Source organism: Lynx canadensis, chromosome D4 (genome assembly GCF_007474595.2).
Source record: "Lynx canadensis isolate LIC74 chromosome D4, mLynCan4.pri.v2, whole genome shotgun sequence".
In the NCBI taxonomy this organism is placed as follows: domain Eukaryota; kingdom Metazoa; phylum Chordata; class Mammalia; order Carnivora; family Felidae; genus Lynx; species Lynx canadensis.
The window spans coordinates 25,229,806-25,373,984 of NC_044315.2; the positions used below are offsets into that span (position 1 = coordinate 25,229,806).

General features: G+C 41.1%; 1 protein-coding gene and 1 non-coding gene across 2 annotated transcripts; both read right to left on the bottom strand.

Annotated features, from left to right (window-relative positions):
* Window positions 1-13,440: 13,440 nt before the first annotated feature.
* Window positions 13,441-69,014, bottom strand: SLC28A3 (solute carrier family 28 member 3). Its single transcript, XM_030294267.2, has 18 exons — window positions 68,798-69,014; window positions 46,668-46,751; window positions 41,770-41,852; window positions 38,552-38,643; window positions 36,952-37,141; window positions 35,718-35,862; window positions 34,370-34,483; window positions 33,199-33,276; window positions 30,976-31,056; window positions 29,438-29,518; window positions 27,361-27,486; window positions 25,604-25,734; window positions 24,277-24,445; window positions 23,701-23,898; window positions 17,232-17,313; window positions 16,158-16,256; window positions 15,796-15,916; window positions 13,441-14,955 (listed from the first exon to the last, which is right to left on the bottom strand). Exons 1-18 carry the CDS (start codon window positions 68,873-68,875, stop codon window positions 14,829-14,831), a joined length of 2,079 nt encoding a protein of 692 aa, XP_030150127.1. The 5' UTR covers window positions 68,876-69,014; the 3' UTR covers window positions 13,441-14,828.
* On the bottom strand, window positions 44,755-44,859 carry LOC115500181. Its single transcript, XR_003964431.1, has one exon. It is a non-coding gene; the product is annotated as a U6 spliceosomal RNA (small nuclear RNA).
* Window positions 69,015-144,179: the final 75,165 nt, after the last annotated feature.

The following is a 144,179-nucleotide window of genomic DNA, read 5'->3' on the forward strand; positions in this document are numbered from 1 at the left end:
ATTTTCTATTTCTTCCTGTTTCAGTTTTGGTAGTGTATATGTTTCTAGGTATTTGTCCATTTCTTCCAGATTGCCCATTTTATTGGCATATAATTGCTTATAATGTTCTTTTATTGTTTTTGTTTCTGCTGTGTTGGTTGTGATCTCTCCTCTTTCATTCTTGATTTTATTTATTTGAGTCCTTTCCTTTTTCTTTTTGATCAAACTGGCTACTGGTTTATCAATTTTGTTAATTCTTTCAAAGAACCAGCTTCTGGTTTCATTGATTTGTTCTACTGTTTTTTTGGTTTTGATAGCATTAATTTCTGCTGTAATCTTTGTTATTTCCTGTCTTCTGCTCTTTTGGGTTTTATTTGCTGTTCTTTTTCCAGCTCCTTAAGGTGTAAGGTTAGGTTGTGTATCTGAGATCTTTCTTCCTTCTTTAGGAAGGCCTGGATTGCTATATACGTTCCTCTTATGACCACCTTTGCTGCGTCCCAGAGGTTTTGGGTTGTGGTGTTATCATTTTCATTGACTTCTATATACTTTTTAATTTCTTCTTTAACTGCTTGGTTAGTCCATTCATTCTTTAGTAGGATGTTCTTCAGTCTCCAAGTATTTGTTACCTTTCCAAATTTTTTCTTGTGGTTGATTTCAAGTTTCATAGCGTTGTGGTCTGAAAAGATGCATGTTATGATCTTGATCTTTTTGTACTTGCTGAGGGCTGATTTGTGTCCCAGTATGTGATCTATTCTGGAGAACGTTCCATGTGCACTGGAGAAGAATGCATATTCTGGTGCTTTAGGATGAAATGTTTTGAATATATCTGTTAAGTCCATCTGGTCCAGTGTGTCATTCAAAGCCACTGTTTCCTTGTTGATTTTTTGATTAGATGATCTGTCCATAAGTGGGGTGTTGAAGTCCCCTACTATTATGGTATTATTATCAATGAGTTTCTTTATGTATGTGATTCATTGATTTATATATTTGCATTCTTCCACATTTGGAGCATACATGTTTACAATTGTTAGGTCTTCTTGGTGGATAGACCCCTTAATTATGATATAATGCCCTTCTGCATCTCTTGATACAGTCTTTATTTTAAAGTCTAGATTGTCCGATATAAGTATGGCTACTCTGGCTTTCTTTTGTTGATCATTAGCATAATAGATGGTTCTCCATCTCCTTATTTTCAATCTGAAGGTGTCTTTAGGTCTAAAGTGGGTCTCTTGTAAACAGCAGATAGATGGATCTTGTTTTCTTATCCATTCTGTTACCCTATGTCTTTTGATTGGAGCATTTAGACCATTGACATTTAGAGTGAATACTGAAAGATATGAATGTATTGCCATTATGTTGCTTGTAGAGTTGGAGTTTCTGGTGGTGTTTCTGGTCCTTTCTAGTCTCTGTTGCTTTTGTTATGTATGTATGTATGTATGTATGTATGTATTTACTTTTTCATCTTTCTCTCCTCAGAGAGTCCCCCTAAACATTTCTTGCAGGGCTGGTTTAGTGGTCACAAACTCCTTTAATTTTTGTTTGTCTGGGAAACTTTTAATCTCTCCTTCTAGTTTGAATGACAATCTTGCTGGATAAAGAGTTCTTGGCTGCATATTTTTCTGATTCAGCACATTGAATATATCCTGCCACTCCTTTCTGGCCTGCCAAGTTTCTGTGGATAGATCTGCTGGAAACCTGATCTGTCTTCCCTTGTAAGTTAAGGACTTTTTTTTCCCTTGCTGCTTTCATGATTCTTTCCTTGCCTGAGTATTTTGTGAATTTGACTATGATATGCCTTGTTGATGGTCAGTTTTTGTTGAATCTACTGGGATTCCTCTGTGCGTCCTGGATTTTGATGTCTGTATCTTTCCCCAGGTTAGGAAAGTTTTCTGCTATGATTTGCTCACATCACCCTTCTACTCCTTTTTCTCACTCTTCCATTTCTGGGACCCCTATGATTCTGATGTTGTTCCTTTTTAATGAGTCACTGATTTCTCTGATTCTTAAATATGGCTCTTTTACCTTAGTCTCCCTCTTTTTTTCTGCTTCATTATTCTCCATAAGTTTGTCCTCTATATCTTGATTGTCTGTTCTGTCTCATCCATCCTTGCCGCTGTGGCATCCATTGGAGATTGCAGCTCAGTTATAGCATTTTTTATTTAATCCTGACTAGCTTTTACTTCTTTTATCTCCGCAGAAAGGGATTCTAATCTATTTTTGACTCCAGGTAGTATTCTTATTGTTGTGATTCTAAATTCTGGTCCAGACGTCTTGCTTGTATCTGTGTTGGTTAAGTCCCTGGCTGTTGTTTCTTCCTGCTATTTCTTTTGGGGTGAATTCCTTTATTTAGTCATTTTGAAGGGAGAAAAGGAATTAATGAGGTAAAACAATTAAAATTAAAAAAATTAAAATTAAAAAATTAAAAGCAACACACACATACAAATTAAATAAATGAGCCTAATCCTAGGTGTGTTTTGGTCTGGGTGTTGAAAGGGGCTTGATAGATTAGAGAAAAAAGGGGAAAGAAAGAAAAAAAAAGGAAATCATTTGAAAATTTGAAAAATGAGTACACTGAAGTAGAATAAAATGAAATGATGGAAGTAAAATAGAATTTGAAAAAATTTACACAAAGGTATAAAATATAGTAGAAAAAATTAAAGAAAAATATTTTTAATAAAAATTGAAAATAAAAATTTTTTTCTCTTTCTGTATTCAAGAAAAAGAAAAGAAATGAAAAAGAGAAAAAAGAAAAAAATAAAATTGAATAGGTGGACTGGTGAACAGACTGAAATATGATTGAAATTACTTCACTTTCCCCTAGAAGTTAAACTATGAATTGCTTTACAGTCCGTGAACTAAGCAGGTGAAGCGACTTGTGTTGCTGAAAAGCGAGGTTAGCCAATTGGGCAGGGCTTAGTGTAACATCTCCTTTCTCCACTAGATGGCACTGCTAGCCTACTGGGGCAGATTGTTGTGGTGCTTGTAGGTGCATATGCGCATGTGAGGGAGTGGTGAAAATGGTGTCACCCGGCTACCCAGTCTCCAGCATCAGAACTCAGCTCTCCCTGATCAGCAATCGTGCACCCGTCCTTTTTCCTTGGCTTCTGTACACTCCCCGCCTTTACACAATCTGTGACCAAGCCCCAGGCAGCACCTCCCTCCTGAGTTTTATCTCAAATGTGGCTGTTTTTCCCGACCCCTCACTTCTGGGGGACTGCAGCTTTGACCTGTTCTGCCCCTCTGTGGGAGGATCTCACTGAGCAATGGCCAGGTGCTGGCCACACCCAGGAACATTGCAGGACCATGCTGCTGCCGATGCCTAGTGATTGTGGCCGGGTGCCAGCCTGCCCCAGAAAAAGTTCGCGTGACTGTGTGGCAGAAGCATTTCAGGAATTATGGAAAATCACAACACACATCTGGCACCAGGCTTCACCCTTAAGGACCTTGTTCCAGCACCAGTGAATGTGGTTGTTCTCCCAGGTCCACTGGGGCCTTGCCCTTGGGGGATCCACACATCCTCTACCAGGTGTCCTTTCATCAGGGGAACTGCCTCTCCCTGTGTGGCCTGAAGAACCCTGGACTCCACTCTGCTCCTGGGGATTCACCCTTCCCACCAGAACACTGCCAGGTACTGAGCTGCAGCATTTCAGACTCTGCGCTCCCCCTGTTTATACAGTCTTAATGGAACTTAAACCCTCTCCTTTCTCTTTTCTCCCTTTTTAGTTCAGTCCCTGCGGCTGTTCCACTTTTCCACTTTCTCTCCAGCTACTTTGAGGGGGGGGGGGTGCCTTTCCCGTATTCTTCCCCTGCCCCGTCTCAGTCCTCTCTCCTCTTGCAAAAACAGCTCCCTGCCCTCTGTGGCTTGTCTCTCCCCCAGTTCACCTCTCCTCACTGAGTACCTGCTGAGTTCTGTGGTTCAGGTTGTGCAGATTGTTGTGTTAATCCTCAGGTCAGTTTTCTAGGTGTGCAGGATAGTTTAGTGTTGATCTGGTTGTATTTCATGGATGGGAGGCACACAAAAAACTTCCATGCTGTTCTGCCATCTTGGCTCCTCCCCCAGAATTTTAAATGTATGTGCAAGTTTCAGCAATTCCATTTCTAGAGATTTCTCCTATGAGTATGCTGTGTTAAGTGACACATGTAGATGCTATTTACTGCAGCTTTTTTTTTCTTGCAAAAGATGGGATACAACATAAATAGAAGACTACTGAATAAATTATAGTAAATCCATATGATATGTACAAAAGAATGAAATCTGTATGTAGTAATTTAGAAAGTGCCCTAGAATATATATTTTTAATTTTTAAAGGGTTTTTAAAGTGTATTTATTTATTTTGAGAGAGAGAGAGAGAGTGCTTGAATGGGGTAGGGGCAGAGAGAGACAGAGAGAGATTCCAAGCAGGCTCCAGTGTCAGCACAGAGCCTGACGTGAGGCTTGATCCCGTGAACTGTGAGATGGTGACCTGAGCTGAAATCAAGAACTGGATGTTCAACCGACTGAGCCACCCAGGTGTCCCCTTAGAATATATTATTAAGTAAGAAAGAGCTAGGTACAGAACAGTGTGCATAGTATGCTGTCATTTGTGAATCACGAGTACAGGGAGTTGACCCCTCTCCCAGCAATGGAGAATGCAGGAGGTGCTCTCCTGGGCACCTTGAGTAGATAGAACACACAATTCTGGTCCTGCTTTTGCTGGTGAAATTGCTGGTCCTCCCCTACCTGGGTGAACAGACCTAGATCCTCAGGGACTCATGCAGTGCTCACCCTTCTCCCTCACCATCAGCATGCCTGTGCCCACCTGTAGTGGTGAGAGCCATACTTTTTGATTCTTTGTAGATGAAGACTTCTTTCCTCCTGGACGCAGGCCTAAAGATTGTTGGGAGTTAGCGTTCACACTTACTTTTGTTTTATTCATACTCGATTAGTCTGTGTTGGCATTTATAGAAGCCCACTGAAGAAATAGAGAAATGACTTTCAGTTCCACATTTGGAACTGGAAAATTCATCTTTAATCAGATAAAGATAACCTGGTATGTCATACACCAAGGGTTTTTACAAAGTGGGTACCAGTGATCAGTGTATGAAATCCCGACAAGCCCAGGCTTGCTTTCATGTTTCAACTACCTTCTCGATTGCTAGCATAATCTGAGATTTTGATTACAGGTAGACTAGCTTTGTATGGAAAATATGTTGTCCAATCAAAGATTGATCATTTGGCCTTGCCTTGAGGCTTAGAAGAAGATGAGAAGCATTCTTTTTGGAGATAAGTCTCTATGTGTCTGTAGCATTTCTGTATGTCTTGAGAGGCAGTCACTGTGAATTTGTGCCAAGATTTGACTACAAGAATGTTCATTGTAAATGTGTTACTAATCATGAAACATGGGCAACATCCACTATGGCCAATCACGGGAGATAGATTAAATTATGGTACAGTCATATAATGGAATGCCTTGCAGCTATTTAAAAATGATGAGGTAGAAGAAAAGTTAACAACATTCAAAAGTGTTCATGATATATTAAGGGGAGAAAAGCTGTCCTCAAAATAAATCACAATAGTGATCTCATTTCAAAAGTATTACACACACACACACACACACACACACAGAATGTCTAAACACCACGGATTATTAGCATTTGTTATATTTTTGTGATATGGGTAAAGTTTTTATTTTTTCTTGAGATTATGAATATTTTTCTAAAACAAATATGATTGCTTTTGCAATAAAGCATCTAATAAAAGATGTTTTGAGAAGGAATAGATGCAAAAATGTCTGTGAATGCCTTTTCTGGTTCAGCTGCAGTGTCTGATGCAGGAACCCACCTCCAGAACCTGAATCTCTTTTTGTCCTTCCAGGCCCTTGTGGGTACTGGCCAGCTGCTGGGGAAACTCTCTGGATCTCTGCCCTGTTCCTTGCTATTGATGTCTGGAAAATGTCTGTGCCATCCACCTGAGCAGAGACACTTGTAAAAACTTCTAACCTGAATATATCCACCCACCCCCACCTCAAGCATATTCCTGGTATTCCTGTTAAGTGGGAGGAGAAAACATTTAAGAAATTTATTTCATTTTCAAGTCATCTAGATGGAAGCCCCCTGCCAATTTCAGGTGGAATTCGATTAAATTCTTTCTGAAATCTCCAGTAGCTTTTGAGAAAGAACTTTCTTGAGTGTCCAGCTGCAGCTTCCTGGGAGCACATGGTGCCTGTTTGAGAACCTTGGAGTCCGTTGCTATGGAAACAATAATCAAGTCAGATTGCCACAGGAGGACCTCTCCTGAGTCCCCAAGAACATATTGTTTCCTTCCATTTGGTTCTGTTTGGTCCAAGTAGACACAGAAACCTTCACTTTCTGGATAACCTGTTTCCATGGCCAGACATTGATGAATGGATGGTCAAAGAGAGCAAATAATTCTTAACTCTTTGTGGTGTCCTTCTCAGAAAGGTCAGATTGTATTTTGATGGGTGAATTCTAATGAGAAATAGAGTCTTTGTTTTTCACAAGTGCTTTAAGAGCTGGCCAACCTTTCCCATCAATGGGATTAAATTTATTATAGCTCCTAAGTAACAAATATGTCAGCTGATGGATGCTTCTGTAACTTGCAAGCTGCTGGAGCCAGAATCTGCTATGGTATGATCACAGTTCACCTTGCATGCTCATCAGGCTTTCCTACCGTACTTTCAAGATATGAGGTATTTTTACAGTTCATATATATACCCACATATATACATATACATATACATATACTTTTTTTATTTATTAAAAAATTTTTAAGTTTATTTTTGAGAGAACCAGGGAGAGATAGAGAGAGAGAGAGAGAGAGAGAGAGAGAGAGAGAGAGAGAGAGAGTGTGAGCACAGGCAGGGGAGGGGCAGATAGAGTGAGAGAGGGAGAATCCCAGGCTGGCTGTGGGCTGTCAGTGCAGAACCCCACATGGGGCTTGAACTCGCAAACCATAAGATCATGACTTGAGCTGAAATCAAGAGTCAGATGCTTAACCGAGTGAGCCCCTCATTTGTATTTTTAATTCATATTCCAGCACTATAGTTCTATGAGGTCAAATGCTAATGTAAATTTTACTTTTATTTGAGACTTAGAAAAGCCGAGTGAATTTTCTCAAAATGCAGTACGGTGAAAGTACCATTACGTAGTGTAGCCTCAAGCAAACCAACACTTTCTTCAGCCAAGAGGTCACTCTTGGTCCTCTAGCTTCCCTGTTATTCCCTTCCGAGGCTCCATCATCACTGATCTTCCAGTCTGTGACCTGAAGCCAACCATCTTGAAAATCCCCGTGAAGAACAACATATAAATAAAAAGACTCAGCAAGATTATGAGGGAGAGAAAGGGCGATAAGGAGCAAACCAACCCCCATGTGGCTAAACAATGCCTTCTTCACATTCCAATTTGTATTTCCTAAGCTTAAAGTCTTTTGAAACACCTAAGAATGTGTGGCAAATGGAAGCTTTTTTTTTTTCCAAAAATGTGTATTCTGCAAAAACTGAAAACAACCTAAATGTCCATCAGGAGCAGAATGGACAGATAAATAGTGGTACATTCATACGATGTAATGACAACAATAAAAGAGTGGCCCACTAGATAAAGCTAAAATACCTTATGCTGAAGCGAGAGACAAGCAGGCATTTGCTGTGTGATTCCATTTATATGAAGTTCCATCTGAGCTGTTTATCTGAACCAATCTTGGGAGGGGGAAAAGAAAATCCAGCTTTTCTGGGAGGGGCGGGTAGATTCCCAGGGAACTTTCTGAAATCATGGAAACATGCTCCATCTTGGGATGATGGAGCCACATCTTGGGATGTGGGATGATAGCCACACGGGTGCATCCGTTTGTCAAAACTCATCAAACTGTACACTTAGAATCTGTGCATTTACCATGTATATATTGTACTTCAATGACGAAAAGGAGTGTATTTTATAGGCTTTCTCAGGGAGGCATTCTTCTAAGTGCTTTACATGACTTAACTCATTTACTTCTCATAAAAAATATGGGGGAGGAGATAGGTTTATTTTGATTTTACAGATGGGGAAAGTGAGGCATAGAGAGGTCATCGGAATTTCTAAGGTAATGGAACTAGTGTCCGGGGCCAGGGTTTGAACCCTGGCAGTTCAGCTCCAGAGGTGGATTCTTAGCTGCTGAAACATACTCCCTCCCACCCCTGTCAGCAGCAGCAACTGGCTTGTTGTTTTCCATTTTCTATAAGAGCTTTTCCAAATCCAATAGCAGAACAGTTGCTCATTTAAGCACAAGGAATCTGGCTGTTTAAAATACACCTATTTACATTGGGGATTAGGATTTTTTTAAATTTGCTAAAAATTTTTTTTTTTTTTGAAGCGGGGATTAGGATGCTTTTAACGATTCCATTTAGCTTCAACATAGGAAACATTAGTAAATAGTAGACTGGCCTTGCAGGTTATCAGGAAGGCCAGGCTCCTGAACTTGGCTTGCTAATCATCGTACCATACAGTGTTACAAGACAAGCAAACAAGACGTGCCTGATGTTGCCAACAGATGGAATATGAAAGTGATTCAGGCATTGAGCTTGAAAGAAGACTCATCCAGTTTAGTTTGTTATAACTTACTGTAGTTTATCATAAAGAGAAAAATTAGCCATGACACCAAAGTGTTAACTGTGGCTAACTATGGAGACTACATAGAAGTTGGAAGAAAGTTTCCAATCTCTCAGTTATACACTTGCATACCATTTGCAATTTTTATCACGAGTATGAATTTTTGATGAGATTTTTAAAAGTTTTTAAAAGTGATCCAATTAACTGTTCCTGCTTATGTGAAAGTCAGCCATTTGGCTGACCTTTGTCATTGTTTATTCAACGCATGAGAAGATATTTATTGAATGTCTGCTAGATGCTAGGTGCTAGGTATTGGAGATACACATAGGAATTGATAGTCTAGTGGACAGACAGACATATGGGCAAACAATTATGGAATGAGGTGGATAGTCTGCAGTTGAAGGGACTTAGATCAGACCAAGGAATACTGCCCCCAACTCTCCTCTTAGCCATTATAATCTATGGGTTTGGTGACTCTAATGTGACTGGGGTAGGGGGTGGCTAGAGGAGATGAAAACATTTCTGAATGACCTAGGATTCTACAATCCTCTTATTTTATGGAAATTACTGGAAGCATGCCCAGCATATGGAAGATGTAGGGCTGATCCTGCATATTAACATAGCTTGCAAGTCATAGGTTTTTCCCTAATCTTGGTTTCTCATGGTAAAGTGGCTGGTTGTCCATTGCCAGAGGACTATATTAAGAGGTTGTCATTTAAATGCTTTTCTCTGTTCTGTGATTACAGGCTGTATCCCCACTATTAGAAACTTGTCCTCCCATTTTGCAAAAGGCATAATGTGTAAAAGGGGCTGGCTTGGTGCAGATTCATTGTTTACTTTCTAGAGTCCCTTGAAATGAAAATGCTAAGTAGTCCACTAATGACTGAGGTTGAAATTAATCACTCTACATCCAGAGGTCAATCACATTGCCTTGTAGTATAAAAGGAAACATAATTATCATAAGCTTATGCTGTCTTAAGGTCCAGAAAAAGAAGGGCTAAGTGTATACTTTCCTTCCTGCCTGAGCTTAAAACATTTTTCAAAATTAAGTAACAGGTTGTAAAAAAGTAGCTTTTCTCAGGACCATATGGTTCATTAGCACCATATGGTGCACCTGTTCCAGACATTTCTTAAGTCCTGTGCTCCTGCCTGTTTAAAATGTGAACGATTGCCTCCCCTTCCCGGCCTCCAGTACACTTAGGGTAGTTCCTGGCACACTGTGTCCGTCAATACCTCCTTTACAAGCAGGGCTGATTTGGGAATTGTTCTGTAATTGGAAGTCAGTCTCACTGGGCAAGTGTACACCTTAAGCCCTTCACAGTGGCCTACCAGCCTCATTAAACTACAGAAATATAAAGCAATGAGTTGGGAGCATTTGCAAAATGAATGCATGTTAGTAATCTGGGTAGTTACGGAGACCTTCTCACTCAGACTTCACTGCTTGGATATACTGATTTTACCAATGGAATATAAAAAAAAAATCAAAGAAAATTCTCCATACCCCATGGCTACAATTTATTCTTTGCTGGGACTGTAAGGCCTCCGCAGGCCCAGAGAATTTGTTTGGAACCATAGTTTCTGGATTGGTGAGAGAAATGCCATTTCTGGTTCCCTCTCCTTTTGCAAACCGATGGAAAATGAGAATAAGCAGCAGAAAAGCAAACTTTCATTTTCATTAAAAGTAGGAAATACTCATAGCTGGACCCACAATACTGTTTAAAAAAGGGCTTTCAGGGGCGCCTGGATGGCTCAGTTGGTTAAGCGTCCAGCTTTGGCTTAGGTCATGATCTCACCACTCATGAGTTCAAGCCCCACATAGGGCTTTGTGCTGACAGCTCAGGGCCTGGAGCCTGCTTTGGATTCTGTCTCCCTCTCTCTCTGCCCCTCCCCCACTTGCTCTCTCTCTCTCTCTCTCTCTCTCTCTCTCTCTCTGTGTGTCTCTTTCTCCTCAAATATAGATAAAAACATTTGAAAAAAAGGGCTTTCAGATTAGTGAAAGCTGTATTGGTGTCAAGATAGACACAGAGAGAAGTCTGGGGACTTCAAATTTCATGGGCAGACTAGACAGAGTGTAGAATTCTTCAAAATAGATGTCACAGCCTTGTCTTGAAAGAAGCTCGGGGTGCATAGATTCACAGCAACATGCTGTCAGCATTGAGTGACCTCAGACAACAATTGAATGAACATATAGGAAGCATACAAATGTCCCAACTTTGCCATCTTAGAGGACTATGGGTAGGTCAGTGTAGGACAAACCAGGAGGAACAAACAGCCCTCTAGCTTTTATGTTTGCCAAAGAAAAGTGGAGACATCACCATGTACCAAAAATTCCATGAAGTGGTTTCACTGGGAGGAGGGAAACTTTCAACCAGTCCCGAGCCATTCAACATGGACAGGGGATTGATAAGGTTTCTGGATGTAACAAGTCCAAAGTGGTCACCAACTTGTTCGTCTTGTCCGTACCCTTACTATTCTTTCTCATATGACGCAGGAATAATATGCCCTCCTCAGTTCAAGGATGGAAAGTATTAAAAAAGAAATCCGCATGAGATTTATGTGAACATGTAGCATTTGACAAGAAATATCACACCTACACACAGAGGTAGATGAATAAAACACATTGGAAAGATTATATCACAAAGCAGGTAAAAGTCAAGACAACATATTTCTCCAAGAAGCAATCTGGCAACATATACTAACACCAAATATATGTGGCACTTTAGTGGACCTATAAAACCATCTTATAGAATTGCACTGTCTAATATGGTAGCTACTAATAATTGAATTGTGGAACTATTTCATATGTGGAACTGAGGAACTAAAATTTTACTTTAACAACTGATACTCATTTCAGTTATTGGAAAGCTTTTGAGTGTGTTTGGAACAATTTGGGTGTATGTATTTCCTTTTCAACTGTAAATTTTATGGAATCCAAATACAGACTGAGTATTGCCAATGAAAATATAGTGTCTTAGTGTATGCTCTAGGTATAAAATATATACTAGATTTTAAAGGCTTAGTTCAATAAAAAGAATATAAAATAATTCATTAAAATGATAATATCATGGATATATTGGGTCAAATACATTATTAAAATTAATCTTACCAGTTTCTTTGTACATTTAAAAAAAATTTTTTTTTTCAACGTTTATTTATTTTTGGGACAGAGAGAGACAGAGCATGAACGGGGGAGGGGCAGAGAGAGAGGGAGACACAGAATCAGAAACAGGCTCCAGGCTCTGAGCCATCAGCCCAGAGCCTGACGCGGGGCTCGAACTCATGGACCGCGAGATCGTGACCTGGCTGAAGTCGGACGCTTAACCGACTGCGCCACCCAGGCGCCCCTCTTTGTACATTTTTAAAGTGGTCACTAGAAAATTTTATATCACATGTGACTTCCATTATACTTCTGTCAGATAGCACTGCTATAGAATAAAATCACTAATATGCAAAGTAAGTGGGCAGATACGATTCAAAGTAGTCCTCAAACAAAACCAAACACCCAAAGTGGATCCTTGTCCTGAACGGAGTGGTTAATGCAGATACATAATATGTCATGGAGTATTATGATGCCTTTGAAAAAAATTATTAAAGTTTTGCCAGTGGACTTGAATATTCACAAAGTATTATTATAGAAGAAAAGTAAACTCTAGAGAAATGTGAGTAGCTCCAGTATGGTAAAATCCTCAATGATAGATATGTTTATAAAATATGACCCGAACGTGAAAGGAAAGTACAGAAAGGTATATATCAGGTTATCTAACTAGGGCTACCCATGTGTGGTAGGCCAGAGACAGGGAAGAGGAGGGAAGGAGAAAGAAAAGATATTTAACTCTCTCTCTTTCTCACAGACACCACACACACACACACACACACACACACACACACACACACGTGGGAAGGGAAGGCTAGAGCTAGAACTATATATAATAACTTGGTAGGAATGTCCAAGGTATATTGCCAAGTGAAAAGAAGTTGAAGGTGATATGTAAGTAGACTCATTCTAGCTATGTAGAAGCAACAACTCCTCAACACTCTTATGTGTGTTTGAAGAAAGGTCTGTGTGTGTTTGTCCCTTTTTATTACAAATGGGTATTACATTCTGCACTTGAAAAAAGAAGACTTGAAAAAACAGGACAGTGAGGATTAAGTTTTCCTTGAAATAAAAGAGTGTGGAGAAGAGCCATCAACATCCAAAGAACGATAATGGCAACAGGCGGACTTTGCAAATTAGTTGGCCAGAGAGGCACGCTAGAAACAACAAATCTCTTTGAGAAGGAATAAGAAGAGAGTGTCAGGAATAAAACAACATAGGAAAATACAAAGAATTAAAATGAGGTAAAAAAGAGTTAGAAAAACAATAATCATAGTAGACCAGAGAGAACCAACATATGAATAACTGGCACCCTTGACGTACTACATCACGGGCTTTTATGAAGGGTGACACAAAAAACACAGAGAGCAGAGGGAAAAGTCATGCAAATATGTTTCCCTAAAATAAAGTCTAAATTTTGCAAGGGCACATGAGTTCCAAGAATAATTTGATACAAATGATCAATAGTTAGAAATATCCTAGTATATTATACTTGAGATAAAGAGTCTTTTCAGGGCACCTGGGTGGTTCAGTAGGTTAAGTGTCTGACTTTCTCTCAGGTCTTGGAGCCTGGAGCCTGCATCAGATTCTGTGTCTCCCTCTCTCTCTGTCCCCTGCCCCCCTCACACTCTCTCTCTTTCTCTGTCAAAAAATAAATAAACATTAAAAAAAATTTAAGAATCCTTTGGGTATTTAATTTCATCCTTTACCACCACCGCCACACACACACACACACACACACACACACACACACACGCCCCAAGGTATTTACATATATATTTCAAAAAGTTGTGCATGAACAAGAAAGAAAGCATAAATAAAATAAATTACTTCAGGTATTCCCAAACCTTTTCCCGCATTTTTTCTTACTTGTGAATCACCTTTTGGCTCAGTCATTGGTATTTGTGTTTCCTCACACAATGTGGTCTTTGAGCTATTAAGAGAATTGGCAATGAGCATTTCATTAAAGAGCACCCTGCCATTGACTCTGGATTCTTCTTCTGACACATCTCAAATCTCAGAACCCATTAAGGTTCTTCTTTGATACTCAGTAAGCAACTTTGATGCTGATTCTTTCCTGGTTAATGGAAGTATTGGTGGAAGGGTTTCAATAACCAGGAATTATTCCTCTTCTCAAATGGTCCTTAAGTGGCCTTTTGAATGAAAAGTAGTGCCATTTTCCTGTGTTGTCACTAGTAACATAACCAAATTTATGCATGAGTAGGCTTTCAGTTACACTCTATAACATGTTGACACATTGAAGGGAAACATGGAAATCATGCATCCACATAGTATATCATGTTGTTTCTTCAAAATACTCACTATCCCTCCTGAGGACAGGATAATTCATCCATAACCATTGACATTGTGCTTGTCATATGATTAACTTCAGGTAATGGAAGGTAGTAGAAGTGAAGGGTTCTCCCTAGCAGAAAATTTAAGGGCCACCTTTCCCCCCTGTCCCAGTATACCCCACATAGTGGCTGCTCCTTTAGCCTGGGTTCTGGAAGTGAAGACAACATGAAATACAGCCCAAATCGACCCTCCATAAGCATATGGTGTGAGGGGAAAAATAAACTTGTAAGTCACCACGGTTTTTGGCTTATTTGTTATTACACCATAGTTTGGGGGTAAGCTGACTGGTCTAACTAAGCACATGGGATTTAAAACCTGGTTTTAGAACGGTCTAAATGTAATCCTGGTGCACTCTTGATTTCTGTAGGACCTCCCCAGGGCAGGCAATGACTGGGTGATAAACGATTCTCCATGTGAGATTCAAGGTCCAGGTGAATGCAGTGACCTCCCCTGAGATGTTTGAGAAGTGAGCCACTCTGGGTGTGGCTGAGCCATAGTCCCGTTGTCATGAGCAACCATTTATATCTGTATTCTGGTCAAACTATCATAAAATTCTAGGGTCAGAAAACATCTCTGGGACTGGAGACACATCTTGAGATATCATAGTGGTTGTCAGTGGGGAAGGGTTTGGGGAAGGGAGGGCCAGAGAGGGGGATGATGCTGGAGATCTGCAGTGTTCATTCCTGTTTTTCTTCTTTCCAATGAAAGCCGATTCCATGATGGGAATTTCCATCTGTGAAGAACAGTTTTTCTTTTCCTCCCCAAAGTAGAAAATTCAGCAACTGTACCTAGAGTTTTGTTGGAGAAGTAGCTGAACTCAAAATGCATTAGGGATCCAACTGCAGTTCAGTGTTGGTGGAGTCAGCAATGTGCAGCAGCCCCTTAAAGAAGTCAAGGTGTGGTTTCCTCCTGGGATGATGTCACCAGGACCATTGACAATAGTGCTGGTGGAAAGTTGAATAAAACAGTTAGTTGAGTCTTTGAAGACAGAGACAGTAGATGAGCAGAAGATGACACATTAAAAGTAGCAAAGGGCAGGAAGCTGATTTCTTCCCTCACATTCAGGTTAGGGTGGATTAAGGTCAGAGGCACCAGAGAATTAGTTTTTGACTCTGAAATCCTGTTTGGCCTCAAGGATTCCCCCTCTGTCTTCCAGAATAAACAAAGAATCAATCCTCATAAAATACCTGCACCTTAAGAAGGGCACCTAGGGTAGGGATATTGATTTTGCAGATAGAAACTATAGAGGGTGAGAGTGGCCAGTAAGGGTCACTGGTGGTCCATCATGCACTGTAGCCCAACATCATCACTGTCACCATGTCGTCAGGACAGCCTGCACGGCTTGATCCCCTTGAAAGAGAGGCAGTACCAGCTAGCTAGTCAAGGGCATGGGCTCTGTGGGCAGAAAAACCTAAATTTTATATCCTGATTGTCCTTACATTCATTTTGCTTGGGAAAGTGGTAGAGCCTTCCCCAGCCCCAATTTTATCAAACACTAAAAAGAGCAATAGTTCCTAACTTATGCTGTGGTTTCAAGGTTTAAGTGAGAGAATTCATACAAAGTGCCTATCGCAAAGCTGGGGCATAAGAAATGCTTGCGCAGCACTAGCTAGTATTAGAGATCCTAGTCTTAGCTGAGAAATGTCAAAATGAAAGGTGGTTTAGAATTGCTGCACAAGCTCTCATTTTTAAACAGTTATAAAGTTATAAAAAGAAGTGGATTGCATCTTTAGGCCTAATATGTCTATTAATAATGGCAGAAGTTATAACCAAGAATACACTACCTGTTCAATAGACTTTGACAACAAGATACCACCTCAGTGGTGTTTGCAGGCGAACTGGAATTGAAGGCATTCTCCAAAATGAGATGGCAGTTGATGTCTACTGGGGTGCTGGAGAGCATCCCTGGAAGTGGAAAAGTGCCATTTATTTTATTAATTAATGTTACCGAGCCTTCCTTCTGCTCTTAGCTTCTCCACCATGCTCTGCACATTTCACTTGGCAATATGCTCGACAGCAGCTCTGCCTCTCAGCTTTCTGCGGTGGCATATGCTGCACATTTGGGTTGGAGGCATGCCCCCCCCCCACCAAAAGCTGCCATTCTGTGGATTTGGGGAGATAGGACACAGAGGATGGCAGGCGGTACCTGCAATGCAGGCTGTCATGAAGCAGGCGACGGTCCCAGCGATCAGAGCTCTCACTGCCCCTGAGGCGATATCATGCTTTCTGGAAGGAGCCATGGATGCTGGGGAACATGAAAATATGAGATTAATGTTGAGATCGTTAATTAGAATTCCAAATACCCAGCCTCTGAGAACTGTTCTGAGGCTAGGCATGTCAGGTCAGTGACTTTTCTTTTTTTCCAAATTAGCTGGGAAAATCAAGATTCAAGAGCTTAGTGATGAATTAGCTGCATGTCCAGAGAAGTTCTCTGGCATGGGAGGAAGGGAAGAAACTTGTTCATACAAGAAGGCCCAGAGGCTTCCATTTTCTTTTTATTTTTTTTTTAAGTTTACTTATTTATTTTTGAGACAGAGAGAGAGAGAGAGAGAGAGAGAGAGTGAGATAGAGAGGAAAGGGGATGCAGAGAGAGAAGGAGGGAGAGAATCCCAACCAGTCTCTGGGCTGTCAGTGCAGAGCCCTACGCAGGCCTCAAACTCACAAACCGTGAGATCATGACCTGAGCCGAAATCAAGAGTTGGACACTCAACTAACTGAGCCACCCAGGCACCCCAGACTCTTCCATTTTCTACAGAGGAAACAAGTCCTAAGTTTTATCCTAAATTTCACCATAGTATATGGAGGGCATGCAAGGCCAAACAAATTTCAAGGAAAGATCCAAAGATCTGCAACTCATCGTCACCATCTACTTCTGTGCAGACATCACTGCACATTCACAGCATTTTCCCACTTCCATTGGGCCTCAGAACCCTTCCTCACCTGGCCTATAGAAATCTACTGCAATTGGCATACAAAGTGGAACCTATCTCACCCCTGGGTGGAGAAGAACTTGTACATTTGGACAAACTCTTCCTGAGGTTGGCTTGGATATACATGGGAAAACTATATTGCAGAGCAGGGATAAAAAATGGACCCCAAAGGATTTATTCCTGTCCCAGGGACTTTTTTTCCCCTGACACAAATAATGTTACAGAGCAAGATGGATATTGAAAGTATGTTTATGTTACATACATTGTTGAAGTATATTCTTTTCACTTACTGAGTCCGCCGATCACTATTCCTAGGGAACCGAAATTAGCAAAGCCACAGAGAGCATAAGTGGCAATTGTCTCAGAACGAATCTGTAAATAAGCATAAACATATAGATGTATACATGGTGTGACCCAGCTTAGTAAATCTGATATCCTAACTAGGCTTCCTTTTCTGACTATGAAATCAATATTGGCGAGTAAATGTGCAGTGTGTGATGTCAAACACCTGTTGGTTTGTAGACTCTTTTTTTCCATTTCCCCTTGAATTTTGAGAGAGAGAAAGGGGCTGTGTGGATTCAGAGACTCTCTATAAAGGAGTTGGAATTGGTAGTCTTGGCCTCTACAAACGCTACTTTCTGCCCAATGATAACTTTTTTTTTTAAGTTTATTTAGTTTGAGAGAGAGCAAGAGAGCACAGAAGGGTCAGAGAGAGAGAGAGGATCTCAAGCAGGCCACGCACTATCAGCATGGAGCCCAATGCAGGGCTAGAACTGGTGAAATGTGAGATCATGACTTGAGCCGAAGTCAGAAGCTTAAGTGACTGAGCCATTGAGGTGTCCCTGATGAAAACTTCTAATGTTCAGTATGACCTGGCCACCTGCTATAATGTGCCAGGCACAGTGGTAGCTACTGAAGATATAAAGTTGGTCCCAGGGGCGCCTGGGTGGCTCAGTCGGTTAAGCGGCCGACTTCGGCTCAGGTCACGATCTCACACTCCGTGAGTTCGAGCCCTGCGTCGGGCTCTGTGCTGACCGCTCAGAGCCTGGAGCCTGTTTCAGATTCTGTGTCTCCCTCTCTCTCTGACCCTCCCCCGTTCATGCTCTGTCTCTCTCTGTCTCAAAAATAAATAAACGTTAAAAAAAAAATAAAGTTGGTCCCAGAAAATACTCACATTACATTTGTGAGACAAAGGACTTACTTAGAATGTATAAAGAGCTGTTATTATTTATTTATTTATTTATTTATTTATTTATTTATTTATTTATTTATTTTGAGAGAGAGAGAGAGAGAGGGAGTGAAAGAGAGAGAATTCCAAGCAGGCTCTGTCCTGTCAGCACAGAGTCCAATATGGGGCTTGAACTCATGAACCTTGAGATCGTGACCTGAGCCAAGATCAAGAGTCAGACATTCAACCAGCTGAGCCACCCTGGTACCCCAAGCTGTTATAATTTAATGAGAAGACAAGCACCCGATAAAAAACAGTTAAGGAGATTTCACAAAAGACATGTAAATGGTCAAAAAGCACGAGAAGATATTTGACATCATTAGTCACCAGGGAAATGCAAATCAAAACAATTAGATACCACTAAAATGGCTAAAAAATTGGATAATACCAAGTGTTGATGGGGATGTGGAACAATTGGAAATCTTGTACATTGTTGGTGGGAATGTAACAGGACACAGCCTGTTTATAAAATACAAACATACTCGGCAGTTTCTATCAAGTTAATAGGCATAGCCTGTATGACCCAGTAATAACACTCTTTGGAATTTTCCCAGGAGAAATAAAAACATATGTCCACAAGAAGATTGTACGTGAGTGTTTATAGCAGCTGTATTCATAGCAGCTTCAAGCTGGAAGCAACCCAAAAGTCCTTCAACAGGCAAGTGGATCAACAAATTATGGATATCCCTAAGACAGAATACTACTCTGTGGTAGGAAGGAAAATAATGGATGCGTGAAACAAGATGAAGCGAGTCCATTTGTATGAAATTTTACAAGCAAAAGTAATCGAGAGTGAAAGAAGGGTCAGGCTGTCTGGGAATCAGGAGGTGGGTGGGGGTATTTTTGACTGCAACTTGCCAGGAGAGAAAATTCCTAGCTGTGATAGCAATGTTCTATATGTTCATTGTGGTTGTGGTTACACAGATGATACATTGGTCAAAACTTGTATATACACCAAAAAAGGGCCCTTTTTGGTATGTGAATTATACTTCTGTGAAAAGGAATTATATTAATAAAATGGAAACTCACAGATATCTTAGGAGTTCCTTTCATGCTGGCTGTGGTAGCGTGCTTGCCTTTCTTTGGTCCCCAGCTCTAACCATCCCATAGGAATATTAGGTGCCCCTTTAGAAGTAGGAGAATGAATGAGTCCTTTCACAGGGCAGTAGGAAGATGGAAGGTAAGTTCATAGAAGCATGAACATAGCCCTCTGGCTCTATTCTGATAGCCAGGAGGTGCTGCTTAGGACAGATCATTCTTTCTCAGGTTGAGGGACTGACCACAGGACACTCAGAAGATTCAGTGGACTCTATGGTCCACCAGAAGGTCACCCAATCTGGCAAAGGCACCCACACAACTGAGGCAATTATTTTCTTTTCCAAAATCCTGAAAAATCTATGATTTGGTTTAAAGAACAGACCGGGAAAACACTACATTCAAAAGTAGTGGTGCCTTTTTATCCTCCACCCCCCACCTCCCCAACTAACTGGATTTTTTAAAGCTCACATTCAAGACTCAAGTGGTCATGGTAAATTTTTTGTTGATTATAAGGACCCTCTTCTCTTTCGTGGTTTCTGAGAATGCCTTTGTTGAAATTTTCAATCAGTGTGCATATTGCAGGCAGGAAAAAATATTTCAAGTATTTGAGCAGTCCGCTGTTTCCGGAAAAGCTCATTGTCATTCCCTGCTTTCTCTAGTGCTTTTCATTTAGTTCAATAAGCTTCAAAAACAGGCAGGCTTATTAAGAGACTGTGGGGAGGAAGATGGCACAAAGTGCTTGAGATTCCTCTTTCCTCTTTTTGGGGATCTGTGGGAAGGGGATACACAGATGTGGCCATGTAAGGTTTTAAAATAAGAGGAAAAGGAGGCTGAAACGATTCCACTTTGCCTTCCCCCATAAATGTGCAAGATTACGTGATGGGAAGAGCTGCACTGGGAAAATAATAATGCATCATGCAGTTCTTGCACATGAGCAGAGATACCATACGTGCAAGGACAGTCATTGCATTACTTCCAATGGCAGAAAATGGATAACAGTGTCCATCAACAAGGGACTGGTTAAATTAAATAATGGTGTGTTCATACCATAGACTACTATTTCACAGACACTGATGGGGAAAGGGATCTGAGACAGGTTATTATGTGCAAAGAGCAAGTTTAAGAACAATGAGCGTTATGGTTACAGGGAGAAGAGCTGAGTGGCAGAGATATAGGGGGGTGACTTCCTTTTCCTTTTCACCTTTTTGTGCCTTTTGAATTCTGTATGATGGTATGTATAAATTAAGTGTAAACAAATAAATATACAAAGTATTACTTAAACATGTTTTTAAAATTTACATCCAAGTTAGTTAGCATATAATGCAACAATGATTTCCTTAATGCTTCTTACCCATTTAGCCCATCCCCTCTCCTACAACCCCTCCAGCAACCCTCTGTTTGCTCTCTGTATTTAAGAGTCTCTTATGTTTTATCCCCCTCCCTGTTTTTATATTATTTTTGCTTTCCTTCCCTTGTGTTTGTCTGTTTTGTATCTTAAATTCATCATATGAGTGAAGTCATATGATATTTGTCTTTCTCTAATTTCGCTTAGCATAATACCCTCTAGTTCCATCCATGTAGTTACAAATGGCAAGATTTCATTGTTTTTGATTGCCGAGTAATACTCCATTGTATATATATATATACCACATCTTCTTTAGCCGTTCATTCATCTATGGATGGGCTCTTTCCATACTTTGGCTATTGTTGATAGTGCTGCTATAAACATTGGGGTGCATGTGTCCCTTTAAAACAGCATACCTGTATCCCTTGGATAAATACCTACTAGTGCAGTTGCTGGGTCGTAGGGTAGTTCTATTTTTACTTTTTTGAGAAACCTCCATACTGTTTTCCAGAGTGGCTGCACCAGTTTGCATTCCCACCAGCAGCGCAAAGTTGTTAATGTTAGTCATTCTGACAGGTGTGAGGGGGTAGCTCATTGTGGTTTTGATTTGTATTTCCCTGATGATGAGTAATGTTGAGCATTTTTTCATGTGTCGGTTGTCCATCTGGATGTCTTCTTTGGAGAAGTGTCTATTCATGTCTTTTGCCCATTTCTTCACTGGATTATTTATTTTTTGGGTGTTGAGTTTGATAAGTTCTTTATAGGTTTTGGATACTAACCCTTTATCTGATATGCCATTTGCAGATATCTTCTCCCATTCCATCGTTTGCCTTTTAGTTTTGCTGATTGTTTCCTTTGCTGTGCAGAAGGTTTTTATTTTGATGAGGTGCTAATAGTTCATTTTCGCTTTTGTTTCCCTTGCCTCTGGAGACGGGTTGAGTAAGAAGTTGCTGTGGGGCCAAGGTCAAAGAGGCTTTTGCCTGCTTTCTCCTCAAGGATTTTGATGGCTTCCTGTCTTACATTTAGGTCTTTCATCCATTTTGTGTTTATTTTTGTGCCTGGTATAAGAAAATGGTCCAGGTTCATTTTTCTGCATGTCGCTGTCCAGTTTTCCCAGCACCACTTGCTGAAGAGACTGTCTTTATTCCATTGGATATTCTTTCCTGCTTTGTCAAAGATTAGTTAGTCATATGTTTGTGGGTCCATTTCTGGGTTCTCTATTCTGTTCCACTGATCTGAGTGTCTGTTTTTATGCCACAAAGTATTACTTTTATTTTGGGAAAGAAAAGACAATGGGGTAAGGAAGAGCTCATTTTGCAGATGACATGCTACGTACATATTCTGACCTGGACAACACTGGGTTTTGCTTCAGGGACCCAGATCTTACGCTTCAGTCATGTGTTGCCTTTTCCAGGAGATGCTGTGACATCCCCACTGCTTGTTGGTTGGTAAACAAAAACTGCAGGGACTCATCCCCATTTTGTCGACCGGAAATAAGAAATGGGAAAAAACAAAATGCTTTTGCCATTATGACTCGACAGTAGCAGAAGCTACTGAATTCCTGTCTCCAGATCTCTCCTGTGGATCGGACTCTGGTGGGGGCTCACCCTCAACCCAAATCAGCTCTACTGTTGTGTCTCTGTTTTCTTAATATCTGTTCACAAGCCCGCTCAGTACTGCTGGGATTGTGAGCTTGCTCAGCTCATGAACAAAACTACTTTCTCCTGGCAACTGACAGTTGGGGATGGAAAGCAATTCACTTAATTTAGCCTATTGTTTACTTTTGGCGCGGAAGCACACTGGTTTGTGGCGGCATCCAAACAATGAAGACATTCTGCCAAGCTGCACTGCATGGCCAGTTGAAGAACAGACATTGAAAAACAGGAGACCTACAGAGCCACTGTATCCGATGTGTGGGTCAAACGACCTGGACCATAAAACACAGATCAGTACTCCCCTGGAGTAGGCAGTTCCATTTGTGTAGTATATGTGAGTAAATTTGCATGTTTGGTCCTTTGCTGGGAAGATGGTAGTGTTGTCCAGTGGCAGGCGATTTCAGAGCCTTGGGCAGCATGATTTTCCTCCTCTTTCCTTTTAAAGCTGAATACAGGCCTAGAACCTTAATTACAAGTGGCTTTTTAAAATTTTAATTTTATTTTCTAATGTTTACTTATCTTTGAGAGAGAGAGGCAGAGCGAGAGTGGGAGACACAGAATCCAAAACAGGCTCCAGGCTCTGAGCTGTCAGCACAGGGCGTGTATCAGGGCTCGAACCCACAAACCATGAAATCCTGACCTGAGCCAAAGTTGGACGCTCAACCGACTGAGCCAGCCAGGTGCCCCACAAGTGGCTTGTTTCAATGAGTAACGGCGGTGGTCAGAAATGTCCACCATTTCCCTAAGACTTTCCACGTGTGTGACAATTCTGTTCTTCAGGAAAGTAAACATTGGAGATGTGGCTATATAATATGACCTAAGTAATGGCTTCCCCTGAGTTCCCTTAGCCCTTCCAAGGCCAAGTGGACATGACCATCTCCTTACAGCCTATTGACCTGAAGTTCTGACACCATTACAGGATGTTTGTCTCCAAAGTTCAGACCACTTCCCAAGATTTTCTCTTCCCTCATCCACTTGTGTCTCACTACTTCTTTAAGATGTCCAGGGACTGTCTTGCATTTGGGCAGTTCCTCAGAGTTCATAGAATTTCAAAAGCTGGAAGGAAGAGACTTTCAAGATGATTAGACTATGAGCCCATGAGGGCAGATGCCTTAGTACTCCTTCCCTCAGTGCATAGCTGCATTGCAGATAGGAGGCATATGGCAAATATTTGTTGATTGATTGATTCCAGTCCCAGTTCATATGACTCTATGTTCGGATCCACAGCTCTCAAAAGTAAATGATCACAGTCGTAAGGATTAGCTGTGTTTCTCTACACACACACACACACACACACACACACACACATGGATTAGTTCAACGCCATTGAAAATTATGAGGTACTATGTTCACTATGAGCCCATGAGATCAGAGACTGTTTTGTCCTCTGTTGTATCCCCAAGTGCCTATCTTGATACACAGAAGCACTAGTACTGTTTGACGAGTGTATGTATGTGATGAAGAAGTATTGAGAAATCAAAGCAGTTACTTACTGACATATATTGCTGCACACCATTCACAAATTTGGGTCCAGCCTCTTTTCTTAAGTTGATCAATTTTGAGAGGTGTTCATAAGCCACAAATTCATTGAAAAATGTCTTATAGCCTATGAGCTTGGCAACCATAAAGCTGTCTTGCCAGTCCACTCCCATCATGAAGGAAAAGGGCATGAAGATGTAGGAGCATATTATCTATAAAACCCCAAAATAGATATTTTATTAGAATGGTGATTTGTTTCTGGTTATTCTGCCTCACGCTTGTGATAAGATCCCCCACCCCTGCCGCTGTGTCTCCTTTAAGCACAGAAATCCCTTCACATTGTCTGACCTATCTCTATCCATTAGGAGTCAAGGTCGGCATTGGTAACCTGGATTCCTGGCATGAGGTCAGGAGAGAATGGCTGTATGTTGGGGGAAGGAGGGTGATAGGGGGTGGCAGATACATGACAGGCATGTGCATTATGTAAGAGTATACTATAGGTTGTTAGGGAAGGCAATTCACAAACCTATTTTATTTTTAAACAAATATAGGCAGAAACAAAATGGAGAAGAGACATGATAGAATTATACCTCAAAACTCAGTTGTGGGTAGTCAAACATGTTTCCAAACCAGGACAGGGCTGCATTCAAAAAAGACAACAGGGCCAGGAAGGCAATCAAGTTCACAGCTATGTTTGCCACTAGGGAGATGGATGAGGATGCTCCCTGCGTTGCGGCTTCTAGGAGGTTCCTTGAATCACTTTATTAAAAAATAGCAATTCCAGAATTACCCAGGTGTTGTCAGCGGACGGACATCACAGGTGTAGAAATGGCACGATCAGAGCTCACTTGTTTGGACAAACTCTCAGGCTCATGCCTGGGTCAAAATACTCTTCTAAATTCCATGAAATCATGATGGCATTTATAATTGCTGAATGTAGGTGATGGGTATATGGGTGTCTAACTGTTATACTACTCTGTTAATGGGGGGAGGATTTATAGTTAAAAATCTGTGAAAAGATAAAAATATTGTAGATTTAAAAATTGTATGAAGGTAGCTACTAGAAAATATTTATAAAATATTAACAGTATAAGAACTAATAATTCGAGGAAGGCCTGAATATCCATGACCTCATGTAAGAAATGGAATATCACCATCACCTTTGAGTGCCTCTGCTTCCTTAATCTCATTCTCTTCCCTTTAATCTCAGAGGTACCTGGCTCCCTAGAAATTGCTCATCATTCCCCTTCTTTTTATTTTTCCTACATCATTTTATGCCTAAATAATATGCTGTGTATATTTACACATTTACTAACTTTATAAGTGGAATCACACATATTCACTATGTGTATTCTTTGACAACTTGCTTGTCACTCATGGTTCTGACTGTCCCTACATACAGACAAGGAATGAATCTCAGCAACATGTTCATTGGTGGATTCTGTCATTTAATTAAATTCTTTTGACTATCCTAAATCCCTTTGTCTTTTTCAGCCCCTTTTCTTTCTTTTGCACAGGGCAAAAGAGAATGAATTGAAGAGGGGTTAAAGATACTTATACCACACCTTAATTCTCCTTGTTATATAAGAAACTTCCAGAAATGGTTGTCCCATGTCTTTCCAATGGTCTTAAGTCTGGGCTCAATAAACATATATATTTAAAATGAAATATCTACATTGCACAGTTAAGGAAATGTATTGACATTCAAATATTTGGGAAGTTTTTCAAGAATTAAAAAGAGATTTTTGTGGAAGTCTAGTGAAGTCTAATAGTCACTGGGAAATTAAATTCACTTTAATACCATAATTCGCTGTGCTCTCCGATTAGCAACCTTTTGCTGTATTTTGAATTTGGACCCCCTTCCCCCCACCCCCAACTACCCAGCTTGTATTAAGTAGGTGAATGCATCCCACTTACCCACTTTCCATTTTCATGGCATTCTGGAGGGTTATTTTAGGTGTTTCTCTCTCAGGCCAAAAGAGTTTAGCCACAGCCAATGATGCAGGTGCGGACATGACTGAGGCAGTTAACAAGTGGGAGGCTGAAACCTGTGATTTCAGGAGAAAGGAGACCAACTGAGGTGTAGTCTTTCTGTTGTGTTCAGAATGAAAATGGCCCGAAAGGCTTACAAGAGAAGAGAAGGGCAGGAATTGAGCCTATGCCAGTAAAGGGTTTCTTTGGAGGCTTGGAAACACTCAGTGAGCAAAGTCGGCATGACCTTGGAGAGTCAGAGGGGGAAGGGAGGAATTTGTGTTAATTGACCACATCCTTTGGGGAGAAGCATAAAACCGAAATCCAATCATTTCAGAATAGAATTAATCCTGTGTTGTAAGAACTTCCAAAGAAGATTCCTCTACCTCTCTGTTGACCTTTTGAATGTTTAAATAGTCCCTAAAGCCCATATTTCACTACATCATCAGTGCAGATAGGGGAAATATCTGGGGATGCAGGCATGGATAGATCCCTCTCTGTCTTCCTTTTGCTTTCCTGAAATCCTTGGTGCCTTTATACCAGATTCATTTATCCAGAGTCCCTTTAATCTGTAAGTTATTTTGTTTTTGCATTCTCTTCCTCGTATTTTCAGAATTCTAGAATCCATACATCCCTCCCCGCTCCTATTCCATCCTGCACATTTTTGCTGGCAGCATTCCTACGGTTGTGGCAGAGTGGACCATCCAGGGATTCAGTAGAACTGCTATTCTAAGATCACTTTCACCCTTTTTCTCTTCCCTGTCCCTGTTGGTTGGCTCTCTGAGGCCTGGATGAAATGGAGGAAAAAAAGCCCATCTATCTTATAAGAAGTATAAGTCACCTGGGTCACAAAGCTGCATGTTCTTCCATTTCTCCACTTATAAGCCACATGGCTTATAAGCTCTGTGCTTGGGACACATGCATCAGTTGTGTTCTGCAGCCCTATGCCACAGACCACCAGCTCTCAAACTGGCTGTCAATAATATAATATATATTAATATAGTAATAATTATATTAATTAATTATTAATATATTAATTATATTAATATTAATTATATTAATTAATATATTAATATATATTAAGAGATTCTGGTTTAATTACTCTGTGGTATGGGCCTGGGCATCAGATGGTTCTAATGTGCAGAAAGGTTTGAGACCCACTGCACTAGCCACAGGTCAGAAAACTTTCTCTATGAAGGGCCAGAGAGTAAACATTTTTGGCTTTTTCGGGCCACAGCTACTCAACTCTGTAGCATGAAAGCTGCCAAAGAGAAGTGAAGAGAAGTAGCTGGCTTCCTGTCAAACTTTAGTTACCAAAAAAGGGAGCAATCGAGTTTGTCCCAGGGGCCATACCTTGCTGACCTCTGGTCTACACTGCCTTTACTAGAGACAGTAATAGGGTTTTTTGTTGTTGTTGTTTTTACATATTTGAATGTTCAGCCAAAATAAGCTCATAATATGATTTCATTCTGCCACATTCGGATATAATGCACGTTTAGGTGGCAGGGTTTTGAAAGTGAAGCCACAAAGCTCCTCAGGGTCTCTCCATTCAAATGCCAAAGGAACCACGACCAAATATTCAGCAAAAAGGACACTCTTTTGGCCTCCTTATCCAGCAGCAGTGGTAGAGAAAACACAGAAACAACAGCAGCAAAGAAAGAAGAGGTTGAATTTTCCATAAATTTATCTTCAAACATTCTTACCCCGAAAGAAATGTATGCACCTAACACACTTCCAGCAATGGTAGAGAACCCAGCGGTCATGATTGCATGGAGTTCAGACTTGGTGATGTGTGGTAAGTAGGGTCGGACCAGCAGTGGAGACTCCGTCTGGAACAAAGTGAGACCAGGTTAAACGTCCCCTTTTAAATCTTAGGAAGGTGTTCCAATCTACTCAAGATTCCATTTTCTAAAGCAGTATTTCTAAGAGTGAACCACAGACCAGCTCCATCAACATCACCTGGGAACTTGTCAGACATGCAAATTCTCAGACTCAATCGCTTCAGCAACGCTGAGAATGGGATGAGCAATTGTGTGTGAACAAGCCTTCCAGGTGGTTCTGAGGCATGCTCATTTGAGAACCCATACCATCGATGTCTGGGTCATTGAACTCTGTCAGTGTGCATATAGAGTTATGTGTGAGGTTTGCAAAGTTTGCAAGGCCAATTCATATACGGCCCCCACCAACCTAGGATTGGAGTCTGATGGCCAGGTACATTTTTCTAAGGTTGGAACACTATTGCCCAAGTAACTGTGCCCTGCTCTTCTGAACTGGTGATTTCCAAGTCACTGTGATCTCCCATCTTCCAGCTTCATTATGACAGACCATAAACCTCTTTGCTTAAACCACAGGGAAGTAGAGACACAAGTATAAAAAAAAATACGAGCAATAGCAAGGGCAGGTGCCCACAGGCGCTTTCCTAGTTGAAATTCAGAGGCCCCACTCTTCCCCATGGGTGGAAAGGAATTAGAGAGGGTGTAGTTGTAAAGGCTTGAATCCCATTAAGGAGGACAGACAGCCCACAATGTAGGGCTCTCCACAAATAATAGCTGTACTTTTAGCATATTAAGTATAACATTGAGCACCACAGAAGCATGTGTGCAATTTTACAATTTTCCCCTCATTATTTGTAATTGTTCCGTAAGATTGAATGTATTGAGCTTCACTTCATGGACTAAATAGAAACTCAGTACATGAGTCCTCTGACCCCGCAGGTAGGAGTAATCAAGTCAAGATGGTGTTCTAATTAGTCCTGAGAGATTTTATGACTATAATTATAATAATTTCAACTCCTAGGGAAGGAAGTCTGGGCCCTGCCCTAAAGACTGTACTCCAGGCTAGCACGCTGGGCTTACCAATAAGGCTCAGCCTGCCTGGAACAATTCTAAGCCTCAGACTTGGAGCCATGCGCTTCTCTGGGTGACTTGCTTTTTGCTTCAAATCCAATTTCCTTGGGTAGCTGTGCTGGCAAGCATTCATACTTTGGTTCCTGAGTGTGTCATTCCATTTTTCCCAAAGCCACACACCCTGAGCATTGAGGATGATTACCATATCTTACTTATTCTCCCCATAGGAATGCTGCTGTTTTGAAGGACACCCCCTAGCAGCATACTTCCTTGCTTAAATGGGCTTCAGGCAAAACACTTATCCATGTGATGGATCAGAAGGATGAGAATGCTTTTGCTCATCAGCATTTTTCTTCAGGCCCAGCCAAGACAGACTGTTGGCCAGTTCAGACAAGTTGAGAATAAACTCAAGTATTCATACAGCTGCACGGTTATTGGTGAAAAGTCTTTCTTGGTCTCTTTCATTACCACAAGCATTATACCACAGAATGTGAGGCTCCCTGTTACATGTTTGCAGCTTCAGAATAAGTGGTGAACTCCACAGGAGTGGTGTGACCTGTTAGCCTCTGAAGGGTGGATCAGAGACCTCAACAATTCAATTAATTCAGAAAAGATTGGTTGAGAACGGGAGGAGCCCAGTGCTTTGCTAATTCGATAAAATGATTTTCCATCTTTCTTCTCCATACACTTTCAAGAACCCAAATTTTACACTAGTGCACTGGGACACTTGGAAGGGATCATTCTCGTACACTCTTTTTTCTCGCTGGAATCTGGACATTGTCAATGCTGAGGGCTCCTTATTTTGACACCCTTCTGCTGACACATAAAAAAAAATAACACCAGTATATTTATAATATTATATTTCTTACTCTAATTTCTGGTAAGAGTATCCATTTCAACAGGTGTTTTGTTTTGTTTTGAGATTACAACTTACCTGTCCAACAAATATATTGCCAGCAGCAACTACAGATTCAATAGGAGATGATCCCATAGTAACTAGCATTACCCATCCAACCTGAAAAGAGATAAGGGACAAAGTCAGTGAAGAGTTGCTTGTATACACAAAACTTCAAAGTAGGGATGAAAATCTTTGGAGGAAAATGCCTTCAACAATTGTTGGCAGGCCAGTGATGGTGCTAAGTATGAGTATATCTTATCTAGAGTTTACAGAGTGGGCCCATCAAATCCTCCTATTTGAGTGGTAAGGCGGAGTCATTGTATTTGCCTTGAATTTATACATTCACTATAGAAACAAATCTGTACTGAAACACTGTATGAGAATAATAAATTCTAATAATTGCTTACATTCTTGACAGGCTTTACTGCATTCCAAGCACTGTTTTAAGCTCTTGATCCATGTAATGCATTTAATTATCATAATACCCCTTTGACGGAGGTCCTATAATTATGGCCATTTTATAGAAAAGGAATCTGAGGCATAGAACAGTTTAGTTGTTTTGTCTAAGATCACCCAGCTAATAAGTAGTGGGATGAGGTTTGGCCCTTTCTACTTAACTCTCAAATGAACATGGTTTATGGTCCTGCTTCTCTACTGACCCTTCCAACTAGAGACTGTGGTGCCCACCTCAGGATGGAAACTTCCTGTTGCATTCTCTCCTTCCTTTCTGCTTAGACATGAGCACAATAATGCTGCGTGTTCAGGTCAGCAATCAGAAAATCATGGGTCCTGGCACACTCTTGCTGACATTCTGGATTCTGCTGGTGTTCTGTTGCTTTCTCTCTCTCTCTCTCTCTCTCTCTCTCTCTCTCTCTCTCTCTCTTTCTCCCTTCTTACCTCCCTCTCTTTTATTTATTTACAAGGATCAAAGGAGGGCAATGGCTGTGCCCAAACTCTGTATGCACTGCCCCGTTTGTGTGTGTGCATTTGAACTAACTTGCAAATTTCCTCCTGTTGCAATTTAACACAAGTGTAGAACTGATGCTGGGGTGGCAGAAATGAGGTGAAATTTTCAGACCTTGTGTGTGTGTGTGTGTGTGTGTGTGTGTGTGCTTATAAAACTTCCTCAGAAACAAAAAGTAGCTTCTCTCTTCTTGCTTTGATCCTGTAGCCACTCCTAGACCAGGAGTCTCCACTTTTGCAACGTCCTGAGGATAAGCAGGGATTCTGTGTAAGGCTGGGTAGACAGCCAGGATGAAGGAAGGATGCTGTTCTCTCCACAGGTGTCAGCTCTGCTGGAGTCAATTATTTGGCTAAAGAAGTAATTACTGAGGTTTTATGAAGATAGCCGGTAATCACTGGCTGCAAGTCAAAGCCCCATTAGAAATCCCCAAGATAAAATTCCCCCTGTGGCTACATGTAAGATTTTTTGGTTTGGGTCTAATACCTTGGGGTGGAGGGGTGGTGGTGGTGGATCTTGGCACAAAGAGAAAGGCACTTTGGAAAATCCTGGATAAAAGGCATCTAAGACTTTGTCCCTGAAAGAAGAAGCCAGTCCCTTCAAGACCCAGTACCTTTCTAATGATCCACTGCATCAACCCGAGGTAGTAGAGCATGGACATGACCGTGCTGAAGAAAACCACGATTGGCAGGACCTGGGGGTGAGATGGGGGTTTGAGAGCAATCCAGGGTTGATGTTGCCTCAGTTGTGTTAGTTAAGTTTCAGATCAGGTCTCTTTTCTGCCTCCCTCTCCCCAACCCTGCCCCACCTGGAAACATCATAAAACTACTAGAAACTCCTCTTGAACTTTTGACTAAATGAACTAAATGACACTTGAATGAACTAAATGACACATTTAGTTCACTCCTCTTGAACTAAATGACACTTTTCTCAGGCAGCTTCCCCATCTACAATCTTTTATTTGAATTTGCTCTGGATCAGCTTGAGGATATTTTATAGGAAGCTTGTTTGTTTGTTTCTTGGCAATGATGAGCTGCTGTTACTTCAGTTTCTCAGAGAAGGAATGAAGTTCGATGAAGGGGTAGTTTGTAATAACTAGATCCACACACTGAGGGCCACTGGCAGATATTCTTGAAGTTCTGATGTTAAATAGCCTCATTAGCAGAGAATCCTGGTCGAAACAGAGTGTGAGCAGCCTCAGATCTTTATTTGTAGAAGTTGCACAGACCAGATACAGCATGGTGGGTGCTTACCCAAACTGCCTCCCGTAGGGTAAGCATTCATTCACTTAGCTCTGAAGAGAATAATTATTGTACTCATGGAGTCTTTGCACCGCTAAAAAATAAACTTTGGAAATTGTTTATTGCATGATATCACAAGCGTCTTTTTCTGAACCCTATTTCCCTGAAGCTCTTTGGGTGCCTTCAAGATAGCCTGTTTCTACAGTGAGCAGTTTCCACCCTGCAGAGAACACACAGAGCTGTGGGCTGGGTCCCCCCACACTCCTACCGCTCTGTAACCCTTCTCCTCTGTTCCCCAGCTAAATGGCCAGGGACATACTGCCACCAAAGGCACAGAATGACTGAGGACAATTTGTACAGGATCTGATCTAGAAAAATTTATTAATAATATATATCAAAAGACATTTTGTGCCATTATGCAGAGCTCAGTCACTTCTGTGCTTTTATTGGCTTTAATGGGCAAGCAGTGCCTTCCTGAAAGCTTCGGGGAATTCAAGGAGCTTATCTTTTGAATGTTCCCACAGGGATTCTGCTTTGGCTGGGAGGACAGAGGCCACCTCTCTGGGGGAGAGGGAGGTGGTGGGTGCATGGGTGGGTAGGTAAAGTCTAAAGACACTGGTGTAGTCTGGGCATCAAGGTATGCCTTCCTTGTGACTTTCTTTTTCCAATTCTGGGTTCAATTCATGATATGAGCATATTTCTGTCTCAGTTTGTAAACACTTGGCCTTTGGGAGATGGCTTTGTCATCTTAGCAACCAAAGTGTCAAATCAGCATTTAAAAAAAACAAAACTCAGCAATTAAAAAAAAGATTCAGCATAAAAGTTGGCCTAACTGAAGATGGGGTAGTTTGGAGGTAAACTTAGAGACCCTAAGTGAGAAAACAATTTAGATGTGTAGGAACAATAACACCACAACAAAGAATGCTGAAGGCAAAGCCAAATTTATCTTTCTGACTCATCAACAAGTATTTGTAGGGGCTTCGCTGGGGACAGTGAGCTTCCTGGGGCTTGTGGGAGCACTGGCAGGCCAGGTTGCCTTTCCCTTGGAGAATAATGTCCCTCCTTTGGTTGGGAGAAGGCCCAGCCTCCAGGCTTGCAGTACTGAAGGAAAGACACAAAAGGTTTAGCACGGAGATGGCTCTGGAAGAACAGAGGTTGATACGAGTGAGCAACTGTCTCTTTTTGGGAAACGGGGTTCCAGAGCACAAGGCTGTCTCTGATCCCTGGCCTGGAAGCTATCAGTGGCCATATGCCTGTTCATTGCCAGGTACCAAATGTTCTTTTCCCTGATGCTTCAGATGCTGTTACCCCATATGATTTCTCAAAAGTATCTCAGGCAATGCTATGAGCCCCCTCAAAAGTTTTTGTATATTTCTAGATGTTTCCCTCAGTGCTATAGTAACAAAGTAAAATGTTTACAATCCACTGACTTCAGATAAAATCAGATAAATCGAAAAAGGTGGTGATGTGCTATCCATGTAGGACATGCCCAGCAGGTATATATCTGGTTTCGGGTCAGATTCTATTGGAACATCTACAAAGATTGAGAAGCTACTGACAAGGAAGTAATACTTAGAAAAGGGGTTTAGCTTTACCTTAAATGCAAAGAAGTGGTCTGCATATGTCTCACCAAAGACAAATTCAGCCCCAGCATTAGTATACTCCAAGAAGGTCTGAGTTAAAGAAAGGAAAAGGGCACATGATCATTACAACCATGAAACTGGTGGTTACAGTCCACAGGACCTCCCAGGCTCTGCAGAAGGGGAGCCCAGCAAACTTGCTGGATAGAGGTGGAAAGTAAATTTTTACAACCTTTTTCCCCCTCCAGTGGATGGCATGGAAGTGTATTTTTTTTTAATGTTTAAAAAATAAAATAAAGTAAAAGGGGCGCCTGGATGGCTCAGTCGGTTAAGCATCCGACTTTGGCTCCGGTCATGATCTCGCGGTTCATGGGTTCGAGCCCCACATTGGGCTCTGTGCTGACAGCGCAGAGCCTACAGCCTGCTTTGGATTCTGTCTCCCTCTCTCTCTGCCCCTCCCCTGCTCACGGTCTGTCTCTTTCTGTCTCAAAAATAAATAAACATTAAAAAAATTAAAAAAAATAAAATGTTTATATATTTGTTTTTGAGAGAGAGAGAGAGAGAGAGAGAGAGAGAGAGAGAGAGAGAGAGTGAGCCAGCAGGGTGGGGGGCAGAGAGAGAGAGGGAGACAGAATCCCAAGCAGGCTCTGTGTTGTTGAGATAGAGCCTGACGCGGGGCTCAAACTCATGAACTGTGAGATCATGACCTGAGCCGAAACCTAGAGTCGGATGCTTACGTGACTGAGCCACCCAGGTGTCCTAGGAAGTGTATTTTTGAACTATACCTGAATACAGATTTCCTGTCACTTGTGACATTTAATCTGACTCCAGGATACTCAAAGGAACCAGGTGTGGCAATTTGTTCCAGCAAGTCATAGATGGGACATAGGTGGCACTAGCTATCACTCCATGCAAAGAAAGCTTGTTTCTCTATTTGTGGAACCATCTTAGAAGTGTGACACCCCTGGGCCAGGATGAAGGGGCAATCAGGATGGGGAGTGATGTAGTGGATGATTGGGCGAGGGACAACTGTAATATTAATAAACTAGACAGATTAACATATTCTACACAAAAATGTGGCTCAACTAATGCAGACAAATAAACCTATTTCTGACATGTCTTGAGGATTATATCCAAATGTTAAAAAAGAATTTACAAGCAAGGTGTTCATTTAAACCCAACTTACTTGAACTTGTTTACCCAACCAATCGAAAGCCATAAATCCAGGTTCAGTCCTTAGGATTAAGAGCCCAAGAAGAAACTGTAACCCAATTCCCCAAAAGACAGGCCTCCAGTAAACCTATGCAGAAAGATGAAGAGATAGGTGTCACTAGAAAATGAATGGCTAAGCTCAGCATAAACACCCAGAGGATTACTATTTCCTCGGAAGCTTCTCACACATGGCCTGTGATCCATCTTTGAGAGGCCAAAGCACTTGTGAGCAGAGAATCATGTCCCCAGATCTTGGCGCTGCATTCCATCATCCCAATCCTGAGTTCGAAGACTTCAGTCTCCGGAAGGTATGCAATTATCATTATATCACGACAAAATGACTTAGACACAAAGAGTAGTCTTAGAAGGACAATCAAAGGAGGAAGAAAGGATCTGGCCCTCTTAGTTGTGCTATAAATGTGAGAGACATATAATTATTTCCCCTGTCTGGAAAATGGAAAGGCAGAGCATGACTTCTCTGTGTGCCCAAGGTTTGTTCATCTGACAATTTGTAAGTGAATTAAGTGAAATTCCTCCCTGTTGAGGGGCTCTCATTTCACTGTAAAAGGAACCAATTAACTCTAATGCAGACCCAGGGAGTACAGCAGTAATGGACAATCATCTGCCTTCATTTTTGGTGCAGAGACGAGTGGGCTGCCGAGAACTGAAGAACTGGAGGCAGACCAATCAGCAGCGATGCTGACCCTAGCAGGGCAAGGACTTTGGATCTTATTACATGACCTTCTTCTTGGGCCAACCTTTCAGCCAGTAAAGTCTTCCGGAGTTTGCCATTCTGAGTCATGTGTGAAAGCCTGGATATCTCCAAATTCTTGCCCATTTAACGGGTTACAGGCTGTCAGAATGAGGATAGGGATTGAATTCAGTGGGAACAAATCTGGTCTGTTTAAGGACAGATTTTTGCAGTAAAATAACCTAAATTGCAAGTGGAAATATGATAAACTACAGAATCCAATGGTAGAATATTAGATTATTTACTGGTCCGGGGAGATCGGGATCAAAACAGATGAATTTTCTTAGCATGTTTGATGGAGGGAGGTGGAGGACACGAGTAGAAATTAGACTTGACAGGAGAGAACACCTCACTGGTGGTGTAACTGGAAAATTACTGAGAATTAAAAATGAGAGAGTACTAGTACTAAGCAAGTTCAGGAAGGAAGGTGCCCTAGCCACTTAAAAGAGCATAACAAGGTAAGACTAATATTGAGTAACAGTGAAATTCTCTCACACTCATTATTTTGAGCAATTTAGACATGAGGGAAAAAAAGAGGGAAAAAGCTGAAAAAGATTGATTTCATACTTACTTTGGTTGGGTGCTTGGAAAATATAAATACCAGGATAATGTACATTATGAGCCCACCAAAGGATACCAGCTGCTGTTGGCCCAGGTTGGCGGTGTCCAAGATGAGCCAGAATATAACACCCAGAATCAGTAAGCTCCAAATCACCCTAAGAAAATTGGAAAGGGGGCATCAGCATCGTTTGCTCTGCTAACTTGAAAATCTTAAAATCAGACTTAAACTAATAAACAAAAAATTTATTAAGAGTAACACCCTTGGCACCAGGAAGTTATGCTTCTAGACATGGCACAAACCCTCTTTGGTTGTGGCTATCAAGGCAGATAGCCAAAAATTAAGCACTGGATTAAGCACATTCCAAAACTCTTGGGCTCTTCATTCGTTCAAGATCATACAAAGGGGTCAGAGATGAGAAAGGGTGTTTAGAGAGGGAAGTCTAGTGGTTTCTTTGGGAGATCTTCTGTGAGTTCTCATGTCCATTTTGGGAGATGGGAGAGATGTAACCTTCTGCCCTTTAGGGGAGAACTTGAAATGTGCTCTCTGAAGTTGGAGGACTTCAGCTGAACCTCACAGAATAAGTTGGACTTTAGGAAGGGTTATGACTCCTTGGCGGATCTAGTGGGCATGACAAGTTTGACTCACAGCTTGGATGGCAGAGCCAGAAAGTGTGCTGTGTTGGGATTGAACAGTCCTACGTTGTTAGGTCAAGGATATGTGAACTTTCCAGGTACATCCCTTGAGAGCCATTCTGGGGAGAACCTGTCTTGTGTCTAATCCACTAGGGTCACCTGGAGGAAGAGGAGGTCCCATAGAAAAAGGCTGAAAGAAAAGTCCTGAGCGGTCACTCATCGGATATGGATAGGGGGTCTTATAGGAAAGAGTCAACTTTTATATTCACAGGCTCTTACTTTCAAAGAGGCCAGCTTCAGGACCAGATCAGAAAGCTACCTCCCCAAGTAAGGACTGTCCTTTCTTTTGGACAATATTTTATCATTTAGTGGCACTTGTAATTAAAGCAGTTTGCAGGGACATTTGAACATATCTTGAACGAGTCATTGCCCTATCTAGGCTTTGATTTCCTGTTTGTAAAATGAAGGTATTATAGCAGATTATTCCCCAGGTTATTTCTAGTTTCAATAGCCTATAAATGAGGGACCAATTTCAGAACACGTTTTTGGAAACAGTGTTGGAAAAGACTAACATTTCTCTCAAATGCAACAAGGGAACGGAGTGAGTTTACCACTTCATCCAGAACCAATGGCTGTTTAGGAGCCTTTTGCCAGGAGATAGGCACTCATTGATTCGATGCTCATATTTGGCCATAAAGTAATCCCAGACAACAAAGAAGATGACAGCCACGGTGATCACGAAAAGGGGAAGGGCTCTATGAAAGTTCAGCGCACAAGCTGCAATCACCATTGCCAGGTAACCTGTCGAGAAAGCAAGCACAGACAGGGGGCATCACCAACACCAGGTGCAGACCAGCCTCTAGCACTGATGGGGCTCAGCCAAGGGGAGGTTCAATCAAGAAACCATTGAATGCAGGATTGCTCTTGATAGGGCTATTGACTCATGTAATTATCTGTACTATATATTTTTAGGATTTTGTTTTTTTCACAGTAATTCCCTAACAGTCTCACCATGAATGCAGGAAGGACAGAGTGCTAGGTCTGTTTTCTCATAGAACCTCAAGTTCTTGAATCTTGATGCTTGATTGTTGGGCCTCTCAGTACTAACTCCTATTTTTGGGGATTCAGACTCAGCAGGGGAGTTTCTATCAGAGAAAGGCTAGGTGTTGAAGCAACCACTGGCAAAAAGGTATTGATTCTCCTGGTTTGCAGCTCAGATTTGGCCTATGCTTCAGTGGGAAAATAGGCCTTCCAACCATCTCTGAGTTCCAAAGAATCTCTAAAGAAAGGGGTGAGGGATAATTACCAAGGTGGCTGCTTTTCAAGAGGAGATTCTAGGATAAGAACAGGGTGTCCTAGAAAGGTCAGCCAACATGGTCTGCAGGTTAAATCGGGCCCACCACTTATCTTTGTAGGTTGCAAGTACAGTTGTATTTGTATACTTGTGTCTGAATCTACAAATAAAATTGCATGGAAACACCATCACGCCTGTCTGTTTACTTTTGTTTTAGAAGGACAGAGTTGTGTGGCTTTCACCGCATGGCCTGAAAAGCCTAAAATACTACCTGGCCCAGTGTAGAGGAAGCTTTAAACCCTGCTTTTCCTTGTTTCAGATATCTGAGCACCAATGAAGCCACTGACCTTGGAGGTGCAAGAGTCTTGGGTTAACATCTATGGACTTGGGTGCAATGGTTCACATTTTATAGACAGGGGTGTTATTCAAAATGGGCTGCAGAACTCTTTGCTTTGGAGGGAGTAAAAATAGGGGACCTGCTCATCTATGAAGATAGTGTGGTCTTGCTTTCAGGCAGGAGGGGTGACCTGCATGACCCTAGGCTCCTGCTCACATTGCATTTGCATGAAGTATTAATTGCTTATATTGTCCCCTGTGATTAGGTCCCCATCTTGTGTTTATCAGCATGTTTTCTAGTTACCTGGATTTGCATGAACTAGCCCTTAAATCCATATCACAACAACCAAGGCTGTAAGAGTAGGGAACCTATTTAGATGCTAGCTACATAAACCAAACAGGGAAACAATCTGCATAGGCAACCACAGTTGAGACCCACCACTCAGGAGCTTCTGGATTAACTTCTCTGGATTCACCAAGGTCCAGGGGAACAGAAAGATTTATTTTTTTTCTATAGAAAGCTACTATTTGGAATATTCTCAAACAAAGACACTGGCATCCACCCCCCTTTTGTTATTTACCTACTATTAAGATGCCCCAGAGGATGTACTGAAGGGTGGTTTTGTGTTTCTTATAAAAATCACAAACTGTATCATACTTCCTTTCCAGATACCTGTAACAACACAAGAGCAAAAAGGCAGGCAGAAGGTAACATCAAAAACATGAAATAAACTGACATACTAAGCTAGATGAGGCTTTGTAAATCAAGCAAGCAAATGAACAGATGGATGAAGTGGATGTCCTACAAAATAGAAATGGGATACTCATCTCCTTTTAGACTATAATCAGCCATAGCTTGGATCAATGTTTGCTGCGTGGATGTGCCAAGCCCTGAGGGCTTACAGAGATGCAGAAAACATGCTTCTGAAAACAGAGCAGGGGAGATGGATAACTAACCAAAAGCTGGAAATAAATGGTAGGAGAAGACTGTTTCTCACGGGACTATGTGGGCCTCTGATAGCTTTTAAGCCACGGATATGAAACGTTGATTTAAGGAATTTTCATCCCTTTTGGCCTCACAAAGTTTGAGTAAGTTGGTGGTTCCCTGTCCTGGCTCACCATGTTTTTTAGTGGGAGACTGACAGATTTCACTGGGTGCTTGAAATATAAAGAAGGATTTTGTGGATTTCAGAGCTATTAGCCAGCAAGTTGTAAGGTAGCTTTCTCAAAAGTTCTGGCATTGTTGGCACATCTTTGTTCCTGTACAGAGCTTTGTTAGGGGGTGGTGGGTAGTGAGTGAGCAATATGTGGATCTGGGCACTTGTGCTGGGGGGATGGTGGCCATCAGCAAGTGACTTTGGAGGGGCCCAGGCCCATACCCACAATGACCATGCTCTGCTTCTCCCAGGGTTTTCCTGGTTCCCTCCGTGCCTCCCCTGAGGTCTGGCTTCCATACATTTGCCCCTTTTCTCACTGCCCCTTCTAACAGAGACCTCTTCTCCCGATGGAGGAAGGAACTTATTCACACAATCATTGCCACTTCTAGGTCACTTCTAGTCCTATGTAGGAGATTCCTCATCTCTGGGATTCCAAAGGACTCACTTGCTAATGCCTCCACTTGTCCATTTTGCAGCAGCTGTGCGTCCATGTCCAAGTCTCGGCCCCTGTGCAAGTTTCAGGGCACAGCCCAAGCCCCTTGCTCCTACAACACCTTCTTGCATCTCCTTGAACAGAGTCATTCCTCTGTGCTTTACTCCTACTGTCTCCTTTGATTTCATTTTGTGATAAAGGCTTGACTGGCTAACTTCCTGGAGAGCAGATGTGAGCCCAATGGCACTAGGACCTTGGACATTAGTGTGCTTGATGGGCATTTGTTGCATTACTAGATAAATGAGTGTGTGTTGCTTATTTGGAATAGTATGCTACAGCTGTGGGTTAGGACCCATTAGTGGGTTGAGAAGGCACAGTGTGTGACACTCATCTTTATTTTATTTTATTTTATTTTTTATTTTTAAAAATTTTTTAAATTTTTTTTAATATTTATTTATTTTTGAGACAGAGAGAGACAGAGCATGAACAGGGGAGGGGCAGAGAGAGAGGGAGACACAGAATCTGAAACAGGCTCCAGGCTCTGAGCTGTCAGCACAGAGCCTGACACGGGGCTTGAACTCACGGACCGTGAGATCATGACCTGAGCCGAAGTCAGCCGCTTAACCAACTGAGCCACCCAAGTGCCCCTTATTTTATTTTTTAAATAGATGTACAGCTTTTATTATTTTTTAAAGTTTATTTATTTATTTTGAGAGAGAAAGGGAGGAGCAGGGGCAGAGAGGGGAGGGCGGAGGGGAGCGAGATAGAGAGAGAGAGAGAGAGAGAGAGAGAGAGAGAGAGAGAATACCAAGCAAGGATTCTCCACACTGACAGTGCAGAGCCCAACACAGGGCTTGAATCCATGAGTCATGAGATCATGACCTGAGCAGAGATCAAGAGTCAGACGCTTAACTGACTGAGCTACCCAGATGCCCTGACACCCATCTTTAATAAGAAAGAATAGGACTGATAAGAGCATATCACTCACAGTAATGATGTCTTATTTCATGAAAACTTTGGTGTTGTGTATGTGTGTGAATACATGTACTGAGAATTGGAAACACTGATCCAGAAGATATTGATGGAATCAAAGTTCAGTAAAGACTAAATTTTCATCGTCTAATTTAGGAAAGGTTGATGATGCATCATCTTCAGTTTCTGATAGTGTTTCAAAGTGGCAGCAGTGGAGGGCGACATTTCATTGGACACATTCGTATACTTTGGGTTGGATTGATCAGATTCTTTAATTGCAGGGAATATGTGTGGTCCATGACAGCTCACACTACATAAAATAAAGTAGCTAGAAATAGAGGCTTCGGCCATTTGGTTATCATGGCTAGGCAACTCCCAGCCTCTTGGTGATTGCTTCCATCCCATAACAGTAGTGAAACCTGACCACCCAAGAGAATTACTCAGCCCCTGGAGTCAGAGGTCCGTAAAGCATAATGAAAGATGGAACAAAGCTCAGGTTTCTGAGGTAGTAAATATTTTTGATGATGTAAATGTGACAAGAGCTTTTAATCTTAATTCTGACCAACTCCAGAGATATCTTCTGATGCATAAAAATAAAGTTCCTCAGAGACATAGAAATTTAAACAAAATTTAAATAGGAATTTAGAAACTTGATAAATACTTGAGTGTTATGACAGAGTACCAGACAATCTTGGGCTAGGAATCAGAAGCTGACATTAAGTTATCTTTGTTCCTTTCTAGCTAACCTTGAGTAAGTCACTTTTCTGAGCTTCATTTTCCTGGTCAAAAAAATAAAAATAATTTGCCTCTCTTACCTCATGGGCAGTAAGAACTTGGAATACCTTCAGGATACTACAGTCAGAGCAAGTTTGTTGGGACTTAATGTGGATTGGGTTTTGAGAAATCAATTGCTTATTGATTGACACTGAGAAGATGAATTAACTACTTTTGCATGGACTGGAGCAATTAGCTAGTAATTTATGCCTTTAATTAGAAGACTGTCCTGGATATTGGGTTCCCAGGACATTAGCAGTTTGAATTTACCATGGTGATTATCATAGAGATCCATTAATTTTTCTGGAAATGGTGTTGGGCGGGTAGTGGGGAAGGGAAATGGGTGGTAGTGGTGGTAATATCCAATAAATAATAATAAATGTTTAAAATTAGATGAAGATAAAACAAAGTGGCAAAACCAAAAAGGAGGTCAGTATGGTTATTTCTCCGTTTAAACCTGTACCCTTTTTGATGTGCCTCTGGATCATCCTCCACATCTTCTTTGTTTCTTAAAGAATCCTGCTCAATGGTGACCTGCTCTTCGTCCTGGAAATCAAACATTGCAGCAGAGATGGAATAATGAGAATTCTGGGCATAATGAACCCTGATCTCTTTTTGCTTAGAATTTTGGCAAAGGACTTTTTTTATGGACTGCATTTTATTTCATTTTTTTCATTTTTAAATATTTATTTATTTTAATATAATTTATTGTCAAATTGGCTAACATACAGTGTGTAAAGTGTGCTCTTGGTTTTGGGTAGATTCCCATGGTTCATCGCTTCCATGACAACACCTAGTGTTCAACCCAACAAGTGCCCTCCTCAATGCCCGTCACCCATTTTCCCCTATCCCCCAACCCCCCAGCCCTATCAACACTCAGTCTGTTCTCTGTATTTAAGAGTCTCTTATGGTTTGCCTCCCTCCCTCTCTGTTTGTAACTATTTTTTTCCTTTCCCTTCCCCCATGGTCTTCTGTTAAATTTCTCAAGATCCACATGAGTGAAAACATATATCTGTCTTTCTCTGACTTATTTCACTCAGCATAATATCTTCCAGTTCCATTCACGTTGCTGCAAATGGCATGATTTCATTCTTTTTCATTGGCAAAGGACTTTCTAAAGGTCTTTTAAAATTATTATGCAAGAAGATAGCTCCTATTATCTACTTGCGCATTTTTCCCTTTACACAAAACCTACAGGATCACACTTCTCTCTCCTTTTTCTTCCAAAGGAGCTGTTGGTATTTTCTTCTTTCCTTTAGGGAATAGGCTCATATCTATGCTTTTTGCTCCTTTCTCTACTGTAATCATTCAACCCCTGCTCTGTTCTCAGGCAAGTGCTAAATGAAGTTTATATCAGAGGCTGTATAAATCTCCTTTTAAACTCTGTCAACCCTGTTTCCCAAAGGACTGAGACCAAGGCTGGCTTTATTTTCCTGACAGCCCAAAGCTTGGCCTGCAGATGTGACCACTAGCCTAGTATCATCAAGAGCTGATTAACTTTCCCTTGGGAACTAGGGTCCTGTCAGTTGGGCTAAAGGGAAGTATTTCCCTTTGTTAGCTAACCCTTGCTCTAATTAATGAAGTATATACCTGGGCTATCTTTCTAGATACTGTTTGAACTCAAAAAATTTTTTTTTCAATGTTTATTTATTTTTGAGAAACAGAGAGAGAGAGACAGAGTGCGAGTGGGGAAGGGCAGAGAGAGAGAGAAAGAGAGGGAGACACAGAATCCAAAGCAGGCTCCAGGCTCCGAGTTGCCAGCACAGAGCCCGACATGGGGCTTGAACTCACGAGCTGCGAGATCATGACCAGAGCCAAAGTTGGACACTTAACCGACTGACCCACCCGGTGCCACCCCCGCCCCCCACTGTTTGAACTTTTAAATATCCATGACCCGTCCTGTTCTCAGGATAGCATAGAGGATTTCCTGCCTTCCACCACTTTGCAATAATATCTCAAATAGGTCCAGCTACCGTAAGCAATGGTGAGGGAAAGTGGCAAAGAAGTATGCAAATGCAGAGTGGTTTGAATGTGCTGTAAGACAGATAAAGTCATATCTCAGCTTTTATTTTCTGTCATAGCCCAGGTGGCCATTGATTGATCTGGACTGTAAGAGAATTCCTCGAAATAAGTCACAAGCATATCTCTGAGCTGAAAGGATTCTCAAAGATCATAGAGTCCTTTGCTGCCAAACTCCATTATACTTTACATTTAGACTAACTTCATTTTCTGGTGAAGGATAACAGAAGGAGAGACCAGTGGGGTCCAAGCTGCAGCTGCTGAGGATAGGGGTAGAGATAAGCCTTATTCATTTCATTCCCATCTAACACCTAGCTTAGCCAGTAGTTAAAGTTTGACAATTATTTGACTTAATTAATCATGATTATTATTTTCTTACAGTGAAATTGTCTCAAGTTACCTACTATCAATGGAGTGCCTGGGATTAACTATTCTCTTTTATTCCCACACCCATTCCCATCTTTATTTGCTTGTTTAATTAATGTTTACCTATCAGATTGGTAAAGATTTTTTCTTTTTCAAAAATCGTAATTCCAGTATAATTAACACACAGTGTTATATTAATTTCAGGTGTATAATATAGTGATTCAACAATTCCAGTGCTCATCATGATAAGTGTAGTCTTAATTCCCTTCACCTATTTCACCCATGCCTCACCCACCTCCCCTCTGGTAACTACCAGTTCTCTATAGTTAAGAGCATGTTTTTTGGCTTGTCTCTTTTTTTCTTTGTTCATTTCTTTTGCCTGCTAAATTTCACATATGAGTGAAATCATATGGTATTTGTCTTTCTCTGGCTGACTTATTTCAGTTGGCATTATACGCTCTAGATCCATCCATGTTGCTGCGAATGACAAGATTTCATTCTTTTTATGGCTGAGTAATATTCCATTATCTATCTATGTATCTGTGTATCTATCTATCTCACCTCTTCTTCAACCATTCTTCTATCAGTGGACATGTGGGCTGCTTCCATAGTTTGGCTTTGTAAATAATGCTGCAATAAACATAGAGGTGTATGTATCCCTTTGATTTAGCGTTTTCATATTCTTTGGGCAAATACCCAGTAGTGTAATTACTGGATCATATGGTAATTCTATTTTTAAGTGTTTGAGGAGGCTCCATACTGTTTTCCAGAGTGGCTGCACCAGTTTCCATTCCTACCAACAGTGCATGAGGGTTCCTTTTTCTCCACATCCTCGCCAACACTTGTTGTTTTTTGTGTTTTTAATTTTAGCCATTCTGACAGGTGTGAGGTGATATCTCATTGTGGTTTTATTTGCATTTCCCTGATGGTGAGTGATGTTGAGTGTCTTTTCATATGTTCATTGGCCATCTGTGTCTTCAGAGAAATGTCTGTTCATGTCTTCTGCCCATTTTTTAGTTGTTTTTTTTTTGTGTGTGGGATTTGTGTGTGTGTTTGTGTGTGTTAAAAATATGGGAGCTTCATGAATTTGCATGTCATCCTTGTGCAGGGGCCTGCCGGTCTTCTTCCTGTCATTCCAATTTTATATGTGTGCTGCCACAGTGAGCACCCATCCTCATCTTTAAAACAAACTGAAAACAACAACAAAATCTTCTTGACCCCATAGTCACAGGACATCTACCCTCCCTCCTTCTCTTCACAGCCAAACTGCTGGAGAGAGTTGCTTTTACTTTTAGTGACCCTCACATCCTACTCACTCAGTCCATTGTGATCAGGCTTCTATTGAGATGGCCTCTGCCAAGATCACCCAAGGACCATTGGTGCCCAATGTGGCGGATCCTCCTCAGTCTTTATGTTCTTGTGTATAACAGTAAATTATCTAATTTTTTTTGTTTTTGATTGTTTTGTGAAACAATAAAAAAAGACTTCATTTTTTTTTAAAGAGCAGTTTCAGGTTCACAGCAAAATTGAATGATAAGGAGAAATTCTCCATACACCTGTGCCCCCACTCATGCATAGCCTCCCCCATGATCACCGCCTCTTGTTGCAGTTGATGAACCTACAGTGACACATTATCACCCAAAGTGTATGGTTTACATTAGGGATCCCTCTTGGTGTTGTCCATCTTATGGGTTTGGACAAATGCTTAATGACATGTATCCACCATAATAGTATCACATAGAGTAGTTTCACTGCCCCCCAAATCCTCTGTGCTTTGCCCATGTATCCCACCCTCTCCTCTTGGTAAACACTGGTCTTTTTACTGTCTCCACAGTCTTCCCTTTTCCTTTGTCATATATTTGGGATCATACAGTATGTAGTCATTTCAGACTGCCTCTTTTAATGAGTAATACATATTTAATGTTCCTCCATGTCTTTTGATGGCTTGGGGGTTTATCATATCTTTTTAGTGCTGAAGAATATTCCATTGTCTGGATGAACCACAGTTCATTTATCTATTCACCTGCTGAAGAACATCTTGACTGCTTCCAAGTTTTGGCAATTATGAATAATGTTACTATAAACTTCTATGTGCAGGTTTTATATGGACAGAAGTATTGTTTTCTCTTGTTTTGTTGCATAAATAGGGAAATGGACACTTTTTTATAATATATTAAGTAAAATAGACAGTAAGAATATGGATAGCATGATCCCAATATAAGTGACATGTGCATGGCAGTGTATATTTGCACTAAAAGGCCACATTTTAAGATGTTAGGCACTGATTTTTTCCTGGAATTATACAGGTCACTTTTTCTGTCTTCCAAATTTTGCCGCAATAATTTCCCACATATTCTACTTTAAACAAGTTATTCTTTTTGTCATGAGAGTAACTCCCTCCAATAGATGGCTTGATATTAGGCACCCAGAATTACCCAAAAAAGGATGATCTATGTGAATAATCTGCTTGATTTTTAGCAACAGAAGCCTTTCTCCAAATGAGAGCCTACCCAGAATTCAATATATAAAAGAAATAAAAGTAGCCTTGCGACAGAGTGTCTCAGCCTGCTGTAAGCTTAGGCATCACTGAGGAACTCGAGAGGCTTGATGGATAGTGTTAGAACCACATCTTAGAACCTTCTTCATCTGCCTCACTTACTTTAAAATCGAGATGCTTTGGTTTAAGCCAGTGCTTTTTGCTTTGCGTTGGGAGTTTGGCATCTGTAATAGTGACGTGTCCGAGAAAGCCTATGTACTCTCGCCAGCAGAAAACTCTGGGGACAGGTGTACAAACACAAAATCTCTTTGTTTGAGCACGTGTGTTTTCTTCACGACTCTGCCTTACACATTCTAATTACCAGTTAATTCATTCCTCCGAGTGCCAGCTGAGCACATGCATTCTGTCCCCACAGCTGTCCGTCCCTGTTGCACAGCAGTTACTATGGTAATAGATTCACTCAACCATCGCCGCCCTACCTGCTGGGTGTTTTGCACAGCTCTACACCTTAGTGAGTTGTTGTTTCCTGATGTGTTCTGTTTTTCATCGAAGTCATCTTCATTCTAAGGAAAAAGTACAGATTGCAAAAATACAATTTCAGAATCAAGAAACTCAAATGTTCTTTTTATAAAATGGTACCAAAAGAATTTTGAGGGATGGGACAGCAAAGAGGAGGTGTTTAGATGAGTCAGCTGAAAAAAGAAAGGACCAGTGAATCTCAGGCTTATAAAGAAACAGATGATCTCTGTTCTGTTCTGATGGAAGGAATGATGTGGTCCAGCTTGAGGAAGAGAGAAAGGAGGACCAGGTGCCTCCATCTAAGTCATGTGACTTTATAATAAGCAGAGAAGAGGCTAGGGGGCATCACATACCACAGGTTTCCAACTTATAAAATAAAGAAAAATGTAGGCCAGGTAGTTTTCTTCTTAGATGTTAAATTTTTGAAATGCTAAAATGTGTTTTGTTTAGCTTAAAGCAATCTCTCCTAGTAATGAGAATCAGAAAATGCCTTCTTTTGTCAAGCTGTCTTGATTTTACATTTTGGATGGGAGTCAGCTGTTCTCTTGGAGGAGTGTCCTTACCCCTGAGCTGCAGTTTTGACATATGACTGATACCCCCTGGCTCATTGCTCTTTTACCTGTTTTGAGGGGGTCCAATCTTTCTCCCATCTCATCCCAACTTGCCTTCATAAGGTAATTCATTCCACGTAAGGCAACAAGGTAGAAAAACCATGTCAGGTAGGTCCCCACAGCTTTTCAGGAAATGTATCCTGCTTGGCCTGTAGGCTGTGACCTTGTCTTTGAAAGAAGAACAAGTGTATGACTTTGATATTAACTTTATATCTGTCTGGCCCCAAGGATCTATAAAAATTACAATTCCAGGGGCGCCTGGGTGGCGCAGTTGGTTAAGCGTCCGACTTCAGCCAGGTCACGATCTCGCCGTCCGTGGGTTCGAGCCCCGCGTCGGGCTCTGGGCTGATGGCTCAGAGCCTGGAGCCTGTTTCCGATTCTGTGTCTCCCTCTCTCTCTGCCCCTCCCCCGTTCATGCTCTGTCTCTCTCTGTCCCAAAAATAAATAAACGTTGAAAAAAAAAATTACAATTCCAACTCGTGTTGCATTTTCCACCTATTAAAATACAAGAGTGTATAAAATGTGGATAAAATCTAACTTGCAGCGTACATGTGATTTATGCATAAAAGCCTGGTTGCCACAGTGCCTTTTTGTGTCACAGCTGCATATCTTACTTTAGCACAGTGCCTCCCACACATCATTAGTTGCTGTTGCTAATGATTAGTTGTTGAATGAATGAACCACAGAAATTTTGATGTTGCATTAACTGGTATGGCATAATACATCTGAGTATTTGGTAAAAAATATAGTAGGGGGCTCTGGGTATGGTATGGAAAGATGACAAAGCTTGCTGATTGGGGTGGGCTGGTGGGCACTCAGGGACTCATTTTACTATTCTCACTTTCATGGATGCTGAAAATTTTAAAATAAAAATGAATACATAAATAAAGCTGAAAAGTTACAAGTACAGCAAAACCTTGGTTTGTGAGCATAATTCTTTCTGGAAACATGCTTGTAATCCAAAGCAGTTGTATATCAAAGCAAATTTCAAGAACCATTGGCTCAGTTGTGATCATGTGACGTTTGGCATCACATACTACTTTTATTGCAAGACATCACTCGTTTATCAAGGTAAAATTTATTAGAAATATTTGCTCATTTGTGGAACACCCACGAAAAAAGCTACTCACAATCCAAGGTTTTGCTATAAAACCCAGTGTAAGTTGGTGGAAATACAGGGCACAGGTAACAGAGGGTGTTGGTCCTTGGGGTCCCTAATGTGTGATGCTTTGCAGCCTCAGTTTACCCATCTATACCACAGTTTTGATTCAGTGTTCTTATGATCCCTTCCAGAATCGTGACATTTTCTGGGACCTTCTTGGTAATTCCTGCTAATTCTTGATTACTCCTGCCACCTGGTGGCGGGATCTGAAACTTGTGGAACTCAAGGATGAAATAGGAAGTGGTGTGTGTGTGTGTGTGTGTGTGTGTGTGTGTGTGTGTGTGTGTGTGTTGTGTTTGGGGGTGGGGCAGAGTAGATGTAAGTGTTGAGAAGGGCACCTGTGGACGTATTCTGTAACATGTAATGGATTGTTTTACCTCTGGTAGAGTGTGCGCCTTGGCTTTTTAACGTTTTCAGGAAGAACAATGTCTATCATTTGAGGATTTCCAACAGAAACGATGGGGGTGTTGTGGGTGTTGATTGGAGCTAGAAAAATAATCCTTAAGACATTGCTTTGCTTTGTCTTATTGCTTCTTGTCAAATTGGAGTCATAGGGCCTGAATGGGTGGTCGGTCCATAATTACTTCTTGGCCTGTTGTTTTTGACCATCTACTTAGCAATTCAGATTACTAGATACATTAGTATAGATTACTAGATATCTTAGTACACTGAACTACAATGAATATTGTGTTCTAAATGCAAGCTTGTCACTCCACTGAATGGGTGACAATATTGTGGTGTTGTGTATGAGTATTTGTAAGCAGCTTACAGCATGCCATGTAATTTCTCTTGTTAGTGTTAGTTGCTGGGTGTACTCCATTATGGCTTGAGATGCTCTGAATGGCAGATCCTTGAGCCTGGGGTTCCATCCTAAACTTTCCATGCTGTTTGAACAACTATAGGTCCACAGTGGGTGTTGCAGTGAATACAGATGGACAGAGGTTTAAAATTAATTAATTAATTATTTATTTATTTATTTATTTATTTATTCCTTTCAGTTTCTAAACCATTCAACCTCTAAAACATGAGAAATCACTGAAACCATTTCCTCCCCATCTACTTAAGGTATTTCCCTTCTATAGAATTATAGCTGAACATGTAGCCACCCAGAAAAATGGTGACATTTCCACTTATAATTAGATTCTGGCCAATGAACTACAAATAGATGTGGTGCCCTGAGTGGGGCAGCTCAGGAATATGCCTTAAGAGATGGCTGGCAGGTGCTCTTTGTCCCTTACATTTTTTCCTACATCATGCTGCCTTGTGTGTGGATGGCTCCAGCCAGGCCATGAACATGAACACAAGAGCCCCATCCTGGGGATGTTAGAACAGTGAGTGAGTTGTAGGGCTCTTGGGTTCCTAAAACCCAGAGTAGTGCTTCCACTCCAGCTCTATACTACCTACTTCCCGACCTTTATCTGCAGGATACAAGCTTCTCCCTTGTTACTTTTGGTTTTGCTTTTATTTGCACCTGGATTGATATAATACATAGTAGGTACACGACACAAGGTTAAACTCTTTGAAGTCCTGTGATCCAATGATCTCCATTTTTACAGATGAAGAAACTAAGGCAAACGTAAGTGCATTGCATGACTCAGGTTATATAACCAAGATAGCCAAGATGGGATCTGAACTCAGACCGTCCAACCCCAGACTATCATGCCTGTAGAGTTTAGACCTCAGGGCAGGACCCTTTGGTCTTGGGAATGTCTAAAGAGATAGTGGTAAACCCTAGAGGAGAAAGCAGGAAAAAACCTCTCTGACCTCAGCTGCAGCAATTTCTTACTTGACACATCCCCAAAGGCAAGGGAATTAAAAGCAAAAATGAACTACTGGGACCTCATGAAGATAAAAAGCTTCTGCACAGCAAAGGAAACAATCAACAAAACTAAAAGGCAACCGACGGAATGGGAAAAGATATTTGCAAATGACATATCGGACAAAGGGCTAGTGTCCAAAATCTATAAAGAACTCATCAAACTCCACACCCGAAAAACAAATAATCCAGTGAAGAAATGGGCAGAAAACATGAATAGACACTTCTGTAAAGAAGACATCCAGATGGCCAACAGGCACATGAAAAGATGCTCAATGTCACTCCTCATCAGGGAAATACAAATCGAAACCACACTCAGATATCACCTCACGCCAGTCAGAGTGAACAAATCAGGAAACTATAGATGCTGGCGAGAATGTGGAGAAATGGGAACCCTCTTGCACTGTTGGTGGGAATGCAAACTGGTGCAGCCACTCTGGAAAACAGTGTGGACGTTCCTCAAAAAATTAAAAATAGATCTCCCCTATGATGCAGCAATAGCACTGCTAGGAATTTACCCAAGGGATACAGGAGTGCTGATGCATAGGGGGACTTGTACCCCAATGTTTATAGCAGCACTCTCAACAATAGCCAAATTATGGAAAGAGCCTAAATGTCCATCAACTGATGAACGGATAAAGAAATTGTGGTTTATATACACAATGGAATACTACACGGCAATGAGAAAGAATGAAATATGGCCTTTTGTAGCAATGCGGATGGAACTGGAGAGTGTTATGCTAAGTGAAATAAGTCATACAGAGAAAGACAGATACCATATGTTTTCACTCTTATGTGGATCCTGAGAAAGTTAACAGAAGTCCATGGGGGAGGGGAAGTAAAAAAAAAGAGATTAGAGAGGGAGGGAGCCAAAGCATAAGAGACTCTTAAAAACAGAACAAACTGAGGGTTGATGGGGAGTGGGAGGTAGGGGAGGGTGGGTGATGGGTATTGAGGGGGGCACCTGTTGGGATGAGCACTGGGTGTTGTATGGAAACCAATTTGACAATAAATTTCATATTAAAAAAAAAAAGAGATAGTGGTGTACCTACAGATGAAAGTACCCTTCCACGAAGAAGGCCTGATTTGAACTCTAGATATCAAAAGACCAGTCAGAATGGCTAGAATGAAAAGATAAGAAATAACAAGTGTTGGTGAGGATGTGGAGAAAAAGGAATACTTGTGCACTGTTGGTGGAAATATAAGTTGGTGCAGCCACTATGAAAAATAGAAGTTCCTCAAAAAATTAAAAGCAGAACTATCTTAAGATCTAGCAATTCCACTTCTGGATATTTATCTGAAGAAAACAAAAACACTAACTCAAAAAGATATATGCACCCTTATGTTTATTGCAGCATTATTTACAATAGTCAAGACATGGAAGCAATCTAAGGTCCACCGATAGACAAATGGATAAGGAAGACGTCATCTATATCAATAGCCAACAGAATATTATGCAGCCATAAAAAGGATGAGATCATGCCATTTGGGACAACATGAATGGACCTACAGGGTAGTATGCTAAGTGAGATAAGCCAGACAGAGAAAGAGAAACACTGTATGATTTCACTTATATGTGGACTCTAAAAAACAAAACAAATGAATAAGTAAATAAACAAAAAGCAGAATCAAACCCATAAATACAGAGAACAAACTGATGGTTGCCAGAGGGGAGAGGAGTCGGGGGTTGGGCAAAATGGGTGAAGAGGAATGGGAGACGCAGGCTTCCAGTTATGGAATGAATAAGTCATGTGCATAAAAGGTATAGCATACAGTCAATGGTAGTATAATAGCATTGAATGGTGACAGATGGTAGTTACACTTGTGAGCATAGCATAATATAGAAACTTGTAGAATCACTATGTTGTATACCTGAAACTTATGTAACATTGTGTATCATTGTGTAACATTGTGTATACTCAAAAAAAAAAAAAAAAGAAAAGAAAAGAAAAGACCAGGTAGACTTGACAGAGGTGCTGAAAGATTCCTGAAATGCTCGTGGCCACTTTTAAACTATATTTAGGCTTTGGTGGTCATTTCCCAACCCAGGATAGTGGGCCTCTCACCCTATAGACTGGTTTTAAGTAGATGCTATTCTTTAAATACACAAGCGGGCACTTCTGCATTTGTGGACATGTCTGTCTCCGTGATTAGTCTGACACTTTCTCTTGCAACGATGTCTGCTTCGCTTACTTGGTCTCTCCCTCCCACTGTGGCCCTGATTGCACAATGTGGCTTCCATTTCTCAGTTTTTGTGGCGGGGGTTTCTCTGCTGCAGACTGAACATCACTCTGCCAGGGGAGACTTTCTTCAACCTTCTTTCCAGAAACTACTCTGGCCTGGTGTGCTCTGACAGTATGGTTGGTCTTGCTGAGGGGGGCACTGATGGGCTTGAGCCTGGGGCAAGAACAGACACCTTCACCCCTGGAGAGACTTTCATCCTGAGTTCTGGTGGGACATACATCATGTTGGTTAATGACAGATGGGAATGGCTCATCAGGCAAATATGATGTTGATAAGGACCCTAATGAGTCACTAGGAAGATATTTTTTTTAAGTTTATTTATTTATTTTGAGTCGGGGTGCAGAGAGAGAGAAAGAGAATCACAAGCACTTGTCAGCACAGAGCCCGACTCAGGGCTCTGTGAGATCATGATCTGAGCTGAAATCAAGAGTTGGATGCTTCACCTACTGAGCCACCCAGGCACCCCACTATGAAGAGCCTTAACTGGGTCTAGAGCTTGACACTTCACAGCAAGTTTTGTAAAGTGTTTGCTAAAATACCTTGGTTGGAAGGCTTTATACTATCAGAACAGATTTAGGTTGGTGATCAGATTTGCTTATTTTGTTATGTGTGTATGTGTGTGTGCCTATCTATCTATCTATCTATCTACCTATCATCTATCCATCCATCCTACCTATCTCCCCATCTCTGTACATCTTTAAAGCAATCTTCCTAAGAAACAGTCAATGTGATACTTTCTGAGGAGTGATGCCTTAAAATATTGCTATGGATGTCATTTGGAAAACTTGGAACTGTGTAAATATGTAAAAATCTATATTATACCCATTGGACTTTAAGCTGAGAAGCCGGATTCTCTGTCCCCTGTTCTCTGCTGAATACCATGTATATAACACAACGGCAGCACAGAAGTGCTTGGTGACTGTTTTTCAGTGGAAAGATATTCCTACAGGCTTATTATAGTGAAGCTATAATTGTGTCTCTACAACTAAGTAGAGACAAAATGGTATGGGACTGCTTTCTCTACTTCTCCAAGGTTACTGTATGTTCTAATATTCTATGCCTGAGATGCCTGAATGAAGGTACCAGAAATACACCTCCACTTTTTTTTTTTTTGAGTTTCAAGTGACTGATTTAACTTTTCTGTCTCCATTTCTATGAACATGGAATGGGACTAGCTGGAGCAAGTGTTTCAAATAGTAACTTAAAATTCCAAAGTGCAACATAAATAGATCATAGGAAGCGGCTCACCAAAAACCTGAAGACGACTGCTTTCAGGAATATTGACAAATTATCTATACTAATTGGTGCTGCATTGTGATAAAGGCTTGGGTTCCATCGCCATTTCTGGGTTCAACTCCAAGCTTAATGTCTTGAAGCCATATTCATCACCATATAGGAGTGTAACATTCATTACCTACCTAGTGCCATATATGGCAATTGACTTTTGTCAATTGACTTTTATATTAGTTTTACTGTTGAGTTTGCTACCTACTTGCTTCTCTGGGGCATTTATAGTCACTTTGCTCTCTATGGTTGAAATTCAGCATATAAAAGTCAACATCTGTTTCATGAATCTAATCTCTTCGCATTGTTTGGGAATATAGCTCCCCCTTTATTTATTTATGTTTTACTTAATGTCAAACATTTTAAGGCCATTTACTCTATAATGTTCCCTGTAAATTTCATGGGCTTTGCCTTGGAATGATGGCATTTTCCAAGGTGGTATTCCAGAAGCCTTTGATCTTATTGTATGGTATGTGACCCTTTTGGCTCAGGTAGCCTTGTGCCTCAAGTCTCTGGTTTACAGAATCCTTAATGTAGTTCATGGGCACTAGCTAGACCATTCCTTCCTGAGATGTTCCTGTTTTTCTCACCAGCCTGTGTGGGTTTATGGACTGAATCAAGGAGCAGCAGTATGGCGAGAGGGGAAATGCCTGCTCAGCCTGTAGTTCGTCATCACATTTCCCTGGCATAATTCTCTGTCACTTCTGAATGATCTGAAGGGAGCTTTGAATTGGGTGCAAGGAAGCAGGACCACAGAACATTGATAACATTCTCCCTTTGTGATCTTTGTGAGCCAGGAGCTAGTGAAACCCCTGAGTACAGGAAAGTAGGGAAAAGCAGGGCTCTGTACCCAAATGAGAAAAATTAGGGGAAGGTTTAGAATGATGAGATTTATAAAAATAAATTTAAGCCTGCAAGTACTCCTAGAAATGGCTTCCACGGTTTTCTTAGAGAAACGTCTAGGGGAGAAACTTCAGCCAAACAAAAGATTAATGAAAAATTATGGCAAAAGGAGTGACAGTATGTTGTGAATCTATTTAATGAATTAAAACCTTAATCCAGGCATTAAGATTCCAGAAGAAATTATATACATTTTAACCCCTCACAGTGTAGAAAAGATACTCAGAACACTTAGCTGAAGAAAGAAAATAAAAGAAAAGGTAGAAGATAGGGTGAACAGGCCAATCTTCTTATCTTTTAATTTCTGAGAGCTGAACGACATTATAAGCAGCAGTGTTTTGTAAAGGTAAATGCTAAAATATATATATTCCGCTAAAATCAAGTGGTAGAAGAGAAGGAAAAAAACCCCAGAAATTAGAAAAATATACTAATTTTGTGATTACTTATAATCTTAAGCTCATTATAAAAGGAACCATTAAGATAACAACAAAAAAATACATCTTCAGAAGAAAACGAACAAAAATAAAGAATATGCAAACCATATGTGAAAAGATTTTTACAAAGCACAACATAAAATATGATGAGAGGAGCTAAGAACAAATACACCCATCTGGCAGATCAATGGATTCGATGGAGTCAGAGGGGGTAATAAGGACGCGTAACCACACACAGACACCTTCTGATGTCTTTGAGTTTTATGATGGTGCGTAAGAGACATGCATTTACTACAGTACAAACTGTACGTTGAACTTTAAATTTTGACCTCCTCTGGGGCTAGCAATATGCAGTATGATCCTCACACGTGATGCTGGGCATTGCCTAGTCAGCCATGAGATCACTAGCGTCCACAATCAATTCTGTGCCCATTCAACCACTGTTTCTCACTTCACAGTATTCAATGCATTACAGGAGATATTCAACACTTTGTTATAAAATAGGCTTCGTATTAGATGATTTTGCCCAACTCTGGGCTAACATAAGGATTCTGACCACATTTAAGGTAGGCTAAGCTATGTTTGGTGGATGAGGTGTATTAAATGCATTCATGACATACAACATTTTCAATTTATGATAGATTTATTGGGACATAATCCCATCATAAACTGAGGAGATTCTGTCCTGGAAATGACTCAGGGACTCAGAAAGATAAAACGTGGAGTGGTCAGGATCGTAATTGACCAAGGCTGAATACAGGATTAAAAAAAGCAATTCAGGTGTTCCAAAAGAAACAATGGTCAGAGTACAATCTAATGCTCTGAGAAGCCTGGCTATCTGTGTACAAATGGTGTAGATTAATGTAAAGGGAACCGAGGAAGAAATATCTAGAAACACATTTCGAAAGAGGTTGATAGAACTCTTTCAGTCTATGACAGATCAAATGGGCAAAAGTAAGAATAAGGAAGACCAAGATGACAATAAATAATATGAATCTGATTAGCATCTATTGAATTATATAACTCCAATAGAAAATATATTGTGGCCAAGACTGCTAGGTGTCCCTGATATCTATTTTTCTCTATTTCCTTTAACTATAAGGCTCTGAATTTTAGCTGGGCCTGAGATTTCACAGAATAGAGGTACATTTCTGACCTCCCTGTGGCTCTGGTTGAATTCTGCCACTGTGATTGAAGCTACATGCAGCTTCTCAGAAGTGTCCCAAAGCAGGACAGTTGATGGAGCCTGTGGACTCCTTTAGTATGTTAATTAAATATAATATTAAAAAGGAAATACTTTAATGAAACCTAGTTATTAAAGTATTAAAATTAATTTGTGATAGTGTATATACATCTTTTTCAACACTTTAAAAAGCAAGAAAAAAAAAAAACCCAACAAGGTCCTGTGGCAAGTGTGAATGACTGCCTTAATTGCAATGCCATGGATGTAAATTATATTTGGAGATATTTGAAACAGATATCAATTCTTTTTTTCTACTTGTATATATTTACTCAATGTAGTGACAGTTCTTTTGCACCTTTCGCATTCATTTCAAACAAGTGGTTCTACCTCCTCTTGGTCTGTGTGATGGAGCATATTCTTCTCTGTCGGGACCACGGAGAAGGCATCCCCACTCATCTTCCACCTTGTGGATCTCTTAGTTATGAAGCAACCATAAGTACATCTGGGAGAATATGGACCTTTATTCTTACTTGCACTTGGATATCTTGGTTTTACTTCTGGGTCTGTCCCTATTATCGTCCAGAAAATCTACCAATGGGGGAAATCAAATAATACCCAGGAATAAAGGCTTGAAATAAGCTTTGCTTTGAAATAAACAGCAAATGAATGATGTTTAAGTATCCTGCTTAACCAGGGCTGATGTCATATGCTTTTCTAAAAGTAGTCGTTTTTCTATCAGAATTCATTAGAGTCTTGGGTTATGTTTAGAAGATGAAATGCAGATTAGCTTCCAATGTAATTCTGGTGTCAGACCAGGCACGTTCATGTAGGCCAGACACTAGCAGTTGCTGCATGAAATGTCCACTGGGTGGAGCCACTTAAGGTTGTAAGATACAGGTACCATGAAGGACAACGCTTGGCCCCACTTCTAATTCTGGCCATCTGTTAAAAGCATTAATATGCTAAAACATGGCCACAATTTTATATACTACAAATGTTTACTTCATATATTGTCTAGAATGGTTGTATGTAATAAATAAATTGAATCCTTATCAAAAAGCATTCTGCGATCACTGGCCAAGTTTAGGACAAGTTGAGCACTAAAAAGTGGAAAATATGAATAATGTCTGCAACTTACATGTGTCAAAAAATAAGATGGACTAATGGGGGGATAGAGGGTAGATGAAAAAATACATGAGAAAGCAAGTATGGTAAAATATTAATTATGGACTGTAGTTGGCAGATATATAGGTGTTCGCTATGAAATCACTTCAACTTTCCTATATGTTTAAAAATCTTCATTATATAATGTTGCAAGAAGCAAAAAATGTTGGTAATTGATTATAAAATATGTAATAAAAGAAAGGGAATGTTAATCCAGATAGAGAAATATGATCAAAGATAAGTCTATTCTTTTCAGAAGAATGTCAGGGAAGGAATATTGAAGAAATGAAAACTCCCATTTTGCAATTCCCTAGTACTAATTGATTCAGGAAAGGGTCATCCATGGATGTGAAAACCATTGGGTGAAATGTGTTGGGGACCTGGATATTCACATAGCCTTAAATGTCACCCCACCCCCCTACCCCCCACCAACAGATTACTTACTAATTAATAAAGAGGGAAACATGCCTTGGTAATGGAGTGCTGTGCTCATCACCATCCTAACCAGGTCATCACCACAACAGTGGAGTTAAATTTCTACAAATGCGTTATGTATATTTTTAATTTCTTTTTTTACATGCAGTATTTCCAGAGCTGAAGCTACCTAAAAGTCATATAAAGATAGAACTGTACATTCCAAGACACCACTGACCTCCTGCCTGGTTGGCTTTCACTCTTATTGTAGCTTTGATATTTGTGTTGATAATTTGTGTTTGGTAAATGTGTGATTTCAGCCTGGACAAGCTGTTCTTAGAGCAATAATATAACCATGCCTGGACTCCTTCCTTACTGGGCCAGGCACAGTGCTCTGCACTTCCTCACACACTGCCATACTTAGCCCTTGCTTCTCTGGTATTTGCGTCTCTATCAATTCATAGATAAGCATCCTTTCTCCTTCCACTAAAAACCAGTCTTCCATCTGCACTTGCTGGCTGCTATGGCCAATGTTTGTGTGCCCCTAAAATTCACCATGTTGAAATTCTAACCTCCAAAGATGATGGTATTAGGAGATGATGCCTGTCGGGGCTAGGAGATGGTGTTTAAGTCATGAGGGTGGAGCCTTCATGAATGGGAGTAGTGCCCTTAGAAATGAGGTCTCACAGAGATCCCTGACCCCTTCTACCATATGAGGACACTGTGAGAAGGCATTGGTTATGAACTGGGAAGAGGGGCCTCACTAGAATGAGCCCATGCTGGTAACTTGATCTTGGACTTCTAGCCTTCAGAACTGTGAGAAATAAATGTTTGTTGTTTATAAGCTTCCCAGCTTGTGGTATTTTGTTATAGCAGCCCAGATAAAGGCACTAGTTCCATTTTCTTGCCACATTTTGTCTCCCACTCATTCCAATATGTATTCCATTCCTACCACTCCATGGAAATCACCCTTGCCCAAGTCTTTGATGGCTTTCATGTGCTTAAATCCAGTTTTCATCATCCACAAGGGATTGTTTCCTCCTTAAAATACTCTTGTCCAACTTGTGATATCACACATTGCTAGTTTCCTCTTGTCACCCAGACTTCTTCTCTATTTCCTGTACCATATCAGCCTTTCAACTCAACCCTTAATGTTACATATAGTTCCTTGGGGCTCTGTCTTAGGCATTCTCAGTCACTCCTCTAACAAATATTTTTTGTGTACCTACTATGGACTAGGCAATGGTTCCTATGCTGGTTGCTGGTCTCTGTTCTCAGGGAATTTAGAAGATGCCAACCATAATAATAACACAATAATTATTTTCTTACAATCATGATAAAGACTTAAAAAGTTCAAGTCCTGCACCTTATAATGCTTTTACAGATTGATTAGAATGAACTTGGCTGTGTCTGAAATTCCAAAGATGCATGAGGGAAACAGAAACGCTCTTAACAGCAAAACATCTTCCTATAGTTGAGAAAAAAAATAAAGAAACAAAGATATAATCTCTTTGACTCTGTCAATTGAAACTAAAATTCTTCTTATTCTCATTTCCTTCTCTGATTTGTTTTTCATAGGTAAATCGCCAGTCTGCCTAAAGGGATCAAAGGTTATTATAGATTTTTTTTTTTAATGAAAATGCATTTCATGCCAAAGCCTAAATCACCTGCAGGATGAAGTCTTATTTGCTCGGGCCTGCCTTATTCTTGTGTTATTTTGGGACGTCATGGTCACTTCCTAAGTATTGGTCTCATCAGACCATTATCAGACTTACCAGACTGTTTCATGCCACAATAGTTAATAGTGAGGCATGAAAGAGGATACATGCACCATGGACATTTGAATTTGCTTACGTTTGGAAAAACATTGCTTCTTAGCGACTCCTAAAATCACTTTGGTCATCAAGCACCTTTTCCCAAAGAGCACTGACTAAATAAATATAAATTAATTATAAATACATGGATAGAGCCCATAAAATTTTTTTAAGAGATGCATTTGAGTAAGTAAGATATGGATCATAATGAACCAAAGTATTTGAAAAATAACTTTATAAAAGTCCTTTGGAAGAGACACAGATGCTGGGAGGGAGCCAAGGTCTCTCAGTCTGGCAGGGACCCAAGGGGCTTGACGTTTACATTTGACAGCCATTAAAACAATTCAGAGTTGCCTGTTGGTGTCTTCCATAGTTATCCATCAGTAGATCCCAGTATCTACTATACAAAGAGGCGGCCTTCATAGATGGGTTTCAAATTTTGGTTTGGCCTCTGCACCAAAATAGCATCCCCAACTAAATGGTTTGGTTAATGGTTGCTGATACTTGAGCATTTGCTAGGTGCTAGTGCTTTCCACTAATCTCCCCTTAGGCCTTTGATGCAGGGTGTTATGGACCTATTTTTGAATGGGGAAGTAGATACAGAAGTTAGGTAACTGCCTAATGGCAGTCTGGTTCTGAAGCCTCAACTCTTCACCCAAAGAATTTATGTTTTACTCTCCTCATAATGATTCACTATGTGACTTTTAACCTGTGCCCTGCTAACCCCCACCCCTTCCCAGTCTGACTTTTCTCAGACGCTCACCTCTCTCTTTCCTCTCCACTTCCTCCTTAAGAAGGGGCCCCTTGTTATCTTCAGCCAAGCTCAAAGTCACATGCAGTACAGTCAGTTCTTGGACCATGATAGACCACGTCTTCTTCCACATGTGCTTTCAAAATGCTTCCACTCTTACTTTCTTCCCTCTTCTCTGACCTCAAGACCTCATGTTCTACAGGGAAACAAGGAAGTAGCCATCTGGGTCAACAGGAAGCCTAATGTTTGCTGGCTCCTGGAAATGTCTCTGTTGGCTTTGTGTGTGTCTTTGTCTCTTTTTTCCCTTCCTTGCTGGATCCAGCATACCATGTAACAAGACCTTTGCTCCCACCTGCTCTATCTGCACGGGTCTGGCCCTTAATTAAGTAATTTACATTTCAAATCCTCCTACTGCACAAGTTAGGCCAGTGCCCTCTAATCAGCTTCCTCCTTGCAAAATGTTTTCTGAAGCAATGGATTCAGGTGTATGAGAAACTAGGACACAGTAATTTGAAAATAGAAAAATAAAAACTTTAAAAGCTAGAAATGTTGTAAGAAGTGATATAATCCAAAGGGAGGGACACTGAGAGGCAAGTAGGACCCACTGGGGGACAGCTGCACAACTTTATAGATTGTGCTGTTTGGAACTATGTTATGTTCCCACAGATGAGCAGGTGGAGGGAGTAAGGCAGCTGGAGAGTCCACAGGGAAGCAGGTATGCCTATCCTGGCTTCTGTTTAACTATGACTGACACTTTCTTATGGTGCAAAAAGCCTCACCTCACATTAATGGGCTATTTTCTGACCATGTTTCATGGAGGAGTTTATACCATTACTTTGCTTACAACCCCTTATCATCTGTCTGGCTAGTTTACTGTAGAATGTTCCCGAATCTGCAGAGAATAGAAATTCAGTTTTAAACCTAAACTTATCATTGGTTTCGGATTCTTGGGACCAAGATTTTGAAATCAGTGAAGAGTCTTGAGGTGAATCAGAACTGGCCTCTATTCCTGTCTGTCTCTACTACTTTTCTGTTTCCCCGTACATGTGTTGCATACCTTCTCATCTGGGGCCTTGACTTCTCCACATAGTGCCATATGGAAAAAAGTAATTTTTGATATGGTAGCTTGTGGAATTATTTGTGTCTTACTGGTTATTTTCCTTATGCCTAGCGCCCATTGAGTTGGTGCTCACTATATATTTGTTGAATGAATTAATGAATTAAAGCCTGGAAGTGTTCACTGGGAACATTTGGGAAATATTCCCCAACTCCCTGTCTAGATGAGACCACCATCTTGTGTCATGAGTAACACTTCTTATAAACTGTGTTGTGCTGATTTGCCATTGTGAACTAATTTTAACCAAATGGTAGCTATTTCCTGCTTTTTGCATAATGGCTGGCACACTGTCAATAAATTTTCGTTGAGTCAATAAATGTCATGCTTTATGTCAATGGGTTTTGGCTCTTGGAGGAAAAGCAAGCAAAGCCTTGAAATCACAGAACTAGGGGACTGAAAGGAACATTGAGAAGTCTTCAGTTACATTTCCCTGTTTCTCAACTGAACCATTCCTGGTAATCATCTACTTTGTTCCTGAACACCCACAGGAGGCTCTCTAACCGTGTGACTCATAGTGTTTTCCTAAGAAACTTGTCTTTATTTACTTCCAGAAGACATAAGGCATGCATGTCATCTTTTTCTTTTCTTTCTTTCTTTCTTTTTTAACTTTTTTTCCTTTCCAGGAAAAAGAAGGAACAATTGGGCACGCCAAGGCTGTAAGTGGCTTCTGGGTCAAATACCTTTGCTCACGTGTGGAGTAGAATTAGATGCCTCCAAATCTAGATCCTGGCTTTGAGTGAAAATCATATACTACATCTGCCTAAATCTACAATCTGAAGACACAGTTCTAAACTTCTGTAGCATGATAGAAACTTGGGGCTCCTGCTCACAATAATCTGTTCTCTATAAAAGTCCAAATACTCCCACTTCTGATATTTTTTTCAGTTTGACACATGACAGTTCAGCTCGCGTCCAGGGCCAGCTTCTCATCAACATCAACAATGTCTAGATGAGATGGGTCAGTTGGTGCCACCACCTTCATTTTAAGTTAAGACACCGTGAAAAATAATAAATTCAGGGACTGTGGAAGAAACCAAATCCCTAAATCTTTCCCCTCTAAGATGTCATGGAAGTGCCTTGAGTTCTTAGTCATCTAGGCTGTTAGAAATAAATCTAGGTATGACCTGATTTGAGGATAGAGGAGAGAATTTTTTTTTAACCTTCTTCACAAAGACAATTATTGTCATGTGTTTTCTGTGTTTTAACTCACCCGTGGAAGAAACACATCTAGATAGTTGTAGCCAAACTTGTCCTGAATTAGTGGAAACCCCTCATCCATCTGGTGTGATTCATGTTGACCTCCCTCAGGGGATTAGAGAGAAACAATGCTCTTCCTCCTTACTTTGCATAATCGCCACCAACCTTGAATTTCTCTATTCAAATTATTAGGCCAAACATTCTCCGACTTAAATGACCTCCCAAATTTTGACCTCCATTTAACAAACTCTTTAAACCCCACTGACTCATCAGGCATTTCCTGGAATAGGTCAGCTTTTCTCTGTGTGTGTGTGCAGAGTAGAGACGTATTTCCCATCTAGTCCTGTCTTGAACTTTCGTAAGTGGGTCCACACCCAGCTGGCTTAAGAGTGAGCATGGGTTCTGTGGCTCTGAGGGCCACATGTGGTACAATCGATACTCATAGGCAGAAGGAAACTTCATTTGGGATTCTAAGAAACATCATTTAGTAAAAGTATTCTTTCAAAAATTGCCTGAATTTTCACCCTTAGAAATTTTGAGCTTTATTTGGACTCTCTTGCTTTCCTCTTTTCCTCTTCTCTAGATCCTTCTCCTTCCTTTGACTTTGCAAAAATCTTTTGGTTGTCCTATTCTAAAAAGACTTACCCTAAATATGGACACTCGATAAATGTGGTATTTGTCAAGTGGGGAAAATATATATTTTTTTAAAGCAACACTGAAATAATTGGATACCCATGTAGAGAAAACAAACTTTTTTTTTGCTTTTAAAGATTTTATTTTTTTAAGTAATCTCTATACCCAGTGTGGGGCTTGAACTCATAACTCCAAGATCAAGAGTCACATGCACTACTGAGTGAGCCAGCTAGGCACCCCCAAAAACAAAAACTTGATGCCTGCCTCACACTATACATAAAAACTAACTTCAGGGAGAGTAGAGTCCTTAATGTAGAAGGAAAATAACAAGCTTGTGGAAAATATGGGAGGGTATCCTTACGATCTTGCAGAGTAGAAAAAGATGTCTTAAACAGGATATATAAAACAGACACACCTGATAAATGGACCGCAAATAATTAGCTTTTGTGCATCTAAATATTAAAGAGTGAAAGACAGTTTCAGTGGTTGAAGGCATTTGTAAACCATATAATTGGAAAAGGGCTTATATTCAGAACATTTAAAGAACTCTTTCAAATCAGTAGGAAAAAGACAGAATCCAGTAGAGAAAACGGGCAAAAGACATGAACAAGCATTTCACAAAGTTGGCATCTAGTGGCCAATAACATAGGAAAATTAAAATGAAATCTCAATGTTACACTACTCACTACACATCTACCAGAATCACTGAAATTAAGAAGCCAGATAACTATTGGTGAGGCTATGGAGTAATAGGCACTCACACTCTGTGGATGGAAATATAAATTAGCAAAACTACTTAAGAAACCAGTTTGGCATTATTACTGAAGTTGAAAATATATATGCATTCTCCATGACCTAGCAATTCCACTCCTAAATGTAACCCCAAATAAATTTGTTACATATGCGCCAGGAGACATGTCTAAGAGTATTCATAGTTGCATTTGTTTCTAGAAGCTCCTAAAAGCTCCAAGGATAATGGCACAAATGTCCACCAACAGGAAAACAGATAAATTGTGTAATGTTTATGGAAAACAGCGTATATCAGTGAAATTGGATGAACTCCACTTACATGCAACAGTATGGCTGAGTCTCAACAATACAAAACTGAGCAAAAGAAGTCAGGTACAAAATGATTTGTCTTGCCTAGTTCTATATAAATGTTTTAAAATAAGCAAAGAATTTTCCTGTAACTTTCTATTTGTATAAAGTTCAAAAATAGGCAAAAACAGTGCTTGGGGATTCGTAACTATACGTTAAGGTATAAAGCAAAGCAGGGTAGTAATTACCATAAGGTTGGGGTCATTGTCACCCCTGTGGGCAGGGGCAGTTGTGACAGACATGCAGGATTGGTGTGTCAGAGCTGAGGGATGGCAATGCCCTATTTCTTGATCTGGATGGCACTTTATAATAAGCTGTCTAGTTGGCTTTGTGTGTTTTTCTGCATGTTATATTTCACGATGAATTTTTAAAAAATAAAAAAGCCCCCTGCCTGCAGCCCAATCTTGCCTCTTCTGAGCCTCTCTTCCCTGCTCTTCTCTCCACCAGGAGAACTTCCTCTCTGACTTCATTTTCCCCAGTTTCCCAGCTCCCACTCATCACACAAACTGCCCCCCATCCCACCCCTGGTCACCAGTGACCTCCTGGTTGAAAAATCACATGAACTGTCTTTGCTGCTAACCTTGTAGTTCTCTTTTCCCTTGGCTTCCCCAGACCCTTCCCTCTCCTGGTGCTGCTCCCCTTTCCCTCCTTGTGGCCTCTCTGCTCCAACCTCTGACTGCTCTAACTTTCCAGCTCCTGAAGTACTGGGGCTTCCTGGGTTCCCTTCCTCCTGGTGTCATCCATGCCACTGGCTCATTGTTGTGTGATCAGCCCCAAATGCATGATGTTCCCTTCTAGACTCCAGGTGCCTTTATCCCTAGAGCTTCCTGCCTCCTCTCCATTTTCTTCTAGGGGTATGAAATCACCCTAATTTCAACCAACAACCTCAAAATGAACTCATGGTCTTCCTTGCTCCAGCCCTGTTTCTGTCTTTCTAGTCTACATAAAGAAAATCACTTCTAAGTTGAGATCTCAGGCTAGAAATGTTGACTCTCTTTAATCTGCCCCAGCACTGAGACATACTATTATTTATGTTCACACTGCATGCTAGGCACTTGCTATGGTCTGAACGTGTCCCCTTACCTACCCTCCCACCCCCTGCCAAATTCCTGTTTGGAAAATCTAATGCACAATGAGACAGTATTAGGTGGTGGGGCCTTTGAGGTGATTAGGTCATGAGGGCAGAGCCCTCATGAATGGGATCAGTGCCCTTATAAAAGAGACTCCAGAGATCTCCCTTGCACCTTCTGCCATGTGAGGACCCAGCAAGAAGATGGCTGTCCATGAGGAAGTGTGCCCTTGCCAGACACTGTTCTGCTGGTGTCACAATCTTGGATTTCCAGGCTCCAGAATAATGAGAAACAAATTTCTGTTTATAAGCCACTCAGTCTGTGGTATTTTGTCATAGCAGCCTGAACGAACAGTAGTTTTTTAAAACATATATTACATACTTTAAAAAAATGTATTAACTCACTTAATTCTCTCAACACCAGGATATGGTATTATTATCCTACTTTAGAGAGGAGAAAATGGAAATATTCATCGCCAGAGCAGCTCTTAACTCACCCTGACTCAATGCTAATTGCATGGCCAAGGGGGCCTCCTACGAGTATTGGTACTTCTGTCCAGTGCTGGTTGTTACCACCTCTAAGCTACAATCTGATTATCATACCAACCTCCTAAATGGTGTCCCAACCACACATAAATCTCTTTCCATTTTGTCCACCTTCAATGGGGTATCAATAATTTGATAGTGTAAATTCTTTTATTATTTTTTTAAGTAGGTTCTGTGTTGGGCCCCATGCCTGTCTTGGGCTTCAACTCACGACCCTGAGATCAAGACCTGAGCTGAGATCAAGAGCCCGATGCTTAACCGACTGAACCACCCAGGCACCCCTTGATAGTGTGAATTCTGATCTATTCTTTCCTGATGCCTTAGCCATTTGGAGGTCCCGTGATCTGGGGCCAGACTGTCCCCTGTACCTTCCCTGGAGCCCCTGCTCCTCATCTCCTCTATCCCCAGCATACATATTATTTCAGGCCCCTGGGCCTGTGCAGACAGTTCTCTTTGCTTGCAGTGCTCTACTGACACCCCTCCCTGTTCAACCAGGAAATCCCTGCCCACCTCAGAGACTCCCCAGTCAACCCAGCTCCACCTGCTTATTTATTTATAATGTACTTGGTACCAACTTCCAGCATTGTTTTTTGTTTTTGTTTTACATCACATGTAATTGCTTATTGGTTTCTGCCTGCCTTGTTCCTGGAGGGCAAGAATAGTGTATTATTCCTTCTTGAATTGGTATCCCTTTCCAGCAGTGGTCTTATCTAGGGGGCAGTTAATGGTTTTGCTGAGTAAATATGTGTCTCTGGAAATTCTTGTCAAGCAGCAGGCATTGGAAGAAATAACCTTGTTTCTGCTCGTTGGTGGTGGTATGTGGTATTCTGCTGGGTTTGAGATGCCGTGTTCTGCACCCTGAGACCTAGGGGGGTACTTTTTTCTTTTCTTTTCTTTTCTTTTCTTTTCTTTTCTTTTCTTTTCTTTTCTTTTCTTTTCTTTTCTTTCTTTTCTTTTCTTTTCTTTTCTTTTCTTTTTTTTTCTTTTCTTTTTCCTTTCCTTTCCTTTCCTTTCCTTTCCTTTCCTTTCCTTTCCTTTCCTTTTCATGGAAGAGAATGAGGGATAGAAAAGAGGACTATCTTTGGTGGATGTGTGTCCTCCTCACTGACTGGGCTACCAGTTGCTGGTGACATGGACACGCCTCCCTTGCAGACATCTTTGTCTTGCTATCATACTCACTTTGACTCTATTCCATTCTAGCCCTTCTATTCTTTTGAGCCATAAAAGGCCCTCTGCTTTATGCTTTTTTCTCATTTAACCCTTATGAGGGGAATCGGGACATGCTGCCCCCCAATCTACCACGTTGGCATGAGAATTATCTTGAGCTGAAGGCAACTGAGAAAAAACAAACACAGAAAGAGCTCTTCATTTTTCCTCTCTCTGTCTAGAGCAGGGACGAACTTTCCCTTGTGTAGGTGTCCCATAACAGGCAGAGGAGAACAACACTTGTCACTGGAAACAGAGATGGTGCTAAGATTGCATAAACCTCACTGCCAAACCTTATCTCCCATTAGCTACCCCCATGTCTTTCCTCATCACTTTCCCATAATTTCTTGACCCTAAGAGCTTAACCTCTCTTTTTTTGGTCTAATCACTGCTCCACAATTTTTTGTCTTTTGTTAAAATGGTACATAAGACCCTGAGTCTTAATGTTTCTTTGAATTTTTCATTTATTTTCTGTGAGGCTGCATGAATATAAAATGAAGAATATTAATAAAATTTGTATAGCTTTCTCTGGTTAATCTGCCATTTCTCAGTTTAATTTGCAGATCTCAGGTGCTGAATCTAAGAGGGTAGAGGAAAAGACTTTTCCTCCCTTACACTTGTGATCTATGAGATGAAGTTCAGTGTGACCACTGTGTAGACAACTGAACTGAAGCTCAAGGAAGTTACAGTCACATGTGGGTAAAAGATTTAGGACTTGTGCCAAAGCTCTTTTACCTTCCTTGTTCCCTCCTTTGTTAGTGCCTAAAAGTTTGTTTTGCCTTTTTGGTGACTCTGAATCCCAACAGATTGCTGACACCTGTTTGTGTGGGCTCCCAAGTCAGCTTAGGAAAGGAAGCACAGCTAGGGACATCCCTGAAAAACTCTCATCCCAGAGCCAGTCAGAACAGGCTGGTGTTTCCCTGTGACAGGACTCTTTCTAGGCCTCTGCAGCACCCAGTTCCAAGTTAAGCAGCATTAATCACTCAGTGAGTTTTGGTTGATGACATGAGACTGGTTTGCATAACCCGGCTGCACTGGGGCCGGCACCCAGGCTCCCATCTGACAGGTGCTTTGGGAGGTGGTGTTAAGAGAAAGAAAGCCTGAAATGCTCCCTACATCCAGGATCTGGAGTCTCTCCATTCTTTCCTTCTTACCAGCTCTTTGGAAAATATTGGCAGGGCTTGTGAACCTGAAACAAAAGCCTGAGAAGACAATCTTGTTTCTAAGTGACAGGGCAAGTTAGGGATCAAAACAAGTTGTACTAAAAGAGACTTTTCAGGTTTGTCAGCCCAAAAGGAAAAAATCATAGGTTTAAAGAGTGTCATGAAAAACTCTTATTGTGTTCCAAGAACCCCACTGGTTTTGTCTGGGAATTTGCCAAGGTTGCGAGAAATGAGCACTGTGTCCATTTACTTGGTCTCAAACACAAGATAAAACTTCCGCTCACCTGGAAGCCACTGTTGCTGTAGCCCTCCGCTCTGGCGGCCGTCCTACTCTTCAGCTCCATGAAGTCTTCGCTGCTCATGGCATTGGTTGGGCTCTGAAATCTTTTCAGGTGTCTGGTCTAGAGTTTCCTCCGTACCTGAAGGAACATCAGCCTCTGCTGATGTCAGAATGCCACCTGCTGTTGTAGGAACCTGGGCACTGCTTACATTTGAAAACTTAAGAATCTGTGGGGCGGAGCAAGAGTGATAGGTGGGTGGGGTGTGGCCTCCAGTTCAGGTCCACCCACCTCATTAATCTTCCCGTTTAGGATTGCTGGCCCATTTTTACTTTGGAAAACTCAGTACACAGAGCAGAAAAAGACACTTTCTCAACAGTCACGAGTCAAATAATCTATTTCCTGTGGGTGGTATTGGGGACTAGGAATGGTGTGGGGTGGCAAGGAACATAAGGGCTGGCTGCTACCAATTGACCACTATTCTCTGCTAGGTCCGTGCTCAGTACTTTGTATACGGTTGTTTTGGTTTATCTTCAGGACAAGCAAAAACTGAGATGTGATAAAGTAAAGTCAACAATTTGCTCAGGGTCATTTGGCTAATAAAGGGACAGTGAGAAGTCAAATCAAAGTCTTTTTACTACATCCCTGTCTACAGATCGGTTTGCTTTTAAAAAACCAATTCCTAGAAATGCAAATATGCAGCAGATAAATGGAACGTGACCAACTGCTCACTTAATAAAAGGATTCTTCACTTTAGGAAATTATTAGCTATAAGATTCTTTCAAATAGCAGTTTCCCCTAGTACATTTAAAATGAATATAGTTGTGTGGCCTCTGAGGAAATGTGAAAAATGCTAATGATAAGTGAAAAGCTAGAATTAATAAATGGAATACTGCATACAGTAGATAAAAGAATAGAAGAAAATACCAAATGTAATTATGATTATTTCTGGGTTGTGGTTTTTATGCCTGGTTTTTATTTGCTCTTTCTTTGCTGAGTTTTCTATAAAGACCATGATTTATTATTATTATCATGATATAGACTATATAATAATTAAAAGCTCACTGGAACCACATTGCCTGGGTTCAAATCCTGGCTCTACAACTTACCACAGCTCAAGAGCTAAACCCAGCCAGCTGTTTATTTTTAGTTTTTATTTAAAAAAATTTTTTTTAATATTTATTTTTTGAGAGAGAGAGAGAGAGACAGAGACAGAGACAGAGCACACGCGGGGGGAGGGCAGAGGCAGAGGCAGACACAGAATCCATAGCAGGCTTCAGGCTCTGAGCTGTCAGCACAGAGCCCCGGCACAGCAGGGCCAGAACGCATGAACCAGGAGATCATGACCTGAGCCTAAGTCGGACGCTTAACCGACTGAACCACCAGGTGCCCCGCCAGTGACATATTTTTAAACATAAAGCCCAAGAGCTAAGAATGGCTTTTAGATTTTTAAGTGGTTGGGAAAATTCGAAAGAACGAATATTTCATGATACATGCAAACTATACAACACATGCAAATTGCAGGCCCCAGAAATAAAATTTTGTTGGAACATGAACATGCCCATCCCCTTGTGTATCATTTATGGCTGCTGTTGCCCCACAAGAGTAGAGCTGGGTGATTGTTACAGAGACTGCATGGCTGGAAGTCCAAGATATTCACTACCTGGCTCTTTACAGAAAATCTGTGTGGATCCCTGACTTACTAACCACGTTGAATTTGGGCAAGGTACTGTGTTCTCTGTGCCTCAATACCTCATCTATAAAATGGACATAATAGTTCTGTTTCACACTGTATATTACTGAGATGACAAAGTGGGATAATAGACTTAAAAACACACGGACTGGTGCCTGGCACATAATAAAATTGTGATAAGGTAATGCTTATCTTAAAACGTTAAAAAGAAAAGGCTCAATGATCTCTGAACAGTAGTGGGCATGTGCTTTAGGGACAGGCTTTCTCCCTGAGGCCAGGTACACCTGTCGTTGAGCAGGTGATATATTGCACCCTACATAGGAAGGCATAGCACCCCCACCAGACTGGTGGTCAGGTCAGTCTCTCCCCAAAATCCCCACCATATTGGCAGCATGGAAAAGGTGATCTCTGACTTCTCACTGTGTGCTTGTGGAACCCTGGTCGAAGTCCTCACCATTTATGAACACCATCAGAGCTTTCTTTATGCTTTCCTTCTTTAATGATTCTCACTGATGAATGGAGACTTAGGAATTTTTACCAGTTCTCCCCCATAATTGTGATATGCCGTAATAAGTTGTTGCCATGTAACCCAATGCAAAAAGTCCCATTGGAAGTGATCAAGAGGGGTGCAGATAAACAGAAAGTAGATAATATGAGAAGCTTTCTTTAAAAATTCTTTTTTAATGTTTATTTATTTTTGAGAGAAAGAGAGAGAGAGAGCAGGGGAAGGGCAGAGATAGAGGGAGACAGAGAATCTGAAGCAGGCTCCAGGCTCCGAGCTGTCAGCACAGAGCCTGATGTGGGTCTCAGACCCACGGACTGCAAGATCATGACCTGAGCTGAGGTTGGATGCTTATCCGACTGAGCCATCCAGGTGCCCCGATATGGGAAACTTTCATTGTAAAGTTGTTGGAAAAAGCCAGTTGCTGCAGTTAGATATCAAGAACTGTCATGAACTCAAAGACTCAATCTGGTTCAGGTTTACAGAAGATTTTTACTCTCTGGAGGGAAAAAAAAAACCTGTTTATTGTCACTTACGGTTATAAGTGCAGAAGCTTGGCTCAAATACCTGAAATTCCTGCCGATATGCTTTTATGAAGCTTTTAAAATGCACAAACCAGGGTTTTCTCTGTCCCTAGGCTGTTAAGCCCGTTAGTTTGAAGAGTGCAAGAGTATTTGAGAACACGTCACTGTGCAAGCAAGAGCACTGTATAGTGTTGATTAAAAGACACAGTGACCTGCCCCTTCCATACTCCATCTACACCAGTGAAAAGGAAACATGGAGACCTACTTAGAATAAATTATACATACAACTGTGATGCTAAAACATAAAAATGATGGTCAGTTACAGGGAAGTTTGGACTTAAAATGCTATCTATCTGAAACCTATAGTTTAGATCTTTAAGAACTAATGAAAATTCAGACTTTCTTTGCAGCCTAAGAATTAACTTGAGTTATGGGGCTATCGCTTAAAATGATTGCTACCTTGGTAGAAGTGATGGCTCACTTTTCCCAATTTGGACATAGAAATCATGATCAGAAAATGAGGTGAAGGACCCTTTCAACTTTACAAGACTACATTTTAAATCATTCCCTAGTCATGCAGAATCATTATTTGTAAGGAATAAGTTGTGCCAAAGGCCAAAGGAATGATCCCTTAACTCTTCTGAGTCTCAGCTGTTTTCGTAGTGTCCCTCAAACTCAGTTTTAAACTTTGAAATCATTGTGTAGCGACCAAATTACTGGGATTTTTAATCAAATAATTTCTATATTCCATTCCCCAAGAGTTGGCTTCTGAAGACTGAAAACCCATGGATTGTGTGGACAAGCTCATTCAAGAAAAGCAAATGAAAATAACCTCAAGCTCCTCCAAATTTATTAAAAATATGAAAGTAAAATGGGGTGCCTGGGTGGCTCAGTTGGTTAAGTGTCCGACTTCAGCTCAGGTCATGATCTCACAGTCTGTGAGTTTCGAGCCTTACGTTGGGCTCTATGCTGACAGCTCAGAGCCTGGAGCCTGCTTTAGATTCTGATTCTCCCACTCTCTTTGCCCCTCCTCTGCTCATGCTCTGTCTCTCTCTCTCAAAAATAAATAAATATTTTTTAAAAATTAAAAAAAAATGAAAGTAAAAAGAAAATGAAATACATGACAATGTATCTTGCCTTGTGCATGAAATTCTATACTAAGGTCACTCTTTTGGTGACAGTGCTTCCAAAAGGAGTAAAATTAATTGTTAAAAATCATGTGTAACATTTGTCCCATGTTAAGAATGATGTATAATATGTTATAGCATGAGTTTTATCTGCTCCCTGCTGTTCTCCCCCAAGGAACATTTCATGTATTACAGATTAACATTTGTTTATACATTTTATAGTTTAATAAACCAAAAATGTAATCCTGGGATGCTTACAAAGCTTAACCTAATTAACCAACTCTAACTATTCAGATCATTCGTGAGAAAAAAACCCAAAACAATAATGTATATTTGAGATTAGAAATACTTCAGGACGTTTTCCAACAAAAAAATCCCTTTTGCTTTTCAACACTCCCACTGTTCGGGGTACTAGAAGAGGCCAGCCATAGCATTTATAGTAGTCAGAGATCGGTCAGAAGATATGCAACCTGAGTAATACCTGTGACTTAAGATTGTTTGGTTGTCTATATCACTTTATTTTTTAATTTATATTTGTATTTGTATTTTATTTTTTAATGTTTATTTATTCTTGAGAGAAAGAGAGACAGGAAGAGAGACATAGAGAGCATGAATGGGGGAGAGGCACACAGAGAGGGGGACAGAGGATCTGAAGTGGGCTACTGATAGTAGTGAGCCCATGTGGGGCTTGAACTCATGAAGCATGAGATCATGACCTGAGCCAAAGTAGGAGGCTCAACTGATTGAGTCACCCAACCAGGCACCCTATTTTTATTTTTTTAACTAACCTCTATGCCCAATGAGGGGCTCAAACTCATGACCCCAAGATCAAGAGTCACATGGTCTCCTGACTGAGCCAGCCAGGTGCCCATGTCTGTACCACTTTAGTTAAAATCCTGGGAAGGATGACCTTGGCCCAAGCGCAGACCAATAAAGAAAGGGAGAGAACTAGTGTCTGTGGAGCACTGCCATTGTGCCTTTTAAGTACTTATGTTGTTTTCATTTTGTCTTCAGAACAACTCTGCAAATGAGGTATTAACATCCCCATTTCACAGATGAAACACCTGAGGCTCAGGGACACAAATTGATTTTTCCAAGAACATTAATAAGTGGCAAAGTCTAATTCGAGCCCATGCCTCTATCGAGAGTTCTAAGTTTTGTAAAGAAATAAAACTCAGGGGAAGCACAACCGAGTTAATACCCAAAAGTGCTCATTCTATCAGTGGGGAAAGCAAACCACAACCATGCTAAATGCAAAAAAAATGAATAAAATGGAAAAATGATACGGTTGTCATGATAGCAGAGTTTCATCCGTCTGTGTACTTTGAAATCCTCAAAAAATGTGCCAATGCTTAGTTGAGGAGATTTGTTAGAAGGCCCAAGTATTGGTCTGCCATATTGATTCCACTGGAAATGAATGTTTGGGCTACAAGCTATGGGAGGGCTTTAGCCATCTTAGTCCCTGCTCTCTCTTCAGTGCTCTGGGACAGAATAGGCTCAAGGCTAAATAGCTTGTCCATTGCTCAAAGGAAGAAAACGGAAATCTTTACATTCCGTGTAGCCCAGAGATACTTGCGAGTTGCACAATGAGTTGTTAGTGAGATGAGTTCACACTGGCCAGCTCTCCCCAAGAACCAGGGCTGGGAGGGGGGTGAGGTAAACAAAGAGCCTAGGGTACAAAGTTTAACAAGCCACTCCTCTCAGTGCCTTGCAAGTGTAGGATCAGCACCTGAGAGTAGTGACAGCCTTCTTAAATTTGGCATCCTAGTCACCTTGCTCAGCTCACCCTGCTTCTGGCCCCACCAAGAACAATCTATGAGTTTATTTTGGACTAGTATAACATAGGAGTTAAGGGTACAGACTCTGGGTGTGCCTGGGTGGCTCAGTTGGTTAAGCATCTGACTTTGGCTGAGGTCATGATCTCATGGCTCATGAGTTCGAGCTCTGCATCAGGCTCTGTGCTGACAGCTCAGAGCCTGGAGCCTGCTTTGGATTCTGTGTGTGTGTCTCTCTCTCTTCCCCTCCCCACTTGTGCTCTGTGTCTCTCTGTCTCTCAAAATAATAATAATACAACATTAAAAAAAATAGAGTGCAGACTCTGGACTCAGTTCAGCTTCCAATCAAGGCTTTGACTCTTACTAATACTAACTAGCTAGAAGTTCAGGCAAGTTACTTACCAGTAATCTCTCTAAACGTCTGTGGTTACCTGAAAAATGAGGTTTATAGTTCTATCTATCTTACAACAGGCCTGCTGTGGAAAGTGGTTCACATTGGAGAGTAAGAGTGTACATTCTCAAGATTCCAAGGAAAACTTGCCAGTCGCTTCCCAGAAAGCAACTCAGAGTGGACCTCTAGAGCCTGCTAAGTGTCTAGTAGGGTAAGTGGTTAAATAAGGTTAACTAAGAGAGTGACGAAGAAGCAGTGATTTTTGCCTGGGTTATGGTAATGGCAATGTAGCCCTTGCAGATGACCAACGGCTCTCCAGGAAGCCCATTCTTGAGTCTAGGATTCTTGAGTCTTGAGATTTCCAGAGATAAACATCTTCCCATTTATTCTGTTTGTTCAGAGAAAGACACAGCTGTGTGAGTGGTCTGCAGAAAAGCTTCATACTGGGCTGGGTCTGTGTGTAAAATTTCCTCAGTTCTCATCCATAAGAGTGGTTGGCGGTAGTGCCAGCTGCATTCTTTTGATGTGATCAGGTGAGTTGATCTTGTGTAATTTAAAGGTCCATGGACCCAGCCCAAGGTTTGAACACTTAGGTATCACTCTCTAAGGACCACAGTGCTGGTCATTCTCTTGTGGGAAACACTCACTGTCCCTTTTCACAGATGAGAAAACAAGACACAGTTCATGAGGGAATGGTGGGTGGTTTGGGATGGTTAGCTAAACAAGGCTGTTATGGGGGGGGGAAACATTGCAATTTCTGGAAAAGAAAACACTCAAAAGTGTTTTCTTTATCATTTTGTAACCATGATGGCAAGAATCATGAACAGGTGTTAAACCTAGCTGGAAAATTTTGATGAGGAGAGCATTTATAATGTTGAAATTTAATAATTGTGACACCTGAAAGATGCCATCTTAACAAAATGGTCATCAAGAATGGGACAAAGCAAAAAAAAAAAAAATGGGACAAAGCTACATCACGTGCCTCCTGATAGGCTGCACAGAAGACAGATCACTTCTGTGATACTTCTGCCCCAAATGTATAACTTGAATCTAATAATAAGGATGTTATAATCAATCACAGGATATTTTACAAAATAACTGGCCTGTATTTTTAAAAATTGTTAAGGTCTTGGGAGGCAATGAAGGCAGAGAGGCCATTTCACATTATAGGATACCAAAGATACAGGGTGAATAAATGCAACATATCATCCTAGAGTGGGTCCTAGACCAGTGTTAGAAAGGACAATACAGGGACAAATTGACCATGTTTGAATTTTGGTCACAGCATGTGTCAGTGTTAAATTTCTTCATCTTCATAACTATATTGTGTCATGTAAGAGAATGTCTTTAGGTAGACATTGGGTCTTTAGGAATAGAAGGGCATGATTTCTTTAATTTATTCCTGAATGGGCTTAGGAAAAAAACCAATGACAGGTAAACGTATATGAGTATATGAGAAAATTTAAAAAAGCATATTAGACAATGTGTTAATGGTGAATCTGATTAAGTTATGGGAGTTTTTGTTATTCTTGCAACTTTTCTGTAAGTTTGAGATGAGTAGTAAAAAGTTATAAAAAATAGATGTTTTATGAATTATTCATACATACAAGTGTATAAATTTAGCCTCAGTTATGTATGTAGACAGTGAAATGGTTAATTATATATATATATGTGTGTGTGTGTATATATATATATATATATTTCCTCTTTTACTAGTTTTATTTTGCATATGGAAAACAAAAACCAATAACAGTGCTTTTCTTCCCATTCATATGGATTTTAGGAAATGACTGCCTTTTCCCCTGGAGAAATAGCCCACAGACAAAAAAGTAGCACCACACTGTGAGATCTGTGAGTGCTGGAGTCAGTAGCTTGAAGATGACCCCCAGGGGCAGGGAAGAAAGCAAGTGTGTCACAGGAGATGGGACAAGCACATCAGGACCATAAGCTGGGGAAACCTGTCATTTCTGTCTTCAACACCACTGACCCGGAATACACAGTAGGTACCCTTTTTCTCTTGGCATCCACCGCCGCCACCTCAAAGGGATCGTTTTCGGTCTATGGTCTGAAGAATGCTTTTCAAATGACACAAGAGTGTCTTTGAGGAGTCGTGCAAAGAGAAATGCCCAAATGTGAATAAGAATTATGCCAAAGTTCAAGTTCAGGAAAGAGCCTCTAAGGAAAAGGAAACTCAGCATGTCAATGTCTTGCTACTTCAACCAACTGCCTCTCTTGGACTCAAGAGGGAATCTCAAAAAATTTGAGGGGTCAAATCAGCATATATATGATGTCCCTATAAACCCTGTAGGATTACTTTCTTGGATGGTGATCATATTATGTCCTGAAGCAACAGAGACCGATACCGAGGCTGCCAAATTTGAAAACTAAGATTGAAATTATGCTTCCTTCAGAATGAATTGTTCTTGTGACTGTTTCTTTCTCCTGGTCTAGCAACTGCTTTATTCCCTGTTGCTGCAGGTATTTGCTACCTTATGCTTGGAGCGAGAAGGTAACTTTAGGTGCAGAGATTGGGCAGCCCTGAGAATGCAGGGGGCTGGAAGAACAGGAGTCAGTGCTCACTGTGCTCTTATAGCGACTTGGCCCTTCCTTCAGCCTTGAGGACCTATCCCTGAGGTTAGTCTGAAGTTTGACTGCAAGCCTGGTGACTGCTCACTATCCCACTGGGGCAGGGGAACAGAGTGAGGTCTTTAGTATTGCACAGGTATGAAATGTACATGAGTGAGAAAGAGAATCACAGTTGCTCTTGAGGCTGGGCTGGTCCCCCCATCCTAGCTTTAGCAGGATGTGTCTGTGCCCATGGACTCCCATTGAGTGGGTGGGCACTGGTGGAGCACCGAGGTAGGGTGTGTGCGGTAGGAACTCTGCACGTCAGGGCTCAGTGACTGCAAACGGTCTGTAAATGAAGAGCCAGCTCTCTCCCCTTGGCTGGAGGGAGCCTGGGGTGGCTGTGGAAGGCAGGATCCCAGATTCATACTGCAGGACCTGGCCCATGAGGCCAAAGTTGGGTGAGATCATACTTCTCTGCTTGATATAATGTAAGGCCTCCTTCAGGCAAGTTACTTGGTTTTCAGGAGATAACCCACGCAGAGTTGGGTGAACAGGAGATCCTGGCATTGCAATGGACACGAACCTTGCCTCCCTTTCCCCAAACACAGTCCAATGACGTCTATGCTTCTTGAAAGTGAGAACTAATGTCAGCCACATAGCTGTCTTCCTCAGGGATCCATTTGTAGTGTAGGTGGACCATGCTGGCCTCAGGGCTCTGTTGTGAGACATTCAGTAAGACTGTGATGTGGGGGATGGTGTGGACCTTGCACTTGGAGGCATGGTAGTCAGGTTAGGGTGGACCTTGTACTTGGATGCATGCTAAGCAGGTTGGTGAGAACCTTGCCCTTGGATGCATTGGTAGGTACTTTTGAGGTTGAGGAAAAGGCAAGAGTGCAAGTAGGCTGCCCTTCAGCTGATGTTGACCACACTGGCTGATGAGGTCTCTCTTGTTGCAATCTTCTCTTGTGAAATGGGTAGGTACTTTTGAGGTTGAGGAAAAGGCAAGAGTGCAAGTAGGCTGCCCTTCAGCTGATGTTGACCACACTGGCTGATGAGGTCTCTCTTGTTGCAATCTTCTCTTGTGTAAATGGGTTATTTCTTGTGAAATAACACTGAGGATATTCTGAGTAAAAGGTCTCACATCCCACTTTGAGGAAGTCCTCAGGGCTGCAGCCAGCAGATGGAGTTCAGTGCTGCCTGGCATATTCAGCTACAGGATGGGGTGCCTGGCTGGCTCAGTCAGCAGAGCACACCACACTTGATCTCAAGGTCATGAGTTTGGGCCCCACGTTGTGGGTAGAGATTACTAAAAAATAATAAGGAAACACCAAGGAGACTTGACATGTTCAGCTACTGACTAGCTGCTCACCACACCTAGAAGCCCTGATCTATATATTTTAAGACTTTGAATCTATACATTATCCTGCATATTTCTTCCTATGTGGTTAAATGCAGATTCCATGCAAATTTTATCATTCTAGTTCAGAGTTGGGATAGACATATTAATTACAACATCAAAAATTCAGTTATTAATGGAGGTTAAGATTTTTAGAATGGGGTTTCCTCTTACATAACGTATCCCTGAAATGGTAATATTTGTCATTACTTGGTCAAGTGGTACGGCTCATAATTCTAGAAATGCCAACAGTGACATTAAATTTCAAATTGGTGGCATTGAATTTAAAGAACTTAAGGGGGTAGCCCAAATGCAAGTTGTTCTAACATTTTCTCTCAGTGTAAAAGTAAATGTTTAAATCACATCTTGAGCTCAATTACATTTTCAGCCATACCTATCACTACCCAATTATTTCATGTATTGGCGAAGCTTGAGATAGTATTGGAGCTCTTAAACCAGGTAGTAGAACATCTGAAGTTGTATTATTATTGGGGGACACTGTGAAATATTGATATTTTATTCTATTTGACCTGCTGTGCTAGAAACAACGTATGAGCAGAAAAGGACTATATTCTACATATGCATTGAAACCGTCACAATCACAAATTGCCAGAACTATGTAAACTCAGGCGAGAAAACCTCAGTTTCTGAGTTTTTCTGTTAACTTTAGTCTGTTACTTATCATGTGCTTTGTTAACATTCATTAGCAGGATCCAGAACTTATCAGAAATTCCAGGTAACTTCTATTCATTCATTCGGTGCAGATTTTAATGACTAAACGGAAACAAAAGTAATCCTATTCCCTGCTTCCTCTTCTGAGGATTGCACACACTGAGATATTGTTCACCACTGTTTTCCGCTGGTGGAGGAACAGGGCAGAAACGCCTGGGCCTTGACTTGTCCTTGTTCTATTCTCATCCTTGCTTACAAATCTTCCAGGCCCTCTGGACTCTGTTCTGGTCTTGGAGCATTTTCACCTGAACTTGGACTGGTTCTTTACATTGCTGGGTCCTCAGCTCCCCAGTGGGCTGTCTTAGACCTCTGAGTCCTCTAGGTAGCCCACCTCTAGTTGAGGACTCAGACCGTCTTTTGCACTATAGAATCCCCTGTCCGGGCACCCAGCCTGGGGGCAGCAGAGAGGAGCTATATAGCAGCTCTGAAGGCCTGGATCTTGACTCCTTATGTTATCCCCCTGAAAGGAACCTGACAGGTGCACCTAAAACTTGTGCTGGAAACAAGGAAGCTTTTAAGCCTGGCTGATGGTGTGGCTAAACGAGTGATCTGCAAAGGGTTCCAAAAAAGTCAAGTCAAGGCGATTTTAACACCAAAAAGAGCAATGTTTATAGTGGAAAGACATCAAATACATGAAAATTCATGAGTCCATAATGATTCTTTAAAAAGAAAACTCTAGAAAACACCTCTCATATTTGCTGTGACTTAAGCGGGATTAATTCCTTACTGTGAAAGTAGTTAAGGGGAAAAGGAAGGCTTTATATTGTCTGGTAGGAATTGCATTTCAAGGTAAGTAACCAAATGCCCAGTTGAGCTATACTTTACATAACAATGCAGGCATCATATATAAGAGGAATGGTAAGATTCAAAAGGTGTGATTTGGAGACTCCTTGAGTAAGGATGATCAGTTGGCATTAAATTATTTGGTGGATAGTTGGTGAAGTGCTGGACATTGTACGGAGCCAAAGTCTCGACGTGCAGGTGACATAGTGGCACAGGGGACCATGAAATAGCAGAATAGAGCTCAGGCCAGTTTTTTTTTAAATCGATGTTTATTTATTTTTGAGAGGCAGAGAGAGACAGAGCATGAGCAGGAGAGGGTCAGAGAGAGAGGGAGACACAGAATCCGAAGCAAGCTCCAGGCTCTGAGCTGTCAGCACAGAGCCTGACACGGGGCTTGAACTCATGAACCATGAGATCATGACCTGAGTCGAAGTCAGACACCTAACCGACTGAGCCACCCAGGTGCCCCGAGCTCAGGCCAGTTTTGATGCAAATGGGTCTATCATTTTTTTAAGTGGGTCTGCCAGCTATTATGAGCCTTTGATGTGGGATAGTATGAAGTGTGTATTATCACTTCTCTTTTTGCATATGTATTTTTTTTGCATTTTTTTGCATTTGCATTTGCATACGGTTTCTTTTTTTCTCAAGAGCTCTGAAATGAGACTGCCTGGTTTTTCTCCTGATGCTCTCACTTCTGGGTTGGGATCTTGAGCAATTTATGCAACATCTCAGAGCCTCAGTTTCCTAGACTTCATAGGGTTTTGTGAAGATCTACTAAGAATATTTGTGAAGGAGTACCTGGGTGGATCAGTCAGTTAAGCATCCAACTCTTGATTTCGGCTCAGGTCATGATCTCATGGTTTTTGAGTTCGACCCCTGCATAGGGCTCTGTGCTGACAGGGCGGAGCCTGCTTGAGATTCTCTCCCTCTCTCTCTCTGCCCATCCCCTGCTGGCACATGTGCTCTATCTCTCTCCCTCTCTCTCAAATTAAATAAATACACTCAAAAAAAAGGATATTTGTGGAATTGTTGGACTAGGGCTGGACCCTACAACACTCAATAAATTAGCTTTATTATTATTGTAAATAATTATTTCCTGAATAAATGAATACTGTAGCCATATGTACCTATGTACCTATGTACCTATGTACCTCCCCTCTCCCTTCACCCAACCCAGTCCAGCCCATGAGATTCTAGACTTCTAGTAGGGGATACTTTGAGAACCTATAAATGTGTCAGAACCCAGGCTCCATATTCTTTCATCACTAACCCACCTGCAGAACCTGAGTGAGTCACTCAGTTTCCTCATCATGAGCCTAGAAAAGAGGTGGGCAGAGTGGACGATGTGTCGAGCGTGTGGCATGTGAGGGAGAAAGATGACGCAAACCTGGTAGGAAGGTATTATTCAGCATGACCCAGGGGACAATGTATATAAGATAAAATGTAATGTTTCCCCCACTCAGGGGACAGCACACTGACCTTACTTTTCTTAAAATTTCCAAAATAAAACTGAGGGCTGCCTTGATTCTATCCCTTCCAGGATTGAGTGAACAAATATTTGTTTACTAAATTCTTTAAATTTGGGGTGCTTGGGTGGCTCAGTTGGTTGGTCATCTGACTTCAGCTCGGGTCATGATCTCACAGTTCGTGGGTTTGAGCCCTGCATCGGGCTCTGTGCTCTCAGCTTGTAGCCTGCTTCGGATTCTGTGTCTCCCTCTCTCTCTGCCCCTCCCTGACTCGCACTGTGTCTCTCTCTTTCAATAATAAAATAAACATTAGAAAAATCCTTTAAAATTTTAATGATAATTCTTATTCCAGAATAAAAATTCCCTTGCCCTTATCCCCTTATACAACAGTACAAGGACTACATTGATTGCCTGCTTCCCCTACTACACTGTAACCTCCATGAAGGCAGAGGTCTTTATTTTGCTGGCTCATACATCCCCACACCTACAGCGGTACCTGGCGTATAGGTAATCCTTTGCGTATATTATCTTAATTGTTCACAAATCTTACTAAGTTATTAGCATGGGTATTGATTGCTCTTATAACATATGGGGCTTATGTCTGCAGCCTGTCAAATGGGTATATTCACTTGTCTCCACCCAAGACTGTTTTGAGTCAGGGAAACAACAGAGCTGTTTAAGAGTGTGGGTGAGGCCTGATGTAAGTATGTGTAATACGTGTCACACCGCAAAGCAGGTTGGGTTTTGCCCAGACAACCCTACTCGGGCCATCTGCCTTGAAGACTTGGGCTTTTCCTGCTGTTGCCTGTCTTCCTTTGGCATCTCCAACTCCCTAACGAATATTTACTCAGAACTTATCATGAGTTACTCACCATTCTAGACCCCTGGCAGTCATCAGCGAGCAAAACGAAGAAAGATCTCTGACCTGAACTGTGGGACATGGACTTTGAGACAAAGGGCTGAAAGGTCGTGCAGAAAATTTTGCCTGAGCTCCTGAATGGAGTCACAGTTGCCTGAGATGGGGGAGTCTGTGGCAGGCAGCCTTCAGGGCAGAGACGGGAGTCCAGCTCTTTAAACATCTGTAGAAGGACTCCTTGCTTTTCCCCTGCCCCACCAGAATGTTCTACCACACAATCTGCCTCAGCATTAAAAGCTGTTCTCCAGATGGAGCCTTATCTATCAGTCCTTGTACTTCAGTTCGATCTCAATCTTTGCTTCAAGAATGGCTCTCATTTTTGGTTGGTTCAAATGCAATCCCAAGTGCAGGAGTTTTGAGTGGGAGGGGTTGCAGTGTAGTGGTCTTTAAGCAATAGACAGGCAGCAGTCAGGTGAAAATAAAGGGGACCATTTCATCTGTAAGTGCCCGTGGCACCACTACCAATCAGATTGGAAGAATATGAATTAAATTTGTGGCAATAAGTGCAGAGCACGAGAAGGAAGGATGGGTCCGTGGCCAAGGGGTCCTTGACAACAGAATTGTTTGTGTGTTCAATTCTTCCTTTCTTCCTTCCTTTCTATTTTTTTTTTTTTTGTTTCTTTATTTATGAGAGAGAGAGACAGCATGAGTGGGGGAGGGGCAGAGAGAGAGGGATACACACAATCCGAAGGAGGCTCCAGGCTCTGAGTTGTCAGCACAGAGCCCAGTTCAGGGCTTGAACTCACAAACTGTGAGATCATGACCTGAGCCAAAGTCGGACGCTTAACCGACTGAGCCACCCAGGCACCCCACTGTTTGGATTCTTTAGAAAAGGAATGTTATAGTACCAACTGGCTTAAATGTTAGTAGCCAGTTCTGGCTGGTGGGAACATGGGTGTTTATTATTTTACTTTTGCACTTTCTGTGTGGTTAAGCATATAGATTAGAACAGGAGGTAGTGGTTAAGAACAGATTACCTGGGTTCAGTTCCAGTTCTGTTACTTATTAGCTGTGTGACCTTGGCCAGTGACTCAGCCAGTCTCTCTTTTTTCATGTTATAAAGATTGGGCTGAGGTTATACGGAAAGTGCCCAGATGAATGCTTGGCACATAACTAAGGGCTATTGAAGTGTTAGCTGTTATCGTTCCTAGAATTAAGAATGTAGTTATAAGTAGGGGCCCCTCCGTGGCTCAGTCGGTTCAGCGTCTGACTTGGGCTCAGGTCTCTATCTCAGGGTTTGTGAGTTGGAGCCCTGCATGGGGCTGGCTCTGCGCTGTCAGATCGGAGTCTGCTTCAGATCTTCTGTCTCCCTCCCTCTCTGCCCCTCGCCTGCTTGCACACGCACACTCTCATTCTCTCTTCCTCTCTTTCTCAAAAATAAACATTAACAATTTTTAAAAAGAATATAGTTATAAGTCATTATAAATTAATCAACAAAAGATTCATAGGATTTTATAATTGCAAAGAAATCTTGCAGTCTTGATCAAAGGAGTTCTGCTGTGTTCCCAAGACTCCCTCAACGTGGGCCCATGTGTGGAGTGTACTGTGAGACCATGAGCAAGAAGGAGTACAGGGGAGACCTGCTGTGTGGATGCGCACAGTGTTCACATGATTCCCTCAGTGACATCCCAGAAAAAAAAGAGCCCTTCCTTGCGGTTCTAGGAAGAATTAATAATTTATATGTGGGAAGCTTGAATTCCAGGAAGCAAGACACAGGCTTTTTCACACCTTTCTATACAGTAAGTTTCCTTCCTTCCTTCCTTCCTTCCTTCCTTCCTTCCTTCCTTCCTCTTTCTTTTTTCTCTTTTTCTTTTTTCTTTCTTTCTTTCTTTCTTTCTTTCTTTCTTTCTTTCTTTCTTTCTTTCTTTCTTTCTTTCTTTCTTTCTTTCATTGTTTCCTTGCTGCCCTTATCCATCTTTCAGTAATCACCCTTGCCATCTATGTATGCAAGGATGATTAGTGGATTAGCCTCACTACAGATGTGGATTATTTAAATGAGTGTGTATCTTAAAAATTTTTTTTAATGTTTTTATTTTTGAGAGAGAGAGAGAGAGAGACAGAGTGTGAGCAGGGGAGGGGCAGAGAGAGAGAGGGAGAGAGAGAAGCCCAAGCCAACTCCAGGATCTGAGCTGTCAGCACAGAGCCCAATGCGGGGCTTGAGCTCATGAACCCTGAGATCATGACCTGAGTCAAAGTCAGATGCTTAACCTACTGAGCCACCCAGGTGCCTCTACATGAGTGTGTATCTTGAAGCTGTTTTTTCCTCCTTCAATTAGTTTGTAAACCAAATGCGTTTCTACTATCTTTGCTGAGAGGAAATTACATCTTATTTGTATATTGTCTCTGAAGTTCAATGACACCTCCAAGCATGTTTATTCATTTCTGATTTCACATTTAGAATAGGAAAGCAAAGAGCTCAGCTTTTAGTCTTTAGAGGGAAAATACTCATGAATGCACATAGACTGAGTCATAATTCCCTCTGTGACTCATATCTCTTTGTACCTTTTGTTTTTCTTCTCCACTCACTGCTCTCTGTTTCCTCACTATTTCTTCAAAGTATTCTCACTTTAAACCTGACTTTCATTTCCTAAGAGGCTTGAACTGTTGAAATTAACATTGGTTACCAGTCATGTGTTGCCGGTGAAAGCAGTTAGTGTGCAGGGTGCTCTGTGCCGTTCTGTGAATAATGACCTCAGATCTAATCAGACGCCAGCTGAGAGAAGAGTCTACACTCACTAAACCCACTTCATCTGCAGGTCACTTCTTAGTTCTTTGTGCCTCATCACATTACAGAATCTTTACCAATGTCACCAGCGACTTCTCCTTGCAAATCTGTGAAGCCTTGGCCCTCTCCGGCCTGATACTGGCTCTCTGCCCTCCCTGGCCAAGTTGCCCTGCACTTTGGCCACCCTTCCCTTGGTCCTCCTCCCTCACCACTCCCTCTTAGTTGCGTTTGTGACTCCCCTTCCCCTACCCACCCTTGGGGTGTCCCTAGGGCTGGGTTCCTTTTACTCTGCCATCGGTGTGTGACTCAGTTTCTTAGATGAGATCAATGCATGGTATCTCCTGAAATCATCCAAACATTTGCATGCATGCTGTGATAAAAATGAAAATAAAAATGCATCTGGTCTTTGTTCCTATTCTTGGCACAGAGCTCTTGAAACCTGTGTAAATCTCTAAGTGATAAGGGCACTAGGACCATCTTTTGTTCTATGGAGGTGACTCTGGGTGAGCTCCTGGATGGCTCCTGGATGGGGCCAGTCACCAGAAAGACCTGCCATGATTAGAAGCTTGGGATTTTCATCTCCAACTGCCATTCTCCAGAGAGGGAGAGGGGCTGGAAATGGAGTAATTCATCAGTCCTGCATATGATCATGCCTCCATAGAAACACCAATATTATGGGGTTCAGAAGGCTTCTGGGCTGGTGTACACATAGACATACACGGAGAGTGGTGTGCATGGGGAGGGCGTGGAAGCATTGCACCCCTTCCCACATACCTTGTTGTATGCCTCTCTTCTTTCTGGATGTTCACCTGTATCTATTATCATATCATTTCCTAATTAACTGGCAAATAGTAAGTAAACTGTTTTCCCGAGTTCTGTGAACCTTCTGGCAAATTAATTGAACCTGGGGAGGGGGTCGTGGAAACCTCTGGTTTAGAGTCTATTGGTCAGAAGCACAGACGACAAACTGGACCTGTGACTGGCATCTGAGGTGTGTCTGTGGGGGGCAGTCTTGTGGGACTGAGCCTTTCACCTGTGGGATCTGACACTATCTCCAGGTAGATGGTGTCAGAATTGATTTAAATTGTAGGACACCCAGCTGGTGTCACAGGATTGCTTGGTGTGGGGGAAAAGCCCCCAGATCCGGTGTCAGCAGTGTTGTGAACTGATAGTTTTGTGAGTCAAGGGGAACCACAGGCAGAGAACAGGTGTCTCTTCTGCGTGTGTCTGACTGATGTGTTTTCCTGGGGAAAGGGTCTCGAACTCTCATCATTCTTAGGAATCGATAAGAAGTGGGGTGGGGAGGGAGGAAATGAGGGAAGGACACAGGTGGAGCCCAAATTTGCAGGTGGCAGGCGCTCCACACCCATATTAGGAAACTGCCCCTTGGACATCTCCACCTGATGATCCCACAGGCACCTCCAACAATGTGACTAAAACGGAAATCAACCCCCCAAACAGGTTTGGGTTCCTATTTTTTTTCACCTGTGCCTGGCATTTCCATTCACCCTGCTTCCCAAGTCAGAGCCTGGAGGGAGAGTTTAGCTTGTTAATTTGCTCTCACATCTCATACCCAACCAATCACCAGTTTTCCCTCTCTGTCCCCTGTTTTCTTTCCACCCTTCAGCACCTGCCCAGTTCAGATACTCACCTAAACCATAGCCAGAGTTTCTTTGCCAACATCTTGCCTCTCATTTGTCTAGTTATCTTCATGTGGCTGCCCAAGAAGTATTTCATACATGGACATTCATTCCTGTCATTCTCATGTCCAATATTCGTCAGGGTCTTGCCATTGCTCACAGAAAAAGACACTTGAACCAGCTAAGGAAGGCCTTGGCCCTTGCCTACCACTTTCCATTATCTTCCATTCTCCAGCATGATTTGGTCAGCAATGCTGAACTCCTTGTGGCCTCCAGAACATGCTAAGCTTTCCTGCTCTGCTTTGCACATGGAATTTCTGTCGGGAACATCACCTCCATCTTCTTACCTCCTCCTTCATTTTCTATATCCAATCCAGGCAAAGTCCCCCCCCCCCCCAACCTTTGAAGCCTCCCCTTCAAGGGATGTGTCTTCTGTTATACATCTTGGCTTTCCCAGGTGAATTAAGCCAGGATCCTGGGATCTGCCCACTTCCCAGGTAGGCCCACCTAGGTACCCACTCCAAGTTTCACACCCCTCTTATACTGCATTTTCCTTTTATACTGGAGTGAGGCTCTACATCCTTAAATGATTTACATAGGGCAACACTCTGGCTCTACGTATAAAGAACTGAAGCAAGATTAATAGAAGGATCAAAAAGAGAGCTGAAATGCAGAGGTCTGGGCATCCACATCTTCCCAAGCTAAAAGGGAGTGAAGGGGGTGTGTGGCAAAATTTACAATTCACAGGTGGTATTCACTCATTTAATTTCATCTGTATCATCCATTGCACTTTTACATATTGAGATTTAATTTATTTGTTACATGTTGGAATCCCCTGTTGCTTGTTTAATCCCCTGGATTAATCCCCTGGATTAAACAAGATAGCAAAGTGGTTTTCTACCCAGATCTTCCTTAGAGCACAGCACTAACTAGGAGGAAAACTCCAGAAGTTCTCCATCAGTGAAGAAAGAATTCTTAACAACTGGCAAACAAGGTAATACCTTTCTATTGTTAAGAATTCAGTACTTTATTTATTTTTTCTTTTTTCAACAACTGGAAGCCTGCATCTCCTACTCTCCTTCAGGCATTTTGCCCACCCCCACCCCTCCCCAACTCTGGCAACTACTAGTTTGTTTTCTGTATGTATGGGTCTGTTTCTGCTTTTTGTTTGTTGATGTATTTGTTTCATTTTTTAGAGTCCACATATAAGTGAAAGCATATGGCATTTGTCTTTCTCTGTTTTATTTTACTTAGCATCATAAGAATTCAATACATTTTTTGAATGAATGTGCAAAATAAGGAACCAAAAAGAAGACATTTTCTAATAAATCGTATAAAGATGATTAATTCATCATGCCTTTGAGTAAGTAGGGTGCCCGTCAGGCACTAGCCCGTCAGGCACTCCTAACAGCTGGAGACAGAATGGCGAGTGACCGCAAACACTTTCGTGGTGCTGTGTGCCAGGCATGGTTCTAAATGCCACCGCCTACTGGATCCTTACAATAGTCGGCGGTGCTGTTCATTATCCCATTTCATGGCAGATGAAGTACAGGCGGGTTAGATTGCTTGCTTGTTCTGTTAGGGCGGTATTCAAACCCAGACAGACATGATCCAGAGTCTGTGCTCTGAGCGCCTGCACCACACTGCCTTTCCATCCAGTCCCCGGTATCCACCACCTCCAGCTTTGGTTCATCTATGAACAGGGTTATCGTAAGCTCACCGCATATATTAACACCTGTAATCCTCGCAATAACCCTGAGGCCGGTTCTATTACTTTCCTCTCCCCTCAGCCCTGCTGGTTGTGGGCGTGGCCCAGAGAGGGTGTGCCCGGTGGGCGTGGTCTGTGTGGGTGGCCAGGATGGGCGGGACCTGAGCCCCAAGTGGAAATGCTCTGGAGGTCCTGGATACCACCTTACACCCTTGCTAGAGGGTGGGGAAGACTATAGGCAACTCAACACTTTTGGAGTTGGGATCTTCTGAGTTAGTTCAGGGGACACGCAGCGTCCTGTGTTGAGGGAACACTGTGGTTCAGAAGAGGCTTCAGGCTCTCACCAGCTGTGTGATGGATGGGGGGGTCCTTGACCTGTCTGTCTCAGGGCTGGCTGAGAGGGCTGGAGGGGTAAACAGCCAGTAAACCGTACCCGTTTCTGCGTTGGCGATCTCAGACACATCCTTGGTAAGAATTCAGACCAGACCACTCTACCGAAAACCCTCCTGGCCACTTGGAAGCGTCTTTTGTCAGGTGTTGTCCTTAACTTCTCCCGCTCCTGGCTCCTCTGCTGGCGCGGCTCTTGGCCGGGTTCTTTTCATTCCCTGCAGAGCTCCTCTTCCCCTCCAGACCCTGGAGGGCGCCGCTCCTCTCCACGTGGTCTCTCTCAGGGCGAACCGTCCCTCCGCCACCAGGGGCCTTTCCAAATAGGTCCCCCGAGCTCTGTTTTGATCTCCAGTTCTGCCTGGCCATTTTTGTTCCAAAGTTTTCTTCTTGGGTTACAAAGCACAATGGACCACATGCTCTCTAATACTTGAGTTTAGGGCAGCTAGACCAATAACAGATGAACATTTAAAATGCGCTTTTCATATACTTTCCAGCATTCCACTTGTGGAATCTTACAGAAATACTTAAGTCCTCAGGTACACATGTACAGAGATGTGCACCGTAGTATTAATAAAAGAAAAACATTAGAACAGCTTATAGGGGAAATGGTGAATTATGGTACACTCCTACCAGGAGAGAGTAAGCTACAGAAAGAATAAAGTACATCTGTAAGGACCGATATAAAAGGATTCTGCAAAAAGTAAGTTGAAGAACAGTATTTGGACTGTGATCCCATTTGTGGGTGTGTTTGAAGGCATGTGTGTGAAATATAAATCAAGGGGCGCCTGGGTGGCTCAGTGGGTTAAGTGTCCGACTCTTGATTTTGGCTCAGGTTATGATCTCACGGTTTGTGAGATCGAGTCTCTCTATGCTGACAGCGCTTGGAGCCTGCTTGGGATTCTCTCTCTTTCCCTGTATCTCTGCCCCTCCCCTGCCCTCTCGCTCAAAATAAATAAACATTAAAAAAAAAGAAATATAAATCAAGGTTTATTTTAAACCCATTTTAGGGTTTTTAAATAGGGTTTCCAAATTAAAATGTCTTTGTAACTAGGCTGAAAGCTACAATGAATATCAGAGCCTAAGAACAAATGACATTAAATTGCAAAAACTTTCAAGATTAGTCTCATGTTGTATCTCTATGGATGTGGAGGAGATAAAGATCCTGACACAGGATGGAATCCGGAACCTTCGAGGCCTTTGTGTCTAGAGCGGCAGAAAATAAAGCCAGAGTCTGAGGTGTCTCCTTAAAACCTCTAAGCAGTATGGTTCTGAGTCATTCTGGGAGGTTTTGAGTGAAGGAGAATGGATCTGGTGAAGGGGACAGACTGGAAGCTGGGATACCAATTGGAAAGATTTTGTGAGGCCAGCAATTTTGGTGACTGGGGCAAAGGGTAGTGGGAATGTGGAAAAAATATGGAGTCTTTAAAGGTCATCTGGAAATCTTTTACTTAGATAAGTAATCTTAGAGATTAGCAGTTTGATGAGGTGGCCTGGGCAGGACATGGAGAGTCCTGGGAATATTTAGGGTTCTCACAGGGGATCTGAGCAGAGAAGTAGAGGAGGAAGTTTGAGTTAGTTCAGGCTTACCCTTAGATGCCAAGCTGGGGATGGAAACATGAATTCACAGCAGGTAGACACGTCGAGTGAACAGGAGACAATGGTCCAGGATTAATCCCAAGAGCTCTGTCATTTCATTGAGGATTACATGATACCACACATTAAAAACCCCCAACATAGGGCCTGGAGTGGAGCACATGCTCAGTAAATGTCAGTTTCCCTTCCCTGAAGAAACATTTGTTCAATGAGCCCATAGTCAACAATTAATCCCAAACCAGGCTGACCTTTAAGGATAAACATGCAAAGAAGGTCATGAGGCTGATTTAGAATATGAGCCATCACACACTTGTTGAGTTACACAAAGAAAACCATTTCAGGGAAGGAAGTTCTGTTCTCTGTATCACCACTGGAGCCACAGAAGGTCTTTACACTTTCTGGAGCCTCCTCGCCGGTGGGTCTGCCTGGAAGGCCAGATGCCAGGTTTGCTCCCCAGCTCACCTATGACAATGACTTCTACCCTCTGAGAATGCCTTTTATGAGTCCTGCTGGCTGGGTGTGGATAAGCCCATTTTAAAGGATCTGTTTGTTTTCACCCTCCCGTCTGCCCCACACATCCTGAATTGCCCCACCTGAGGGTAGACCTCAAAAGGATGGGCAGTATGAATTTTCGACTCTGGGTAGACGTTCATCCCTAGTAATTACTAAGGGAAGTTTCTGGTTCTGGAAATTCTCTGTAGAGGCTCATCCTAGCAATTCTAATACTTTTGTGCTCCTTTCAAAAGTAAAAAGTCAATTTGCCTTTTCTGGGGGACATCTGGCTTGTTATTTTTTCCTGAAGCTTATTGACTAGAGACTTTCAGGTGCTGTACTGCAGGTGGTCCTGAACTTCCGGCGATGTGAGGGGGAGACGGGGAGAGGAGCTAGTGTTTTTTCCTGGTCCTCATATTGAGATGCCTACTGGATGCCCATTGTGAAGGGGTCAAGGAGGCAACTGAATTTATGAGGCTGCAACTAGTGTGAAGTTAGAGCTGAAGATTGAAATTTAAGATTATTACTTAAATCAAGAGTGATTCACTTTTTTTATGCCGTTGGACCCCTTTGGCAGTCTAGTGAAGCCACTAGACTTTTTATCAGAATGATGTTTTTAAATGTGTAAAATAAAATGCGTAAGATTACACAGGAAACCATATTAAAATACAAACAAGTTTTTAAAAAATATGATACAGTAATATAATGTGCTCCTGTATTAATACATTAAATAACAGATCTAGTAGGATGATGTGTTAAATTAACAACCCGAGGTCTGAGAAATTAATGACCATAATTTAAGGTACTAAAAAAGTAAGTGATATCTTTGATATCTGGAACAACTCTAATGTAATATGAAAATGTTTGTGATTTCTATTGGTGACAAATTCACAGTTATTGTAACACTGCTGTGCTCAGCTCCTTTATTCATGAATTAAAAAATGTTAAATTTCAATTAGGGATTAGTGAAAATAGGATATTTTCCCCGTCCAGTTCATGGATCCCCTGACTGCTATTTAAAGCCACAGAACACAATGAAACCAACTAGCATATAAATAAAGAAGAACAAGTTTCTTAAGACGAATACCTGGGAAATTCTGACATTTGGAGGTTGAGCAAAGGAGGAGCTCAAAAGAGACTGAGAAAGTGCAGGCAGTGAGGTAGGAGAGGAGGCAAGAGAGGGTAGAATCCAGAAGCCAAGAGAAGAAAATGTCTCTGGGGGAGCCTTGTTTATAATCCTGTGATTGTAAATTGGGATTTACTGTATACAACAACATTTTAGACTCTTCTCTACTGGACTATTCCCAGTATTCATCCATCCATCCATCCATCCATCCATCCATCCATCCATCCATCCATCCATTTTTGTCAACTCCAACAACATAGCAAGCAAGGTGTTCTAAGGCTGGGAATACAGAAGCAATGGCCACTTACTCTGTGACAGACCCTCAGTATTTATACTTTTAATTATTACAGCAACTCTTTTATTGTTACTCCTGTGCAGTAGATGAAATTGAGGCAGGAGAGGTTAAATAGTCTATCCAGGGGAAGGGATATTAGCCTGAATTTAGACCTGGCTCCTGAGCCCTAGATCTGTTTTTTGTTTGTTTGTTTGTTTGTTTTTAAGGATCTGAAAGGTTGTTCATCATTCTTTTAAAATTCTTTTTACCTCTGCTTTTTTGAGATATAATTGACATATAACATTGTATAAATTTACATGATGATTTGATATATGTATATATTGTGAAAATATTACCACGATAAAGTTAGTTAACAACATCTATCACCTCTTAGAGTTTTGTGTGTATGTGGTAAGAATATTTAAGATCTAATCTCTTTGCCAATTTCAAGTATACAATATGGTGTTGTTAATTATGGTCACCATGAGGTACATTAAATCTCCAAAACGTATTCCTCTTATAACTGGAAATTTATACACTTTGACCAACGTCTCACATTTCCCCCACCCAGCCTTGGCAATCATGAAATCTACTCTTTGCTTCTATGAGTCAACGTTTTTAGATTCCACACATAAGTGATATCATACTTTATTTGTCTTTCTCTGGCTTCTTTAACTTAGCAGAATGCCCTCGGGCTTCATTCATGTTGTCACAAATGGCAGGATTTTCTTCTTTTCCTTTTTTTTTAATAGCTGACTAATATTCCATTGTATACATACACCACATTTTATTTGACCATTCACCTGTTGAAGGACACATAGGTTGTTTCCATGCCTTGGCTGTTGTGAATAATATTGCAGTGAACATGGGGGTGCAGATGTATCTCTTCAAGATATTGGTTTCATTTCCTTTGGACACATACCCAGCAGTAGGATTACTGGGTTATATGGTAGTTCTATTTTTAATTTTTTTGAGGAGCCTAGATACTGTTTTCCACAGTGATTGTACCAGTTTACATTCCCACCAAAGTGCATGAGAGTTTCCTTTTCTCCACATCCTCCCCAACATTTGTTATCTGTTGTCTTTTTGATAGTAGTCATGCTAACAGGTGAGGTGCTATCTCACTGTGGTTCTGATTTGCATTATCCTGAGGATGAGTCATGTTGAGCACCTTTTCATGTACCTGTTGGCTATTTGTATGTCTTCTTTGGAAAAATATCTATTTAAGTCCTTTGCCCATTTTTAATCAGATTAAAAAAAAAGTTGTCTGAGTTTCTTATATATTTTAGATATTACCCCCTTATCAGAAATATGATTTGCAGATATTTTCTCCCATTCCTTAGGTTGCCTCTTCATTTTGTTCATTTTTTATTTTGCTCTGCAGAAGCTTTTTTGTTTGATACAGCCCCACTTGTTTCTTTTTGCTCTTGTTGCCTTTGTTTTTAGTGTCAGTTCACATTTTATCTCTTCTCTATCTCTCAACTTCCACTTCATTTTTTGAAGCACCTTCTTCTGGTTTCTATGACTCAACACTCTCTTGGTTTCCTTCCAACTCACTGCTCTTTCTCTCCTATGCTCTGTATGAATAATAATTATCAAATTTAGCCTGCATCAGAATCATATAAATGTTTTCTTAACTAAGAAAAAAAAAGATCACTGGGTTCTGCCATACACATTTGGAGTCAGAATGGGGGCAGGAGGTGCCCATGTCCCACTGTGTTTCAAATAAATGGCACAAATGATTTTGGCATAGACCAAAGTTTGAAACCTAGCACTAGCTAGGATTTAAAAACTACTTTTTCAGAAGTGCCTAGGTGGCTCGGTCGGTTAAGCATCTGACTTCAGCTCAGGTCGTGGTCTCACAGTTCATGAGTTCAAGCCCCGTGTTGGGCTCCGCACTGAATTCGAGCCCTGATTCCAGCTCTGTGCTGACTGCTTAGAGCTCGGAGCCTGCTTTCGATTCTCTGTCTCCTTCTCTCTCTGCTCCTCTCCCATTTGCACTCTGTCTCTCTTTCAAAAATAAATAACAACATTAAGAAGAAATCTTTTTAAAAAATTACTTTTTCATAGATTAGTTTTAATAAAATCAATAAAGTACTCCTTTCATAGTTTGGATGTTATGATAATTCCATTTCTAAAATGAGGTCATTTGGTGATACCAGTCCAGTTATCAAGGATGGAAGGAAGGACACATTCTAAAAACCAATCATGAAGATAAATTCTCTTGTTTCCATAATTTGCCTAAAGATAGAAGCATCAGCAACACTGGGTATGGGGTTAGAAGACCCAAGTTCAAGTCCGTTTTACAGATGTGATTTTCCGGTCCTGGACGAGTCATTTAACCTTTTTAGACCTTAGTTTTGCCTCATTCACAATATGAGGATTGCCATAATTCCCATCTAGACATGATTCATTCCATTGGCTTTCCTCCTTTCCCACGTTAGAATACTTTGTTGTTTCAGAATTCCCAAATGACTGTTGCAAATATATCCAATCATCAGTTTCTATTCCTGGAGGAGTCAGAATCTTAATCTAGACACTGTTTGATACCTATAGTTGTCTGGTGTAGTTATTTGAATATACTGAAGGATTATTTTGATAAAAGATGAAAGGCCAGATCATAGTTTTATTGTTTTGGGGTCCAGACTTTTTGCAAGACTAGATAATGAATAGATAAAATGCAAACTGAGAAAATTATGAATATGAGAGAAAAGCAAGATGAGGATTCATCTCTCAGTAATAGGTCTAACAGACCCCCAAATCCTATGCTCTTGTTCTTTTGTTCCATTTTTCTTTGTGTAAGAAAAATTCTCTGCAAGATTCTGATTATGGTGTAGGGTGTGGCTGGATGGAAACAGGTACATAAATAGTAAGCCCCTTTCTAAAAACAGGGGAAGAAGGGCGCCTGGGTGGCTCAGTTGGCTGAGCACCCGACTTTGGCTCAGGTCATGATCTCATGGTTCATTAGTTTGAGTCCCTGTACTGGGCTTGCTAATGTCAGCACAGAGCCTACTTCAGATCCTCTGTTTAAAAAAAAAATAAAAAAATAAAAACGGGAAGAAAAAGGGTCTGGACAGATCTGGTTGGAGTGGTTTTATTTTTACTTCTTTTCAGTCTATAAAACAAATATTTGGTAGCAAGCTGCCATAAACACAGCTTGTACAATTTTTTTGGCACCTTTTAAATACTTTAAATTATTTTAATGTCTATTTATTTTTGAAGGAGAGGGAGACACAGTGTGAGCAGTGGAGGGGCAGAGAGAGAGGGTGACACAGGATGTGAAGCAGGCTCTAGGCTCTGAGCCGTCAGCACAGAGCCTGATGTGGGGCTTGAACTCAACAAACCATGAAATCATGACCTGAGCCGAAGTCTGACACTTGGCTGAGCCAACCAGGTGCCACAACTTGTTTGACACCTTAATGAAGTCTCAGCTTTCTCTCTTTGTAGACGCTCTGGCCACCACCTTCCATGAAGGATTTATTCAAGGCAGATATGATATATTCTAGAGCTGTGTGCTCCAATGTGATAGTTGGTTTTTTGTTGTTGTTGTTGTTTTACAGATTTGATAGAGGTTTATTAAGCTCTCCTTTGCAGAGAGAGGGCCAAAGTGCCTCCTTTTTACACATATGATATGTTAATTTAAATCTCAAAGTTCAAGTTCTTTTTTTTTTTTCTGGGTAGGGATTTTTTTCACTATTTTTTTTTAATTTTTAAAAATTTTTAAAATTTACATCCAAATTAGTTACCATATAATGCAACAATGATTTCAGGAGTAGATTCCTTAATTCCCCTTACCCATTTAGCCCATCTGCCCTCCCACAACCCCTCCAGTAACCCTCTGTTTGTTCTTCATATTTAAGAGTCTCTTATGTTTCATCCCCCTCCCTGTTTTTATACTATTTTTGCTTCCCTTCCCTTGTGTTCATCTGTTCTGTGTCTTAAAGTCCTCATATGAGTGAAGTCATATGATATTTGTCTTTCTGACTAATTTCGCTTAGCTGTAATACCCTGTAGTTCCATCCACATAGTTGCAAATGGCAAGATTTCATTCTTTTTGATTGCCGAGTAACACTCCATTATATGTATATATATATACATATATATATATATATATACATATACACACATATATATACATATACACACACACACACACACACACACACACACACACACCACATCTTCTTTATCCACTCATCCATCGATGGACATTTGGGCTCTTTCCATACTTTGGCTATTGTTGATAGTGAGCTACAAACATTGGGGTGCATGTGTCCCTTCAAAACAGCATACCTGTATCCCTTGGATAAATACCTACTAGTGCAGTTGCTGGGTCATAGGGTAGTTCTATTTTTAATTTTTTGAGGAACCTCCATACTGTTTTCCAGAGTGGCTGCCCAGTTTGCATTCCCACTAACAGTGCAAAAGAGATCCTCTTTCTCCACATCCTCACCAACATCTGTTGTTGCCTGAGTTGTTAATGTTAGCCATTCTGAGAGGTGTGGGTGGTATCTCATTGTGGTTTTGATTTGTATTTCTCTGATGATGAGTGATGTTGAGCATTTTTTTCCTGTGTCTGTTGGCCATCTGGATGTCTTCCTTGGAGAAGTGTCTATTCGTGTCTTTTGCCCATTTCTTCACTGGATTATTTGTTTTTTGGGTGTTGAGTTTGATAAGTTCTTTATAGTTTTTGGATACTAACCTTTTATCTGATATGTCATTTGCAGATATCTTCTCCCATTCCATCGGTTGCCTTTTAGTTTTGCTGATTGTTTCCTTCGCTGTGCAGAAGCTTTTTATTTTGATGAGGTCCCAATAGTTCATTTTTGCTTTTGTTTCCCTTGCCTCTGGAGACGGGTTGAGTAAGAAGTTGCTGTGGCCAAGGTCAAAGAGGTTTTTACCTGCTTTCTCCTCGAGGATTTTGATGGCTTCCTGTCTTACATTTAGGTCTTTCATCTATTTTGAGTTTGTTTTTGTGTATGGTATAAGAAAATGGTCCAGGTTCACTTTCCTGCATGTCGCTGTCCAGTTTTCCCAGCACCACTTGCTGAAGAGACTGTCTTTATTCCATTGGATATTCTTTCCTGATTTGTCAAAGATTAGTTGGCCATATGTCTGTGGGTCCATTTCTGGGTTCTCTATTCTGTTCCATTGATCGGAGTTTCTGTTTTTGTGCCAGTACCATACTGTCTTGATGATTACAGCTTTGTAGTACAGCTTGAAGTCTGGGATTGTGATGCCTCCTGCTTTGGTTTTCTTTTTCAAGATTGCTTTGGCTATTGGGGTCTTTTCTGGTTCCATACAAATTTTAAGGTTGTTTGTTCTAGCTCTGTGGAAAATGCTGGTGTTATTTTGAAAGGGATTGCATTGAATATGTAGATTGCATTGTAGTATTACAAAGCAATCCAGTATATTACAAAGCAATCTAGTAGTATTCAATCTGTGGTATTCATTGTAGTATTGAAATTTTAACAATATTTGTTCTTCCTATCCAGGAGCATGGAATATTTTTCCTTTTTTTTGGTATCTTCTTCAATTTCTTTCATAAGCTTTCTATAGTTTTCAGTGTATAAATTTTTCACCTCTTTGGTTATTCCTAGGTATTTTGTGGTTTTGGTGCAATTGTAAATGGGATCAATTCCTTGATTTCTTTTTCTGTTGCATCACTGTTGGTGTATAGGAATGCAGCTGATTTCTGTGCATTGATTTTATATCCTGCAACTTTGCTGAATTCATGAATCAGTTCTAGCAGCTTTCTGGTGGAATCTTTTGGGTTTTCCATATAGAGTATCGTGTCATCTGCGAAGAGTGAAAGTTTGACTTCCTTCTGGCCGATGTGGATGCCTTTTATTTCTTTGTGTTGTCTGATTGCTGAGGCTAAGACTTCCAATACTATGTTGAATGACAGTGGTGAGAATGGACATAACCTGTCTTGTTCCTGACCTTAGGGGGAAAACTCAGTTTTTCCCTATTGAGGATAATATTAACGTTGGGTCTTTCGTATACAGCTTTTATGATCTCAAGGTATGATGCTTCTATCCCTACTTTCTTGAGGGTTTTTATCAAGAAAGGATGCTGTATTTTGTTGAATGCTTTTTCTACATCTATTGAGAGGATCATATGGTTCTTGTCCTTTCTTTTATTGATGTGATGAGTTATATTGATTGTTTTGCAGATATTGAACCAGCCCTGCATCCCAGGTATAAATCCCCCTTTGTCGTGGTGAATGATTTTTTTGATGTATTGTTGGATCCGTTTGGCTAATACCTTGTTGAGGATTTTTGCATCCATGTTCATCAGGGAAATTGGCCTATAGCTCTCCTTTTTAGTGGGGTCTCTGTCTGGTTTTGGAACCAAGGTAATGCTGAATTCATAAAAGGAGTTTGGAAGTTTTCCTTCCATTTCTATATTTTGGAATAGCTTTAAGAGAATAGGTGTTAACTCTTCCTTCAATGTTTGATAGAATTCCCCTGGAAAGCCAGCTGGCCCTGGACTCTCGTTTTTTGGGAGATTTTTGATTACTCATTCGATTTCTTTACTGGTTATGGGTTTGTTCAAATTTTGTTTCTTCCTGTTTCAGTTTTGGTAGTATATATGTTTCTAGGTATTTGTCCATTTCTTCCAGATTGCCCATTTCATTGGCATATAATTGCTTATAATGTTCTTTTATTGTTGTTTTTGTTTCTGCTGTGTTGGTTGTGATCTCTCCTCTTTCATTCTTGATTTTATTTATTTGAGTCCTTTCCTTTTTCTTTTTGATCAAACTGGCTACTGGTTTATCAATTTTGTTAATTCTTTCAAAGAACCAGCTTCTGGTTTCATTGATTTGTTCTACTGTTTTTTGTGTGTTTTCTTCCTCAAAGCATTAATTTCTGCTCTAATCTTCATTATTTCCTGTCTTCTGCTGGTTTGGGGTTTTATTTGCTGTTCTTTTTCCAGCTCTTTAAGGTGTAAGGTTAGGTTGTGTATCTGAGACCTTTCTTCCTTCTTTAAGAAGTCCTGGATTGCTATATACTTTCCTCTTATAACCACCTTTGCTGCATCCAAGAGGTTTTGGGTTGTGGTGTTATCAATTTCATTGGCTTCCATGTACTCTCTAATTTTATCTTTAACTTCTTGGTTAGCCCATTCATTCTTTAGTAGGATGTTCTTCAGTCTCCAAGTATTTGTTACCTTTCCAATTTTTTTCTTGTGGTTGATTTCAAGTTTCAAAGCGTTGTGGTCTGAAAATATGCATGTTATGATATTGATCTTTTTGTACTTGCTGAGGGCTGATTTGTGTCCCAGTATGTGGTCTATTCTGGAGAATGTTCCATGTGCACTGGAGAAGAATGTATATTCTGGTGCTCTAGGATGAAATGTTCTGAATATATCTGTTAAGTCCATCTGGTCCAGTGTGTCATTCAAAACCACTGTTTCTTGTTGATTTTTTTATTAGATGATCTGTCCATTGTTGAAGTCCCCTACTATTATGGTATTATTATCAATGATAATAATGTATGTATATGATTAATTGGTTTATATATTTGCATTCTTCCACATTTGGAGCATACATGTTTACAATTGTTAGGTCTTCTTGGTGGATAGACCCGTTAATTATGATATAATGCCCTTCTGCCTCTCTAGATACAGTCTTTATTTTAAAGTCTAGATTGTCTGATATAAGTATGGCTAGTCTGGTTTTCTTTTGTTGACCATTAGCATGATAGATGGTTCTCCATCTCCTTAGTTTCAACCTGAAGGTGTCTTTAGGTCTAAAGTGGGTCTCTTGTAAACAGCAAATAGATGGATCTTGTTTTCTTATTCATTCTTTTACCCTATGTTTTTTGATTGGAGCATTTAGTCCATTGACATTTAGAGTGAGTACTGAAAGATATGAATGTATTGCCATTATGTTGCTTGTAGAGTTGGAGTTTCTGGTGGTGTTTCTGGTCCTTTCTAGTCTCTGTTGCTTTTGTTATGTATGTATGTATGTATGTATGTATGTATTTACTTTTTCATCTTTTGCCCCTCAGAGAGTCCCCGTAAACATTTCTTGCAGGGCTGGTTTAGTGGTCACAAACTCCTTTAATTTTTGTTTGTCTGGGAAACTTTTAATCTCTCCTTCTAGTTTGAATGACAATCTTGCTGGATAAAGAGTTCTTGGCTGCATATTTTTCTGATTCAGCACATTGAATATATCCTGCCACTCTTTTCTGGCCTGCCAAGTTTCTGTGGATAGATCTGCTGGAAACCTGATCTGTCTTCCCTTGTAAGTTAAGGACTTTTTTTTCCCTTGCTGCTTTCATGATTCTTTCCTTGCCTGAGTATTTTGTGAATTTGACTATGATATGCCTTGTTGATGGTCAGTTTTTGTTGAATCTACTGGGATTCCTCTGTGCTTCCTGGATTTTGATGTCTGTGTCTTTCCCCAGGTTAGGAAAGTTTTCTGCTATGATTTGCTCACATCACCCTTCTACTCCTTTTTCTCTCTCTTCATCTTCTAGGACCCCTATGATTCTGATGTTGTTCCTTTTTAATGAGTCACTGATTTCTCTAATTCTTAAATTGTGCTCTTTTGCCTTTGTTCCCTCCTTTTTTGTGCTTCATTATTTTCCATAAGTTTGTCTTCTGTATCGCTGATTGTCTGTTCTGTCTCATCCATCCTTGCTGCCGTGGCATCCACTGGAGATGGCAGCTCAGTTATAACATTTTTTTTTTCATCCTGACTAGCTTTTCTTTCTTTTATCTCTGCAGCAAGGGGTTCCAATCTATTTTCGACTCCAGGTAGTATTATTATTATCATGATTCTAAATTCTGGTTCAGACATCTTGCTTGTATCTGTGTTGGGTAAGTCCCTGTCTGTCGTTTCTTCCTGCTCTTTCTTTTGGTGTGAATTCCTTCATTTTGTCATTTTTAAAAATTTTTTTTAAATTTATTTTTAATGTTTATTTATTTTTGACACAGAGAGAGAGACAGAGCATGAGTGGGGGAGGGGCAGAGAGAGAGGGAGACACAGAATCCGCAGCAGGCTCCAGGCTCTGACTGGTCAGCACAGAGCCCGATGTGGGGCTCTAACTCACAGACCACGAGATCATGACCTGAGCCCAAGTTGGACGCTCAACCGACTGAGCCACCCAGGCTCCCCCTTCATTTTGTCATTTTGAAGGGAGAAAAGGAATGAATAAGGTAAAAAAAATAAAAGTTAAAGTTAAAAAAATTAAAATTAAAAAAAAATTAAAATTAAAAAATTAGAAGCAATCACACAGACACAAAATTGAATAAATGATGCTAGATTCTAGGTGTGTTTTGGTCTGGGTGTTGGAAGGGTTTTGACAGATTAGAGAACAAAGGGGAAAGGAAAAAAAAGGAAATCATTTGAAAATTTGAAAAAATGAATACACTGAAGTAGAATAAAATGAAATGATGGAAGTAAAATAGAATTTGAAAAAAATTACACAAAAGGAAAAATATAGTGAAAAAAATTAAAGAAAAATATTTTTAATAAAAATAAAATCTTTCTGTCTCCTTATTGAAAAAAAAGAAAAGAAACGAAAAAGAGAAAAAGAAAAAAAAGAAAATTGAATAGATGGACCAGTGAACAGACTGAAATATGACTGAAATTACTTAGTTTTCCCCTGGAATCAAACTATGAAGTGCTTTATAGTCCATAAAATAAGCAGGCGGAGCGACTCAAGGTCCTAAGAGCGAGGTTGGCCCACTTGGGTGGGACTTAGTGTAATTGCTCCATTCTTCACTAGATGGTGCTGCTTAGCTTATTGGTTGGATTGTTGTGCTTGTAGGTGCGTATGCACATTCGCGGGAGCGGTGATAATGGTGTCACCCAACTACCCAGTCTCTAGTATCAGAACTCTGCTCTCCCTGATAAGCAATCAAGCACCTGTCCTTTGTCTTTGGTTTCTGTCCACTCCCCACTTTTACACAGTCCACAACCAAGCTCCAGGCAGAACCTCCCTCCTGAGTTTTGTCTCGGACGCAGCTATTTTTTTCGACCCCTTATTTCTGAGGAACTGTGGCTTTGACCTGCTCTGCCTCTCTGTGGGAGGGTCTCACTGAGCAATGGTCAGGTGCTGTGGCTGCACCCAGGAATGTTCGTGGCTTGTGCTGCTGCCAATGCCATGACTGCGACTGGGTGCCAGCCTGCCCCAGAAAAAGTTTGCATGATTGTGTAGCAGCAGCATTTCAGGGATTATGGAAAATCACAACACACATCTGGCACCAGGCTGCACCCCTAGCAACCTTGTTCTAGTACCAGCAAATGTGGTTGTTCTCCTGGGTCCACTGGGGCCTTTGCATTTGGGGGAGTCACACAGCCTCTCCCAGGTGTCCTCCCAGCAGGGGAACCACCTCTCCCCTGTGGCCTGAAGAACTCTGGACTTCACTCTGCTCCTGGGGATTAACCCTTCTCACCAGAGCACTGCCAGGTATCGAGCTGTGGCATTTCAGACTCTGTGCTCCCCCTGTTTATACAGTCTTAATGAAATTTAAACCCTCTCCTTTCTCCTTTCTCCCTTTTTATTTCAGTCCCTACGGCTGTTTCCACTTTTCCACTTTCTCTCCAGCTGCTTTTTTGGGGGAGGTGCTTTTCCCATATTCTCTCCCCCACCCCACCCTGTCTCAGTCCTCTCTCCATGTGCAAAAAGGGCTCCCTGCCCTTCAATCTTCTCCCTCCCCCAGTTCACCTCTCCATGCTGTGTACCTGCTGATTTCTGTGGCTCAGGTCGTGCAGATTGTTGTGTTAATCCTCAGATCACTTTTCTAGGTGTGCAGGATGGTTTAGTATTGGTCTGGCTGTATTTCATGGATGTGAGACACAAAAAAAGCTTCCATGCTGTTCTGCCATCTTGGCTCCTCCAATGTAGTAGTCTTTAGCCACACCCGGCCATTCAGATTTCAGTGTGAATGAATTGAAACAAAATATTAAAACTAAAAATTCACTTCCTTGGGCACATAAATAACATATCAAAGGTTAGCAAGGCATATGTGGCAGTGGCTACTGTGTTGGACCCTTGCAGACATAGAACATTTTCATTGTCACAGAAAATTCTATTGAATAGCAGTACTTGACAGCAATTTTGCTCCCTCAAGAATATTTGGTAATACCTGGAGATGTTTTTGGTTGTTAAAAGAGAGGGTTGGGTGCAGGGTGCTGCTGGTAATCCTACAGTGCTTAGGATGATCTTCCACAAAAAAAGAATTATGTGGACCAAAATAAGAGCAGTGCCAATGTTGAGAGACTAGGCTATAAAGGTAGGATTCTGTTATACTGTTGGTTGACATCAGGTAACCAGCACACTCTGAGATTATGGTGGGATTTAGCTTAGGACATTGTCCCTAAGATCACAAGTGACAGATCTCCCTGGATCCTTTTATTCTGTTTGGGCTATATTGATTGGGTGGAGTCACTGAAATATTTGAACCAATTTACATATCCTGAATACCATTACTTTCCCTAAGTAAAAGCTCATTTTAAACAACTCTTATGCTGATTACCAAGGCTAGTAACTTCAGCAATGAAAATCTATCTGTGAAATTCATTATGCTGAACATAATGGCTCTCCTATGGCCAAGAAACCTTTGGACTGGGACCTTTCTGATAAAAAGTGGCTGACTACTTATCCCTGAACCTTAGCTCAACCTTGGCTGCCTAAGTAAAAGTGTTCTTCAATGACTTCAGTTTGGTCTCCAATTCTTAACTCTCTTCTTGGATAAAACCAGCCAGAATTACATAGCTTTTGCAAAACTGCCACCTTAAATTATAATGATTTTTCAAAGTATGCAAACATGAGTATATCACACACCAAAACACTCAATGTAGGGATATCTGGTGGTCTCCATCTTTCTGCTACTTCTTTCTCTTCTTTGACTCCAAAGCCCAGGGAAAGTACCCAGCCAGGGTGATTCATTACCCTGTACAGCACTGCCTGCAATGGGTATCTTGTCTTATTTAACTGGACCAAGGCCAATTATGCATTCTGTCCACCTTCTCTGCAGCTTCTCCCATATCCTAGTGTCTTTAGACTGACTTCAGTACTACTGGCTCTCCCATAATGAGACCTGTGATACCCTTGATTTTAGGACTTTGTTTCCTTTGTCTATAAAATGAAAGGGGTCAGCCTGGTAATCCTTTATCTCCCTTTTAGTTCCAGCTTTCTGTAGCTCTCTACACTATTGACTTCATAGCAACCTTCCATTTACACTAAAATCAGAGAAGTTCAGGTGATTTTGCTGTCTCCTTAAAGCTCCTTACAATGGATTTTAATACAACTGAAGTAATTAAAGATGAAGTCTTGATGTTCGGAAGTTCTCAGACAAAAAATTATAAGGGAGAAGAAAGCAAGTAGCAAAATGTCAGTGAATCTAGGTGAAGGATATATAGGTATGCATTGTCAGATTCTTGCAACATGTATGAGGAGTCACTTTTTCTTTTAATAAAAAATTAAAATAAAAACAATATTAAGTGAGTTTCTAACTCTCAGTGTGGCTGTCCAAAGGGATTTTTTTGCTCCCTACTAAAGTCAAACTCAGAAATGTCTCAACTATCCTAAGAAACATATTGTGTCTTTACAGGAGCTGTTGACACATGTGAATGAAAAGACCAGGCACAATGCCCCACACTGGAGAATGCTATGGTCCAATCCTTAGATTTTTCTTTTTAACAAAAAAAGAATACAACACTTATCTTCTTCCCCTCAAACTTGAAGATATGGACATAAGACTTTTAAAACATCTTGAATTACAGCTTTGAACATGATGAAAACACATGAGGGTTTTACTGTTGACCCTTGAACAATGTGAGTTTGAACTGCATGGGCCCACTTATATTTGAATTTTGTTTCAATAAATACAGTACAGAACTGTACTGCAAATGTGTTTTCCTTATGATTTAATTTTTTAAATAAGTGTTTATTTATATTCTAGTTAGTTAACATACAGTATAATATTAGTTTAAGGTGTACAATTTAGTGATTCAACACTTGCATACAACACCCAGTGCTTAATCCCCATTGTATATTTAACTCATCCTCCCATCTACCTCCCCTCTGGTAACCATCAGTTTGTTTTCTATAGTTAAGCATCTATTTCTTGGTTTGTCTCCCTTTTTTACCCATGATTGTTTTGTTTCTTAAATTCCACATATGAGTGAAATAATATAGTATTTGTCTTTCTCTGACTGACTTATTTTACTTAGCATAATACTCTCTAGCTCCATCCATGTCATTACAAATGGCAAGATCTCATTCTTTTCTATGGCTGAGTAATATTCTATTGTATATATATACCACATCTTTATCCATTCATCAGTTGATGGACATTTGGGCTCTTTCCATAATCTGGCTATTGTTTATAATACTGCTACTATAAACTTTAGGGTGCATGTATCCCTTTGAATTAGTATTTTTGTATTCTTTGGGGAAATATCTAGTAGTGCAATTGCCGGATCATAAGGCAGTTCTATTTTTAACTTTTTGAGGAAACTCCATACTTTTTTCCAGAGTAACTTCACCAGTTTACATTTCCACAGTGTAAGAGGGTTCCCCTTTCGTGACATCCTCACTATAACCTGCCGTTTCTTGTGTTGATGATTTTATTTATTTATTTATTTATTTATTTATTTATTTATTATCAAGCAAATAACCCTGTTTTATACAGTGAAGTGGAAGAGCCAAGGCTCAAATCCAAAATTTCTTTTTTTTTTTAAATGAAATTTATTGTCAAATTGGTTTCCATACAACACCCAGTGCTCAATCCCAACAGGTACCCTCCTCAATGCCTATCACCCACTCACCCTCCTCAGTTTATTCTCAGTTTTTAAGAGTCTCTTATGGTTTGCCTCCTTCCCTCTCTGTAACTTTTTTTGCCCCTTCCCCTCCCCCATGGTCTTCTGTTAAGTTTCTCAGGATCCACATAAGAGTGAAAACATATGGTACCTGTCTTTCTCTGTATGACTTATTTCACTTAGCATAATACACTCCAGTTCTATCCACGTTGCTACAAAAGGCCATATTTCATTCTTTCTCATTGCCAAATAGTATTCCATTGTGTATATAAACCACAATTTCTTTATCCATTCATCAGTTGATGGACGTTTAGGCTCTTTCCATAATTTGGCCATTGTTGAAAGTGATACTGTAAACATTGGGGTACAAGTGCCCCTATTCATCAGCACTCCTGTATCCCTTGGGTAAATTCCTAGCAGTGCTATTGATGGGTCATAGGGTAGATCTATTTTTAATTTTTTGAGGAACCTCCACACCATTTTCCAGAGTGGCTGCACCAGTTTGCATTCCCACCAACAGTGCAAGAGGGTTCCCATTTCTCCACATCCTCGCCAGCATCTATAGCCTCCTGGTTTGTTCATTTTAGCCACTCTGACTGGCGTGAGGTGATATCTCAGTGTGGTTTTGATTTGTATTTCCCTGATGAGGAGTGACATTGAGCATCTTTTCACGTGCCTGTTGGCCATCTGGATGTCTTCTTTACAGAAGTGTCTATTCACGTCTTCTGCCCATTTCTTCACTGGATTATTTGTTTTTTGGGTGTGGAGTTTGGTGAGTTCTTTATAGATTGTGGATACTAGCCCTTTGTCTGATATGTCATTTGCAGATATCTTTTCACATTCCATCAGCTGCCTTTTAGTTTTGTTGATTGTTTCCTTTGCAGTGCAGAAGCTTTTTATCTTCATGAGGTCCCTGTAGTTCATTTTTGCTTTTAATACCCTTGCCTTTGGAGATGTGTCAAGTAAGAAATTGCTGTGGCTGAGGTCAGAGAGGGTTTTTTTCCTACTTTCTCCTCTAGGGTTTTGATGGTTTCCTATATCACATTCAGGTCCTTCATCCATTTTGAGTTTATTTTTGTGAATGGTGTAAGAAAGTGGTCTAGTTTCATTCTTCTGCATGTTGCTGTCCAGTTCTCCCAGCACCATTTGTTAAAGAGACTGTCTTTTTTCCATTGGATAGTCTTTCCTGCTTTGTCAAAGATTAATTGGCCATTCTTTTGTGGGTCCAGTTCTGCAGTCTCTATTCCATTCCATTGGTCTATTGTATTGCTGATTTTAACCATTCTGACAAGTGTGAGGTGATATCTCATTATAGTTTTTTTTAATGTTTATTTTATTTTAAGAGAGAGCGTGGCAGGGGGAGAGGGGCAGAGGGAGAGAGAGAGAAAATCCCAATCAGGCTCCACACTCAGCATGGAGCCCAATGCAGTGTTCAGTCCCACCACTGTGAGATCATGACCTGAGTGAAACCAAGGGTTGGATGCTTAACTAACTGAGCCACCCAGGTGCCCCTCTCATTGTAATTTTGATTTGTATTTCCCTGATTATGAGTGATGTTGACCATCTTTCCATGTGTGCATTGGCTATCTGTATGTCTTATTTGGAAAAAGGTCTATTCATGTCTTCTATTGTTTAATTTGATTATTTGTTTTTTGGGTGTTGAGTTTTATAAGTTCTTTATATATTTTGGGTACTAACCCTTTATCTGATATGTCATTTGCAAATATATTCTCCCATTTTGTATGTTGCCTTTTAGTTTTGTTGATTGTTTCCTTTGCTGTATGGAAACTTTTTATTTTGACGGCATCCCCTTGCCTCAGGAAACATATCTAGTAAGAAGTTGCTATGGTTGATGTCAGAGAGATTACTGCTTGTGTTCTCCTCTAGAATTTTAATGGTTTCCAATCTCACATTTAGGTCTTTAATCCATCTTGAATTTATTTTTGTGTTTGGTGTAAGGAAGTGGTCCAGTTTTGTTCGTATGCACGTAGCTGACCAGTTTTCCCAACACCATTTTTTGAAGACACTGTCTTTTTCCCATTGAATATTCTTTCCTGCTTTGTCAAAGATTAGTTGACCATGTAGTTGTGGGTTCATTTCCTGGTTTTCTATTCTGTCCCATTGATCTATGGGTCTACTTTTGTGCCAATAACATACTCTCTTGATCACTATAGCTTTGTACTATAACTTGAAGTCTGGAATTGTGATGTATCCAGCATTGCTTTTCCTTTTCAAGGTTGCCTTGGCTATTCAGGGTCTTTTGTGATTCTATACAACTTTTAGGATTGTTTATTCTAGTTGTCTGAAAAATGATGTTGGTATTTTGATAGGGATTGCATTAAATGTATAGATTGCTTTGGCTAATATAGACATTTTAATGGTATTTGTTCTGCCAATCCACGAATATGGAATGTTTTTCCATTTCTTTGTGTCCCCTTCAATTTCTTTCATCAGAGTTTTATAGTTTTCAGAGTACAAATCTTTTTACCTCTTTGGTTAGGTTTATTCCTAGATATCTTACTGTTTTTGATGCAGTTGTAAATGGGATTGATTCCTTAATTTCTCTTTCTGCTGCTTTATTATTGGTGTATAGAAATGCAACAGATTTCTGTACATTGATTTTATATCCTATGATTTTACCAATGTCATGTATCAGTTCTAGCATTTTTTTTGGTGGAGTTTTTTGGATTTTGTATATATAGTATCATGCCACCGTTTAGTGAAAGTTTTACTTCTTCCTTGCCAATTTGGATGCTTTTTATTTCTCTTTGTTGTCTGACTGCTGTGGCTAGGACTTCCGACACTATGTTTAATAACAGTGGTAAGAATGGATATCCCTGTCTTATTCTCGAACTTAGAAGAAAAGCTGTCTTTCCCCATTGAGGATGATATTAGCTGTGGGTTTTTCATATATGGTCTTTATTAAGTTGAAGTATGTTACCTCTATCCCTACTTTGTTGAGAGTTTTTATCATGAATGGATGTTGTACTTTGTCAGATGATTTTCTGCATCTATTGAAAGTATCATATGGCTCTTATCCTTTCTTTTATCAATGTGGTATATCACGTTGATTTGAGAATATCCAATCACCTTGCAACCCAGGAATAAATCTCGCTTGATTGTGGTGAATGATTCTCTTAATGTACTGTTGGATTCAGTTTGCTAGTATTTTATTGAGAATTTTTTTTTAATTTTTTTTAACGTTTATTTATTTTTGAGACAGAGAGAGACAGAACATGAACGGGGGAGGGTCAGAGAGAGGGAGATACAGAATCTGAAACAGGCTCCGGGCTCTGAGCTGTCAGCACAGAGCCCGACGTGGGGATCGAACTCACGGACCGTGAGATCATGACCTGAACTGAAGTCGGCCGCTTAGCCGACTGAGCCACTCAGGCGCCCCGAGAATTTTTGCATCCATGTTCATCAGGGATATAGGCCTGTAATAATAATAATAATAATAATAATAATAATAATAATAATTCTTCTTCTTCTAGTGGAGTCTCTATCTGTTTTTGGTATCAGGGTAATGGTGACCTCATACAATGAATTTGGAAGTTTTCCTTCCTTTTCTACTTTTTGGAATAGTTCCAGAAGAATAAGTACTAACTCTTCTTTAAATGTTTGGTAAAATTCACCTGTGAAGCCATCTGGCCTCTGACTTTTGTTCACTGAGAGATTTTTATTACTGATTCAACTTCTTTGCTAGTTATTGGTCTGCTTAAGTTTTCTGTTTCTTCCCGTTTCAGTTTTTTTTTTAATGTTTATTTATTTTTGAGAGAGAGAGAGAGAGAGAGAGAGAGAGCAAGCGGGGGTGGGGCAGAGAGAGAGGGAGACACAGAATCCGAAGCAGGCTCCAAGCTCTGAGCTGTCAGTACAGAGTCCAGCTGGGGGGTTGAACCCACGAGCGGTGAGATCATGACTTGAGCTGAAATCTGACACTTAACTGACTGAGCCACAAGGTGCCCCTTCCTGTTTCAGTTTTGGTACTTTATATGTTTCTGTTTTGGTACTTTATATGTTTGTAGGAATTTATCCATTTCTTCCAGGTTGTCCAATTTGTTGGCATGTAGATTTTTATAATATTCTCTTATAATTGTTTGTATTTCTGTTGTGTTGGTTGTTACTTCTCCTCTCTCATTTGTGATTTTACTTATTTGCATCATTTCTCTTTTCTTTTTGATAAGTCTGACTAGGGGTTTATAAATTTTATTGATTTTTTAAATAACTTTCTCCTGATTTCATTGATCTGTTCTATTGTTTTTTAGTTTCCATATCATTTATTTCTGCTCTAATCTTTATTATTTACTTCCTTCTTCTGGCTTCAGACTTCATTTGTTGTCCTTTTGCTAGCTTCTTCAGGTGTAAAGTTAGGCTGTTTGAGATTTTTCTTGCTTCTTGAGGTAAGCCTGTATTGTATATACTTCCCTTTAGGACCACTTCTGTTGCATCCCAAAGGTTTTTGACTATTGTGTTTTTTTCACTTGTTTTGTTTTCATTTTTTTCCATTTATTTTTAAATTTTCTTCTTTGATTTCCTGGTTGACCCATTCATTGTTTAGTAGCATGTTGTTCAACCTCCATGTTTTGTGGTCTTTTCAAATTTTTTCTTATGGTTGACTTCAAGTTTTCATAGCATTGTGGCTAGGAAATATGCATGATATGATCTCAGTCTTTTTGTACTTCTTGAGGCCTGATTTGTGACCTAGTTCTTCTTTATGATTTTCTTAATAGAATATTCTCTGTAGCTTACTTTATTATAGGAACACATTATATAATACATATAATGTACAAAATATATATGTTCAGCTATTTATGTTATGGGTAAGGCTTCTGGTCAACAGTAGGCTATTAGTAGTTATTTCTGGGCACTTGGAAGTTATACTTGGATTTTCAACTGCACAGGGGTGTCAGTGCTTCAACCCTCTGCACCACTCAAGGGTCAACTGTACTTTGGCTCTTATTTAGAAACAAACAAACAAACAAACAAACAAACAGCAATACTTTTATTAGTATAAATGTCATTTATTCATCCCACAATATTTATTGAGAACCAACTATATGCTATGCACTGTTCCGGGGGTAAACCAAGGAATAACAAAAATTCTTGCCTTTGTGTTCTTACACTCTAGGAGGTGCAGATAGAAGAGATAGAACAAATATAACAAAATATGTTCATTATATTATGCTAGACAGTGATCAGTGGTATGGAAAAAAAAGGAAAGCTTAAGTAGAGTAGGGGGCATTGGAATACTAGGGGGCAGGAGGGCTGGCTTCAGTCTTCACAGGGTGGCCTCACTGAGAATGGTGTGAGGAGGTGTCTGGCAGAAGAGTGGTCAATGTACTGACTCTATGGCAGGTGTGTGAAGTTTTGTCAGGAGATCTGCAGATTGGCCAAGGTGGTGGATCTGTGCAGAAGAGGGTTGAAGGTGAGGTGAGAAGGTGAAGAGGGACTGAGGAAGGTGTGATATGATTTGATTTACTTTTTAAAAGAAATCAGTGTGTCTGCTGTGGAGAGTAGACTAACTGAACCCATCCTGTCTGGGTTGATGTGCTTCTAGGGCCACCTTCTGCTTTTGATTAGGTTCAGCAAATCTAATGAGTTCTAAATACTGGCCCTGTCTGGCCTGGTTATAGGTGATGTCAGATCTTTATTCTTCCATGGTAGCTGCCATTTATCTTTATTTTTGCTCCTGTCACCCTCAGCTCTAAATTTGGCCTTTCTGGTAGTTTCCAGTTAAGGCTTGTTGTTTTCAGAAAACTTTCACTCAATTAGTTACAGTACATCTGTTTCTTATTAAAAATGGATTTCATGCATCTTTAAATCTTTGAAAATATGACTTTCCCCTATGTTCTCTTCCACCCCTGTAAGTCCGATAAATGCCTAGAAAAGCTGCATTCTGACGGCATAATTGAGGCATACTTTTATTGTGTTTTCTTAACCTCTGCCACTCAAAGAGGAAGCAAAGTAGAATTGATGTGGCTGGAAGAACGAAGTGGCAGTGATTTATTTATTATGTCAGGATGGAGGAGGATATTAGTATGTAGTGGAATAAAAAGGAAAGACAGTAAATAGTCTTCTAAAGAGAACCTGGTTAGCATCATGCATGTGGGAAGTTAGGGTAGTGGCTGATAGTGCGCTGGAGTTGCTTCTAATTCAAATACAAGGGATAAAGTGTCAAGAGGTATAATTATGTAGGAAAAAGAAAGCTTTCTCTTACTTAGCACAGGCTGGTTGCCGAACTCTTGGGCTGGATCCAGGAGCTAATGCCCTGTGTATGGAATCATGGCTAAATTCCTAACTACATTCTTCTTTGTCCTCTACTCCCTTTGCAGACTGACCTTGGGAAGTAGGGCATGCTTCAAGCATCTTGGAATCCCCCTAACTAGCCTCTGTACCCTCTCCAAGTTGTTGCCTTTTCCTGAGTCCTAAGTCTCTAATTTTGTGAAAGTTATTCATCCTGGAATGCCCAAGAAGTAATGAATGCCATTCATTACTTCACTATATTCCCATAGCACTTTGTAATGATGAGAACGCTTCCCCTATCAGGTGCCCACAAGTGTACCACGCACGGAAGCATACTCTCTACATGTATGTTTCATTTGTTCCTCTTATTGACAAGAGAAGTATAAGTTTTATTCCATTTTTCAGATAAGAAGAGGGACACCCCGAAAGACTAAGTCACATGCTAATGTTTATACAGAGACTCTTCGCCTTCAAGCTTCTCATCCCTGAGTGAATGGTTCTCTTCATATTATAACTTGTACTATTGTTACTTGTTTACCTGGTGGGTTATAACCTCCTTGAGGAATAAGACAATGTCGTGTTTGTCTTTATCTTCTCCATAGTTCCTGACATGGCACCTTATACGTAGTAGGGGACGCGCTGTGTTATGGAGTCCATGATATTCAGAATGCCTAACATTCACACTTTGAATTCTAAAGGTTATTCACATCCTTTGACAGTGAAGAAGGATATTTTATATATAATTGGGAGAAAACTTAACTGAAAGCAGAATTTGCCAAGACATCAGAAAAGAAAATTCAGGTTGTTTCTGAGGCTAAGTTACATGGCAAGGGAAGAAGAAAATGCCCCGGTGGGGAGAGGTATCTCAGGAAAGGTTCTATTACAACTGATTCAAGGCAGAATTCTGTTCTTGATGAAGTCCTATTCTCAGGGCTGAGATCAAAATCTCCATTTATGGATAAAAATGCTGCTAATACTGGGAATCAGCAGCAAATTGGTTGCCTGGAGAGGATATGCTTTGTCAATCCAGTATCAGGCTGTACTGGGAACTATTGAAATCCAACCTGGGAAGGGCTCTTTGATCATTACAGACTGGACCTGGAGAAGGTTGGGCCATATCTAGATGCCCTTTGCACTGCACTTTTACAAGTTATTGTAATTAGCGGTCTTAGTAGTTCCATGTTGATGAGCTAATGAGGAAATAAGGTTGGCAAGCTTTCTTGGCTTTGTGGTCCAAGGACACAAGTTGTCCTTGACAGCAGATGAGGTCCAGCAGATGAGAAAACATGAATTCATCAGACCTGGATACATTCAGGAATTTGTTGCAGGAAAAGGTGGCACGTCAAATTAGCAGGGAAAATATGACTTATTTAGTGCATGGTATGACCTTTCAGGAAAAGAAATAGTGAGAGTCTAATTTCACTTTTTATGCCTGTTAAAAAGAAACAACAAGCCTGACATGGAGTCACTTTTGCTAAGCCACAGAAAGATTTCATACCTAACCTGATTATAGTTTCAGTCTCTATAGGAATGGAATTTTAAACCAATCAGTCAGGAACTTTCTCATATTAGGGAGGAAAATTTTTCTTCTACTGTGTTTTTGGCTGGTCTAAGATTTAAACTAACATGAAACAGGTTAACAGGAGAAAATCAAATTTAATTATGTACGAATAGTGGTTCTATAAGAATATGAGGCCCACAGGCAGTCAGTCAATTAAGGCCTAGAAATCATTCAGAGCTAAGGAGAAGAGGGGAGGGGTCTGGGACTTCAAAGGGAAGGAATGTAATTCAAAGGAATTTGAAAGAATAAAAGCTTGGTAAACAAATGCCTGTTGGGCCTTTCAGAAACATTGGAATTTAGGAATTTGAATAAACAGACTTTGCTAAGATCCTCCCTATCTACCACACCTAGTTCATATTATACTATAGTTATCTATGGTGATAGCCCCTTATCTACATTCTTTTATGTAGTTTGGGAGAATACCTAGGGTATTCCCTGAGCTTTCTGTTTCTTAAAAATAATCAGCCTATCTTGCCATTTGCATCAACATGGATGGAACTGGAGTTTATTATGCTAAGTGAAATAAGTCAGCCAGAGAAAGACAGATATCATATGTTTTCACTCATATGTGGAACTTGAGAAACTTAACAGAAGACCATGGGGGAAGGGAAGGGGAAAAAATAGTTACAGAGAGGGAGGGAGGCAAACCATAAGAGACTCTTAAATACAGAGAACAAACTGAGGGTTGATGGGGGGCGTGGGGGAGAGGGGAAAGTGGATGATGGGCATTGAGGAGGGCACTTGTTGGGATGAGAACTGGGTGTTGCATGTAAGCGATGAATTACGGGAATCTACTCCCGAAACCAGGAACACACTGTATACGCTGTATGTTAGCCAACTTAAAAAAAAGAAAAAAAAATCAGCCTAAAATAATTCACATTCCAGAGACATATTTTATGTTGGCAAATGTTGCTCGCCTGTACTGATCAGCACTAGTGAGATAATCTGTCTGATGGGGCCCTCTCACTTCTCTTAATGGAAGGTAGCGTTATCTGAAATAATCCACTCTTAGCTTCCTTGATCCATCTTGCGTATAAAATCCTTCCATTTTGTATAACTCCTTGGAGCTCCTTTTTTACTTGCTAGGTGGGATGCTGTCTGACTCATGAATCATCAAATAAAATCAATTAGATCTTTAAATCTACCTGGTTGAATTGTTTTAAAAATTCTTTTAAATGTTTATTTATTTTTGAAAGAGAGAGAGAGACAGAGCACGAGTGGGGGAGGAGCAGAGAGAGAGGGAGACACAGAATCTGAAACAGGCTCCAGGCTCTGAGCTGTCAGCACAGAGTCCAACGCGGGGCTCGACTCACAAACTGTGAGATCATGACCTGAGCCAAAGCCGGACACTCAACCGACTGAGCCACCCAGGTGCCCCTTGTTTTGTTTTTTAATACACCACAAGAAATTGCAGTGATAAAAAATATTAATGTTAAAAATGAATCCATAAAAGTGTCAGAAGAAAATATGGGAATTAAAAGTTTGAACAGGGAAAGGCCTTTGTAAGCATGAAGAAAACCACAAACAAACCCAGAAAGAGTCTGATGAGTTTGCAATATTAAAAGGAAAAAGTTTTCTGTGGAAAAATATCAACAAAATCGAGAGATAAAAGACAAGCTGAGGAAAATGCATTTGCAGATGAAAAAGCTATTGAAAAAAAATAAAAGGAGTTCTTACAAATAAATGAGAAAGAGCTCAACAACTAAATAGGAAAACAAAATGGATGTAGAATGAGACAGTCTAATACATTATAATGGAACAGTCTACTCCAGGATACAGAAGGCTGCATGTACCATGGTACCATATGTACATATGTGCATTTATAATTGTATATGCACAGCATGTCTCTGGAAGTGGTGTCCTCTGGGGATTGGGGCGCAGAGGGAGAGGGAGATATGCTTTCTCCTCTAAATCATTTAAGTCTTGCTAACTTCATTTGGAGATCATGAAATATTTTATACCTCCAAAAGAATAAATAAAATACCATGTGTGTTATGAGATGTAATATAAAATAAACACCTATAAGCCAATCCCTTGGCATGGAATACTCAGCATTCTCTATGGACTTCTTTCTATCCCATTACTCTGCCTCCCATCCCACCTCCTCCCTTGAGGTGCCCCTTATCCTAAATTTGTTAGAAGGTCATCCCCTTGCCTTCCTTTATAGATTTGCCATATAGGTATGTATCCTTAGATGACATGTTCTTGGTATTGCTTATTTATGAATTTTAGAAAAATGGTATAATACTTTGTATATTCTTCTGCAACTTGTTAATTTTCCTTTTTTCCCCCTGAAATGTAGCAGAATATGCCACCCCAAAATATGCCTTTTTGGCATAAGGATTATTTTGAGAAATAGACACAGGAGAAGCTCTGAAAACAGAGTAGAAGTTATCCTTCTGTAAAAGATGTTTATAATTATAAAACAAATCTCCATTTGTGAAGATGTCTCCTTTTCTATACCTGGCAGAGAAGAAAGTCTCTATATTTCCAGGAACTATTATCAGTGGAGGAGGCTCAGACTTAAATCTGCACAGCAAACTTTACCCTCATTTCTATGCTTTTCCTGGTAACCATCAGGAAACTGGCCTCCCTCTCTGAGGATCTTTCTTTTGTCTTTAGCTGAAGATGGTATTTAAAGTGCTGGCTTGGGCCATCTCTGGGAGAGTTACAGGTTCCCTGGGTATCTCCCCTGTAGGTGGAAGTTATATATATTAATAAACTTCCATTCATTTTTTTCCTTTGTAACATGGGAGTCTCAGTTAAGAATTCAGAAGGGTAGAGACAAAATTACTTTCCCTCCTTACATCCCTCCACATTATTTTTTTTTCTTTCTTTCTTTTTAAGGTTTTATTTTTAAGTAATCTCTATACTCAACGTGGGGCTCAAACGCACAACCCTGAGGTCAAGAGTCACATGCTCTACCAACTGAACCAGCTAGACATGCCCCTCCACATTATTTTCTAAGATTCATCTATGTTTGAAGCTTATAGCTATGGTTCACTTATTTTCATTGTTGTATAGTATTCCTTTGAATCAGTATACCATCACTTATTTATTCAGTTTTTTGCTGATGGACATTTTAGTTGTTCTGTTTCTTTATATCACAAACAATGTTGCAGAGAAAAATTCTTTTTTTTCTTTTTTAAAAAAATATTATTTTTGAGAGAGAGAGAGTGAGAGAGAGAGAGAGAGAGAGAGAGAGACAAAGAACTAGCATGAACAGGGGAGGGGCAGAGAGAAAGGGAGACACAGAATCTGAAGCAGGCTCCAGGCTCTGAGCTGTCAGCACAGAGCCCAATGTGGGGTTCGAACCCACTAACCACGAGATCATGACCTGAGTTGAAGTTGGATGCTTAACCAACTGAGGCACGCAGGTGCCTCAGAGAACATTCTTGAATATATTTTAGTGAAAGAATTCTGAGGGTGTATATATCTATATATACATATTTAGGAGAGAAATTGATATGAGTGTTTATTCTGTCAAGATAGTGCATCTTTTCATATGCTTGTTGGCAATTCTGAGAAATGCCTGATCATGTCTCTTGCCCATTTTCCTCTTTGGTTTTTGATCATCTTATTAAATAGTAAGAATTCTATAGTTACATGTGGCAAGCCACCCAAATCCTATTGCACCTGGAATTTTTTTGCATTGTGAGGGTGTTAGCTATTTAAAATATTAAAAATAGCTTACTAGAAGTCTTCAGTGTTGGTCTTCTTGAGAATTTCAGGAGAGGAAAAAATCTTTCTCGAGTCTCTTAGGGTACCTGGCTGGGACTAAAAATTAAATTGACTGAGATAAACAGGAGAAAGCCATACAAATTTTATTGAATTTTTACATGTTCATAACAGAATGAAGATGGCAAGACATGACTAGAACAGGAAGCTTTTATACCTTTTAGACAAGGAAACAATATATTTGTGAGGCACTGATAAGACAAAGGGTTTTGGGCTAAAAGCAGTTCAACTAGGGCTAGGTAGTTTGTCTTTCCTTAACTAAGAAAAGAAGGGTTCATTTAACAAGATTTGTTTGCAGATTCCTTTGGTACCAGCTCTGGGCTGATATATATCTCTGCCCAGTGAAAGGAGAACTTTTTTCTGGCCTTTAGGCAGAAATGAGGGAGCTTTTTCTGTGTTTACTAATTGTGTTCTTAATAGTCTTTAGTTAAAAATAATTTTTATGTCCAAGAGGCATATTTTGGGGTGACATATTCTGGTTTTCTTCAGAATCATCTGGAAAGTTAAAAATGCACACAGTTAACTCTTGAGCAATGCAGGGTTTAGGGGCACCAACCCCCTGAATAATTGACAACTTGAGTTTAACTTTCCAGAAACTTAATTACTAATAGCCTGCTGTGACTGGATGTCTTACTAATAACATAAACAGATGATTAACATATATTTTGTATGTTATCTGTATTATATACTACATGCTTACAATAAAGCAAGATAGAGAAAAATGTTATTAAAAATCATAAGGAAATCATAAATCATACATTTACAGAACTGTACCCAATGAAAAAGATCTGTGTTTAAGTAGACCTGTGTAGTTCAAACCTGTGTTGTTCAAGGCCTAATTGTATTTTCTGATCTCCACTTTAGAAAGGCCAATTCATTATGTCTGAGGTAGGACATAGCACTGTGCATTTATAGTAGTTGATGGGGTTGATCCTGACTATCCTTGGAGAAATATAGCCTCTGTGGGCATATAAGGGAGATGGGAGGGTGGGTAAAATTGGGCAAGAGTGGAGGAAAGAGGAAGTGAGAGAATTGAGAGAAATTGTGTGGTGAAAACAGAGAAGAATGGGGAGCTAAGGTTAGAGGGCACATTCAAGTTCGATATGAGGATAGCTGAGTGTTGAATGTGAGAAGATCTCAACTGCAAGAATGAGGAGATGAGGCAAAGTTTAAAGAAATGCCAGGAGGAATAAGTCAGGAATCAACTACATGAGAAGTAAAGTTGGCTCAACAAGAAGTGAAACCTCAACTGAGAAGTATTCACTCATTCATTCGTTCATTTTATGAATAATTGCTGAGCAGTTACCATGTGTCAGATGCTGAGAGAGATGTTGGGAATGCAAAGATAAATAAGAAAATGCTCCCTATCCTGAAAGGGGTAGGGAAAGGCTGCACAGCAGAGCAGGGGTAATACAATAAAGTACACTAAGTGCTGAAACAAGGGTTAAAAGTGCTATGAAAGTAATAATCGTTATTGGTGGTGTGATCATCAAAGACATTTTTGCAAACACCTCCTCCACCCTTACATGATTTTGCTTCATTCACTCAACAATCCAGATTGCTTGCCTATTACAAGCCAGGAGTGGGGAACAAGACAGAAAGTCCCTGCTCTTAGAGAGGAATTATTCCAATAGGAAGAGATAGACAATGCAGTGATCAACGAATAGATGAACACAAAAAATAGTAGGTGGCAATATGGGCTAGGTATAAAATTAAAGCAGGAAGGTCAGGCCTCTCTGAGGAGGTGACATTGCAGTGCAGATTTGAGTTGGGAGACAGCTTGCAAGTATGGAGGGGTGGAGTGGGGAGGTGGGGCGGGTAGTTAGAAGGGAGGGCAGGGAGAGAAGACAGAAGGAACAGGAAACTACACCCACTCTTAGGTGGACTTGAATTTAGCTGCTGCAATTGTCAATGAAACAGGAGAGGAAATCAGTATGATCCTAAAAGCCAGGTTAAAGAATTTTATTTTGCTCAATGCCATGGGAATGTACTAGAGGATTTTAAGGTGGGGAGTGAAAGAAATTTGATTTACATATCTAAATAACATTCTGGCTGCTCTGTAGAGAGTGGCTTGGGGTTGGAAGCAGGAAGAACACTAGAAGCCTTTGGTAATGTTCCATGACCAGGAACTGAGTAGTGTAGATGGTAGTAGTCACAGCATATGTGGGAGAGCCTAGGGGTCTGATTACTCCACCGTAGAGAAGGTAGGACCTGCCATCAGAGTAGTTGTGGGCTGTGAAGAAAGGCAGGAGTCAAGGCTGGCTCTTAAGTTCCCAGAATTTGTCCATGTTACCTCCTAACTTCTTCCAGAATGTATGTTTCCCTTCTGTGTCCATCCCACTCTCTCAGATCTTATCATCTCTCTTCATTGAGCACTGCAAGAAGCTGTCAACTGAACTCTTCTATCCATCTTCCCATTGCTGATTAAATTATTTTTTTAAATCAATGATTTTCTAAAGGAAGCTAATCACATCACTCCCCTCCTTAAACTTCTTGGTGACTTGCCTAAATGCCCTTAGACCCAACCCAAACTTTTTAGAGATAGGAACGGAATTATAATGTTAGATATTTTCCCTACATTGAATCCTCCTTTAATCCTTCCCAGAATCTCATGAGGGAGTGATCATCTCATTTTATGAGTAATAAACTAAAGTAAGAGGTGAAGGAATTTGTCCAAGGTCACAGAGTCACAGAGTTGTTAAATGGCAGGGAGCAGTTCATTTACACCAGTGGTTTCCAAACATGGATGTAACAGAACTTGTACTGGGGGATAGGAGAGCCCCCCAGGATGACAATATCTAAATATTCTGAGAGGAGCTGAATTTTTTTTTTCTTAAAAAAAATAGAAATTGTTCTTATTTTTAGAACTGTTTTGGGTTCATAGCAAAATTGAGTGGAAAGTACAGAGGTTATATCCTTGCCCTCACACATGCACAGCCTTGCCCATTATCAACATCCCTCACTGGAGTAGCACATTTGTTACAACTGATGAATCTACACTGACACACTATTACCACCCAAAGTCTATAATTTATATTAGGACTAAATCTTGCTGTTGTATGTTATATGGGTTTGGACAAATGTATATTGACATGTATCTACCATTATGGCATCATACAGAGTAGTTTCACTGACCTAAAAATCCTTTGTATTCTTCCCATTCATCCCTTTCTCCTTGGAAACCACTAATCATTGTACTCTTCCCTTAATTTTGCTTTTTCTAGGATATCATGTAGTTGGAATTGTGTGCAGCCTTTTAAGATTGACTTCTTTCACTTAGTGATATGCATTTTAAGATTCCTCCAGATCTTTTCATGGCTTGATAGCTCATTTGTTTTTAGTGCTGAATTAATCTATTCACCTACTGAAGGGCATCTTGTAAGTATTGGCAATTATAAATAAAGTTGCTATAAAATATCCTGTGCAGTTTTCTGTGTAGACATAAGTTTTCAACAGCTTTGAGACAATACCAAGGTTGCATGATTACATTTCATGTAGTAAGAGTATACCTCGGTTTACCTCAGTATACCTCAGACCTCAGTTTTCTCAAGGGTATTATAGCTTCTACCTTAGGGTTATATGTAAAATTTAGCAAATTTTAAGGTTAAGAATTCAGGGACAGTGGGGTGGCTCACTGGTTAAGCATCTGACTCTTAGTTTCAGCTCAGGTCATGATCTCACAGTTTGTGGGTTTGAGCCCCACATCTGGCTCCAAGATATTGGCCCAAAGCCTGTTTGGAATTCTCTCTCTCTCTCTCTCTCTGCCCCTTCTCTGCTCTCTCTCTCTCTCAAAATAAATAAACTAAACAAAAAATCTTAAAAAAAAGGATTAAGAATTCAGTAACTTGTAAAGGAACCAATTTTTCTTTGTCTTCCCTTCTAAATTCTTTGGTTGGTCTAATAATTAAATTGACATAAATTGAATCACTGCGTTCTACTTCTGAAGCCAAGACCATGGCACTTTTGCCAAGTCATTTGTGGACATGTGCAGACTGGAGAAAAGTTTGAGCCGTACGTTCCCAACTGAGGTCGGACAAGGTGACAAGGCTGACTTCTTGTTTCAGCTCCCGTACTGTAAATAAGGGTCCTTTCCCCAATCTATGTAGTGCTGCACTTTTTGAATTTTTGTGCTTGTTGTTGGTGATTTCACTATTTGAAATAGTCTTCAAGCACTGTACTTAAATGCTGTCTAGTGTTTCCTGTGGCAAAAAGGCTATGATGTATCATACAGAGAAAATATGTGTTAAATAAGCCATGTTCTGGCATGAGGTACAGTGCTGTTGGCTGTGAGTTCAATGGTAATTGATCGGCACTATATGTTCAGTAAAGGGTCTTTAAACAGAAGCACATACAAAACAAAGCCATGTATTGATCTATTGACAAAAATGTGACCAGAGTTTTGCAGGAACTGGACCCTGCAGTTTTCCTAGCAACAATGGTTCAGTGCTCATCATCTACATTACAGTGAATTTATAACATAACTACATGAATAACAAGAATTGACTGTATTCAGCCTAAAGCTGAAAAATCTACATTTTCAGTGGCAGTAGGAGGAAGCTTACAAAATGTATTGCACCACGGGGAAAGTGCGCTGACAAATCTGGTGAATCTTTGTGACTATAATAAGTATGCAGGACTAACTTTACTTTGCTACTCTGGACAATTTAGAAAATGTTTCTTTCTAGGACATCAAAAGATTTTATTTCATTTGACCCCAGATAGCAGTTGTAAAATTTCACTCATTACATATTTTCTTTTGCTCATATTTTGGAGGAAAATTCTGATGATGGTAATCCAATCTTAATTTCCTCTTTGTGCTGAAAGTGCGTGTAAATTACTGGTGGGCTTAATTCCCCGTATTAAAGTGATCTCATTCATTCATTCATTCATTCACTTTTGAGAGAGAGTGAGCACGTGCGCCTGCACACAGACAGGCATGTGAATGTGAGTGGGGGAGGGGCAGAGAGACAGGGAGAGCGAATCCCAAGCAAGCTCCACGCTTAGGATGGAGCCCAATGGGGGGTTTGATCTCACAACTCTGGGATCATAACCTGAGCTGAAATCAATAGTCGGATGCTTAACCAAATGAGCTGCCCAGGCACCCCTAAACAGATCTTATTTAAATCTAGTCATGTAGAGAACACAACTGGATTGCAAAAGCATTTGGAAGACAACTGGGTGTGAAGGACCAACAAAGTGGGAAGAAAACCAAGTAGGCTGGTCTGAGGAGCCTAGGGTTGACTTCTTTGTCCTTTATTCCTTGGGCTAGCTTGAAACTTCAAGGAAAAATGCTTTTCCCCACTTTTTCTCTTCCATTGTTACTTAGACCACCCTACCGGCTCTACTAGTCATATATTCATTGTTTTCTCTTGTATCAGTATTGATTTATGGCCTGTTTGAAACTCTTGCCCTGCTTTTTTTTTTTTTAACCAAACTTCTAAGGTTCAGTCTAGTAAGAGAAGCTTTGATGGCCCTGGGGCTAAGATGGGAGTTCTCTCGTCTGCATCCCCTCCTTCCTTCTGTGCATACCACCGTAGGCTCTTTTTCCGGTTCCCAGAAAAGGACCTTCCATGGCATGGAATCACCTTTAGATCTTGGCCCTGATTGGATCTCCACAGAACAGCAGACCTGAATCTCTCAGGGCTTCTTTTCTTCCCAGCTAGGTGAAGCCAGGGTTCTTAGAATCTGAAATGAGAAAGTCTTTCAAATTTCAAGGACAAAATCACATGATTGGGAAATAATCTTGAGTTCTGTGAAGATTACCGCTAAGGCTGTGACTTTATCACTACCACTCTTATATTAGTGTAAGCATTGAGTAGAAGTATTGCTTTGGTAGGTCTTCCAGTCTTTCTACAATGTTCCTTGTGGACACAAATGGTCTCTTCCTCAGAAATTATCACTCACAGCAGGCGTTAAAGAGACACACCCCGAAGCCAGTTAACTGGGGAGGCTGGCTATCAGTGCTTCACATTTGTAAGGGACATGGAATTAAATTGAAATAAATAATGAATAATATATAGTTAGCAATATGTATAGAGAAAGGCGAGCTTCAAGACATTGGGACCTGAAAGGCCAAAACCAACCTACCAACCTAACAAATGAACCAGAATCCCCCAAAACCAAGACACTAAAGTGAGATGAGTGTGTCCATATATAGGGGAGTGGAGTGGTGACTGGGACGGGGGTTAGACTCTAATTATTCTGCCCAGACAGATACATCTAGGAAGAGTGATTCTCCCCTCTCTTCCCGTGTCTGTGTCCCACAACTGTCTTGTGAGTAAGGAAGCCACTTCCTCAAGATCAAATGGATGGGAGGGTAGAGCTTAAAATCCACCCCCCCGCCCCCAGGAGGTCATATTGCCCCATTGAGAACACATGAGTCTTTCAGGGGGAATGAGAAGATATTAGCTATCACAATAGTTTGGGGCTCCCCAAAGAGTCACAGTATTACAAACAGATGTTAAGTATATGGGTTGTACAAAAGTTTCACAGGAAGGGGATGATCGGGGGAAAAATGTCTAAAAAGGCTCCTTAAGGGGGACAGTAAGACAAAAAAAAGTTTGACAAACCCTGTGACAATCACATTTCTCAGGCAGCACGTTTTCATCCATGGAAACATTATTTCAAACATCTTGTGTGAAATCATGAACCTCCTGGTGCATATTTGACTCCCTCTGGAGCGTTATAACATAATTTTCCTACAAATAGATAGAAACCGGGCGTCAAGACTTGATTTAATTCTTTAATGAGGGAACCAGCAGGGAGACCAAAGTGCTGGCTCAGAGCATTTGAAGGGGAAGGATTTGTGGTCTTTAGGGAAATGGATACCCAATCAGGCAGCCAGGTTATATATATGACTGTAACTTTCTAAAGCCCAGGGAAACTGCAACAGCTTTGGGGCTCACTTTTCTACCAGGTCGTAAAGTCAAAACAACTTATCGATTTCTGGAGGTTTAACTTCTAACCTGATGGAGCTAAAAACTGCCTGCCATCTTATCACGGATTGTTAGTCAAACATGCAGTGACAGTCTCTGGGGGAGTCAGGTGAGGGTCAGACAGCCTTATTGGGAAGTGCTCCAGCAGGACATAAAATGTGAAGCGATTATCCCTCTACCTTTCAGAGGCTTGGTGCATGGTTTTCCTTTAACAGGAGTATGGATTTATGATTGCTGCTCTTCTGAGTATCACTAATTGAACACTTCTGCAGTGTGGAGTCCTGATTTGGGGTCTTCAAATGATGACCAGCCTTCCTAGGTGAAGAATAATCTTGAATTACATGTATCTAAACTCCTCAGACTAATGCTTAGTATATGCTAGGCATAATTCTAAGTGTTTGCAAGTATAATTTCACTTAACTGGTACAATAATGCTGTGAAGTATGTATATCAGAAATAGAACCAATAGGATATGCACCTATAGAGAAAGAGGTTTATTACAAGGACTTGGCTCATGTGGTTATGGAGGCTGGCAAGTTCAGATCTGCAGCGTAGGCTGGAGGACTTAAGACCTAGGAGGACAGTTGGTACAGATGAAGTCCAAAGTCAGTCTCCTGGAGAATTTTTTTTCTTACTTGGGGGAAGGTTAGTCTTTTTGTTCTATTCAGGCCTTCAACTGGTTGGACAAGGCCCACCCACACTAGGGAGAGTGATCTGTTTTCCTATTCTGTTAAAATGTTAACCTCATCCCAAAACGCCTTAGCAGAAACACCCACAATAATGTTTGATCACATGTTTGGCTTAGTCAGGTTGACATATAAAATGAACCATCACAGTGCAGATTATTGTAATTTCCATTTTTCTGAGGAGGGAAATGGAGGCTCAGAGTATGGCAGCAACGAGCCCAACGTCACATAGCCCGTGGGCTGGTGCTCTTAACCACTCTTGTGTCAGCCCTTTCAAGTGACTCTACAATTATCCATGTGCCCAAATCCTCCCGGTTTTCTTCAAGGGCTTTGAGCCCCTTGCCCTTCTTAGACTGAATCAACTTCCACACCCAACAACCTTTCTTTCAGAGGCTTGTCCCTCACCACCCACCCCTGTTCTTTCCATCCGCCGTCACCACGCACATGCCACCCGCTGAGGGGCCACCCCCCTGCGCCTGGCATGTCAGGCCATGCAAACCTTGGCCCACCCTCTCTCCCCTTCTTGCTCTTGCATCCTGCTAAGCCAAAGCCATCACCTCTGCTACCCTTCCCTTCCTGTTTCTCACTTCTCTTCACTGGCACTTCCTTTTCCCTGGGGATCTATACAAAAATCCCACTCATCCTTCGAGGTCTTCCTACATGAAGGCTTCCTGCTTTCCTTACTTTGGGAGGAATATATCCTTCCCGAAAGCGTGTCCAGATGCTCCGAGTCTTGTTTGGAAGCAGGATTTGGTTCTCCAGGATGTTGGGTCAAGAGCAGACAGGAGGAAGAAGGGGCGATGAGACCAGATGAGCAAGAAGGGACACAGATGAGTTAAAGTAAGTTAAAGCAATTATTTGGGAGAGGGTGAAAGGCATGGAGGTTGAAAGTCAGAGGAAGGAGGGCTTCTGCATCCTATCCTCATGCTGGGTTTATTATAAGTAAGAAGCCTTTTCCCCAAAGCCCTGGGCAGATTTGATCTCTCACTCCCTGTACTCACCCTACCCCAGACCCCACCCCCACCCATCACCACTTCTTTGAATGTAGTGTGTGTTGTGCTAAATCGCCATGCCACCTTCCTGTGTGGGACCAAGTCATCTTCAGTGGGTGCTGTCCAAACCCAGCAGTGCTGAGATATAAGGCACTCAGTGATGCTGGGGTGTGATGGGGTGAGGGCATCTGTTGTAAGCATGCATGGGGTTATGATCGATGTCTTCAGTGGCTCTTAGAAACAGACCATAGATGAGGATTTGTGTGCAATTGACATATTAGAAGTGTGCTTCCGGGAAGACCGGTAAGGAGCCCTTCTGGGGAGGAGGGCATGACAGGGAGGGAGGAAACCAAGTGAAGCAGCGAGGGCACATCAAGTCCGGCTGGGGTGGCTTCAGCCTGGTGGCTACCAACTCTGCAGGGGAAGTTACATCTGGCTGCAAAAGTAGACCTGAAAATGAAGGAGCTGGGCTTTAAAGCCCGCCTCCCCAAGTCACTGGCTAGTGATCTCCCACGGGGAAGGTGAAGAGTACAGAGATGGTAAAAAGGGTCCGAGGGGTCTGGTTAGAGCACCAACATCATCCACCAGCGACACTGACCAGTGGGCTCTAACCAGAATTGTACAGTAATGCAGTGAAGTGTTATTTGGGACCAACCCGGCAGAAGTCATCAGACATCAGGCTGATCTGTTCCACTGCTGAATCCTCAGTCCTTAGTGCGCCTGGCACATGGTAGTGACTCTATTGTGCGTTGGATGAATGAACCAGGGAGACATGTACAGCAGGAGATAGCATCATTTTTGCATTCTATACTCCCTAGAGAGTTTTTAAGAGTTCAGAAAGTGTGGGTAAGACACGACTGATTTTTCCTGGAGTCCTGGAAACTTCAGATCTTGGGTGCTTCTTGCCTGGTAGAATTGCTCTCCAGAAACTGCAGGTTTGTGAGCAGCAGGGTTTTCCTGGGGCCCTTCCACCTTCTCCTGGCCCCTGCATCTTTCTTCTCATGTTGAAGAAATGACCCTTTGTGGGGTCATGCACAGGGATTATATTCTTTTTTGGTATATCATGGTAGCCACCAGTAGTTAAAGGTACATTACATGGACCCAGATCAAATTTTGCCCTATGTAGACATGTATTAAACACACATTTGTTAGCAAGCAGGCACAGATCAGTTCATTCTGTCTGTGAGCTCAACAAAGCCCCAGCTTTCCAAGCCTGGGTTCAGAGGCACTGATGCAGTCATAGCGTAGAGGTCAGATTTAATTAATTTTGTATGGCTCATGCAACTAGAATCCTCAAAAACTGACTGGATATGGTACTGTTTATGGAATGGCCTCAAGTACCATTCCTAAAGGGAAGGGACACTGGACCCGCAGTAAACTCTTCTCTGGGTCAAGGCTGTCATGTCCGTGCACTTTTCCTCTGGGTCCTTGTCCCGGGTCTGCATGAGGGACAGGAGCGGCCCTCACCCTGCACAGCTGGCAAGGGACAGCAGGTGCTCAGCACTGAATGTGCTCTCCACAGGGCCTGCAGGGAGGACACAGGGAGGCATGTCCAGGGTTTCGGGAAAGCAGAGCCCCTGCTGCCCTCTGTGTGTAAGCTCTGGGAGAAAGTGTCCTTTCTGCACTGATGTAAAAACTCCAACTACAGTCCTGGGAAATGCAACTTTGGAGCAGAAGTCACTTTTGCGCACAGAAAAGTTCCTGCTCACCCCCCCATCCCCCACCCCCCATCCCTCTCACCACAGGTGCACTCTCCTGGCTAGGGCACAGGGCTTGGAGCAGAGTGGGGTCTGGGGGCACCCCCCTCACTCACACTGCATATCCTTGCTCGGTGGTTCACTTCTCTCCGTTCTCCACCTCGCAGTGGGCCATCCTGTTGATGACAAAAGTCCATGGGCAGTCGGGACCTCTCCCTGTCTTGGGTGGGGTCATGGGTGTCATTCTGGGCCTGTTCAGACCTTGGGGAGGACTCCTTACCTTTTTTAAAAAATGTTTTTATTTTATTTATTTAATTTTTTTTGAAGTTTATTTATTTTGAGAGAGAGAGAGAGGGAGAGTGAGAGAGGTAGAGAAGGAGGAAGAGAGAGAATCCCAAGCAGGCTCTGTACTGACAGTGCAGAGCCTGACACGGGGCTCCATCTCACAAACCTCGAGATCACGACCTGAGCTGAAATCAAGAGTCTGATGCTTATCCAACTGAGCCACCCAGGTGCCCCAAGACTCAGTATTTTTTTTTTAATGTTTATTTATTTTTGACACAGAGGCAGAGAGACAGAGAGAGACAGAGAGAGAGAGACAGAGCATGAGTGGGGGAGGGACAGAGAGAGAGGGAGGCACAGAATCCGAAGCAGGCTCCAGGCTCTGAACTCACAGACTGAGATCATGACCTGAGCCAAAGTTGGATGCTCAACCAACTGAGCCACCCGGGCACCCCAGGACTCAGTACCTTTAAGTACCTGCTCCCCCAGGGAAACCAAAGACCCAGGGTAACTCTGGTGACAGAAAGTGGGTTCCTCCCAAAGCATCCGGTGTTTCACATTTGCCAGTTACTTTTCCAAACCCATGTCTTTCAGGCACTGCTTAGCAGGGGCTGGCATTTGAGCCTCTCAGCTATTCATGGACAATGTAAGCAAAACTATCAGGAGATGGGGCTGGTGGTCAAAGCTTGGAGGGAGGTGTAGGGGTGGGATCTGCGAGCAAGGCAGGGAGGCGAGGTGGTGGGAGCTGGGAGGAGGGTCACTTCACATGCCCGGGGTGAGAAGACACAGGCTCTGACCTATTCCAGGTGTGTTTGCTTCCATGTAGCCGGCCAGGAAGGTGACGAAATGTCCTGCTGTTCCCTCCCTGGGAGCTTACCAGGGACCCATAACACAGCCAGAGTGGCTGAGGCAGAGGTTAAATTTCCCCCAAATCTCTCTGGATGCCGCTGACCTAGAGGGAGCCAGGACCTGCCCAGTGGCAGGCCTGCACCTTTGAGTTCATTTCTGGGTCTGGGGGCAGCATGGACTCTGCCTGGCCTCTCTTCCCCTCCAATGGTGGCGGCTGTAACCCACATGATGACAAGGGCTTCTGAATATATCTCCAAATATCTCCTAGCAAATTACTTGGGGAGGATGATGCGGCCTGCCGCAGAGAACCTTGCCCTTGCTCCCAACCGAGACCTGCCGCTGGGAAGGCAGCGTGGGGTCAGGCACGGCTGTGGAGGAAATGGCATTAACACAGCGGCCAGACTGATGAGAAGTACGGAGTGCGGTGGACGGAGCGCCCCTGCTGAAAACCAGTGCCGGCAGGCTGTGGCTGGTTTCGGTTTTACAGATGATGTTGCAGATTTGCGTGTGAATTTAATGCTTAGTTTTATGAGTATGGGAGGGGTCTTGCGGGGGGGAGGGGCGCTGCATCATAGATGTCTTCTCATCTGGCCTCATTATACTGATGGCTGAGGCTTAGAGGGAGTAGGTAATTTCTTGGGATTTCACAGCCACGTGGCTGCAGAGTGAGAATGAGAAACCAGAGACCCCGCCCTCCCAGCTGCTGCCCAAAAGAGAGGGCGTGTGGTGGAGTGGTGACGTGAGTGAGGGGCTTCGGGCAAGCCATTTAACAATCTGTGCCTCAGTTTCCCCCTCTTATTAAAACACGGGTGTTGTGCTAGGGTTCCCTCTCTCAGACACCAGATTCCACAATTCCGATTCCTTCCATACACATTCTGGCTTTTCCGTTTTCCATTTTCATAAAGCACAATGATCTGATCAATTCCTTAAAACTACCAGTTAGCATTTACTTCTAACAGCACATCATTAGAAAAAAGGATACTTTGTTGAGCAATTTCAAACGATTCATTATATAATAAACCAAAAAGTTAAAGCTTGCAATGTACCCAATTAATTATGAAAGTATCAATTAAGGAAAAACAACTAATGTTTGGGTTCCTTTCTCATGAAATGTAAATGTAAACATTTTGTCTGATAATCTTCAAGTTAGCAATGTTAAGAGCAGCTTGAAGTGTGGCACATACAGGTCACCTAACCGCCTAATTAGGTGTATAATATACATACCTTGTATGAATTAATAAAATATTCATAGCAAAATGCATACTGTCATTGCATGTTGGAGTTTCAAATGCAAGGCAGTCCTCAGTGTCTCTTACTGTTTTACCTCATGTTTTATGGTGAAAAGAACAGCTTTAAATCCAAATGACAGCCCTGCCTTAGTTTAAAGCTAAGTTCTCTTTTCTGCTTATTATGGATCTTTTGCTGAGAAGTCTGTTTTGCTTACTGTTTGATACGAGCATTGTGAAACCTTTCCTGAATGTGACCCGCTATGTAATAGAATAAGTTGTAAAACTTCCTAAATGTAGTCTGGTATGTAATAGAATAAGTGATTGTACATGAACTAACCGGCATTTCTCGCTTCTGTAAACCTGCTTGCTTAACATATTTTCCCCTTCCCCTTGGTTCCTCAGGTACTTGAGAAAAGAGAAAAATGAGAGACCTGGGCAAACTGTTTGCCTAGTTATCCTGGTCTGTGAAAAACAAACTTAGCTTAAATCCACTTGCTTAACCAGCTTGTTCCGCTTCTGTACAACTGCTTGGCGTAACCGCAAAGAATCCCTAACTTCCCCATAACTTGTTTGTACCTGTCTATAAAAAGGCTGTAGAAACCTCACTCGAGGCCTCTTGCGTCACCGGCGACGAGTGCTCGGAGGACCAGGTTCGAACCTGCAATAAACAACCCTTGCCGCTTGGCTTTGACTTACGACTCTGGTGGTCTCTTGTGGGGGGTTTCGCGACCTCGGGCATTACAATGGCATTACAGATTCATTATTATACACAGCATTCTCTTGTAACTAATTGTAAAGATCTTTGGAAGGGATTCTGTTAGTTCCCTTGGCCACCCATTTCAGGATTATAACCACTTGGCCCATAGAAGGTTTTTGGGGGGTTTGTTAAGACTAAAATTTCTCACAAAGCAGGACCACTTGGGCTCTTAGGGCAGCTGAAGCTAATCTGGTCTGGCTCATCTTGTGCGCTGGTGCCCAGGAGTGTTCAGGACCAGAGAGGGTCCTTGGAGTTGCAGCATTTAGCAGCAGACCATGGGTGCTGTGGAATCAGCCCAGATTTCTGCTAAATGCTGGCAGGAGGCTTAGAGCTGGGCACTTGAGAACAGGTCCCTTAGGGCAGGGACAGGGAGCAATGCTGGTGAGACACTGGACTTGAGGTTAATGACAAGGTATAGATCCCTAAGTATTCAGGTGAATCTGCATGAGCCCAGGAAGCAAGTGCTGTGTAATCTCACAAAGGCCCATTCCTTCTCTGTTTTCTAATCTGTAAAATGAGGTTGGACTAGGGAGTTTCTGAGACTTCCACCAAGGGTGGTCTGAGATGATTTTATGTGGGCAAGAACAGCCATTTGGTTAAAATTCTGTCTGTGATCTATTATTTACCGTTTTTTCCTGTTGTATTTGTGAGAGATGGGATTTTGTCAATTGCAAGAGAAAGGGACTGTGCATGAGCTACAGTAGGTGAAAAAAAAATCAAGCTGCAGATGGGGCGGGGCGTATGTTTATTCAGTGTCTGCAGCGAGCCAGGGATACAGCAGTGAACACAATAGGCAAACGTGCCCTTATTGGTGTAGACAATGAGGATATCCGTGTGTGTGCTTACAGCACCTCCCGCAGGCTTAGACAAGAAATGCTCAGGTAATTAATGCCTCTGGGGCCAAGGTGGGGAGATTGACGTTCCATTGTGGAGCTTTTGGACCCTCTGAGTTTTGTGCCATGTGAATGTATTTCCATTAATATAAATAGAATAGTTTCAAGAAGAGAAGGTGCCTTCCATCTCGCCGCCTGTGCCTCACGCGGGTACTGGCGGCGCTGGGGAAGGGGGCGAGAGCCTGTGATGACCCAGAGTGGCCATGTGGTGCCAGTGTTTCACTTTGGTCGGCCTAAGGCAACCCGCCCTCGTTTTAATGAACTCCCCACTGCGGATTTCTGGGCTCCTCCTTCTAGGGTTTTATGGGCCTCAAGTGAAGATGCAAAATAGTATCCTGAGTGGAAAATAATGGCTGTAACAGATATCCTCTGGCTCCTCCCTGTCTTCTGTTAGAACATTTCCCGGCTAAGAGCCCCTTAGCTGCTGGCAGGGGGTTTGTATTGCAGAGAGGAATCCAAGGGAGAAGTTGGGCTGATGTGTGCCTCGCAAGAGAGCGAGGTCACATCAACCCTGCACGGGTGCCAGGGACGGTGTGAGTCCCCCAGAGCCTAAGGAAGTGACTGGCTTTCATGGGGAGCTTGGGTTTTACTTCCACCTACCTGCCAGAGCCCTGGGGCCCATTCTTTCTGAGGGGTCTGGGGGCAGGGGGGGCACAGTCCTCCACACAAGACCTCCAGAGGGCAAAGCTGTCAAAAGTGAGGGAAATGCACAAGAATGAGGACCTCGGGCAGGTTAGGGGATGCTTGTTGACCAAGTTCCTTTTTGGGGAGATTTGGGTGCTGATTCACTTTGGAGGTTCTGGGTACCCCAGTTCACAGCTGCCAGAGGATCCCTGGGGAAATGAATAAACACCCAGATTCTGGGGCTCTGCCGCTGCTCAGTCTGTTCTGTGCGTCTGGGTTGGAGCCCAGGAGTGTGGGAGTTTAATAAGCTCCCAGGAGAACCCACGGGACCCTGGGGTCCAATGTCTAGGGATGCTTTTGCATTTCCTTCCAGGGAGAAATGTGTGACTGTGGAAGTGATAGCTCCATGCGGAGGACATGACCCTGGAAACCATTTCTTAAAGCTCCTGAGTTTTGTCTGCATTTATATTCTCAAGATGCTGTTGGACCTTCCCTGGGCAGGAAGCAGATTCTATGCCTGGTGAGGCCTGTCCTTCCATTCCAGGCTTTCCCACCTCAGAGGGTGATGACTCCCAGGAGGGCCTCTTGGCTCTCATCTCATAATGGGGTGGGGGGGGGGGAGAGGCTCAGGTTTAGACTTTAAATTCCTTTTGTTATGAAAAAAATGTAAATATATACAAAAGTAAAGCAAATAGTTTAATGAGTCCTTATTTCTCCATTACGTAGACTCAACAATTATTAAGATTTTGCTATATTGTTTCACCTAATGATATTTTTTGGGTCTTTGTTTTTGATAAGATACTTTCAAGCAAAAACAAAGCATCTAGTCATATCTCCCTTTATAGGGGCATTTTCTCCATAATTTCTATGCCATTGTCACATGTTAATAATAGCTTCCAGGTGTTATTAATTCCCAATCTATTCTCAAATTTCTCTAAAACTGTCTCAAAAATATCTTTTGAGGAGTGTCTGGGTGGTTTAGTTGGCTAAGTGTCTGACTCTTGATTTCATCTTAGGTCATGATGCAGGATTGTGGGATCAAGTCCCATGCTCAGTAAGGAGCCTACTTAAGATTCTCTCTTTTCCCCTCTGCCCCTCTCCCCTGCTTGCGCTCTCTCTCTAAAAAATAAAAGTAGTTTTACTTAAAAAAACTTTTTTAATGTTTATTTTATTTTTGAGAGAGAGAGCGACAGAGTGAGAGCAGGGGAGGGGCAGAGAGAGAGGGGGACACAGAATCCGAAGCAGGCTCCAGGCTCTGAGCTGTCAGCACAGAGCCCGACATGGGGCTCAAACTCATGAACCGAACTGTGAGATCATGACCTGAGCTGAAGTCGGATGCTTAACCAACTGAGCCACCCAGGCACCCCAAGTCTTTTTATATTGAGTTTGAAGTCTAGACTTTGACACGATGTCCTAAAATCTCCTTAAATGTGCAGTTGCAGAGGTACACTGATGGGGTATTTAAAACACAGCACAATGTTTTAGTCCCAAACACAAAGCCCTGGTGAGGAACCTCACAGGGTCAGAGTTGGAGGGGTTTTGGGGATCATTCAGCTCCCACTCTCTCTGGTTGGAGTTTTTCGACAGGTTAAGAACTGCTGTGCATTCAGCATTCCCCCAGACTCTTCCTGGGTCCCCCAATGGTCAGGGTGTAGACTTGGAATAGAGAAGCCCATTAGCCGTCTGACCTTGGGTGAGTTCCTCACCTCCCCGGAAGTCAGAACACTCCAGCACTGAAGGTAGAGGAGAAGCTTGCTGAACAGATCTCCATTTAACCATGTCTCCCGCGTGGCTGCCCTTTGTCCAGTCCATGTGCTGACAGATGCCTATGGCTCAGCTGGAGACACTTGTGGAGCTTGGACACATCGAGCTTGAGAGGCAGGCCTTCCCACAAGCAGACATGTTCTCCCCCAAATCTGTCCATGGAAGCTCTCCTTGATATTATACGCACAGAATTTAATCAAATATCATAAAAATAGCTGAAATACAGATGCCAAAAAGAAATAGAGGTGTCTCTATCTTCTCTGTAATGGTTGGATGCAGTGTAAAGACTTGGGGAGGCAAGCTGATAAAAAACTGGCTTCCTGATCCTCAACTTCGTTGAAACAAAATTGACATACAAACACTGTGTAAGATGTACAGTGTGATGATTTGATATATGCATGTGTGAAATGATTACCACAGTAAGTTTAATTAATACACATCACCTCGTGTAGCTACAATTTTGTGTGTGTGTTGAGAACTTTTTAAAAGTTATTTTTATGGTAAATGTGTAGTTATTTATCTTGAGAGAGAGAGAGGGAAAGTGCATGCACACGTAAGCAAGCAGGGGAGGGGCACAGAGAGGGAGAGAGAGAGAATCCCAAGCAGGTTCCTTGCTGATAGTGCAGAACTGTGAGATCATACCTGAGCTGAGATCAAGAGTCAGATGCTTAGCCGACTGGCCACCCGGGTGCCCCAGAGAACTTTTAAGACCTATTCTCTTAGCAACTTTCAAATATACATCAGGATATTAACTATCATCCCCATGCTCTACATTAGATCTCCAGAACTTATTGAATAACTGGAAGTTTGTACCCTTTGACCAATATTTCCCCATTTCTCCCACCTGTTCCCCCCAGCCCCCTGGCAAGCACCATTCTACCTTTTGCTTCTGTGAGTTTGACTTTTGGATTCTGCATGTAAGTGATATCATACAGTGTCTTTCTCTGTGTGACTTATTTTGCTCAGCATATTTCCTTTTTTATGGCTGAATAATGTCTTTCTATCTATTTATCTATCTATCTATCTAGCCAGCCAGCCAGCCAGCCAGCCATCTCATTCTTTTAATTCATTCAACCATTGATGGACACAGGTTGTTTCCATGTCTTGGCTCTTGTGAATAGTGCTGCAGTGAACATGGAGGTATAGTTATCACTTCAAGATAGTGATTACATTTACTTTGGCTAGATACTCAGAAGTGGAACTGCCAGATAATATGGTAAAAACTGGCTTCTGAATCGGGTGTAGAGGAGATGGTTGTAAGACCTGGGGAAAGTCCAGACTGCTTCTTAACAGAGTTTAAGTTCTTGCTCGCTTTAAGGAACTGGAAACTGGAAATCAATGTCAACACAAAGAGGTAGAGTTTACGAAAGATAGACCAGGTAGATCTAATCAGCAGATTTCTTCACAGAAAGGCCTTGGGTCAACACCAGCATTGGGGAATGAAAAAAACGTATGTATTAAGTTGAAATTAAATATTTAAGGTATGTATGTACCATCTTTTATGATTCTCTGCTTTAACTTATTTTTTTTTCAATTAACCACCCATCTACAGGGGATAATGTTGGATATAAGGATGCTGTATTAATAATAAATGCTTATCTCAGAGGACGAATGTGAGGAAGAAATGAGATTACACAAATTTTCTACTCCAGTGTCTGGCACACAGCAGGCACTCTAAATACGAATTCTCATTTTCTTCTCTTTCTTTCCAGTGGTAAGGAACCACAACTTCCCAAGAGAGCTGATTCCATTTCTAAAAAGCTCTGGATTGTGAGAAGCTCTTCTAAAGCCTGCTTATAATTTCTACCTATTAGCCCTAGTTTTGTCTTGTGGGTATACACAGAACCAAGGCCATCTACGTGTATTTGAAGACAACCATCTTGTCCATTCAGGAGCCTTTTCTTCTCTACACCCAACCCAAATGTTTTTGTTTTTAACTGTCCCTCATATGATACTTTTTAAATATTTCCCATTCATTGTTTTGCCCATTTCTCTCTGGGCTCACTCCACATGACTTACATAATATCCCAGATGAAGGTAACATTCTCTACATGGCTCCATAGAGCTACTCCACCACTTTGCCCTTATTCTGGACACTCCCTTCCAATGGGGCCATCTGCCTCTGCATGGGTGTTCTAACAGTGTCAAATGTTGCAAATACAGGCCTTGCTTCCAATGAAAACTTTCCGGTCCTTTTCTTTAGACACTGCTGTGAGGCCAGGCCTGCTTCATCCTGAAATTGTACGTTTTATTTTTTTCAGCCCATATGCAGAAATTTCTATGTATTACATTTAATGCTGTTGGTTTCAGACCAGTTTTTAAAAAATGTTTGTTTTTGAGAGAGAGAGAGAGAAAGAGAGACAAAATGCAAGTGGGGGAGGGGCAGAGAGAGAGGGAGACACAGAAACGGAAGCAGGCTCCAGACTCTGAGCTGTCAGCACGGAGTCTGACAGGGGGCTTGAACTCATGAGCTGTGACATCATGACCTGAGCCGAAGTCAGATGCTTAATCCACTGAGCCACTCAGGCACCCCTCAGCCCAGTTTTCTAACTCGAGTCCTTTTTTTCCCCTTTGGAATTTTGATGCAAATCATCCACAAGTCTTTTCTCTACCTTGATGTTGGCTAACTTGGCAAAGGGACTTTCTAGGTCTTTCCTCAAGCTGCTGGTAAGTATATTGGACAGTAAAGGGATTGGGTGACAGTGATGTGACACATTATAAGAGGTCCTTACCTGCCTCCAATTCATTTAACCTTCAATTCATTCAATTTGTTATGCTGCATATGCATTGTGCTAAATGCCTTGGGACATAGCAGCGGACAAGCAAAAATTCCTCTTTACAAAGCTTACATTTTAGTGGATGTCATTTTGGCTAGTAAGTCTTGCCACCATGACATATATGCCTTTGTATTTATTTAATTCAGCTCACGCTTAGTGATAATAGTAATTTGTTGAGTGTTGAAACTTGTTTCTGGTTTTCAGGCACATAATAGGTGGCAGCTGATACAGAACAGATAAGCTCAAGTGTTCAACCACTAGATTGGCAAAAAGCTTATTATTATAGTCTTGGAAGTTCCCTCTCCTTTCTGGGTCACTCATGAGCCCTTTGAAAGGTTTGCCGTCTAAAAGGAAATTTCTCCAAACTTCCATTTTCAGGTACGGAAAATCTTCCGTTGATCAGCCCTTTGTAGTGGCTGTTTCTTGCCACTTGGGGGCGCTGCTGAACAGATTGTCCTGGTCTCAACCCGTTACCCTCCCCCCAACCCCCTTTCTAATTGACCGCCTGATACCTGCTCCACCAGTACAAGCTTGTACTCTTCAAAGGAAGGCGATTTCGCTTTCTCTGGGCCTCAGTCTGGAGTTTTCTCAGTTCTTGGTCATTCTCCTCCGGGGGGTGGTGTTCCATAGGTGGCTCAGGGGACCTCCCCCTAAGACCTGTAACCCTGCTTTTCTTTACTTTGGAGAATATTGTGCGTAGGTAGGTGGAGAGATTGAGACTAGGGTTGAGATGTTTTTCCTTTGCAATCCTCAAAAATCTAAAAAATGTATTCCATTCCCTTCTTGAGATCATGTGAATTGGTCAAAGCCTTCCCAATTCTTTTTCATGTGAAGTGAAAAGAATTGGATTTTTTCCTAAGGAAGGAATAGGTGATGAGGTGCCACCATAGGGGGTGCTGCTGACCACTGATTGCTCTCCATACATACAGCATCGGGTCGTGGGGTTTGTAGCAGTAGCACAAAGGAGGATGGGCAAGATACGGTGGTGGGGAAGAAATTTCGTTTTCCTTTTTCTTTTAAGGTTTATTTATTTTTGAGAGAAGGAGAGCACGAGAAGGGGAGAGACAAAAAGAGAGGGGGGCATAGAGGATCTTAAGCCGGATCTGCTCTGACAGCAGCAAGCTCTATGTGGGGCTCAAACTCACGAACTGTAAGATCATGACCTGACCGGACTGAGCCACCCAGCAGCCCCAGAAATTTCAAAACTTAGTGTATGGGTTGCCATTTCTTAGAGGCCACTGTGCATCTTTAAATATCAGGGGGATGCATCATATAATTTGATCCCCAGAATAGCCCTGTAAGGTAGCATCATTTTAGCCATTTCACAGATGGGGAGGCAGGTTTGGAGAAGCACAGCGAGGAGTTTGGATGTTGGGTCAGTGGGGCCCTGAAGTCTGATTTGGTCCATCACACTATTCTCTGGGTGGCTCACAGGCTCCTGCTGTCTGTGTTGACCTGGACCTCCCTGCACCATCGTTTAAGCATAGAGGGATTGCAGGGGGCCTGGAGGCCCAATAGGTTTCCTGTGGACCAACAGCTTCAGAGAGGGATTTCCCTTTACAAAGAACTGCTGATTTGATCCCTGAAGCAGTACATTTCATTAACCCAATTACGTAAAAGGACAGAAGGACCTTCATGTGCTGGAGCTAAAAGAGACATTCATGATCATGTAGCTTAGCTTAGTTTACAGAGTTGAAAACTGAGATTGAGAGAGCTTAAATGACAGCCAGGCAGTGAAGGAACTGGGGAAGTAACTGGTTTTTCTCCTTCCCAACGCAGAGCTTATTTTAAGCTGGTGTTGATGACTTTAGCTTAGAGGTCTTTGTTATTCTTAGAATAATGAAAATTATTGATGTGTTAAAATACATAGGAGTTTCAGTTCTTGCCAAGACAGAGTAACAGGCTTATTTTTCTACCATTAACAGCTATAAAATTGGGCAAAATATATGAACAACTAATCTCAGGCATCCCAGGGCTGCAGTTCCTGAGGGAGAGAAACATACAAGGTGAAGTCCACTCCCATGCTGGCTTTTTGCCTTAGGCATTTTCCAAACGGTAGGGAAGTGGAAGCAGCAGTCTGGTTGGGGAAAGGACACAAAGATAGAAAGTCAGAGTGACTAAGGCTGCTGGAACTTGCAGGTTTGGGTACCAGAGAGGAGGAAGCTGAAGAGAAATTGCCACGGAAGTCTGCCTAAGGGTTTCCTTCAGATTCTTTGCCAGACCTTTAGCTGTGTATGTACTGAATGGGACTCTGCAAAGTCAGCTGAGAACAGCTTCTAGGGGACTGAGAGGTGAACAGTGACTTGAGAAGTTGCCATGTGAGAGAGCTGTTGGAGTTCTGATCCAGCCAAGGTGGAGCTGGATGCTTATCTGAGACCCTGGAAGGGTCCACCTCAGGAGGAAGGACTGTGTCCTAGGAATAAGGGGCATTCCATAGCATTGAGAACAAAGATGGAGCATATGTGCCTTAACAAAGCCAAAACCCAAGACCCAATAAGATCAAGATGACCTGTTAGTAATTCAACTGCTTGTTAGGACAAAATGTCACACTCCTTAGAGGAATACAACAAAATCCAGAGTCTCTGCAATATGTCATTCAAAATGTTTGCATGTCTAGACATGTGAAGAATAAAGTTCAATATGTAGACCTTCCTTATAATTTGAAACTCCAAATAATCTCCCAGTTGGCTCTTTTTTTTTTTTTTGGAGTGTTTTAGTCTGGCTTAAATGATTAATGGAACAAAGAATGTCTGGGCTTTGGCAATAAAACTGGATTGCTTTCTTTTTCAAATTGACATATAATTGACATACAACATTATGTTAATTTCATGTGTACAACATAATGATTTGATATATGTGTATATTGTTAAATGATCACCACAATAAGTTACAATTTTTTTCTTGTGATGAGAACTCTTAAGATCTACTCTCTTAACTTTCAAATATGCAGTGTGGTAGTATTAACCATAGTCACCATGCTGCACATTAACTCCCAGGACCTATTTATTTTATAACTGAAAGTTTGTACCTTTTGACCCCTTCATACATTTCTCCCACCTCCCAGGATTGGATTTCTGATCTAAAGTCATGAATTGTTTTCAAATTGCTCTTAATGTCTTGGTTTATGTCTGTTCTGCCTATTTATGGAGAAATGTGCCTTTATAGATAGACTGGCCTCCCTAACTGGATCTCAGCGTTTTGTGGTTTGGTTTAGGGATGCCATTTTGAAACATATCTAAGTCCCAACTCTTTTTAAAAAAATATTAATTATCATGTTGGTCTTGGTTGTTGTTCCATAAGGGATTTGGGGGGATTGAGATGAGGTAGTGGTGCAGTGCATGACAGAAAATTTTATGTATTTGGAAGAATATCCTAGATTTCATGGAGCATCAGGATGACTGATAATAAAATAAGGAGGAACTGTAAAATCTGAGCAAAAATTGTAAACCTTTGTAAGAATTATTTTTTAGCTCTTTGATTCATGACAGAACTTATAAGCATTTTTCTTAGACAACTTCAACTTGTGTTCTGTGTCCAACTAATTCAATTTTTACCTATAGAAACTGATTTTTAAAATTTTGATTGTGTGAGAAACCTGAGGAAGCATGAAGAAAAAAATTTGCAGTTTCTGTTTTTAGATATAATTAGTTGATCAGTTAGCATTTTTAGTAAAAACAGACCTTAATATAGATTTTTACTTTCCCTAAAAAAATAAAGTTGCTTTCTAATCAGGAAGGAAGCAGAAGGTTTCTGTTGGAGACCTTTTCATTCTGGTTGCTATTGAACTCGGGAGATTTACTGTTCTTGGAATAAGTACATTTATTCAATAGGGAATAAAATCAACATTATTAATTATTTTAAGACGGAAAACATCTTGAATCATGAAACCTTTAATTCATGGGTCTTAATCTTTCTCTTTGTTTCTAATGGCTGATAACTCATCCTGCAGAATTATGCCTCTGTGCCCTTGGAATGCTCTGTAATTAATTAATAATTTATGCTGGGGGAAGTGATACATGGTACAGGGACGGGCGTTCATCCCTTGCTGGGATTGCTTTGGCTGCTTCACTCATCAGAGAGGTTTTCCCAGTGGAAAGACTCTGCAGAGTATGGCCCAGAGGCTGAAGGGCAAAGGCTCACAGTGGGGACACATTTGGGCAGCCTTTTCCACTCACAGCTGTGGGTGTGACAAGGTCTCTTACAAATCTATCAGATGGTGTTTCGCAGACTCTGACTATCCCTTGGACTGTGTGGACTCCAAAACATTTTATAACTTTAATTTTTGAGAAAAGGCCTTTATTTGGGCATGGGGAAATTAGCATGCAGTTGAGAAATAGATTTTAAATGTGTGAGCAGGACTGATTAGCTTTTCTTTTCTTTTGATTCTTGGGCCACTTCCATTTTAGTTTCAGTAAATGAGGAATCTTTTAATGAGTTATGTGATATTTGCTGAAGGTTGTGATTTTGGCAACTGCTAAATAGAAAAAAAAATGTTCTCCCCACCCCCTGCCTTCCCCTACTCATCCTCTTATTATTTGGATGGGGTTCTCAAATTGTTTGCCAAAGCCAGTGACACAACTGCCTTCTTCAGATGGGCACCTGACAAACTGGCCCAGATTTCCATAGCCACCAGCCAGCTTTGTGTTGAGTCTTCTCCACAGAAACACCAGCCTCTCAGGAGGAAAGACGCTGCTCTAGAAGGGAGTGCGTGAAGCTGTAGGTGAGCCAGAAGGTCACTTAGCCTAAATCTCACATATGGAGGCTAGTCTTTTTTTAAATATGAAAGTGGTTTTCGGGCACCTAGGTGGCTCAGTCAGTTGGGGGTCTGACTTCGGCTCAGGTCATGATCTCACGGCTCATGGGTTTGAGCCCCGTGTCAGGCTCTGTGCTGACAGTTTGGAGCCTAGAGCCTGTTTCAGATTCTGTGTTTCTGTCTCTCTGCCCCTCCCTCCCTCACACTCTGTCTAGCTCTCGGGAAAAAAAATACCCATTAAAAAATTAAATATGAAAGTGTTTTCATAGCTTTAAAATGACAAGTTTTCATTTTTGATTAAAAATTAAATTAAATTTAAATGAAAATTCTAGGCAATATAACAAATAATAAAAAAGAAAATAAAAACCTAACCTCAAACACCACACCCCCATATCCCACCATCTGTGTGTGGCGGTCATCAAGCTTTCTGTAAATGTCTAGACATTCTGTAAATGTCCAGAGTAGTAAATATCTTTGTCTTTGGTCTCTTTCACTATAATTGAACTTTGCTGTTGTAGCAGGAAAGCAGCCATAGACAATATGCAAACGAACAGGTGTGACTGTGTTTCAATAACACTTTATTTAGGGCCAGATTTGGCCTGCAGACTGAGGTTTGCTAACCGTTGATGGAGAGTAACCCTCATTTATATTAGGTGCAAATCACTTCCTAAATCTTTTTTTTTTCTTTCCTTCTCACTTGTGTCTTTGGGAATATATCCATAAAGGAAAAAAGAGAAAGCTAATTTTATACAAATGAAAGCATCTTTATAAAAATGAAAGCTATATTTAAAAATACAGTAAATTTAATTTTACATGCATTTAACAGAAGGGATGAACTGAAATAAGATTGTAGGAGCTACTGAACTTCAGACACACATTTCTTCACCATGGGTGATAATAGTTCCTGAATTAGTTCCTCTGAAATTAGGAGGGAAAAAGATGATGAAAAGATTGGGCATCTTTTTGCTTTTTAAAGTCCAGTTTTCAATTTTGGATGGAGTAGTTGACTTCCTACTCTGACAGATAAGGAAATATGTGTTCTTCCACTTCTACTTGAATTCCCTTTGCTCATTTGATTGATTTTAAATTGTCAAGGCTGATGATTTACATTCTATGCCACCACCATAATTACCTGTGAGTCCTTTGGTCTTAGATGTTCAGTAGATGGGCTAATGCCTACCACCATTTTTTTTTTTTTAAATCAAAGCTTCTCCATTTCTGTGTTTTTTTTTTTTTTTTTTTTTCTTTCTTTCCAGTTTTGATTCACTTCTTATTGAGTTGGATTTACTGCCTGGTAATTTTTTTTCAAGAAGGACTTACAGGACTTTTAGTCTCTGATTTTCCTCTTAGCTTCATACTCAAAGGACAAATTGTGTACACGTACAGTTCATGGGTCACATTTTCTACCAAGTATTGTGAAATTTTTATTTTTATTTTTATTTTTTTTTGCTATAATTTTCAAGTCACAGCTTCTTTATGCATCTTTTGGCTGGTTGGATTTTGTGGTCAAGAATCCCATTTTCTCTGTGATGTAGAGATGTTACATTTCTCCTGTTCTTTCCTGTTGGAAAGCATCCATCTTGTATTCATGCTGGAGGGCTTACTTGGCTGTGTCTGTCACACTTGGGGTGCTCTCTCTTTGCCTGGGAACCTTGTAAGCATTGCTCCTTTTCCCTTCAGGCATTGGATATTGCTCTTGGGAAACCCAAACACAGCTTGATTTTTATCCATTTTATTTGTTTTATCCCCTTTTACCCCCCACCCCCATGCCTGAAGGAACCTTTCTTTACTGTTTGAATTAATATCTTCTTGAGAACATGTCACAGTATTAATCTTTTGTATCAATTTTGTGCCCTTTTTGTGCTTTAGGTTTAGTCCTTCCTTTATGTTATGGAAGTTTTCTTCTATTTTGTTTTCTACTATCTTTTTTGTCTCATTTTTTGAGCTCTTTATATTAAGGACATATATCACTATCTTTGTTCCCGCATATCCTCTCAATTGCTTTTATAC

Bases quoted from the DNA above. Each gene is read 5' to 3' on its own strand.
- SLC28A3 (XM_030294267.2), bottom strand. From the start codon at position 68,875: ATGAGCAGCGAAGACTTCATGGAGCTGAAGAGTAGGACGGCCGCCAGA. The intron at 38,644-41,769 runs GTACAGGTTTAA...GTGTTGTTACAG, and splicing joins CCAGAGGCACATCAAAAAGG to GTATCTGGAAAGGAAGTATG. The intron at 25,735-27,360 runs GTAAGAATGTTT...CTGAAATCACAG, and splicing joins GTGCATACATTTCTTTCGGG to GTTTCAGCCTCCCACTTGTT.